We start from the raw sequence: 129022 nt of genomic DNA on the forward strand, positions 1-129022 counted from the left end.
GATGGAGCTATGACATCATTGTGGAGCAGAACATTCTGGAATGTGGAGTAATGACATCATAATGACATCAAGAGTGACATCATTGTGGAGCAAAAGATTCCAGAACCTTCCATGAGTGAGTCAGAGTGAGTCATTGTGGAGCAGAATATTCTAGAAGGAAATGACATCATGAATGATGTCATTGTAGAGTAGAATAATCTAGAGCTTGATGACATAATATCTTTCAACAGAATACCTGCAGGAGTATCTGTGGAGTCTTATGACATCATAATGACATCATACCCTATGGGTACAATTTTATGAAGTGTCAGGTGAGTCAAAGCATCCTAATGAAAAAGTAAAGTAAAGAAACACTAGAGAAAAGTAGGTAGCAAAAATAAGACAGTTGGCAGGAATTGAAACACAGTCAAAAAAATAATGCAGTTGGCAGGAATTGAAACACGGTCTTTTTGGATAGGTTTTTTATTGGCTTTGTACTTTTCTCTATGGTTTTCTCTAGCCAAAGTGAATAAGCCAAAGGCAAGGCTATACCTTAACCTTCATTTCCCTTCTCACATCAACTAGGTCTAAATGTGATTCCCATCTCACATTAGACTTTTTCCGTCAAAAACGTATTCAGATCATGAAACTTGGGGAAAGCTGGAAATATGGACCATGGTTTGAAACCAAGGTATGGGTTGACTAGTCTGAGGACTAAGCTAGCAGACTTTATCTTTTGAGGGTCACCTAGTATTCATGTCCATGCATGATTCCCACATCATGCAGGACACCGCGAGAACAGATATTAGGGTCTAAGGTATGTGTGTCATATGTGATGGGTATATGGCCTTTAGACAAGACTCATTACTTTCACAGTACACAAGTTCTATGGACTACTGTCAACTTCAGACACCTTATGTGCCTTCCTTGGTTGTGGCCGCAGTTTTGGCTTTTGGGTCTGTCTCTCATTTTTAGGAATGACTTTAAGCTCACTTCCTTCACTAAAGTTTGGCCTGCACTACTATGTAAAGTGTTTCAGAGCAATCCATGCTACAATATGACAACAACTCACGTCCACTTCTCCTTCGAATTCGGGTGCATATGGATCTCCGTCACCACGATTCCAGTACTCAGGAGGCCCTCATATGGATTCCATCTGTAAGGATTCATATCCTTTACGCCCTGACTATAGCTTCACAATGAGACACACGGATACATGTCCTGTCAGCCACGTGACTCACTGATGCGAAGAAGCATCACGCTTCGCATCCGAGTCACGCGGACACATTCTCTTTCCTTACCTTCACTTTCTTGTTATGCTCAACAATGAGCTCGGTCTTTCACCCTCGTTCATAACTATACCCTGGACTTATCACCAAACTATCTCTCATCATTCTCTCTTATTTTCATTCCTTCGCCCAAAAAACAGTCAAATACCCAATGGTTCTCGTCATTCCTGTGCACGGCGAGCTCCCTATTACTACCTTAATTCAAAAACTAACATACTCTTACTCATTTCCGTTATTCCTACCCTGTCAGGCTCAGCGCCACCATTCTTCGTCTCACTGAACCTTCACATTTGTAATAATCAAGGACCCTTACTCTTTTGTAGATAAAATACAGCCTTGAGACTCACTTTAAATGTTGGTTGATTTCCCCACTACGAACTCGCGTCAGATCCTAAGAACAGTCCTATCACCTCGAGTCACGCAATTCCCTTATCAGACTCAACACCAGCCTTATACATCGGTCTTGGTGAGCATCGGCATCTTTTACCCATCGTTCATTCCCAGCAGCGCCTGCAGCCAATGAGAGCTCAAACATTCGTTGTTCTAGTATATCAAGACACTCCAAGTCGATGTCTATATCCATCAAGGATGTTGGAGGTCAAGCCAGGTATCACGCCAACAACTTGAACAGCATTCATGCAAAAAATATGTTAGCATCTGCAAAGAAAGAACATTGTTATTAGTGGTTGTGCAATAGAGTATGGTGCGTGTCTCATGCAATTAGTACTACGTGCCAGTAGTAGCCAGAGGGCGCATTGTTACGACTTGGATGGTATCTGTTGGCGACGCTCAAACAGAGCTTGTGTCGTCAACGGTCTGTGGACGTCCCTGGGCTAGCCCAAGGTTAGGGGTCGTACTTGGCGTATCTTCGGCAAGTACGATTTGACGCCTATGTCCAAATCGGGTAGCTTATGTCACGCGGGTGCGAGACGATAAGCTATATCGGCCTAGGCTTACGACACCCAAAGGTTAATCGTAAGGATCATCGTTAATTAGAAGGACAGAAGTCCGACTAGTTAACAGGGGCTTTGTTCGTCGACGAAGTCGATGAGTAAAGGTCGAGACTATAGGCTTATCCGCGAAGAGCAGATAAGAAGATAGAATATAGACTGCTGGCGAGGCAGAAGGATCACTCTGGTGAGAGTAGGAGGTCAAGAACCAAATAGATTCAAGTTAGGGAATATGGTACATGGTAGCGAGTTTATATAGAGGATAGGAGACGTATTAGTGGATGATGACTCGTACTACCGGGAGAGGCAATCGGTAAAGGGTAAGACCATAATAGGAAGGCACGTTCGATCTAGGTAGAACGTGCTGGATAAGAAAGTGAGTTCAAAGATCAGAATGAGAAGTGAAACACGCAGGGGCACGATCGTGCAACTGCGGATCTAAGTATAAGTCGCATGTGCGACTGCGCACCGAGTCAGAGGTCAAGAAAGGGAACAGGGCAAAGGGGATGCGTCGTGCATCGTGTCATAGGTTACCGTCCAGACGGTAAGGGCAAGGGGACTGTCCGCAGGATCAGTCAGGTGGTGAAACGGAGCATGGGTATGCTTCGTCAGCGAAAGGATCCGGCCAGATGTACTGGCTTTGCTGAAGCGACAGGTAGAGGGCGAAAGGGAATGCGAGGATGACGAGGATGACAAGGGTAAGGTTGGGGTAAGGGTATGATGCGAGGGCTGATATGAGGAGGATCAGGAGAAAAATGGTAGGGGCCCAAGCGTCTAGATGTTCTTGTAACACGCATAAGCGAGACAGGCCATTGCAAGGAGGGTGATCTAGTGACAGTATGAATGTCAATGTCTCATGCAGTACATAGTACATACAGTAATGATATCAAGACTCACCATCATATGGAAGACAGGACAGCCGCACTCACTTAGTCATGTGTCACAACCCAAATAACGAATAAACACTTGGGCAGAGACTAGGACTCGACTAAGGTTATCGGACTGAAAAGAGAGGAGCAAGTACGTCTTGGATTGCTACAGTGTAGATACAAGAGGTTTGAGCTAAGGAACTATCGACCAAGATGTACTACCTATATACAACTATTGAAACGGAGATTGAAACTGAACTACAACTACTTAGCCAATCATAAAATAGAAAAGGGAATCGTACCATAGAACATCGTAGAATATTAAAGAAGCATCACATGACCATATCTTATCTTATCGTATCTTATCTAATCTATTCACAATCAAAGAACTCATCTTCTTCATCAGTCACATCGAAGACATGTGTCGTGGGCGCTAAAGGTATTTCGGGAATGATAGACACTTTCAAGGTAGGGTTAGGGTTTGACTTAGGCGCTGTGTATTGGCGCTTAGGAAGATTTAGGAAAGAATAGTGGTTTGTTAAAGGTACTCGTGACATTACCCCCTCTTTAAGGTGAGTGTCATCATGAACAAATGAAGGTCGGATATTCTTTTCTCTCCATCGTTTGAAATCTTCCGTAAACAGTACTGAGCCTTTGATTCTTCTTATGGAACTCCGTTAAAGGAATTGGAGCGTTCTTCAAATTCTCTTCTGGCTCCCAAGATGACTCTTCCTTCGGGTATCCTTCCCATTTTACTAGGTATTGCAGCTTTCCTCGGAACAATCGGCTATCTAGTACTTCTTCTACAGCAAATTCTTCCTGATCGTCAATCAATTCTGGAGGTGGTCGGTTTGGAGGCGGATGAGGAATCAATCGAGATGCATGATATGGAGTGAGTAATTCTACATGGAAAACCGGGTGGATCTGATATTTCTCTGGCAATTTCAACTTGTAGTTCACTTCACCGACGCGTCTGAGCAGGTGCTGTGAGCCGTCAAACAACTGAGTAATGGTAGGATCACATACCGCAGTAGATAGACTATGCACAGGTTCAAAGTCGTTACCAAAAGGGTCTTTGTCTTCTTCTTGCGCAGAAAAAGGGTCTGGGTCTTCATAGTCGTCCAAGTCAGTAGCGACAGCATGAGGGTCTTGATCTTCAATATCAGTACAGATGGATCGGCATCATTGAAGCTGTTCGTGCAAGGTTTCCTAAGAAAACTATGAGTTAGTTGACGCGCAACACCTCGAACAAGTGAAATCTTACCTCTTCTTCAGTTCTTTCGAGCCATTCCTCATACTCACTCCACTGCACTGCAGGCACAACAACCATGAGTGAGAATTCCTTAGTCTTGAAAGTTGTTGTCTTCGGCGCATGTCGAGATTGGACCAAGCACTGAGCCAAAAAGTATGGAATAGCAGGCAAATGCCCAGATAGGTCAACCCAGGCAGCATCTCGGACGACAAATTCTTGAGTGCGCCAAGGAAATCCCCTTCCAAATGTGAGGATTTTGGGTAGAATGGTATCGAATGCAATTGCTATGAGACTAGGGGTGTCCAAGCGAGCATCAATATCCTTCTTTCCTTCACATATATTCTGGTATGAGCAGTCAGAAATATAACAACACAAGAGAGATAGAAAAAATCATACCCCGAAGTTGATACCACGTCCGCTTTTCTTCCATGAATTCCCCTCATACACAGCTGTTATCTCTAATGTAATAGTCTCCACAGGGGGTGGAGCGTATGCTAGTTTAGCCCATTGCTCACGCTCCAAACTATATTGAGCGTGGTGTGCCGAGTACCCTGTGGGACCAGGTACCCTGTTCTGGCTGGAACCAACTGGTGGTTGTTGCCATAATAAAGGCACGGTAATATCTGGGCCTGGAAGGTGGCCCATATGCACAGCGCTACTCGAGGGCTGAGATAGGAAAGGAACCACACTGAGGGGGGTTGATGGTAGCCATGAAATTCCGCCATTGAGATGTAATTACAAGTTCTAAGTAGAGAAATGGGACTTACATCTGCGCTGTGCAGCATTTACACTTTGCCGTATGACGTTAGGATCAGGGAGTGATTGCGCAGCTAAATATAATCAATTGCGTCATTGGTCAAAAATTACATAGGAAATTTAAGTGTACTTACAAGAAGGGCGAACTGAAGAGGGTCGGACTGATGTCAAAAGCTTCTGTGCATATCGTAAGTAACACGCTCTACAGACGAAGCGACCAGGTTGGCTGGGCACAATGGTGGCAATGTAATGATATGGTGCGCCTTTCAGGATAACGCTACCGCAAGCAGGTCGACCACAGATACGATCTTCCTTGGCAATAGCATCCTCAGTGAACTGAGATACAAGTTCCATGTTGGCAGTGGCAGTAAGTACTTGTGCGATGAGGATGAGTTTAAAGAATACTGTTAGAACAATGGCCCTACAATACTTGAGAAACGGACTTATATATTGGACCATCCAGGACAACTCACCGCTTGCGTCTAAGTTGAGGTTTATCCCGCAGCACTGAGGTGCATCTGATAAGTTGAGAGTTGCCGAATTCTCCATGTTGGATAGTTAGGATCAGAGTCACCATGATTATGGTCATATTCAGTCAGTGTCCAGCTAAAACAGACTCGGAAAACGGTGCATTGAGCATCCAGTGTGTTTCATGTGTCGGACTTTAGTATCAGACTTATTCTATAACCTTGCACCCGGGCTCAGTACAGCCACGAACTTGTTCATGTCGGACTTTTGTTTGTGTCGGGCTCAGCCGCCGTTTGTCGTGTCCAGCCTGTAAGTCTTGTGTTCAGCCTGCAAGAAGTGCCTTGACTATAATCTTGCTGTATCTTGCTATTGTTCAACCGCCTCTTATCTAAGATCTTGGTGTTCAAGTTAGTATTCAATGTGCCTGCCTGACCGACTCTTATTGAGACATTTAGTTTGCCTATTTTATTGAAGTCTTCAGTGTAGCGCTCAGTGTGCTATTAGTGTTCAGTGTGCTTGTCTCTTATTGGTGGGTGTTCAGTGGCCTATGTGCCTATCTCTGACCCTTATTGAGGTGTTCAGTGCACCTATTGCGCCTATTTGACTTACTGGTGGATATTCAGTGCACCTATCTCTGACTCTGATTTGTGGGTATTCAGTGCACCTATCTCTGACTCTTATTGAGGTGTTCAGTGCGCTCTTCTCTTATTGGTCTTCAGTACTCCTATTCAGCTGACTCTTATCTCTACCAGTACTCGCACATGAGTTTTTAAACGCTGGCTATATGGTGACCGCCACTTGTACCGCTATGCCTAACCAGAACAAGCCAACCCATACGTATTTCTGTATGTGTAGTTTACAGGCTGACATAACTTATAATATCAGCGCCTCTTGAGGAGATCACTCCACATATTCTTAGGTACTGGAAAGCTCGTCAAACTGACAAGAAGATTGTAGAGAACTTGCGGAACCACTATGATACATCTCGCTATGGACTAGGGTCAGTCAATTTCCATTGAGTACTACTTTCCTAATGTTTGTGGGTAGGATCACGAAGTTCAAAGAGATACACAATGAAATGGGTCTTTTGCGTACCCGCAAGCAGAACCACTCAATTGATTCCATCCGTGAAGCCATGATTGAGCTCCGCCAGGCATACCCAAATGCCAGTGTGCGGGAAATGGTCATTTTGCTATTTCACGAAAAGGAAATGAACGTGTCGAGGTAACTCATTCAATTACCATTGATCTGTAAGGGATTTGACTAGCTATCAAATAGAAATCTGGTGATATCATACTGTGCCGCCTATGAAGCAGACCTTGTACGTCAACGAAAAGCTGGTCGCTGTTACAAGAACATCTAGACGCTTGGGCCCCTACTATTTTTCTCCTAATCCTCCTCGTATCAGCCCTCGCATCATACCCTTACCCCGACCTTACCCTTGTCATCCTCGTCATCCTCGCATTCCCTTTCGCCCTCTACCTGTCGCTTCAGCAAAGCCAGTACATCTGGCCGGATCCTTTCGCTGACAAAGCATACCCGTGCTCCGTTTCACCACCTGACTGATCCTGCGGACAGTCCCCTTGCCCTTACTGTCTGGACGGTAGCCTATGATATGATGCACGACGCATCCCCTTTGCCCCATTTCCTTTCTTGATCTCTGACTCGGTGCGCAGTCGCACATGCGACTTATACTTAGATCCGCAGTTGCACGATCGTGCCCCTGCGCGTTTCACTTCTTATTCTGATCGTTGACTCACTTTCTTATCTAGCACGTTCTACCTCGACCGAACGTGCCTTCCTGTTATAGCTATACCTTTTACTGATTGCCTCTCCCGGTAGTACAAGTTATCACCCACTAATACGTCTCCTATCCTCTATATAAACTCGCTACCATGTACTATATTCCCTAACTTGAATCTACTTGGTTCTTGACCTCCTACTCTCACCAGAGTGATCCTTCTGCCTCGCCAGCAGTCTATATTCTATCTTCTTATCTGCTCATCGCGGATAAGCCTATAGTCTCGACCTTTACTCATCGACTTCGTCGACGAGCAAAGCCCCTGTTAACTAGTCGGACTTCCGTCCTTCTAATTAACGACGATCCTTACGATTAACCTTTGGGTGTCATAAGCCTAGGCCGATATAGCTTATCGTCTCGCACCCGCGTGACATAAGCTACCCGATTTGGACATAGGCGTTAAATCGTACTTGCCAAAGACACGCCAAGTACGACCCCTAACCTTGGGCTAGCCCAAGGACGTCCACAGACCGTTGACGACACAAGCTCTGTTTGAGCGTCGCCAACAGATACCATCCAAGTTGTAACAGTCGCCTTAAGCGCAGGCGGTTCTGGGCTGCAGGCGTCAATGATATATTTGCCGTCGACCAGCACAATAAGTGGCTTCGATTCGGACTTGCATTGCATACTGGGGTAGAGCCATTCTCCGGCCGTATCATGTGGATCCGAGTCTGGCATTCGAACCGCAACCCTCAACTCATTCTCACATACTATCTTGATACCATCGAGAAACTGGGCCATAAGTTTATTTAAATAACTATCTATTGTGCTATTTACTTATTCAAGTTGCCCTACCTGGGTATGACAGACATTCCAATGGTGACTCAGAGCGATCCTGGCACTGAAAACTACGGAATCGCCAATGCACATACCATGCTGTGTCAAATGTATGATCCGGCACTGCAAGGTACATTACAACACCGTTGGATGCAGACGAAGAAGAATGTGAAACCGGAGATCACCTGGTCTCAGTTACGGCATCGGTTTACCCCTGGTTTCGAAACACTTCTGGATGAAGGAGTGGAGAACAGCTGGTATGATAGTGACAACACCCTTCAGGTGTAAGTAACCTTCGCTCTAGTTCTCTGACATTTTAAGTTTGCTTACAGTTGCGCATTTAGCATGATCTTCCGTTGGGTCTTCATTCCATGGTTGCAGTGCGAGCTAGATAGGTATCAGGACCGTGTTAACAACACCCTCAAGAGGCCAGATCGTAACAAGGTATTTCAATGGTATTCATTTACATTCATTTAGCGCTTACGATCACATAATTTAGGTGCTTCCGCATGGCGTACCTAATCTAATATACGAGTCTGCAGAAGATTTTGGGGCTTTAGACTTCAAGGTATATTTTATTTGAACACTACTTGAATTGCATTGTAACTAACTGGTGTATCATTCTACTAGGTAGCAGTGAAACAAGATGCTATAGACCATGTCCGCAATATCTATGTGAACCCCGATCATCCTGTCTTTGATTTGGTTCCCAAACTGCTCAATGATCTTATTCAAGACTGTTATGATGATTTAGGCTGTCCTCCAGTCACTTGCCAGTCCGTGTGGACAATTTACTTAGATTTGTATCATTCTATTCAGCACTCTGCACAGATACCAGCCATTGTCGATTCTCTTACAGATGTCACCGACTCGGATGAAGAACATTTTCCTCTCCTCGAAAACCAAAAGGACCTGTTTTTTCATGGGGATACTGATAGGGCTTACTACATGGGTGGTATTCACGGCAGACATGGTCTCGGTATGTTTTTCTCAGTTTGAATTAACTTTGTTTTAAATTATTGTACAACAGATGCATCTGATCATCGCCAGCTGGATGAACTGGCTGAGCTGGATGAACCAGGTGCTGACTTACTCCCTACAGCTCCGATCATAGAAGAGGAGGGCTTGGTTATTACAGGATTCTCTGATGAGGAGGACAATGATGAAACATATGTTTGGTAGCTTACTGTCACAACCCAATAACGAATTAACGCTGGGTCGAAGACTAGGACTCAAACTGAGGTTATCGGACAAGAGAGGAGAGGAGCAAGTACGTCTTGGATTGCTACAATGTAGATACAAGAGGTTTGAACTAAAGAACTATCGACCAAGACATGCTACCTATATACAACTATTGAGACGGAGATTGAAACTGAGTTACAACTACTAGCCAATCATAAAAAGAGAAAAGGAATCGTACCATAGAACATCGTAGAATATTAAAGAAGCATCACGTGACCATATCTTATCTTATCTAATCTATTCACAATCAAAGAACTCGTCTTCTTCATCAGTCACATCGAAGACACGTGTCGTGGGTGCTAAAGGTATTTCAGGAATGATAGACGCTTTCAGGGTAGGGTTAGGGTTTAACTTAGGCGCTGTGTATTGGCGCTTAGGAAGATTCAGGAAAGAATAATGGTTTGTTAAAGGTACTCGTGACATTACCCCCTCTCTAAGGTGAGTGTCATCACGAATGAATGAAGGTCGGATATTCTTTTCTCTCCATCGTTTGAAATCTTCCGTAAACAGTACTGAGCCTTTGATTCTTCGGTATTTTCCGGCTGCGGCCGTGGGATTCTTTTTATGGAACTCCGCTAAAGGAATTGGAGTGTTCTTCAAATTCTCTTCTGGCTCCCAAGATGACTCTTCCTTCGGGTATCCTTCCCATTTCACTAGGTATTGCAGCTTTCCTCGGAACAATCGGCTATCTAGTACTTCTTCTACAGCAAATTCTTCCCGGTCGTCAATCAATTCTGGAGGTGGTCGGTTGGGAGGAGGATGAGGAATTAATTGAGATGCGTAATATGGCGTAAGCAATTCTACATGGAAAACCGGGTGAATCTGATATTTTTCCGGTAATTTCAACTTGTAGTTCACTTCACCGATCTTCTCTAGTATTTCGAAGGGACCTAGACGACGATCTGACAGCTTTTGACTCGGACGACGTTGTTTGAGGTTCTTCGCGTCAAGCCAGACTTTGTCTCCTTTCTTATACTGAGGTGCTTCTTTTACTCCTTTGTCGTAGAAACACTTCATGCGCTCATTGACCATCTTAAGAGTATTTTCGGCATCATCTCTCGCTTCTTTCATTTGATCAACTCTCTCATTGGCGGCGGGGATTACGGACATAGAGTTTGGATGTATCGTGAAATCTGGGTTATACCCATAGAGAACTTTGAATGGACTGTGACCGGTTACTGTGACTGCATTGTTGTGTGAAAACTCTGCTATCGGCAGCCAAGATACCCAATCATTCTGTCTATATGACGTGAACATGCGCAAATATTGTTCTACTTCTTGGTTTACGCGTTCAGTCTGTCCATCGGTTCTAGGGATGATAGGAGGTCGATGCAGACCATTTTGTTCCTAATCTTTTTGACATTTGTCCCATGAACTTTGATATGAACTGAGTTCCTCTATCTGAGATCACTTTCTTCGGTGTTCCATGATGTTTCCATACGTTTTTCAGAAATAGCTCGGAAATACCCTTTCGAGTCTACGTCTTTGGTGGTGGGAATGAAGTGTGCTTGTTTCGAAAATCGATCGACGACTACAAAAATGCTATCACACCCTTCACTCTTCGGCAAATCCACTATTAGGTCGCAGGTGATTGTCTGCCAAGGTCCTTCTGGGACTTCATTTGGCTGTAAAGGCCCTGTTGGTCTACTCGGAAGCACTTTCGTTTGTTTGCACCTATCGCAACCATCTACGTAATCGTGGACATACTTCGTCATTGAAGGCCACCAATAGTTTCTGGAAATCAATTCTAAGGTCTTAGCTCGTCCAGGATGTCCAGCCGGTGGAGAGTCGTGAAACAACTCTAATATCTCTCGGCGGATCTCTTTGTCATTTGGAACGTAAACTAATCCTCGGAATAACACCAATCCATCCTCCACATTCCATTCTTCGATTCCTCTACGCAATTGAACCGGTGCTGCTTTAGCGTTTCTAATGCTTTAGCGACTTCAGGTTCTCGTTCTGTGCATTTTCGTATCTTTTGGAGTAAATGTTTTTCTCCATGCACCAAAACTTGACCTCTTTTAGCAGCTTTTACAGTAAAGAATTCCGGTTTCAAAAGAATGCGATCTGAGTTATCGTTTTCTACCCCCCCTCTATGGTCTGATCTCCGAGAAAGACGGTCTGCTTTGTCATTAACCACACCAGGCTTGTGTTGGAGTGTAAATTCATACTCCGCTAGGAAAAGACTCCATCTAGCTTGCCTTCTGGTCAACTTTTGACTCGTCATGAAATATTCTAGGTTCTTATGATCTGTCCATATTTCAACCGGGTGAGGTGCTCCCTGCACATAGTGCCTCCACTCCTCCAACGCTCTAATGATCGCTAATAACTCTTTATCATGAATGTCGTAATTTCTTTCCGCATCATTCATTGACTTAGAGTAATATGCTACTGGATGCCATAATCCATCTTCCATCAGTTGAGAGAGAACCGCTCCTGTTGCGTAATCTGAAGCATCGGTCTCTATTTTCTTTTTCTTCTCAACATCTGGCATGACTAGAACGGGAGCTTCTGTGAAACGTTTCTTAAGTTCATCAAAAGCTTTCTGTTGTTTCTCCGTCCAGTCCCATTTGACATCTTTTCTTAGCAGATCATTCATTGGTCTGGCTATATCTGAGAACCCAAGTATGAATCTTCGATAGAAGTTGGCAAAGCCCATGAATGCTTGGATATCTTTTACGCATTTGGGAACAGGCCATTTCAATACTCCTTCTACTTTCACAGGGTCCATCGACACATTGCCTTCTTCCACAATTAATCCGAGGAATTCAACTTTAGACTGTTCGAAGCTACATTTCTCAGGCTTCAAGAACAGGTTGTTTTCCTTCAACCGTTTCAGGACTTCTCGTACCACCTTTCGGTGCTGCTCCCTATTTCCATTCGTGAAGACCATTATATCATCGATGTAGACGACTACTGTTTTGCCATCTATTAGGTCTCTCAGAATTTCATTCATCATAGTTTGGAAGGTTGCAGGCGAGTTCGTAAGTCCAAAATACATTACGGTCAGTTCGTGGTGACCAAACGGCGTTTTGAAGGCCGCCTTCCACTCATCTCCTTCTTTCATGCGAATATTATTGTATCCCCATCGTACATCCATCTTGGAGTACATCGTGGCACCGGTTAAAGCATCAATTAGATCTTGAGATCTCGGTAGCGGGTATGCATTTTTCACCGTTTTCTCATTGAGCTTTCTATAGTCCATCACCGGTCTTAACTTGCCATCTTTTTTGGCCACAAAGAAGAAAGGTGCTGCTACTGGAGATTGTGAATTTCTGATACGTCCCAGTGCAGTCTCAGTTTTCAACCATTCTTTCAATGTATCCATCTCTTTGGGTGATAACGGATAAGGTTTCGCATTTGGCGGAAGATCGCCCTCGTCTTTAAGATCTATCGCATGATCCCACTTCTTTCTTTCGGGGAAGCGCTTAGATTCTTCTTCTGAGAATACTCCCAGGTAATCATGAAGCCAGTCCGGTACCATTTCTTCTACCGATTGCTTCTTTTTAGTAGCTTCTTCTGCTACCTTCTGCTCCATGGCAACCGAGGCTTTATAACGAATCCATAGTCTCTCTGGACTCTCTTCGTCTTCTATTTCCTCAACCGTCGCCCTCTTCATCGACATATCTTCTTCATCCTCGTCTTCATCGTCCGTAGGAATCAGATCAGGTACATCATCTATCTTTTTTTGTTCTTTTCTTTTTTCTTTCTTTTTTTGTCTTCTTTCTTTTTTAGTCTCACATTTTACAGGGCATCGAGAAAGTGCAAATCGTCCTGCATTCTAGTCAATCTCTGGATTATGATATCTCAACCAATCTATACCGATAATAACATCATCGTTTCCTAAGTCTGTAACCATGAAGGCTGCTTTCTCTTCTTCATGATCACCAATCTTTAGACCTAGTTCTGCAAAATGAGTCATTGATCCAGCGGCATTTAGTGATCCATCAATGTTCCTGACTGAAATAGGCCTTAATAATTTACGGCATTTCACACTGTTCTTTTCCACAAACTTCTCACTGATAAATAGTGTTGATGCACCGCAATCCACAAGTGCTTTTACGTCTGCTTGTCGGTTCTTTCCTTTCAACGTTATTGGAATATAAAAATGCTCAGATTTGGATCTAATATGTACTTCTGATACATCTTGAAACGTAGAAAGAATAGAGAAACGATTGTTCGGGTCTAGGTCTGCAGACTTTGACTTCAACCCCTTTAAAAATCCTTGCCTTTGTTAGAAGTGATCCAATCTGTGAACCACTTCGGCGCGGAGTTTTCTTCGACAACAGCAGCCGCTTTGACTTGCGCTTTTGGCGCACCTTTACAGTTTCTCGCTATGTGTCCTTGTTCTCCACAGCGGTAGCAGGTGAAAGCGCCAGGCTTTCCTTGGGGTTTGGGAGCTCCCCTCTGCTTGCCAGAGTCCACATCCATAGCGTCACTGTCTTTGCTAGGACCAGCCTGCCTTGGGTTATTGAAGGTTCTTGGGGTTTCCTTGTTAGGGGTCCACCAATTACTCTTCTTCTTTTCAGTGTCTAGCTCCTCGTAGTTACGTCCAATCTGTATGGAGTAATCTATGAGCTTCTTGAGGGTGTCTTTCTCAGACGCTGGAATATGAGCGAGTTGCTCCTTGATCCGGGTTTGTAGACCAGATCGGAATTTGAGGCGGAGGTCGTAGTCGGAGTATTTGGTAAGTGCAGCCTTCTGCTTGAAAGCTGCTGCGTATTCAGGCACTGATGAAGATCCTTGCTTCAGGGTTTCCAACTCCCTGATAGCTTTTCCTTCTCTGTCATCTTGGCCCCACATGGTCTCGAATTCTTTCGTCCAATCCTCAAAGGATATTGGCTTGGAATCAAGCTCAATAACATATTTCTGCGCCCATTTAGCAGCAGATCCTTTAAGGAAAGACAGGGCAGTCGTAATTTTCTGCCTGTCTGTGATTAACGGCCACTGTGACATGTATAATGCCAACTGAGTGGTGTAGACTTCTATGGAGATTGAATCTTTGTCTCCAGTGAATTCTGTGGGTTTCGACAATTTGACTTGCGAAGTATTCGGGGATTGTGCGAATCTCTCCAGCTTCTTCTTCAGTTCTTCTATTTGTGCATTTTGAGCTCTGAGTTGAAGTTGTTGAGTCGCATTCTGTGCGCTGAGGGTATTATTGTGGTTGAGGAGTTCTTGTGTCCTCACGTACAAATCGTGTGTTGCCATTGTGATAGCGTTCTGTACGTAGTTGGTGAATTCCACTGGCATAGCTATGCCTTGTGGTTGTGGTCCCTGAGGCCCTTGTTCTTGGGGTTCTTGAGGGTTCTTGGGTCCCATTTCTGTTTCGTTGACTTCAGCCATAGTGCCAGGTGCGTTCTGGAATCCAATTCACTAATGACTGTTGAAGAGCGGGTCGTAACGGCTCTTCCGGATAGGAAAGATGATGAAAGGGGAGAAGGGAAAAAGGATACGTAAATGGAAAGCTAAAGGGGTCCCCAGTACTAACTGGATCAACCTCGTCCTTTAGGGTCAAAGGGTTCTTTAATCAACCCGACTGACACTTCCCTAATTACTAACTAAAAGAAGTACATAAAGCTATGCTTTGTTAAGTGGGAAAAACACTGTGTGCTTCGTGTGTGCTACTTCTCAGTCACCGAAAGGGTACAGGTCTAGGACAAGTTATCACTCTTCCAGCCGAAGCTTACAAGTGCGAGTCTCACTAGAATCCCATATCTAAATCCTCATGGTAACGATGGTAGGACTATCCGCAGATGCGACAGTTCCACTAGACTTAACGAAAGGTTCTACGTGCGTATGAAGAAAGGTGTAGGTATGAAAGCAACTATAGTAACGTTGAGCAGGCAGGGTCTTGGGCCAGCACTCAAAGTTGTAGTGAGACGCCTAATGTCGTCAACACCTCCGTATACTGGCGGCTGCAATGTAAGGCAGGGCCTGGTATAGGACTACTAACTACAAAAGACTATTCGTGAAAAGCTCAAGCGAGCAAAAGGATGGGTTTCAGAAAATGTGGTCGCGACTGTTTAGGTCGGGCAATGGAAAACGTGTGATGATGATGAGAGATGTGCGAGCGGTGTGCAAAGAGTCGGAGTCTCCTATAGTTCAAACCTAATGTCACAACCCAATAACGAATTAACGCTGGGTCAGAAGACTAGGACTCAAACTGAGGTTATCGGACAAGAGAGGAGAGGAGCAAGTACGTCTTGGATTGCTACAATGTAGATACAAGAGGTTTGAACTAAAGAACTATCGACCAAGACATGCTACCTATATACAACTATTGAGACGGAGATTGAAACTGAGTTACAACTACTAGCCAATCATAAAAAGAGAAAAGGAATCGTACCATAGAACATCGTAGAATATTAAAGAAGCATCACGTGACCATATCTTATCTTATCTAATCTATTCACAATCAAAGAACTCGTCTTCTTCATCAGTCACATCGAAGACACGTGTCGTGGGTGCTAAAGGTATTTCAGGAATGATAGACGCTTTCAGGGTAGGGTTAGGGTTTAACTTAGGCGCTGTGTATTGGCGCTTAGGAAGATTCAGGAAAGAATAATGGTTTGTTAAAGGTACTCGTGACACTTACTGTAGAGTCCATTGTTTTGTGTTCTTGTTTTTGTCGTCCTTTGGGCTGTAGTAATACGGCGCTTGGCCACACATTGATTAAAAAAATTTGAGTGGGCACAGGTGTACGGAGTCCCTGCATCACACCTGCCTAGTATGGGGTGTTGTCACGCTATGTAACGAGCGCGGCTGTCCTGTCTTCCATACCATCAAGAAGCCACTACACCCACTACCGCATCCGTGCCGCAGCATAGTACTCAACTTGTTCTCGGGATTCAGACTCTCAAAAGCATGACCGTGAGGCGCATAATTGATGAGTTTGACGGTAAACCAATTATATTGTGCACGTCAACAGTGATTATCGAAACTAAGAGTGAAATGTGCTGATTTGGTGCGGGTGCGGCAGTAATGATGCGTTAGTGGTGCGGCAAAATACCTGAGCCCCGCAGTTTGCCAGTCAAGGCAAGTCACGATTATAACCTACACGTTTCCTTGCACCAAGTTATTTGTGTCAATCAACATTCCATCCTCATTCGATTCGTATGAGGAACATTCTCTGTTACATAAAGTCCCATGCTTGGAGTTTACAAGGAGATTCGGAAAAATTTTCAGCTCAATTGTGCCAGTACATACTATCATTTCTGCACTGGGTCCTACTGACACGGCTGTCTTCATTTCTCTATGGCACGATTAAACTAATTCGAGAGCAAATCACAATCGAAGAGTCGCTATTGAGATGTTGAAACGTTAATTTTCAAATCTTGGAGCTCATGGCATGGTGTTCACCACCACATCAAACATAGCGGCCCCTGGGTCACCTCGGATACCGCATCCTGTCTGATCCAGTCATTCAAATTGACGATATCTTCCCGGTGAGTACCCTTTATATCATTTTACATTGCATTGATGCGACCCCACACATGATACACCACCACCATGCACATGTTAGTCAAGAATGCTAACGTGAGTGCCACTTTGTTGTGAAAGTCGGGGATTTGGCCGACTCTGGGGTTATTCTATGTAGACTCTGGAGCCAAGTCTAAGTTAGCCTGCCTCATGCGTGACACTATGTTTTCCTCGAGAGTGTCAACGTGAGCTGAGGAGCGTTATGTTGAAACGCGCAGCATACACTCGCAACTACGTCAGACATACCATCCCACGTGAGTCATTCTTCATCCGAGTGCAATGGACTAAATTTGGAGTGAGGATATTGTCTGACGGAATGTTCAAGGCAATTAGTCTACCTGGTCATCAAGGTTTTACATGACGAATACTTATGGATGTAGACTAGTGGCGACCTTACGCTTACTACCAGTGACCAGACATTGATCCTGGTCTTGGTTCAGGTACCAAAGGAGACTCGGCGTTTATGTGCTGCACACTTAACCTTTGAACCCCCATCGTCTTGGAATTTCGACAAGTAGCCGCGGACAACATCTTTCCTTTTTCCGCCGAGCTGCTGGCACACCACTTTTTGTCAGAGAGAATGTTCCAGGCAAGAAAGTAGTCTGCCTGCCGACCAATGGTATCTAGTCGCTGAGTGCCTATTGTCAAATATCAATTCACTAATACGGCCTGACGCAAACGATTCCGAAATACTTTAGCCGTTCAGCCGCGGACGATTTTTGATGATCTTGCTCCATTGATAATCAATTGATCCTCTTGCACCATCTACCTGATACTGAACCTGAATCGCATCAATGCGTATCTTCTTGACGCCACGAGAGGGTCCACGGGGGAAATAGCGACACTGTCATGCATGTGGGTTTGTGCGACTAATAAGGCTTCTCATACATATCTTGTACTACAGACAGGGACCTGCCCAGTGGATATACTTATACTCTATGAGTCCACCTAGTATACTAATCGTGGCCACCCATTTCCAACGTTGGACAGGCCGGAACTGCTCTCCAGAGCTGTGTACCGATTAATGCGTCCATTATGCTACAGGTGTCTAGGACCTTAGGATTTGCCGAGATTTGTGACACCTCTACCTCTTATCATACCTCTCGATTCGCTAACCAACTCCATCGACCTACACAATCTCTACTCCACATTCCACACTTGGGTTGCCTAAGGCTGCTGATGTGTCCCATTACAATGCTGTAGTACGGATTACCTCGGGCACTATCTGGATGAGGACTACGTCATTGTTCTTAAAATGCATTATCAGATGATAATCGGAGTCAGCACCAATAACTGTCTAGGCCTTGAGTCTTTCGTACGATATAGCTGGAAGTTTTTGAAGTTCCTTCCCATCTAAAGATGCCACCGAATGTCAGTCTGGGCGCAAGGCATCTGCCGGGTCTTGGTCTAGAGTTACACCTATTATGTCAATGAGTGTCTCACAATCACATGGTTAAATGATTCAGGGAAACCGCTGGGGTGTTCTTGTGTTCTCGTCATCGAAGGTTCTGTTCAAACCTGTCAAGGTCGCGAAGGGTCTTTCGCATGTGAGGATCATGAACACCCTGAAGACACTATGGTCCAGATTATGACTACGTCATGGTGTCGAAACGTGCGTTGCTGCGGAACTGTCTAAGTTTTGCAATTGCTTTTATGTTATGTGACCGAAACTAAAGCAAAAACGATGAACCAAAATTTGACCCCTGAAGACACCAGGTTCCTGACGATGCAGTTCACGCGCTGACTCGCAAGGCCGCTTCCAATAGCGAAAATGGCCAAGAACTTTAAGCACTTGAAACCCACTTGTTGAAATTATCATAATCGATGAAGCATACTGGTGAATGGTCAGCTCAAGATCTGGACAACTCCCTCGATTATATTTTCTGAACAGTCATTGGCTAGAACATTGTGTTAATAAGTAGATACTCGTGGCGTTGTGACTCAAAATTCAGAATTTGGAATGAGTTTTCTAGACTTGGTGACATGGGGCCAGCTGGCGCGGAGCCCCTCATTTGTTTCAGTGAGAATCTGGAACATTATATGTAATTGATAGGATCACCTGAAAACATACTTAGTATACTACTGCAATGCATACGGATTCAGTGCTCAGCGCTCCGAGTCAGCAATCAATGTTGAATCTTGAAAAGGTCGAGCCTCTCTTGAACTAGTATGCCTGAGACATTGGACAACCTTCAGTGGGTGCTGACCTAAGAAGGCAAATCGTCCTTGATTGGTCCAAATATGTTGACTGACCTCGAAGCTTCACACTCTTATTGATTCCCCTTCTTTTTGATCTTGAAGCCTATCCCACTCTGCCAGCACCTTGAACACCACACCATCCATTGGCAAAATGACCCTTGATACGTAATGCGAGTCCACTCCCGGAGGCATTCCAAACCACCGGGACCAGTAGTGGGTACATGTTACTAATTATTTATTTATGCAAATGCAGCAGGACTATAAAGACATATCACCCAGCGGCTCCAACTGCATAAAACCACCTGTATCCATTCCAAGCCAACTCCTACCTAACCAAAAATTTGTTGTCATCATGAATGCTGAACAGTGCGTTCTGCAAATGTCAAACTCTGGCCTTGGTTATATCTGATGAATCCCAGATTTCGCAGAGCTGGCTATCAAGCCATCGATAGAATATGTGACTACCATATCACCTTGAGGGATAGGCCTGTCTCATCCCAAGTCGAGCCAGGGTACCTCAGGAAGTTGCTCCCTTGTACGCATTTTCATTCCCCCTCGCGCTTCCTTCTTATAATCTTGAGCGCAGCCTCCGCCCCCACTGAAGGCGAGGACTTCCAGCTCATCGCGGACGACTATCAAAAGTACATCATTCCTGGTACTTGAACCTGACTTCAATTATTCCACGAATTGACTTATCTCATTCGTGCTGACAGGCCTGACACACTGGCAGCACCCCTCATTCTTTGCATACTTCCCTACGTCAAGCACATTCGAGGGTATACTTGCAGAACTATACGCATCTAGCACATCTAACCCTGGATTCAATGTATGTCGCTCTAATGCAAATCTCCTGCTGTCTTTGTGACTTTTTGCAGTGGTCTGCCAGCCCAGCATGTACGGAGCTTGAGGCTGTGGTCATGGACTGGATCGCTCAATTACTAGGGCTTGATGAGTCGTTCTACAACATCTCCAAGGTCGGTGGCGGCGTAATCCAGGTTTGTTCCTCACCCCTTCACATTTCTAATTTATACTGATCGCCATGCATTAGACGTCAGCATCTGACTCTGCGTTAGTCGCAACTGTCGCTGCACGTTCACGATATATTCGTGAACACCCTCAGGTGGCGATGGAGAATCTCGTGCTCTATACCACTACCCAAACCCACTCGCTTGGGAAGAAAACTGGGCTTGTCTTAGGCCTCAAAGTGCGCGCATTGGAAGTCACAGCACAGGATGACTTTGCATTGCGTGGAGACACACTCAAGGCAGCATTGGAGGAGGATATGAATGCCGGATTCCACCCTTTCATCCTGAGTATGTTCTTCGCATGAATTGCTGTCTTGAAATTCATTTTTTTTTTTTTCATTCTGCAGTCGGTACGGTAGGGACGACATCTTCCGGTGCTGTCGATCGGCTCGACGAGATTACTGATGTCGGTATGTATACCGATCATGTCATTAAATCTTTTTAAAATACAATTTTACGCGTAGCGAAACATTACCCTTCCCTTTGGCTGCACGTTGATGCTGCATGGGCAGGCGTCGCATTCGTATGTCCAGAATATCGCGAAGCATACCAACTGCCTGCCATCAATAATTATGTAGACTCTTTCTGCACCAATTTCCACAAGGTTTTTTTTACTCCTGTTTCGTGGCATCAGTCTAGGGCTCATCAACATTCGGCAGTGGGGTCTAATCCATTTTGATGGTCCTTGTTTGTGGGTGCGGCACCGGAAACATCTTATCGACGCGCTAGACGTCACACCTGAATATCTGCGATCGAAGGACGGAAATGCTGGTCTGTCTCCAAGTCCCGTTATGATTATTGCCCGTTGTATAAACGACGAATGTGTATAGGTACCGCTATTGATTACCGCAATTGGCACATAGGTCTTGGCAGACGGTTCCGGTCGCTAAAATTCTGGTTTGGACTTCGTGCACGGGGGGTCAAGGGTCTCCAAAAGTACATCACCGACGTACGTTAGCTAGTTATCGTCAGTATCTTCTTATCCATACTGACACTTTTCCCTGTCTCGCCAGTGCATCAAGTTGAACACCAAGTTCGCACAGAGTATTTATGAATCCGATTTATTCTCCTTCGTCACCCGACCTTCCCTTTCCATGACAGTCTTTAGGCTTGCACCAAAGTCCCTTCCTCAACTCAGGACTTCCGAGCTAAATATTTTGAACCGTGCTTTCTATACACGACTTGCAGCACGGAATGATATTGCAATCACCCAGACGGAGTTGAATGAGGTGTTTTGTATTAGGATGGTGATTGGGGCTGAAAAGACTCTAGAAAGTGATGTCGAGCACGCGTTGTCGTTGATGAAGGATGAGGCGATGGTTTTGATGAAAAACTGGGAAGGGATTGGAGGTCGGAGAGGCAGGAAGACGCATGTGGTTCCATCTCACTCTCACTAAAATATGCCCATTGGACTTAGCTGTAGTCCTTGATGGGCCTGTATTTTTTTCCCAATACTTTGGGTGTAATCCTGACTATCCTTGTATTCGCTCTCCTTTCTTTTGTGTAATTGGATTCTTTTTCCTCTCACATCGCCCGGCTCTTGATGCTCGTGGCTTTGTTCATCGGCTACCTCATTGGATCAGTCTGATTCAATCGTCCAGATTAGGCTCTTGCTTTTTATCCCGCAGTATTGGACATTCATGGCAGCATTTCATTGAACCATCCTCGAATTCAAGATCGTTTCTAGGAATACAACACGAGCATGATTAGCGTGAAAAGTGTGATGACGAAACCGAAATTGAGAAGGCTAACAAAACTGCAATGTCCAACATATAGTACTGATAGCACAAGGCCTGCTGCTCAAGATGGCGTGACAAAACATGATTATTATAATGAATGCAAAGTCCAATGTGGCCTTCAGCACGACACTAAAACATGGTGAGATTATGTGCTCAAATATGAGTGTGTCTCATACTCAGGACTGCGAAGATGATGCTCCTATGATTTGACGGCCAATAACGGAAGAAGATTTGAAAGTTATGAGATGCCTGTTGACCTCTTCACAGGCCTCCCAGCATTGGCTTCCACCATACACTTGGTTAATTTTGTGGACGCAAGGGAGCATGTAGAAGATGATGCGAGCGATAGCTTCGGCATCCCTGACGTCAGGGGACTCAAGATCCAATGCATGTAGGGAGGTGTGTTGAAATGACTCGGTTGTGGGATCAATATCGATATGTGCGGCATCCATAAATATTCGCAGTTTTTGCAAGTGGGGACATAGGCGAAGCGCTGCGAATAATCCGCGGAATGTGACGGCAGGTGAACGAAGATGGAGGTCTCTTAACTCCAACGAGCGGATGTGCGGCCAACTTGACATGGCTTCAAAAAGAAGATCGTTGTCAAGATGGCTGCAGCAATGAGGGAAAATGAGTTTCAGGACTCGGAGTTGCCTGAAACAAAACAACTGTCTGATCGGTGTAAACAAATTTCCTGAGCGTTCCTGGACCAGTGATTCACCCGCGAAGATGACAACGCGTTCGAGGGTCTGACATGCACTGCACTGTGACAGGGCACGCAAGAGCAGGTCAGCCTCTGCCCTCTGCAAAGTATCCACATTGACCTTGACCCCCTTCAGCAAGGGAAATTCAAAGTTGCGCATGACTGCGATAATGTATGCTGCGCTGTCAACCGAGAAATAAAGATGCGTGATCTTCAGGGAAGGTACGGAATTGAAATCGTCGCTGCCGAACGGGTAAAGGACTTTGCCATGAATCCATACTGTGAGAAGGGTAGGGAGCTTAGAGAGGTCCTTCCATGTCGCCCAGTCGACCGGTGGACAACGCAAATTTACCAGCTGCTTGCACAAACAGAAACTAGTACTGTTAGACAGTGGGGAAATTTCACGTGATGGACCACACTGAAATATGATGGATAAGTCCTCCAAGGCAGCACAACGGGTTACGAGAACTTTCAGATCCAGCTGAATCTCCGGTATGACGCAACGACGCAGCATAGGGGACAGAAATAGATGCAAGTATCTGGGTGGAAGTAGAGTTCTAATCGTTGACAGTGACAGCAGTCTTGGGAAGATGCATATATCGACGGGTAGAGTTGAGATAAGGTGAAAATGACTATCACGGGTTATGGAAATTGAGCGCACACGGGCGGCATGGCGCAAAAACTGACGGGTCTCGTGCTCAGATAGAGGATCGACAGATTGAGAACAGAAGTGCTGCGTTGAAAAATCGTGCTATATCATGAAAGACTTGAACATATGATAGGACGTTGCGCGATTAGTCCACACTCACCTTTTTATCGCCACCATATATCATTGGATGCAGTCTTGTAACACAACCTAACAGCGGGTCTATTCCATTCATGTCAGCCCAAAGCAAATCCATTGCAGGCTCGTGGAAGGCTTTGCATGTGCTAGCAAGCGCTGCAAGGTATTTTCGACTCGACCGTCTAAATTCCGTCGAGTGATTCACCTGCTCGAATATGACCAGTAGGACATCTGGTACAAGGAGAGCCCGATGCTGCGACATAGTACTACCGCGAGGGGAATGGAATTGAATGGATAGAAGTGAATTTCATTTGACTTGTACTGCGGCCCGGTACTAGTCCGGTCAACATCACAGAGTTGGACCCGAGTTAGTATTGACTCACAACCAATCAGGCCATGCAAGTACAATCATCTCGCAATCGATTTCTCTTGCACACTCCAGCAGCTTGTCGGGCTCGTGAAGCTTCCCCGCCAATGTCGCCATCGCGTCTTGACCTCCCGGACCCTGGACTCGGTGTAAACAAACCAAAAAGAAGGAAGGGCCCAGCTGTTGATCTCGACCGGCATTCAACACTCTTTTCCGGGGATTTCTGTGAATACATCAACTTTGGTTGTGAGAACTGCCAAAGTATCTGCGATTGCTGTCGTTGAATGCTGTCAATTTTGTGATGCCACCGTGACAGCGCGGTCTCGACGTCGGAAATGCGAAACTTGAACTCTCACGAAAGCCTTGGCACCACCCCCTCCCTGGGACCGGTAGTCATTGGTGTGCTTGCGGCCTCAGCTGGAGGCTTGTGGTCACATGTGCAGTCAAATTTTCACGCTAGGCTGCGAATATTATCAAGTTTTCTCTCACCAATATATCAATCGTGCGAGTCGTAAGATGGCATGAACGACTCATACTTTCTTGACGCCCTCACGCCATGGATATTGAGCAGTATGTCTTTTACACTGATGCTCCTAATCCCATGGTGTCGACGCATATCTGACATACCGCAGATTCCGCAGAGCTGGTTATCAAGCCATAGACAGAATATGCGACTACTATATCTCTTTAAGGGATAAGCCTGTCTCGTCCCAAGTGGAACCTGGCTATCTCAGAAAGGCACTCCCAGGTGTCTACTTTCCATTCTGGCCTGTACTTTCTGTCTGATCATCCCCATTCCAGTGTCTGCCCCTACGGAGGGCGAGGACTTTCAACTCATCGCGGACGACTATCAAAAGTACATCATTCCTGGTATGTGACTGTGATTTTGCACAGATTCACCAATCTCATTCCGACTGACAGGTCTGACACACTGGCAGCATCCTTCGTTCTTTGCATATTTCCCTACAGCATGTACATTCGAGGGTATACTTGCGGAACTATACGCGTCTAGCACGGCTAACCCTGGATTCAATGTACGTCGCTCTACCGCAACCCTCCCATTATCTTTGTAACTTTTGTAGTGGTCTGCGAGCCCCGCGTGCACGGAGCTTGAGGCTGTGGTCATGGACTGGACCGCCCGATTCCTCGGGCTTGATAAGTCGTTCTATAATACTACCGAGGTCGGCGGCGGCGTCATTCAGGTGTGTTTTGCATTCTCACTTCCGTCACCAAATGATATCAATCCCTATGCCGTACACAAGACATCAGCATCTGACTCTGCGTTGACTGCAACTGTCGCTGCACGCTCCCGATATATTCGTGAGCATCCTCACGTGGCTATGGAGAACCTCGTGCTCTATACCACTACGCAAACGCACTCACTAGGCAAGAAAGCCGGCCTTGTGCTAGGTCTGAAAGTGCGTGCACTGGAAGTGACAGCAGAAGATGACTTTGCACTGCGTGGAGAGACATTAGAAGCGGCACTGAAGGAGGATGTGGATGCTGGGCTCCACCCTTTCATCCTCGGTATATTTTATCAATGGATCATATATCATGGAATTCACATCGTTCGTTCTTGTAGTCGCTACAATTGGTACAACGTCTTCCGGTGCTGTTGATCGGCTCGGCGAGATTGGTGATGTTAGTGCGTATACTGACCACGTACTTGGTTTTGATGAGAGCTCATCCCTACATGCAGCAAAACATTACCCTTCTCTGTGGCTACACGTCGATGCCGCATGGGCAGGCGTCGCACTTGTGTGTCCTGAATATCGCGAGGCATGTCAACTTCCCTCCGTCAATACTTATGCAGACTCGTTCTGTACCAATTTCCACAAGGTTTGTTCTATCTCCTGATATCAGCCTGGAGCTTATAGTATTGATATTCTGCAGTGGGGTCTCATCAATTTCGATGCCTCTTGTTTGTGGGTGCGACACCGGACACACTTGACCAATGCACTAGACGTCACACCCGAGTTTTTACGGTCGAAGTATGGGGATGCCGGTGCGTATTATCTCCTGAGTTGACGATTGACGAAATGAACGTCGGATTTGTCTAGGCACTGTCATTGATTATCGCAACTGGCATCTTGGTCTCGGTAGACGGTTCCGATCGCTTAAATTTTGGTTTGTTCTGCGTTCCCGTGGGGTTAAGGGGTTCCAAAAGTATATAACCGACGTATGTCAAGTATTGATGATTGATTCCAATGTAACGCCTGACATTCAGTGATCTTACCTCACTAGTGCATCAAACTCAACGCCAAGTTTGCAGAGCGCATACGGGAATCTGATCAATTCTGCTTCGTCGCGAAACCGTTCCTGGCACTGACAGTTTTCAGACTTGCACCTAAGTCCCTTCCTCACCTCACGGCTCTCGAGCTAAATACTCTGAACCGGGAATTTTACACACGGCTTGCAGCACGGAGCGATATTGCAATCACGCAGACGGATTTGAATGGCGTGTTTTGTGTGAGAATGGCGATTGGCGCCGAGATGACAGTGGAAAGGGATATTGATAGGGCGTTGGATGTGATCGGGCAGGAAGGACGCGCTACCTTGAGGGAGTGGGAGAGAACGTAGGTACTAGTCTGTAACTAGTTTCATTTATCAATGCGTTGGTAAGGGATATTTCGATGCAAGCTATTCTGAGAACATGGGCTGATAACATATGCATAAGGCACTGATTTAAGATAAAACTCTGGATGTAGTTTTCTCTCGCACGATTCTCTGCGTCGTGTCTACTCAATCATATACATGTGGCGTATCGTCGCAGGTTCTCGCATGACAGCTGGTACCAGGTCTAGATTGACTATTATGAAATATTTAGTTGATGTTTTAAAATTAATTCTTAAAGAAACAATTATCGGGCTCGCAATAAACAGATTAAATTAAATTAAATTGCCTGCTTTCTGTTCGAGGGTTTGCCAAGGGCCAAGCACTGTGACAAGCTGATGAACTGTGATGCTCAGGACCAGGGTTAACCGGTTAACCTCATAACTTGTACCCGCTGCCAACAGTCTGCAAGCGGAGAAGTCCAATAATCCATTTTAGGAAAATAAATAACCGGCTTGGCTTCGGGTTAGGCACAAAAGTCGTCTGACCTTATGATGGAGACCATTCATGGTCTAAATACATAACGGTCGCATCTTTTCGTACAATTTCTTTTTGACCACCATGACCATGTCGGCGAACAGGCATACTCCCTTGAATATTTGCTCACAAGCTAACGACGAGCATTGCCAACTAAGCGTGCGCTTCGACGACCAATGCGTCCTCATCCCAAAGCATTCTCACCGTCACCGTCTACCAAGAATGGTGACAAAGTCTTATTCTCTGCCGTTATGGAAGAGGCGTCCGTCGAACTCAGGCGGGCCTTCGTCTTCTCCAGAAACAGACGCCTTCGTACCAGAAGACAGCCATGTTGTTCTGCGAGTTCCGATTCCTAGGTATGTCTACCAGTTGCTAGTGAACTAATTCACAACTGAACACCGAGATGCGTAACAGTTTCTCCAGTAAAGCGCAATCTCCTACTCGTACTCGTAATCTAGGACCTAAACCTCTCTCTCCTTGTCTGGTTCACCGTTCCCCATCTGCTATCTCACAGGCAGCCCCCGGGTCTCCCCAAAGTCCACAACGCCCAAGACGCACAGCGTCATTGTCGCCTTCTCGCTCAGATCTCATAACCATTCCGCTGCGGCCATGCTGTCCGGGGTGTGAAGCCGTGACGGAGGCGTCTTTGTCGCAGGGAGATACTTGGACTGAGCACTTCTCTCGGTCCGCACGCAGACGGCGCTCGCTCAGCGCAGACGAAGGACCACGGACCATTACAGTCGAAGGGAGCGTCGCTGCTGCATCCTTTGGGCTGCCTCGCTGTGCTCCGATTAGCGTAGATGAGGTTGATAAGCGTCGGCGGTCGAGCGACTCGGCGGTGACGGCGTCAACGTGGTTGAATATGGGGGGAGGGGATGTCATGGTCAATACGCAGCGCCCGTCATCGTCACCGCGCCCGCCGAACTTGGCTGTGCCGTCTACTCCTCGGATACCGGAGGAAGATGATGCCGAGGACGAAGAAGACCAGCTCTTTCCTCTCCCGTCGCCTCGTCGGTCGCCTGCGACATCTCCCACACCCAGCCCATCTGCTTCTGTATCATGCATCGGGATTTGTAGGCCGAGTGGGAGCCCAGTGCCGTCGAATTCTTCGTCGGTCAGCTTAGGCACAAAGATGAATAAAGATCCGTTCCTTGCACCACCTGTTTCAAGGTCGTCTTCGTCTCTTTCTCTTGCAAAGACTTTCGAGTTCGATGAAAATTCACCGCGTGCGCCATCGCCTCAAGTTCTTGCTACAGCTGCCTCGATCTCCACACGCCCTTTCAGTCGCTCCCCGTCGCCGCAGACCTCATGCGCTCCCTCCATTTCAATGTCCTCTTCTACTTGGACAGAGGAGCTTGGTGCTGGTGCAAATAAAGAGCAGACTCCACTCACTGTTCCATCCCCTACCTCGTCCCTGTCAACTTCTTTCCATCGATCACGTAATTCCACACAGTCGCTTGTTCATGCCCTGCCATCGACCTCACCGAACCTCTCAACTTCCCTGCATAAAAAACGTCATGGCTCATTGACGTTGGCTCGCCCCCGGCATATTATTGCTGATGTCCTTCGCGGGGTGGGTGCAGTCGGAAGTGGGACTGGTGGTGTCGGGGTTCGCGTATAGACTAACGTTCCTTTCCGTTTGCCAACCAAATAGTCGTCGAGCTTTATGGACGTTCCCTTGTCTTCGCTGGTAAATTTTCATGCTAAGTCCTTAATTTTTGTCTGTTTTGATTCATAAGTTTCTCGTCCATTTTGGAACATGTTACGAACCACCATCAGAACTGGCATGCATATACTGTCCCTTCCTCCATTTCGCACTCTATTGTATCATAAACCCGAGTTATCTTCCTTCGTGTGTTTAGGTATTTATTTACCTACCCCTGGTCGTGTCTCGCTCACGCGTTCTGACAGTGTATTTATCCACACCCGATTATATGATACTGCTATGTTAATGCAGCAAATTTACTGCTGTTTGTCAAATGGGTGAAGATCGTTTCAGGGCAATCATTTGCGGCCTTCCTGCTTGCATCACAGGGAGGTACATCCATCTGGTGACCTGTGGGTGAAGCGACCGTACGCATTTGGGCGTATTCAATTGTGACTGAGATAGGTATTTCCAGGGCTGGGGTGATTAGCAGATGGGGTTCCTGAGCCTGTGCTGAGGGGTTGATACATACATGATCCGTACTGTACCTTGAGGACTGGTCCTTTGCCCACCACATTTTGAAATGAAGTCCATTTCATTCTTCGAAAATTGTTGTAGACAGTAAATTCTGATGTACATGTAAATGTTTTTGAGAGGGTGTCGACGACGACGACGTAGCAAGATCATGCGTTATCTTTGACTCTTATGCTGTGTGATTGAGTTTTGAGTTCGGAAGCTAACAGCCATGTGCGACAAGCCCGCCAAGATAAGACCTGTATTCACAAATCTGTTGCAGGCGAAAACGATGTTCAAAGTATACACTTTTTTTATTTAATACCATGGCTCGTCGTGAACATCAATTCTATATTGTGAATGTCTATCATATGATATGAAAGAATGAAAAATATCAAAGGTGGGTAAAGGCCCAGGCCTATATACCATGCGTCCTTTCAAAAATCCCAGCGTGCCTGCGGCCCTGCGCTGAGTAGAGAAACGGTCAAAATGCCTCCAGAAGAACCTTGTGGACCAGGAGGCGCGTTGGGTCACAGTCACGGTGGTATTAATAATACGCGACGCGCCTGATTGTTGACTGCTAAATTTGTCTCTTACTCAGGCTGTCTTGACGTACGTTGTCCACAACTTTCTGTAAGTCTTTACCGCCAACGTGGACAATGTCAATGCGCAAGCTACCTTGTATGTATTTATCATGCTTTGTCTGGTGCTCCCCGTAATTGACCTTTACCAGTACGAGTGCTTTATACAGTCAACAGCTCTCCTCAATACATTCTTGCCCGGTCCCCATCTTCTGTCCAGGTTACTCTTTGTCCATCTCCATCTGTTGCAAATGCCCAGTACGGTTTGGCCCCGCTTAAAGCATGCCTCAATGCTATCTGCAACTCAAGGTACGTATTCTCGTACGACTTTCATTCATGGACCCACCGCTTGGCAGCCCAGAGCTTCTCCTGGATAATTCTAGGGACTTTTCTATCTATGTGCTGGACCCATTGGAGTCCCAAACTATGCCAGCCCCTGTAAACTTTTCCCAATCGAACGCGCCGTCTGCTTCAGTGCCCCAAGCAGCCCAACCACGAGGAGTGGCAGTTGCACTAGGGCTGATGTCGTGGGCGCTTACAGCGGACGAATCAGACAGCGTGACAGTGACTGGTACAGTCACAACGCTTGGCACGGGCCTTGATGCCCTCGAAGTGGTCTTTGCTCTCCGAGAGGTGATTATTCACAGCTTTCGTTGCGTCTGATTCTGATCAATAGTGCTATCAGACTAAACACATCCAGAAATCCCACCTCTCTGATGCTCTGAAATCTTGGAGCCAGCCACCCAAGGCATTACATCCCAATAAATTAATTGCATCTCCCGAACCCACTAATTCAGAAGCCCCACCCTCGTCACAAGAACGAGGCGAACTTCTTACCAGATCCGCCGATTTTCCCGAGGTTTACATCGGACCTCCTAAGCGCGGTCGGGGCCGCCCTGAGGGGACGAAGAAGAAGTCAAAGCAATCAAAGTCACAAAAACCTCATGTGTGGCCAGCAGCACCGCCGTTTATATGTGCCCCGCTTGTACGACCACAGCAAGAGCCAGACGTAGCCCCTGAAAATACGCCCACTTCTTTGCTTACATTACTATCTGCCCTGTCTTCTGGGAGAGACAATACAGCGCTTCTGGCTGCTCTTTCGACGGTAGATTCGACACCGTCGGGATCAGAGCCAAGCCCAGCGCTACTAAATGCATTAAGGGATTTACTGGCAGCGCAAGCTCAGAATCAGCAGCAGCCGTCGCACGCGCTGCAACCTGTCTCGCGGAACAATCAAGACGATGATATTGTTATATTGGAAAAGGAGCACGTGGATCCAACTGCATTTCGACGACGGGTAGAAAGGGAAGACTCTAGCAATTTAGCCACAACCACTGCAGATGAGTCGGAAACAACCCCTCTGCGCCAGCGTCGTGCCCACATTCCATCAGGCGGGAAAGAGAATACACATTCATCCCCAGTGACCCGTAAGCGCAGGCTCAGTGATTTTATGGCGGAACAGGAAAATAATAAAGCGCGGATAAAGCGCACACACGCTCGGTCAGAATCCGAGCGAACATCGGGCTCCTTTGAAGTGCCTCAACCGACAATTCCTCCAGGTCATCACCGCACCGTTCGCTCAGATTTTGACACAAGTGTATCGTCTGTAATGACCACCAGCTCTTCGCTTTTCCGTCCAAGGTCATCTCCTTCCAGGCCTATGTGCCGCTCTGTATTTAAATCCCGGTCCTCCCTTTCCATGCCACATTCAGCACAAGCACCTGTAAAGCCGGTCAAGAATTTCGTTGTGCCAGAGTGGGCACGTACAAGCACCGCTACCCGGCCAAAGCTCTCGAAGGAGGCTGAAGAACGTATCGCATTCATGGAACTGGAGAAGAAGGAGAGACGCGCTGGACGGCGAACGCAGAAACCAGGATGTTCGCAACAGGGCGCCAGAGCGCCAGCCGACCTGGCTTCGGAGGATGGATACATCTCTAGTGCGATGGTACACGCACCTGTCAAAGAGGCGACCATGCCGCGTCTGCAGAGTGCTTCTTCACACTCCTTGCCTGTCTTTGCATCTGACGTATCTATATCATCCCCCCTCTCGCCTTCCTCCCCGGTGTCAGAGACACCTCCGGTGCCCAGCACACCTCCGCGGAAAACATCAATTTTGCGTGCTACACCACGAAGCCTTGGATCTGACGATGCTTCACCACTGTTCAGCCCAACTCCCAAACTATTTTGGAGTAGCACTGGAAAGACACCGCTCTTTTCCTCCCATCCTCGCACACCTTCACGCATGGGCAAGAAGCCTGTCTTTTCTCCTATCCACCTCCGCACACCATCTACGAAGATATCCCCCCTACGACTCGGACCCAGACCGCGCTCATCCATTGAATGGGCCAACAAGTCAGTCGAACAACCCGTCGACCGCGAAGAAGAAGACCTGCTCGGCAAAGAACTTGACGATGCCCTTCAAGGGCTGGATGTCCCAGCGGTCAAGCAGCAGGACACGACAGATGCCATCGAGACTGGCGAAGACAACATAACATTGCCTCTATCTCCCCTTCCTCCTTCTTCCCCACTCCCGCCTACAAGTCCTTTCCTACTCCCTTCCATGGACGATCCAATGGAGGAATTCGTCGACAGCGACGCTTTTTTCAGCGACTCGGATGGAGTACTAGGGGACGCAAGCGAGTTCCCGCCGTCTTCAATCTCGGATTGGTTTTCCTCGGATGATGATGGTGGAGCGGACATGGGCGAGTTACTGAACTTAGACGGGTCTTCGGGGGTGGATTTTGAAGGTTCTTTTTCACCGAATGCGTTCGCTGATATGGACTTTACGGAGTTTTGGGAGTCGCTTAAGCCTCTTCTTCAGGCAAGCACAGGCGGAGAGGGGGAAACAGCTGTCAACACGGACTCTGGAGCCACAATGGGTGGTGTCGATATGGACTCTGGAAAGCTTGCTCAGGATGTACAGGTACTTTTTAGTGGATGCCTGATGTGACATCATGGACGCGGACGACATTATCAGACGACAGTTCAAGCAGAAACACATCTACGAAATTACGCCTTTGGCACGCAAACGCTTAGATATAATCAACTCGGCGAGACAAACATCAATATATATATCAAATAAAAATGCGTGCTTGCAATATGTCGCGAAGTATGTGAGATGCTAACACGTATTGACATTGTGAGCTCGTCGTGTCACTTCAGAATCATTGGTCATGCAATGCTTCAAATTGTATTCAAAGATCAGACAGTCAAGTCCAATGACCTACGTATCTCTAAAGTGGGTTATGGGACGATCATCGCACCTTCTGCGCATCGAGAATTGCTTCCATCCATGGCATTATACTCGATTTCGCCTTACTACGATTTGCAAAGAGAGCGTGAGATGCAGAATTCGAGTTGTACCGATGAGTATAGGTCAATAGCTCTGCCATATTGCTCGCAGTGAAGGTGACATCCCATTGGCAGCACAGAGTGTGCTACATTCTTGTTTGAAAGCTGAATGAAACGTAGGTGAGAAAAAAGGTCTCTATGACATTACGGACTCCAGACCTGCCGTTGGACAAGTCATAGCATTGATATTGGTATTTCAATCACTCGTTCGTCACGTAGCATCGTATGATATTACAGAATCTCGAGGTCTACCTATAGCAGTGTACCACATCATCTCTGGTGAGCAGCAAGCTGCAAAGACTTGCAATCCCAGCCGAAGAACTGGACAAGGTCCTAGGTTATGAAAAGCATTGTGTATGCATCATCTTGACGCACCATGGTCAAGTCCTCCTACGCCAAATGAATGATTTTCGACGTGAAAGCGGTAGTGAAGTGGTCAAAATTTTCCGAGTCTTATCATAAGACTCATATCGTGCATCATCCAAGGCTTTGGTTCCGATATGAACACGTAGATGGCTAATATGCGAGTGACAAGTATCAGTTTTGATGACCGAGCATCACCGCATGATACTTACTTCCACGACACGATACTCCAGAGGAACGGCATTCAGATGAAATGCCAGGAATGAGCAGCATTTCTTCTTCATGTTAATCTGCGCCGAAGACCGCGATGACCTGAAACACGCAATGAAGTAGAGAATATGCAAGACAAATTTAACGTGCCTTTGTCAAGAAAAGAAACTGGCTTGTTTTTGAATCTTGGTTTGTGAACATGGATGCGACATCGAGTGCTATCCTTGCCTCCTGGATGTGGTCTTGTCCACAGAGGGCGATACCTTTAGATATATAACCTGTCAATGAGGGCTGAATGCTGATGGACTATGTCATGAATGAAGATTAGCTTTTTTGTAAGAGATCAATGATGAATTGGGATAATTCACCTTGATTGCATCCTCCCAGGTGTATTTTCGGGCCATAATGAATGAGCAATGAGTATACGAAGTAGAGTCGTTAGCGTTGATGTGGATGTCTTGAGCGAGCAATTCTTCGGTAGTATACAAGTCGCCAGTTACACATACATTGCGGGCTGCTGTGATCACCATGATCTGCATGAAAGATGATTGAATTGTGTCTAGGATGGAAATTCAAATATTCACGCGTCGCCGAGTATTTCCCACCCTGAAATCTTTTCATCTAGGCCTCCGCTAAGGACCTGGACGTGCTTGCCGTCCACAGAAAACGTGACATGTTCCAGGATGGATGAATGCTGGAAGATGGCGCTAGTTCGTCGATCTGAAAGCCGCCAGAGACGGACATGCTTGTCGTCGGATGCGAAATTGATGAGGGCGCCAGCAGGATGTATGGCAATGGTGTTGTGTTACAGTGGCCTTGGTAGGGATGAACAACCTGCTGCCAGGTTCTTCCCCCTCCTGTATGTGAATACTGCATGCTGAAGGAAGGTGTATGCCATCGAGCGTCCATATGCACGAGTGAGAAGTTAGCCTTGGATTATCTCTACGGCCACGCTAACCTACCTCATTTTTATAGACACCTAAGACATCATAACCACTTCCTCGCCTCTGCACTGTGTACATGCATCCAACTCTCATCTCTACGGCTTCCATAACATTGTATCCTTTCACGTTATATTGCGATGTGCAGTTGCTACATCCAGGTCCTCCAACATTTCATCCTAGACGGCCTCGTGAGTGCTGTTCCTTATTGTGTCAAGCAGTCGGCCATTCCAGGCTCCAGCACATCACACTTGGCCCCCCATCTGAACGCAGACATATAAGGATCACTTCTTCACCCTGTCGACTCTCAAGATCTGTGTGCGCCAGAAACAGCCAAAATTCCCTCTTCTTCGACCTCAATAATTCTGCGGCGACAGCGTCCCCGCTTCACGTCCATGTTTTATGTCAACACTTGTGCTATCATCGTGTTCACAACCCTGCTTCCAGTGGCGTGCTAATAATTTTCCAGCTTTGTCAGCTCTAGGTTCAACTTCCTCGTTCGTCAATCCCCTGGAATACATCCTCACTAGAGTCTTGTACTATGGAACTAGTGGTACAACACAGTTGTTGATATTACTACCTTCGGCAAGCTCTTACCGCAGCTGAAGTTATGTGTTCTATATCTCGAACGTCTGTCACCACGTGTGTTTGTGAGCACTATCTATCATGGAATGCATACTCCCTGTGACTGAACCACCGAGAGACAGACACCCATTCTTTTACCTAATTAACCGATTGGCGGGCAGTGACAACAGAAAAACTGTATTCGCCGGTAGCAACAAATTGGAAAATGCTCGTTAAAACTTGACACCAAACGCAGTTCATCGATCGCAAAATTCTTGCCTCGTACCAGACTCGGAGCTCAGCGCTCAGCAGTTTAGGTCCATTGCCTCCAATTCCAAACAATTCTTTTCGCAGTTCACTTTATGCCACCACCTCCAATAGTTCTCAAGCACTATTTGAAAATTTGTCCTCAACCTCCGCATAGATCCAATGGACAACTGTGCAATGCGCTTTCGCAACTTTGATGTCAGCCTGATGTGCAAACTGTAGGATCCGGCCGCCTTCACATGTACCCCACACTTGCCGTAATGCCATAAGCGCCTTATCCTAGTTCTTTCGAGGTGCCTCCTGCGCCCGCTATCACTCAGTCATTCTGATAGGTCCGACATCACTTGTTCGAGTCCCAGGGGCTACGCACAACACAATGAACTTGCGACTGAATTCAGCCGAGCAGCTGACAGGGACATACCAGATGTGCCCTGGATCAGAATTTTCATTTCCCAGACGTTCTTGATGACAGAATCCATTACATCGAATTCATGAACTTCCGACAGAAGTTGGCTGAGCGGCTGACAGGACCCAGTCTGTGACGGTCTGACAGATTTGCCATCATGGGCCAATATCAGAATGTTTCGGCTTAAATTTTGGCTGAAATCTAAAGTTCAGGTTGGCTTACGACAACCTGTCAAAACACATGAACACCGAGGGCAAGGAAGGAGATATTGTGCAGCCTGGGGAGCATCGCAGTGTTTATGGTTAGCCTGGTCCAGTTTAGGTTCACTGTGAGCTTTCAAGGCTAGCTGGAGTGCAGACTCGGAGGGTGGCGATGCGATGCGACCAAGCGATGGGTAGCTGATGCGGAGGCTGTATAGGTCCTATGATAATATTAATGTACTTCTCTAGGAAGGATCAAAGGAAGCTGCCGGGAACCAAGTCGCGTTCGGTGCTGTATGCTTTGTAAGCTTCTTGCTGTGATCATCCAAACTGTAGCTTCGAGCTCGTCCTCGTCATTGCAGTAAGTGGTTGCGCAACTTATAGCTCAACTTAACGAAGTCCATTAATGCAGCTCGTCTCAACCAATATGTCTAGCATCAGCGCTCAGCACTCAGCTACCGCGGTCGCGAGCCATCGCTCTTTTGCTTGCAGTTTTTCAAGTAATTTTTGATTTCTTGATGTAGTACTTGTTCGGCCCTTCATGCACTGCAAGAACTTCGAAGGTCCGATGGATATGATTCACGCCTGACACCTATAGCCCGCCTCCCGATCAAAGAGCCAGAAGAAATTGACACAACAAGAACCGCCGCGCTGCCGCTAGTCCCTGTCTTTCATCTCCGTTGGCCCCTGTCCTGTCATATTTTCTTATTCAATTGAATCCAAGCTGTGAAAACAACAGCGCCGAGGCGGGGACCTTCTATCATTACTGGTATTGGGAAAGAATGGTACGCAAATTCACCGAATTAGTATTGTCGCGCGCAGTTTTATCACCTAGATTTGTAGCTCCTATCACCATTATGTGTGTGTTTTCGCCACTTCATCTTGGCCTCATCTGTCAAAAACATCCGAGGATGCTCAGTATAAAAGCCCAGCGTTCTCTGATATTTCCTTTGTCAATTCCTCTTCCCATTGTCAAATCATCATCGTACTAGCGATTTACATCTTATACAATGCCTTTCCCCAGCGATGGAGTGTATTTTGTCAGAAACATTGGCAGAGACCTCATGCTCGATCTCACGGGCAACAACACCACTGAAGGGAACCAGATTCAAGGCTACGCTAAAAATGGCACCGTGGCTCAGCAGGTATCTATACGCGTTCGAACCCATTTTGTGACCTATTCTCATGGCACCATCATAGTGGATGATCAAGAGACAGAACGAGCCAGGGTCCCCCAACAAAACTGTTAGCATTCAGTCCAATAACAACGGTAACAATGGAAATGGATGCTTTGCTACTGCGAGCGAGGTACGCTGGATCGGCATTCATTTATTCATTTTGTTGGCTGACGCAGGCGTGTGCAGGATTCGGATGTACCAGTCGTGTACACTAGGCAGGCGTTCATCGTCGATCTCGTTGGACGCATGGACAATACTTATACGTGAGAATCCGATCAAGTGCCCTGCAACCTAGCTATATCTGCTAATTTGACGACTTGCATGTACAGCATTAGCTTCACTCTTGGGAATGAGAACCTGGTGTTATCTATTCCAAGTGCGAAAAATAGTGCAGTAAGTCGGTGGATAATTTTCATAGCCTTTTTCTCATAACGTTCACAAGGTGAAACTCGAGAATCACGTCGCAGGAACTGCCCGCCAGCAGTGGGAATTTACTCGTGTTTCTGACCTCCAACCAATTACCTAGTTGTCGCCATTAGGTATCACCGTGACCTTGCAGAGGTGTTCAAGGTTGAGCGTCGAGTTATTGAAAGTGTTGTCGTATATGTGTACCTATGCCTTGTTGTATCTGCTTCTGTAGTGTATGTGTACGTTGATGAATTGATCTTGTCTGGCTCTCTTAGGGGGATTGAGTAGAAGATGACTATCGGTACCAGCACTGAATCGTTCGAGGAGGATACGCAGATCAAGCGCAGATCTCGCAAACAAGCAATGTGCAAGATGAGCTTCGCCCATCATTGTTACTACATGTATGTCTTACTCATATTCGATACGCTAGAATGTATATTTGGCCATCTAAGCCCCATGATCTGAGCTCAGGTTCCTGATTACCTCGATAGCTCAAATACGAACAACATAAAAACCGAGTAATCAATGCCGTGATCACGAACTGTCCGGCAGGAATAACCAGTGAATGTAGATTGTGTAAGAGATGATAAAGGCCCAGTACTGAATGCACGAACACACGCCGTCTGCGTTCTCTCCAGATGCAACCCACGAGCCGAATACTTCGCACACCACGATACCGCGCCAATCGTGACAACAGTCTAGCACCCATCATCGTACTACAAGGCCGCGGAGACACCCACATTGACCGACATGTTGGAATGCTGCCAGAGATGTTAGTGACACCCTGCAGTATACCTGATGATGTCCCATGACTCGTCAGCGAAAGGGCAATACAGCTGTGAGGTGTTGCGGCTGCTGATGTGATTGATCATGGCTAGAAAAAGGAAGCTTGCGATAGAATAATTGATGCATCCGAAGTAGCGACAGGGTCCTGTCTTGAAAATCCAGAAGTTGGAGTCGAGTGAACAGTGAGGCAAGAATTGTAGTGGGAATTTTGCAACATTCTCGAATGACATCACTACATTGAAAATGTGCCAGGTACTCCTCCGGTTGATCGCGGATCACTGGTAGTGAGACTGGGCTGCAGGAAGTCCAATCGTCCACAGAGGGCACTCAGCTTCAAGTTAGCGGCTGGAGTCAGACTATCGAGTGCGAAACTAGCCTGCCAGTGTATCGACCATGCCGCTTAATGGTATGATGCTTCCTATGTGTACCAGGTACCGGTCCAGTCTGCGTTCGCGAGTCATTTGTTATATCCTGCATTTTCCTGATAGGCCCTTGTTTCAGAAAAAGACCAAGACTTTTTAACGAAGACTCAAGCTTGCGAGAGTAGTACTTGCCAAATGACTTTGGCGGCTTTCAAATCATGTGATTGATCGATTCGAGCCTCATATGATTCGAGCCCTTTGTTCCTCACCTGCTCGCAAATTCTTCTTGCAGGGCGCTTCGACTTGGTTATCACCACAGCCAGCAGCAGCTATGTCTAGCGGAAACATCTCAGCTGACCACGATACCCTCCTTAAACTTCTAACTCTCCCTTTAACGAAGAAACGTCGCATTTCCGAGTCCGTACGAGAGCTTCAAGGCCCTCTAGAATCTGAAAGTGCCCCAGGAAAATGCCTTTTCCCAACACTTCCGCTCGAGCTCCTTGCAGAAATTTTGATCCAAACTGATTCTCCTCGCGATGTTTTATCTGTCGCTCGCACATCCAAGCTTTTATGCTCGACACTTGTCTGCAATCCCGCTGCCGACTTCATCTGGCGCACCATTCGCAAGAATTGCTTGCCTTATCCACTGCCTGATCCCACACCTAACTTTAGCGAGGCGGCATATGCCGCGTTCGTGTACGATGGAGGGCCTTGTGATGTGAGCAAGAATCCCTTCTCCTGAGCGGAAATAATATGGACTGACAGTGATGTGATCGGTTTATGCAGGTGTGTAAGAGAGACACAAAAGAATTTTATGCGAGCTTTGCTACACGAATTCGTTTGTGTCGTGATGTGAGTAATAATTTTCCAGCTTCTTGTAACGTGTGCTGAGCTCGATAAATAGTCACGTTGCAAGACGAACATCAGGTGGAGGATGTCTCTACCGAACGCATGAATTTGATTATTAATTACCTCATTGCAGGAATCATCTTACGGATGTTACCACTATTTTCAAAGGTCATGCACGCGACGAGATATGGATTCCCTACGTGGAGTCCACTTGTTGCTTTGGTAACTAGATTCCTGTTTCCGAACACCCTCATATTTAATCACAACTTTTCAGATCCAAGCCTCGACAATGCATGTATGATTTTTCTTCGCATGTTCCCTGAGTCTTTGGCTCAATCGAAGTTGCAGGGCCCGAGAATCCCACCATATTGATGAAGAAGTCCGAGTGGGAGCGTTTTCGGGCCGATTATGCAGCCTTCTCAGCTTTATCTCCACCTCCGTCTGAGGCGCTGCGGAAGGTTGGATGAGGATACCTTTGCATATTCAGGAATTATCTGACATGATCATTCAGGCATGCACCGATCAAATTGCGAAATTTCCGAAGGTCATGGAAGTATGTATTTTGTCTCAAGAGTCTGAGCCAAAGTGACCAGTAGTTCAGTTTGCAGTTGCGCTACAGAAGTGGAAGTGCACCTATGTCACCATGCACCGCACCATCAAAAGCAAAAACGAAAAGTGGCAAGTGGGACTAAACTGACTATCAGAACAGAAGACTAACAGGAGTGTAGGGCGAAGGCACTTGCTGCCCGGGAAGGCTGGAATGAACATGATTTGCTCAACTCTCAATCCTATGGTTCATTGCACAGGCACAAGAATTACGTGTTGGAAGAAGTCACACTACGTGGTATGCGAATGCGGTCAGGTTCATATGGATCAATCACCGTCTTACTTAGTGCCGTCATTTCAGATTTCCTTCCAATGAAGCCCCTTATCGAAGCCCAACTTCTGAGAATGCAAACACACCGTCAAAATCAAGAAAACGAAGCATCTTACCGTCAGCGTCGCGACGACGTCAAACAATACTACGATCGCCTACGGTCCGCTGGAACAGTTGTCCCAACGCTTCATGAGTTCCGAAAACTTTCGGTTATGACGACCATGCAAGGGAGCGTAACGGGTTCAAGGCCCAATTCCAGTGGCCTCGCAAAAGATATGAAGAACTCGGCCCTCATTGCAGAGCTCGTCGCAGCTGATTTGAGGACATGGATGGCGTCTGCACGGGAAAAACTGTCTGAATTACTTGGGTTCCCTAAGTGGAGGAGTGCGAGCAAGACGAAGCTGCATCCACTAGATAGGATCACTGCGCGGTTTAGATGCCAGGGATGTGGAAAGGTCGCAAAGCGGTATGAGACAGAACGATGTCTCGATTTTGCAGGTGTCTGCGCACATGAATGTCCCAGTAATGATAAGAAAGACAGGAAACCAGTGGATTGGAGTGTCGATCGCTTCATAAAAGATGAGAAGGTTCGTTGTTTGATATCCTCCCGAAAAAAAATCAGCTCAAGTATACTGTCTTCTTATGTCCATTACATCCACAGGCGTCAAATGCAGTTGCACGCCTTCTGACGCTCATCGGAATCACCGACGAGGATGCGAACGCATGCAATACCGTCAAGATGCTTGGAGCACACATTCGGTGTCTTTCTTGCGAACATGCATTCATTGTCATGGACTTCTCCACCCTCGTCAGTCACTCCTCTTCATTTCCATTTGTTTGTCAAGGGAAGCTCACCGCCGCTACACATAGATTGGTCACGCCCACCGCCATGATAACATGCAGATGACTATAGTATCCAAGGGAGAAGGGCCAGAGCATGCCTTTGAGGCGGGGTTGTCTGCGAAACTTTTGGATATGGGTTTCACGTCACAGAAGTTGAGGAGCGAGGCGAATTATCGGTGCCGTCATTGCGTTCCAACCAGCAAATCAGCAGAAGCTGGCATGGATGGGCAGGGGCAGGTCTCTACTGGGGAATCTATTGCGAAGGAGTCACACACGGAGGGGTTCCAAACGGAGAATCAGAAGAGACGCCATAGAAACAAGAAGAGCAAGCTCAGGTCAATGGATTTCAATGCGCTTCGCTCGCATCTGAAGGAATTGTTAGTGGTTTCGTGCAGGACTCTCGTAATATGCTGATCTCACTTTTTGCAGACACAGAGTAGAGATGGTGAGCGACGAGGATTTCTTCGTACAAACTCCGGCAAAGTAGCAGAGCTAAGGAACTCAGACGAGAGGGACGATCTATATCGCATCTATTCATTTTTGCTTCAATTTATTTTATGTACTATTATGAATTAATTAGCTGAGTAGTCACTAACATTTACCGGATCAAAGGAGCGGCGTCTGTTACGGCATAAGCGATGCGGCCGCTCCTGCCTTCATCGAAATTTGATCGTGTTATCATACTCGTGTATCTGTTCTTGATATGAATGCAGAAGGCTTCAAATTCAATATGAATGAATTCGACAAAACTAGTAATACGAGGAGTTTGACATAGATGATCTCGTAACGATCCGGACAACAATAAGTTGTCGTTGCTCTTCACAGCTAGTACACGTTAAAATTGCATATGGCGCGGGCCCTGGTGTGCCTAAGATTTGAGTATGCGTTCAACTACTTCCTGTGCAGCCAGCACCAAACCGTCGCTGTATATGCGGCTCACGATCTGTAGTGACACAGGAGCCCCTTTGAATTTTGTTGCATCATCTGTATGCAAGGGTCAGCTAGTGTTATTCAATATGAGAAAGAGACTAACAAAGGGAGAGGTTGTACTCGTCTGCCGCGCTCATCGGGCTGGGTGGTTCCTGATATATGTCAATGACTGGGTCAGCAACGAAACCTGACGGGAAAGCCGTCCCAGGGTAGTCAAGCAAATTCCAGATGGCGGTGTAGCTAATGAGCTATTAGATGTTTTATGTAAAACGAAAAACCTTGACGCACCCCCAGTATTTTGCAGTATCATGACGACTAGCTGTACCTGGGAAGGGTGGACAAAGGACAACATCGACATTCTGGGACCACCAGTGATCAGAGTATTCCCTCCTGTATTTATCACGTTCATCGCGCAGCTGATCAAGGTCAGCGCCAGCGACAATGAGTAGCAAAATGCGATCTTGCCTTCCAAACTTCTGAGGCATCATGATTTCTCACGTGTGGTGGACTAATGACCCACTCTGTCAAGGGAAGCATCTCTTCTCCACTCTCCTTGAGAAGGCGTCGAACTGTGGCTCCTCCATCCTCATAGTAGAGCTTGCGCTAGGTGCAGTGTGAGTGACATCACTGCCATGCAGATCACCAGACTCACAACTATGCTGTATCCGCGATCGTGGTCATACGGAATGTAGTCCACCACCTCAACCTCTGACGAGGCTTCTAGCTTAGCCTTTGCCCACTTCAATGCTCGAATGGTTGGGGGATGGGGCATCACAACCCCGTCGTGCATCATGATTCCCACACGCAGTTTCTTCTTGGTCAGGTCTGGGACTTTCAGTGACACTGGCAACACATCTGGGTCCAGGAGAGCAGGATTGGCTCCAAGGACAGCTTCAAGGAAAAGTCGCATGTCTCGCGCTGAGCGACACATTGGACCTACAGAACTAAAGAATCCGTCCTGGCCAGGTTGACTGAATGATGTCAACATAATTCCATGACAGAGCTTGGTATACTCACTACCAGAGGACCCCATAGAGAGGCGTCGTCCGACAAGATGGACGGAACCCATATATACCACAATGGGCGGACGGGGCTCGAATGGATCCTCCGCCATCGCTTATTGGCAGTGCATCAACCTCTGGTGTGATGCGGAGGAACAGAGACTTACGTGCCCACACCTATGCAAGAGCCCTTCATAGCAACAAGGGCTGACTCGCCGCCAGAAGATCCTCCTGCAGTAAGATCCGTATTGTAGGGATTCAACTATGAGACTTGAGCCACAGACACGTGCTTTTTACTCGAAAGATAGCTTACTACTCGACCGTAGGTAGACTTGGACTCAAGGTGCATCAAAGTCTGCGGCTGATTTGTCTTGACATAGAAGACTACGACTTTGCTCGACCAACAAAATATAATTTCTAGCATAAATTACATACCTGCCCCTAGTGAACGCAAAATTCTTGTCATATCGCAGTCTTCTGTCGCAGTCTCGATATTCATGAGGAAGCCTGCAGACCCAACTGTTCCCTTGACAGGAAGCATGCCCTGACAGTGGTCATCTGAGGTAGATCATCGCGATTTGATTTCTCTGCACTTACTTTGATTGAAATTGGCAATCCATGCAATGGCCCAACGACTTTTCCTTCCTTTCGGAAGTACTCGTCCAGCTGCTGCGCCTGTTTGATGCCTTCATCGAGGAAGAAGTCGATGAGACAGGCTGTGAGCTGATGAGCAACAGCTGCGCGTTTTCCAAAGGCGGTGACAGCATCGACTGCAGTCAGCTCGCCTACGGCAATTTTTTGGCACACGGCAGTTGCATCCAGCTCGGTGATAGCCAGCTCTTTGTGGGTGAGAAAGCCACAAGTCTCAGGAATGCGAGTGACATCGAGAGGTGGGTCATCGAGAATCGCTCCTGGGAGTCTGAGACTCAGCGGAATCTTGGCTTCAAGTTGTTCCTGAAAAATGCGAGCTTTTGCCTCGTACGATGCATCACCGCCTACGCCTTTTATTTTCTCTTTGAATGAAAGTGTAGTCATTGTGAGGAAGAAGATAGTGCAGGTATGATTCAGGCTTGATTGTGATATATGTATGATCTCGTATCTGAGAGAAACTGTCAGATGCCTATCTTTCTATGTGGGCGGATGACATGTCTCGTGCCCGCAGCGATAACAAAATGAAGCCCAGAGAACTAAGAACGGTAAACTTGTGATCAGCTGTATTAAACGATAACAGGGAGCACGGCACTAACGGGATATTATAATTAGAGTGTAAAGCCCTTCGATAGCCTCCAACTTGGCGCGTGGTCACGGTGTCCGGACCAGGCTCATGCTACTAATTAGTAATAGACAGTGCACTTCGCGCGAAAACGATCTTGTGGATGGCTCTCGTGATATGAACTGGGCTAGACTTGGCTGATTCTTCCAGTACTAGGATGACATGATAAACGGAAATTTACCATGTCACATTGCTTGAAAGAAGAGTTAAAGCGGCGAGGGCCCGGGTCAATGCATACTAGTAGTATAAGCCACATTAAAGGCATATCGATTTCAGTCAGGTGAGATCCAGTCACATGAACAGCATTGATTACATAAGTCGTGGACCAACGGCTAGTGACTCCGGGATCTCCTGCACGCGACCCGCTGTTTTCTCTTTCTCTGGATCGAGGCAATTGTACGTCCACCATATCGTCGTCTACATCCCGCTGCAGCACACCCAAATTGTTCGTAATAAAACTTTTTATTTCAATTTGTGATGAAGTGCAGTTCGGTCATCGAAAAACTATGGTCATGGCTCGGGATGGGGTTCACCCGGGTATGGTTCAAATAGCTGCAATTATTCTAGAATCTACTGAGTACTAGATCTTCCAATGATCATAAATGAATCCTTGAAAGGGTATCTGAACAACTGAACTACAAGGAGCATATCATAATTAATGAAGATCCACGTCTCATAATACTGCCATCACACGTCAATGCATGGACCAGCCATCCATCCTAATCGCATCACACTGCACCTCCTTCAACTTATAACTTCATGAGCCCCTTCATCGCGTTTGCGACCGCAAAGCTCGACTTGGCCATGACCTGCCGCGATTCTTTCGTAACTTCTGGCAGCGTCTGTACCTCGGACAGCTTCCGTGCGTGCTCGCCTAGCTCCCGCAGCAGCTCTGCACCCTGCTGCGCAGATGCCGGTGGCAGGTTGTCGCTGCAAACGGCAACGATACTCGACACGATCGTGATGATCTGGGTTAGGTTTTCGTTTAATGTTGGCGGCGGTACAGGGCTGCGAACGCCGGAAAGGACGCTTTGGATCGCATAAACGATGGACTCGGTCTGCGCTTCGAGGTAGGGCTGGAGAGTGGTGTTTGTCAGTCGAAAAAAAAAGATCGGTCCGCTAGTAGAGCTGACCTTAAGCTCGGACCAAGCGTCCTCGCCGCCTTCAGGCGCTGCCGAATCGTCGCTAATTCCACCCAATGTGCTGGCGATAGGAGACTTGTCAAATATAGGCGGAGGAGAACTCGTAAGTGAACTAGATGGCTCAGACGGTGTTCGTCTGCTATGAGCCTCTGCAAAGCGCGATGCTGCGGTCGTAGGGGGCGATACAACATCTTCCGATCGTCTCGTGCTAAAGGTAGAACCCTTGCGTTCAAAGCTTGGTCTCACGTCTTCCGTCGAGCGCGCAGAAGATATATACGACAGCGAACCAGAGCTTGAGGAAGACATGAACTCCTCCTGCTCAGCCCGACTAGCCTTGCGGATGTAGATCATCTTCGCAATCTCTGTCAATGTTACGGAGACGTGGCTCGCGGCTGCGTCCAATAGGCTCACAGGAGACATGCCAGATGCAGTGGCATGTGTTTTGGATGCAGCTACAAGGTTGGTCAGTGTAGCCTCGGCGCGCTCACGCAGAGTGTGTAGGATATCGACGTCAACGTCCGCGCGAGATGGGCGTTGTTCGTATGCACGGACGTCATCGATAATGGCTGTGGTAGACGTGACCACGGCTTTCATCGGCACTAGAACGCGTGTCGGAGCGCTAGAACGACCAGCTGTCAAAAGACTATCGATCGCAGAGACGAAGGCAGTGACATGAATATCGACGAGACCCCCGTCAGGACCCATTGGCAGTTGGTCTTCCATCTTGGGCGCCTGCAGGAAGAGCTGGGATGTTACTGGCCATAAAAATATCAGATAAGGGCCAACTGCATCAAAAGAATATCTTTGCGAACCTTTGACGCTTCTGAGCTCTGTTTTGGCTTGCTCATACTTGCGTTTGTATTCTTTGAGCTGGCTGTCCAGATCACGGATCACAGTGAGATCCGAATCCTTCGCAGTCATTAACTCGTCATTCCTGCGTGACAAATCGCTAAGTTCTGACATTAACCCTTCCATATCAGAACGTAGCTGCTCGATAATTTCGCTGTTGTCCTACAAAAAGACGTCAAATTTAGCACGTCAAATTCAAATTACTGACGTACTATCCCGAAGCCAGAACTCCGCTCTTCTTCGAGTCGTTCGCAGCGGTCACGGAGTATTTGTAGTTCTTCCTCGTCGGCCTGTACTCGTCTAGCTTCGCGTTCTTTCTCTCTTGCTCGGAGGTCCCGAATATCATCTAGCTCCCTTTGCAGAGCCTTCATAGTAGATCCGTGCTCTTCGGCACGCTGTATGCTCAATTTAGCGACTATCTGAGGAAAAGATCCTCAAGACCTGCCTTTCGAAAACCTTCCAGCTCCTCTTCCAAACAGCGTACCGTCTGCTGCGTGTCTAGCTCCCGTTGCTCAAGGTCGCGTTCCAGACTCGTGATACGACTCTGCATCGTAGCAATCTTGAACTCGTAATCTCGCCTCAAACGCTCTTGCTCATCGCCCGCTGCACTGGGCATCCTCGATCCGCCGATGGACCGATCGGATGTCACTGATGCACGCCCCAGAGAGACTTTATCATATTCGTCGCTCCTCACATCCCCCACATCGTCATCTTCCGTATGCACATTCCTCAGCCTAGCGCTGAGCCCGCTCAAACCACCCCGCTGGTCCCAGTGCTCGTGTTCACCGTCGGTGGTATCAAACTCCCTGACGCCGTCACGGGTATCGACGGCTGTTCCAGAGCTCTCCCGCATCTCCCGCCCATACGGCACTTCAATGTCTTCCTCTGCGATGGTGCTCTTATTTGGGATCACCATCCCGCTTGTTGCAGTTGCACTCTGCGCATTTGTGGTTCCCGTCGAGTCACTCCGAATACTTGCGGAGGCACTTGGTCTTCGGCCAAAATCTGCCCCTTGGTCTTGAGAGGCTTTTCGTCGGGATGTGTGGGTGTCCTCGCTCCGTCGAGTCTCCTCTTCGCGTGCGCTGCCCCGATCTTCAGATGATCGTCCTGTGCGGGTACTGGGTGGAAGTATGGGCATGTCAGGCCGTGGGGACGTGTGGAACTCGGGCGAGGGTACATCATCGTATGCTGATGCGGGAGACGCTACCCCTGTGTCCTCCACCTAGCACCAGACTTGGTATAGATTAAATAACGATTAACGATGAAACCACCTACCTCTGTAAATTCAGGATATCTTCTCATAATTTCAAAGTAAACATCGCTACATAGATCTTCAAACTTTGCGCTAGGCAGCGTTGCCAATTTTTGGCGTGCCTGATTCCGCTTGGGGTGAAATTCATCACGCACGGGAAGGAATGGGACTGGAGAAGCGGCTTGGTCAAATGATATGATATAGGTCAGGTGACTTACTGTCGTTCTCGGGAGTGTTCCTTCGACGTCGGACGAGTTCGTCGTACACGTCAGTTGACAGCTCATGGAACTGTTGTCTGGTAAGATTGGTCAATTTTGAGCGTGCGTGGGCCCGTGACTCCTGCGGAGCTAGGTACGTGGCATCAGCATAGAATTGAAATCCGCATAAAACACCAGACCGCACCTTTCACAAGATAGGACACTAGAAAACTAGCTAACTCGTCGAAATGCGTGCGTGCGACCACCCTAGAATTTACGGCTGGAACAGCCGGGACATTGCCTTTATCCTTGATCGGGCGATAGGACTCGGTGCGGTAATTGGAGATTCCGGAAAAAGTGGTAGGTGTCGGGGAGGGAGCACGTGAAGAGCGTAGCCGGTTCATGGTGACTCGTTGATGGTGGTGGTAATGGTGGTGGTCAGAGCCTCAGAAGCATACACCGTCAACACCTGTGCTGGGGTTGCCAGACGTGTTGGAAGTCATTCGCAATGCTCGAGCCTCATTGCATCTCGGCCCCACGTGATCGGCACAATGTGCGCGCTTACTATGCCTCTGGCAGCCTGTCTGAAAACATACTAGTTGACGTATATAAATGGGTGAAACAATATTGAGTGGTACAAATGCATTGCTTGTTTGCAAAATCTGCGCTTGATCTGCACATCCTCTTCGAACGATTCACTGCTGGCAACAATGCCAATGCCCATTAACACACGTACACATACATAATAGAAGAGACACAGCAAGATGTAGTAATAACACAGTGCCCAACCTTCAACTTGAACGCACCTCTGCGCCGGCAAGGCCACGGTAGTACCTACTAGTGGCAAAAACTATTTGGAGATCAGAAACCCGGGTGAATTTCCACTGTTGGCAGGAAGTTCCTGAGACGTGCGCGTGATTCTCGAGCCTGTTTCACCTAGTGAATGTTATGAGCGAAAGGCATTAATAAAAAAAATCCACCAACTTACTGTACTATTCAACGTACTTGAAATGGACAACACCAGGTTCGAGAGTGTAGCTAATACTGCACATGCGACTCATTAAAACTAAGTGTTGTCCAACAAGATCAACGTTTGCCTAGTGTGAACGACAGTTTAATGACTGGTTCATTCGAACACTGCCCACGTCTGCGTCAACCAACAAGCAAATGAATGAATGAATGAATGCCAATCTATCTTGCTGTCCTTCAGATCAAGCATGAGGTCTCTGCCAACGGTACATTCCATCGATGAAAAGGGGCATTGTATAATATGTATAGTAGGTCGATATTATGATGAATCGACGATGAAACAAAGAATTAACAAAGGAAAGGCTAGAGAGCGCTGGGCCTTGATACTGAGCAGCTTCGGCTGTTGTCCACAGGAGTCATAGGGCAACAAGAACACTAGGACTCTCATGAACTAGCGACATTGTCTAAGAAGTGAGTCGGTATTACAACAATATTACAAGGCGTCTGGTTGAACTTCCTTTTGGTAGAAGCACATCGTGCTTCGAAGAAGTCCTAGCTGGTTGAAGAACGCGTTGCAAAAAGATACCAGAAAACAGTGAAAATTTAGTTTTAAACATTATTGACACATCTGCACCCCCACAGAAGAGAACCTAGCATGTTTTCGTGAAGCTATCTGCTCAGGAGTTGCAGATTGAGCAAGCCGGACTGGTAGCGGAACGGAAGCAAAGCCCACATCAAGCTCCTTTGCTCGCTATAGATTTACACTTTCCTGCTCTTCACCCCTTTGTTAGCAGAATTCCTGCGACCGTCTCATGGAGAAGATGTTTCAGAAATTTTGAGCTGGTGATCTTTAGATAGAATGTCATAAGACATAGCACTCACGAGCATTGTGGTTGATGGCTCGCGTTGACAAGCCGTTCGGTCCATTTTTGCTAGCGTGTTGGAGAATACAAGAAGATTGCGTCGGACCATGACATCATTGCACAAGTCAAAGACATAACTTCCGTCGACACATGGATGTTGATGCCGTAGAAATACTATATGTTTGTGTCATCTCTGATGCGTGATTTCACCTGCTGCACGCGTGAGACCTGGAGAAATGGAGATTTCTTTCAAGTAGTTCCGAGCTTCTGGGGCTGCAAGTGACCTCCAGACGCACATCATACGAATGAAATGGCATTAGATAGTACGGGAAGAGCGGCAGTCGAATGGAGATATATAAATAAGTAAGGGAAACCTTGAAGAAAATCAAGGAGAAATGGCGATTAAGCTCTGAGCCTCATGGGTGAGAGGATTGTACGGCGCGAATTGCCAGCATCTTTCATGAGCAAAAGTCATACGAGAGTCAGCTAAGACAAGGGATAACGTACCTTGAATGATTGAGAATAAAGGTTGGAAACATCTCAAAACAACCTTTAGGAAGCTTGGGCCAATGGGCAGAGGTGGTACGATCATGGTGCGAGACGATGAAAGGAAGCAAGAAGGTCATGTCCGAGCGTTCACTGATACGACCGACGCTGGCTGTCATACCTTCAGTATTTAAATTACCAGAGAAAGAATATTTGCACCTGCGATCAATTCAAGAAGGTCCAAGTGGGATATGATCGAGCTGAGCAGTGAGGGGGTAAGTGCCCTGATCTGTGCCTGCATGATGGCAACCAGTGCTGGCCCAAACGAGAGTCCCTCACGTAGTGCACTCGAACAAAATTTGGACTCATCCTGTTCACGAGTGATGAATTGCGAGCGAGATGGTAGGAAGATAGAGGTGCCTACCATAATCCATGTCGACACCAAACATAGTAATGAGACTACGGATTTTTTGATAGCCTTGGTGTCAGGGTTAACTTCGGTCAAGGAGACCTCTGCTAGCGCGTTTGCAGAGAAAAAAGTGGTATCCTCCTCGAGGTGCACATTCAATTGCGTGAGGAGCAAGCGCACATAGTCAAGGAAAGGCAGAAGAGTCGGGTGCCCGACGATGACGAGAGGCGCACATGCATGAACGCGATTCAGACCACGAATGAATGTGTTCTTCATTAATGCCATCAGATGAGGTAAAGCACAGCGTGAGTCAAGAGTTTCGAGATCGTCTGGGATAGAAGGGAGAACAGGAAGAGGATAGGTAAGTGCGGAGGACATGCTGGAGTAAGATGATACTGATGAGGATATCTGTCATCTTAGATGTCTTTTATATAGGCAGGGAGATGGGTGCATCATGTCGTGAACCGGAGTCCAACAAAGAGTCGCTCAACGCCACAAGTCATCAGGCATAACTAGGCTGACCGCGATGAAAGGCGTCTTTGTTCGGGTTGCAATGAGACTTTGTAGTTCCAAAAATCGATCTCGACTTATGTAGGTTGGAACATCATATGGTTGGCCGTTTTAATTTTGTTGGCCTACAATGTCGCTGTCCTACATCGACTCTGTCATAGGGAAGACGGACAGAAAGGCGCCGGGAGTGCTAAAGATATAATTTAAATTCGAGGATGTAGTGAACTCTGAGTCGATGAATGTTCCATCGGACGACGCAACCTGAGAGTGCAGGTAAACTGGTCAGTGCGAAAGTGGGGAAAGAATGTGGGATTGCGATAGCGCTTAGGTGAGTGGTACGTAGTTATTTGCAAATTAACAATTTGGACGACGTGTCACGGGCACGGCCAATTGCAAGGGGGAAATGAAATTTTTTTTTTTCCCTTACATAATTTTGCCGGCCCGCATGGTCAGAGGCGCTCACGTGATGGGAGCTGAGCACACCATCGCAAGCGTTTAGCACGCCATGACTTGTTCCATAGTATAAGTAAGATGAGCATTGAATTGAGACGTGACCTTCCCCGCCACCTCCATCATGGACATGGTCCACTCACTGTGCGCTCACCATCGGATACAGTTTTGACTCATCATCAACGTCTTTGCCTACCAAGTTGGGAAGTCTACCAAGCTATGATCCGTGACATTTAGTAGTGACTCACCAGCCCAAGAAGAGCTGTACGCTGACATGCCGTTCAAATTTCCATTGAAACACGTCAATAACCTCCCCCAATCATCGCAGACGATCTTATCGCACATATTTTCAACTTATCAATTAAACCAACAAGTAAGTAGCTTATCACGAGTCCAACTTACCTGTTTTTAGATTCCGCATGTTGTTGGTCCCGATATTATCCGACTACTGGTATCGTGTCAACGTCCTTGTGACCTCACCATCGGCTTCTCTTACGCCTTCGAGTTGCACTTGGTTTTATGCACTCGTTTCAGGTTACCATTTTCGCTTCTCGCATCAAATTCTAAGCCCTTTCTTCATGCGCCGCATCACACAAACGCCCCTTCTATACTGTATCCGGTGAATGTTGTCCTCGTGTCTCTCACATTGGCGAACTCAGCGGATGATCCCGTGGATTCCATTTACTCCAATTGATGTGGTGTCCACTCAGTGACGACCCCGGGTAGTAACTCATTACTCTGTTTGTACGTATATTCTGTGCATCCCTATAAAATCAATGTTTCACCTCTTGTGATCCTGCATTGAGTTCCGACCCCTTCAATATCATCGTCCTCCCCCAATATCTTGGGTGCGAACTCTTGTGCAGAATCGCCATGTTCTGCCACTCTGATTCCTCTCTCTCCAACTCCACATTGACCTCCAGGTCAAATACACCACTCTCCATATCTGACTTCCAGCTTGCCAAAGTTTTTCTCCTCTCCCCTGCCCTACTCGACACACAATTCTTGAGAGATTTCTCTAAGAACTTGGATAAGGGATCTGAGGACAGGATTGTGATTCCCATTAACCACTGCGATGCATTGACCAGTGACTGGATTCAAGAAGCCATCAAAACATTACCTTGTGTTGACCTTGAGGGAAAATGCTGGGAGAAGCACCTTGTTAATGGTATTGCACAAGTATAATCTCGTTTGTCAATAATACTGACTGATTGTAGAAAGCTTTTACTTCACTGAAACGCGCGAGGGCGTCGAATTTGAGGAATGGGTGAAAGTTTGCACGAGCAGTGGCAAATTAGCTGTAAGTTATAGCCTCTCAAAATTTGTGTGCTTTCTTTTGCATCTTCATATGGGAAGTCGACAACACTTTCATTTTTTACTTCGCTTAAATTTTCTCCTGCTTCTCATTACGTGCCGCTCATTCTCTTCATCTTAGACAAGCCTAGCACAAGCCTTGAATATCTTTGCCTCCGTTGGTCTCCGTCCGATCTTTGGACAATCTTCGCCATGTGGAAGGAGCACATTATATGTCTTGGAGCGCTCGTCTATATCCTTCCCGCCTCTTGATCGTACGAGTCCGTGGGGTGTCCCGACGAAAGAAGTATGTTGATCTTTTTCGTGGCTCTTATTTGGTGTTTGATTCATAACGTTGCAGGAATGGAAGGACGTATGGGCTGCCTGGGATCTTGTTACACTTGGCATGATCCCAAGCGTTATGTTACACCAGAAACCTATTGAACTGCGACACAAATGCTTGTTTTACATTGGGCACATACCTACGTGGGTTTTACATTGAGGTGCTTTCTCTGTCGTGCCTGAGTATCGAAACAGATTCCTCGACATGCTTATGGCCCGTGCTCTCAATCAGCCAAATTCTGAACCTTATTTCGCGCAGATCTTTGAGGTGCCTACCAGTTTTTAGTTCAAAGCATCGTTCCTGACTCCCCCTACTAGCGGGGTATTGACCCTCATGTCGATGATCCGGAACACTGTCATGTATGTATTTGCTTCCTTCGCTGTCTGGTTTCCTCTGATGTCATTTAAGAGACACTCTGAGGTTCCCACAAAGGACGAGGATTGGCCTACCCTTGGAACGATCCTTGCCTTCCGCGACCGTGTGCGTACGCGCCTTCTGGCGTTATACGACGATTTAGCATCTGGAAAGCGCAAAATCAACAGGAATATCGGCCGCATGCTTGCGATGACCCTTGAACATGAGGGTTGGCACATTGAGGTCAGTATAAAATTTCTTTATTTGTGCGATCGAGTCTGAAAAGCGTTTGATATGACATAGACACTTCTCTACATGCTCATCCAGCGTGCCGGAACAGGGACGCTCCCCCCACCAGGATTCGTCACCCCGCCATGGGAAGCGCTGTCTGCGCAATGGGACGCTTCCTGTACACCCCCTTCTTCATCGACTATCACCCTTGGCCCTGTCACCATCACGCTTGGGCACGACGACTGCGAGGGCAACGACTTTGATGAAGGCGTATGCGACCAGGTTGAGGGACACGAGTTTGGCTGGGACAATGAGAGCCCTTCACGACAGGTGCAGGTGGGGAAATTTCATGCTGAGTGGAGGCCAATCAGCAATAGAGAGTTCTATGCTTGGTGGGTGAACAGGAAGGAAATTGGTCTGCCACCCAGTTGGGTGGAAGGAGAGGAAGAAATTCAGGTTTGTTATCCAATTAGCGATGGATTGCGGGGACTGAGTAAAATTGTCAGGTCCGCACTCTCTATGGTCCTGTGCCATTGACCGTCGCGAAGCACTGGCCGGTGCTTACGAGTTACGATATGCTCAGTGAATATGCAAAGAGTAAAGGCGGGCGACTACCCACAGAACCGGAGCTAAGGCTCTTCTTCGATACGTATGAGGTTGGATTCGAAGGTGGGGCGAACGTAGGTATCAGAAACTGGCACCCCGTTCCGTAAGTCATTGTGCATTCTCCATTATCTAATCTCACACATCTGGTTATAAGAGCGACTACTGGCCTCGAGGCAAACGGCGGTCGTGGAAGCAATGGTGGCGTCTGGGAGTGGACTTCGACACTGCTCGATAGCCACGACGGATTATCGCCAACGAAGCACTTCCCAGGGTACTCCACAGATTTCTTCGATGGGAAGCATCATGTTGTTGTAAGTCTTGGCCGTCCATCATGTTGCTGTCAGCTGACACAATGGGTTATGCAGCTTGGAGCATCATACGCTACAATCCCGCGTCTTGCTGGACGGCGGACGATCAGGAACTTTTATCAACACAATTATACATACCCGTGGGTTGGTGGGCGGATAGTATATGATGCGTGATCAGGTTGTTTGTAGAGATTATTGTAAATAGTCCATGTATTATACTTGCTGATGTTTGATGTTATTTGCTGACCCGTTGACCCCTATATGTCAATGTTGCTCCTACGTCAAGACATCCCAACTACCTTTTAACAAAAACCATAATGGCAACCTGCAGTGGATGTACATGCGCTAGCGAATGCCCGTGAGTACTCACTTTTTTTGGTCGTTGTCTCACACTGAAAATTTCTTATAGAGCCTGTGGCCCCTCAGGGACCGGCTGTGCTTGCCCAAAGAACCAATGTAACTGCCAGACATGCGTCAACAGCGCACATTCAGAGAAGGTAAGGTCATGATAGGCTGATTTTTTAATAATACTAATTGCGACCCGGTGCAGTGCTCTTGCGCTGGCAAAGGGGAAAATTGTGAATGTTCTAAGCAGGGTCAAGTATGTACTTGTGAGTCGAAGTGAAGATTGAAATGAGTAGGATGGGCCGAAATCAGAGGCGATCATCCGATGAGGACGTTCAAAGTATTGTACTATGTATTGAGTTTTGTAATTCAGGTCGCCTCATTATAATAACAGAACGCACTGAACTCCAACTCGAACTCATGACCCCTGAGTACTGAGTCATGGACGTTGCTAGATCCTGCCCTTGGCCGGCAAAAAACATCATGCATCATGCGTTGCCCACAAAATATTCTCCACCTCTGAAACACTATCTGTCGCCCCTGCACAGCATGCCTCACGCCCATTGGGCCAGTTATCGACCGCAGTCACCGCAGGCTGCTGCTTTCGAGGACGCCAAAACATCGCGACTCCATGTTGAGTACTGGCATATCCATCTTCACACATCACCTGCCGAGCTGTATCTTGGTGCGTCAACCGAGCGCTGCAATATTTTCCCTCATAGGATCAGCACGTCTTCAGCGACAAGATCGTCGTGGAGTGGTATCTGGGTCAGCCCCATGGCAATGAAAAGCTTTTATAGAGGAATTTCAAGTTGTAGTTGTCACATCGCAAGAGAAAATAAAAGTACAGGAATAGTTGAGTGGTTTGTAGAATTACGGAAAAAATAGTATGTTACATTGGACATCAGGACCTAATTGTCCTCATCTTCCTCTTCCCAATCCACACTCTCCACTATTGCATCACCTTCGCTGTAGAGCTTGTCCAGTCCAGTCAACTTTTCAAGGAATCCGGGCTCGTTGAATGCCTTCAAGAGCATATCGAAGCCTTGTTCCTCGTAGGCTTTGAGAACCTGGTCCATTGATGAGCACAGAGATGTGGAGAATGGGTGATCGCGCTTACTGTCTCACTGCAACCCGTGCACTTGTCGTACGCTGCACCTGTGATCGGGAGGTTTCTGAACTGTGCCAAGAATCCACGCAATTGATGCGGGACAAGACCAAGAACACTGTCCGATGTGCTAGGGTCTGCAGCAGCACCATTGGCTTGAGGAGGGGGCGGTGGTGCATGAAGCCTGCGGACAATGTCAGGAACGAGGTCTTGATGTAAATTAGGACCTACCCATCAGGATGTTGTAGTAAAGAGACAAGGAGTTCGACCGCCGTAGAAGCTGCGATCGAGGCAAGGCCGGGTCTTGTCACGGTACACATTTGATCCAAAGTGCGATCCGTCAAGGACTATATAGGAAGATATGTGAGTGAATGTCGGTATGGAGAGTCGAAAGGAAATACATCAGCAGGAGCGACGATATCGTTGCAGTAATAGCAGCCAAGTCGATTGCCCGTCGTCAAAGACGCTCGAGCACCATGGCGCATCACAAGATACGTATCGAATCCAAGGGCAGCGTTAAGGATTATCTGCGCAAGGGCTCAGTACGAGCAATATGCATAGGATCTTGTGCCGTACCTTGCCCTTGGCAGCGCCCAAAACAGTGGGCAGCCAGCGGCTTTCTCTAGAATCCATCAAGAGGAATACAACATCGTGTTCGTCAAACAGCGTCTCTAGATGCCCGACGTTTTTCTTCGCTTGCTCAATGGACGCCGGAGGTATAGGGTGGCCTGGCATAGGTATCGACATATCATGACCAGTGGCATTCTAATTTACAAGTCATCAGAGATCGTTCAAGACGAGCGATACGGCACTTACAATACCAGGGAAGATTTTCGTCAGGCGCTGGGCGGCACAAGCCGCCTTGGGTTTACCGCCGTCGAGACAATCCTCGAATTCAAACAAGGGTTGGCGAACAGGATTCGAGAATGATACACGCGCAGAATCAACAAAAGTGATCGTACGAACCCCCCATCCCTAGTGGTAGAAATCAGTAATAACTGTGGGTTTGAATTCATGAGCACAAACCATGAGGGTACGTGCAACGTAGCAGCCAAGTGTCCCGGCGCCGAGAAGCAGGCATCTTGTTGATGCTATCTTCCCGAGGTCTAGTGAAGGTAAGATTCGCCAGCGCATCAACTTCAAGTTCAGGTCCACAGCTTGATCAGCGAGCCTAAAAGCCTATCAGCAGTATTCAATATGAGCCGCTAGATATCATGTACCTCTTCGGATCCATCATGGGTGCTAGATCAGCGACTCGAGCACTGAGCTTGTTGGTTGTCGGATGGCGCTCCCATCCTATGGAACTGGGTTTCGTGGTTGGATCTCCTTCTCCGATGGAGAGTACTCCAAACCGGCTCCTCCATGGTTTTCCAGCAATGGACTTCTCGTTATCTCTCCAGCAAAGAACTCGAACAGAAGACGTCTGCGATGGATATACCGCGCGAAGGAACGTGAGGAGATTCCGAAGAGGCCAACCTGGGTTTTCAGGAAGAGCAGATGGATCTACAAAGCCGATTATTCGCTGTGTAAGGGGAGTCAGGGTTGGCTCATAAGACGGAATGTATAAATCACGTTTGCAAGAGCAACACCAGCAAAGAACTCTTCATATTGTTCTATCGACCCTACTTCAGTTATACCGCCAATCTCCTTCACGAGAAAGAATGATTGAGTTGACTTGAGGAGCGAGTTGTAGATAGATTCCAACTAAGAGTGCCTGTGAGAATGTGGGAATGCTCCTCGAAGAAGGACATACCCCCTGGATCTCTTCATCCGCCGGCTTCCAGCCATTTTCTGAAATCTGCCAGGCTGGTTTGGACACGAACGCGGGGAACGCGAACCAGTAGAAGTACTGATACTTTTTCAGATCAGCGAATGTTATTAGTAAGAACTGTGTGAGGAGAGACGTGTCTTTGGTCGTTATGATGGTGTCCCAGATCTTATTGGGACAAATATTACCATCTACTGTCGGGCGCATCAAGTCATGATCGCACCTTGGAAACGACGTCATTAATGAGTGCAGCCTTATCTGCAGCCTTGAAGTCCTCGATAGTATTGAAGTTCTTGAAGATGCCAGTGGCTTGGACGGACATGGGCGGCAATCTGATATGGAGTGAGCATATTAGCTTCAACGTGTGTTCCATCGCAACATACTGAAGTGCCTTCTGGTAAGCGTCTTCCCCCACTATGAGGTTACATCCAAGAGCGATATCTTTTCCGGTTTCACGATCTCTGATCGATCGACCGACGGTGTATGATCCATTCACGGTAATAGCGTCTTCTGAGAGACGAAGGACATCTATTTTCATGCGAGTAAGCTCATGCCAAAAACCTGGCTGAACAAGGGACGAAAAGGGCGCGAACTGAACGACAGGCATGTCGTCGACTCGGATGGTGATGGTAGTTGCAACGAGGCTTAATGATGACTGACTTGGCTCGTGCCTCCATCCATGTTCGCAGGGACACAGGCCTACAAATGGCAAGCTCGGTCCACCAGCTAGCGCTAAAACGGTAAAACTTCACTGCTTGATCTCGAGCTCAATCAGCTCCCTCACTGGCCCAAGGGAACCGAAGAAACTACAGTATATAGAAATACTCATCTGCAGAAGAATCGACAGATCATGATTGTTATTAAAATGTTATATATTGAATCATTATGTACTGGTTATCAAGGTTTTGAGAGTAGCGTGGACGTTCACCTTTTCGCGTCGTGCTTGTCTTCGAGTTGATGAGTAGAAATATTGAAGAATGGCATAAAAACCATTAAGATGGTATAGAGTTGAGAGAAAATAATCGGACTGGAAACGATCAACGTACCCAAAGATTACTGTCTCCTAAGTCCTCAAATTGTACGACCGAGCAGCAGGCACGGCGCTGGGCGAACGTCAACATAAAATCAAGCATCCACAGGATAGAGGGAGAGATCAAAACATTGCCGCCTAAATCTTGTCTGTGCGCAAAGGAATGCAAGTATATCATTTGTCGATCTCGTCTAGCTAATGTCCATGGCATCACCGGTGGCGCCTACAAGCGTAATGTCTTCATTAACAATCAAATCTCTTATGTTTTCGCTCTTCCATGCCGTGGTCCCTCTTCTGAATGTGTAATGGCGTTCCTTCTCAACCCGCTCGTTGGGCTTGACAAAATTGCGAAGCATCTCCGTTTGCGTGGCGGTAATGATACACGCGTCAACATTGGACCCTGAGCCAAGGTCGTTGAAGATACCAGCTGAGACAGCAGCAGACACTAGGGCCAACGCGTCGTTGCGCTAGACGCGACCGGAATTGAACATCGGCCACATATGAGAACGGTGGAACGTACCTCCATATTTGGCTTCCAGCTGCTTTCAAAAACAGCCATGGCTGCCAAGCTTCCGGAGCCCATGGTCACGTAGGGCAACTTGTCTGTAGACCCATGTGGATGGATGGTGAAAAGATGTGGCCCAGTAGAGTCGACTCCGCCAAGGACAAGAGCAGCTCCGACATGGCCCTGGTATCTACACATCGCATAAATAATAAAATATTGAACAATGAAGACAGCTGGACTCACTGAAAAAGGTATTGTTTTAACATAGTCATCACAGTGACCACTCTTGGCTTTCTCCCAGTGGACAGAGCATGAAGCTCCATATTTGATGATATCGATGCGGTGGTAAACTCAGTGTCTGCAGCAGTACCTGCACCACAGCACCGGATCGATTCTGTTATGTAGTGGATCTAGGGATGCATTTTAGCTGAAGCAAAATGGTATGGATCTCCAAAAGCGAACCTTTTCACAGTTCTTGTCTGCAATTATTTCACCTTCTGTGGCACGCGTGTCGGCACCAAGAATAATGCCATCTTTGAAGAGACAGCCTACGATTGTAGTACCGGTGCTGGTAGCCTTTGGAAGGGGTATGCCCTTCTCCTGGAGGAAATGATTTCTATACGAATGCTCGTACAATAGCTATGGAAAACAATGAAATGTCTCGCTCACCTAACAGAGTTAGAAAAGTTGAATCCAGGAGAACTGAAGGCCGATTGTTGTAACATTGTGGAAGATTATCTTAAGCTAGTAGTAGACAGGCTTGCGCATTCGTGTTACGCGTCTGACTAGGACCCCTTGAACCTATTTCTATATGTGAAAGTAATTGGCACCGCTGGGCAGCCTTAGCTGCGGGGTCAGAGGTTCCACATCTTGAACCCTTCGTCTCTCTAGTTCCTGTATCATTATCACCATTTTCAAGTAAAGTAATGGACGGTTGGAACAAATTACAATCAAGTCTTTCTGGCCTGAACCTCGGGCAGTCCGCAAACAAGTTTGCAAAGGGCTTCAATTCCAGTGTCCAGGCAACCAGGGAGCGTTTAGGTCAAGTTGCCCCAGACGAAATTACGGAGTTACCTCAAGGTAAACCAGCTCTCTTGTAGTTTGGATGCTGAATCGTAATGTTCATTTCAGAGTACAAGGATTTGGAAGCTCGGGTAGACGCGTTGCGTCAGGCACACCTAGCACTTCTCAAGTTTGTCTACTTCGTTTGTGTATTGGCTCGGCCCTGATATCTCACCTCCATCAGAGTAACAAAGGCTTATGAGAACGAGTCGTATGACTATCCGACTCAAATTCAGGAGTCTATCACAGAACTCTCGACCACCATTGGCCATGGTATTACAAACTTCGCTGCTACAAACCTCAAGGGCACCAATCTTCCTACGCCGTCACTTGTCGCCCCGCAAGTTTCTCAACACAAGACTCTACCTCATGCTCTTTGTCGTGCTGCGACTAACGCTGCAGCTGCAGTGCAACGCACCCCTGGTGGCAATGAAGATAAACTCGGTAAAGCACTAACCGTGTACGCAGATGTTTTCGACAACATTGCGTCAGCTCGCATTGAGCAAGATGAATCGATTCAGACCCAATACCTCCGCCCGTGGCAGACGACGCTTTCAACGTCTATCAACGTCGCAATGAAAGCACGCCAAGCCGTTCGCGTCAGCAGACTTGAGTTGGATGCGGCTAAGCAGACGTCATTACTTTCACCAAGCTTTGGTCCTTCAAGTGCTCACATTTTTTACGTACAGTCTAAAAACTACGAGTCCCGTTAAGCAAGAGCAGGCAAGGCTTGACGTTGAGAACGCAGAGGATGATCTCGTGCAGAAGACTGAGGTTGCCATCACCCTCATGAAGACAGTTCTTGAAAACGTATGTCACAGGTATTCATTTTTTTAAAAGTTTTTCCTTATTGTTTGCAGCCAGAACCTCTGAAGAATTTGAATGAACTTGTGAAAGCTCAGGTATGTGACCTATTACAAGAAGGTTGCTGGGACTTACCCTTGGTTTACAGCTGCTTTACTTTGCGGCAGCTGCTGAAGTTCTCTCTTCCGCACAAGGGGAAATCGAAGAGCTCAGTGTTGCCGCAGAGGGAGAATATAGGTAATATTTCCCTCCCCTGTCAATGATATTGCTCATATCTTGTTAGGAAGTCTCGCGACCACTGAATCACCCCTACACTAGGTTCATGACATGTCGCATATACATTCTCTTGCTAGGTAGTCTTATTTACCAATACTGCTGCCCTTGTACGTCTCCTTATCGCAACACTATGCACAAACTGGCTCCGGACGTTGCAATAGAGTTGTACTTGGATTGAACTAGTCATCCAGGCACGTCTAACCCTTTCCTTCCCTCAGTTTCTATTATTTATGAGCCATAATGTGTACCCCGCGTGTGCATACAACTGAAGGATTTCTTTAGGTTTGATGTACATTGGAGCCATCTTGCCACTTTTAAGTCCATGTTCTCATTTATGCAAACCACGAGTAGGATGTTGTCCTGCATTGTATTGGAGAAGGTCGTAGGCTATATATCAAGTAGTGTAACATAAACAATAATGTCAAGGATGCACAACTGGCAGGTTTGAAACTGTCCTTCCTTGGTTCCTCTACCAACTTCCTGACTGCTGATGCGCGTGTTGGTTCGCCTGTAGTACGTTAAACTTATCAGACAATAAGTACTGTCCTTGCTTCATTATTGTCTCCCGATGTTAACCTCAAGCTCTTTTCTGTATTCTCAGCTAGAATTCACCAGAGGACCAAAATGAGCCTTCCATGGGTCGACAGCGAATCAAAAATACGGCAGTGCTTCGACGTCATCCCATCACCATCGAATAAAAACCAAAACACAATAGATCGGTTTGAAAATCGTTCTACAAATGGCGGTGTATGAATTAGTCCCAGTTATACAATACAATCCATGAATGTCAGATGAAGCAAATGGTGCTTTCTCTCGTGTCTAATATCCTGACGGTCGTGTGCTCGACTTGGATGTATCGTAAGCACGGATGAGTTTTGCCTGATCTTGACGACCGTTCTCTGTCTGACTGAATGCGAATCCACGGTTCCGGCGCATGCGCTGGACGGCGCGGACTTTTTTGATCGCTTTTTGGAATCTGACGTGATCAGGGGTTAGCGTCAACCAAGATATGCGATTTGAAGTGCCACGCACTGTTCTTGACGCGGACGGTAATCGGGAATGTTGTACTTTTGGAGCTCTTGAGCAATATGATATGGTAGAGGGATGTATGTCCGTCGGTAGCTATGCGAAAGGCGTCAGATAGTTATTCCGCTCAAGCGGGCGTGGACGCACTATTTCCAAACAAAGTCGCGGGTCAGGCAGACGATGGGAACAAGTATAAGGACAAAATAAAACACAGCATCAGTCCATAGACGAGGCACAAGTCCGTAGTACTCGGTAGAGAATCCAATGGCAGGAGCAACAACGGCGTATAAAGGAAGGAAGAGCATAGTGAAAACGAACGACCCGGGAATCGCTGAGGAAATGGTGTCAGTTGGATGTTTGTTCATAGAAGAAGACTTGTACTCACCAGCAACAGTATACTTTGTCCACAAACTAGAATACGCATTAGTACACGAGGGTGAGACAAGAATAGGGACACGCACTCAGAAACTAAAGCGGCCTTGCCAAGGACAGTGAGCAGGACAGCCAGGTAAAGCATGGCACCCCAGAACCAATGCCCAGAATCCAAGCCCGTCGTTTGCTTTAAATCTCCCCAGAACAAAATCACAGTGAATGTAAACAAAATCTAAAAGCCATCATTATCATCACTATTCTGTCACTCGAAATAAAACTCACGAGACTGTGATACAGCGCATTGCCTACCCAGAGCCAGAATGCTGTCTTCGTAAAGAAGACGTTCTTTTGACCGAGTGCATATAGTTGTGGGTATCGGTCTAGTATCCGTGCAGATACGAACTGATCAAACACGCCTATGACGAGAGGGGGGAGAACGGTAAAGATAACGTTATAAAATGATATCGTCCATGATTCGTAGGCAATCTGTCCTGAGAAGTTATTGAAGAAGGAATACTACAAGGTAATGATCAATTGGACATTCGTGAATGAGCGGGCGGATACATACCCAAAATTGTGTCATGTAAAGCGTGATGTTTTTGTAAAATGAGTCTGTGGTCCTTGGTGATAATGTGTCAAATAGAGAAAAACAGATACACGTACAAAGAATGAGCTTCGACAGTCTCTGATAACTCCACGCGCCGTGAACCAGCAATAGTTTCTTGAGAAATCTAAATTGCGAAATTGCCACATCTGCCGACCGCGCGGCTTGTAGACCCTATGCAGATCGCTTTCAATACAGACACAGTGTCGCACACTAATGATCATATACCTCGACTCCAGAAATCCCCACGCCCACATGCGCTGCCTGGATCATGCTCACGTCGTTTGCACCGTCACCGATTGCCAGGAGAATACTCTTCTGGTTCTTCTTGACAAGTTTTACGACGAGTGCTTTTTGAAGTGGAGATACTCTGCAACAGATAACTGCGCGACACATGAGTGCAAGCTCCAGAAACGACTTGGAGAGCTCTTTCTCAAGTGCGAAACCGAGGCTTTTGCCGTCTGCAAAGGAAGAAAGGGCTCAAATGTGTATGAATGTATTTCATGCCCATGCTAACCTATGACCAGAGCCAGATCTTCAAGCTCTCCCGTACTTCGCTGGTTCTTGATTGCTGAAAGTCGCTTCTGGATGAAATCTGCAGTATCACGCGAATTATCTTCGTTCACAATGACCTGTAGAGGTAGAACATTAGCACTGGAACGTCTTCGCCACATTCTCGACTTACCAAGTTCATAGACTCTGAGATCAACCGACAGGACATGCCGATATTGATCGCTGTCTCTTGTCTGTCACCTGTGAGCACCCAGATCTGCGTACCACATCAACATCGTAGACACAGACGCCATGATGGAATACCTGTGACAAACGCACCTTGATCCCAGCCATTTGTAACGTATGTATCGTATCTGGAACGCCGTCCTGTAGCTTATCTTCGATAGCTGTCGCCCCGAGCAAAAACATATCCTTCTCAATCAACTCCGCCGCACTGTCAAGGGCATCCGCGCGGCCGTTAATCGTCGAAGCTGCTTGCTCGTATATGGAAGCCCACTGCCGATATTCGGCTTCTGGGATGTCGCGGTATCCGATGCAAAGGGTGCGCAGACCTTCAGTCGCGTAGTCCTGTGAGTTGATTGGGTGAGCACGATGGACGTTGGTAGTAATAGAAAGGAAAAACAACAAACCTCGAGATGTATAAGCGTCTTCTCAGTGTACGGTTGTGCCTTTGCGAGACGCTCGAAGATGACGGTGTCTGCACCCTTGCAGAAAAGCTTGATCGAACCGCTGGGCGTGCGCACGATCGTCGACATACGTTTGCGCGTCGAGTTGAACTCGCACACGTTGAGGATCTCGTATTCAGCAGGAGCGTTGTCGATTGAGAGAAAGACAGAACGGGGTTTGCGAGTCTACCGAAGGGTGGGTGAGCAGTGTGGTTAAAGGGAGACAGCGGTATAAGAAGGGGTTAGGAGGGATATGTGAAACAGCATTTGACAAGGAATGAACAACCTACATGGAACTGATACCCCATCATCTCTGCCCCTGCTACTAGTGCGGCTTCATCCGGACTACTGGCCTGATAATGCATCTTCCCATCTCTCACCTCCGGTATCACCGTATGGCACACCGCCAGCAACGCCATGAACTCTCTAGCCACCTCCCGTTCTCTTTCCTCAATCCCCCCCGTACTGACCGGCTTCCTTGAATCCCCGTGCAATAACTTTCGCAGCTCCTCGAACGTTCTCGTGCCCTCTCCTTGCTCTCCAACCTCCTCCGCCACGTCCGCATAGGGAATCCCTGCAACCGAGCACTTCTTAAACTCCATCTCGTTCCTCGTCAGCGTTCCCGTTTTATCGCTAAACACAAATTCGATCTGTCCGAGCTCCTCGACGAGCGAGCTTGTGCGACAGAGCGCAGGCGTGTCAGAGGGCGCGTAGTACATGTCCAGATCGGCGTTGATGAGTTGAGCTTGTTGGAATTTAACAACCTCCATGGTAACGATGAGTGAAATGGGAATAAGGTTGTTGTAGAGGATGATAAAGGTGAGAATGTCTGAAGAGATTGAGTAAGAGAAGGTAAGTAAAATAAATAAATATGCTTGACCTTCGATGAATGCTTTTGCTGATAAAACGTGATCAGTCGGCGGTCAGAGTGATCTTCTTGGAAGGGTAAGGCACTTACCTTTTCCAGTGAATGTGCTTGGCTCCGCTAGATACCATTGCTGGCCGGATAAGAACCACTACAAGTGTTCTGTCAGCCCCTATCTCTGATGAAGTAGATGGAATAAACATACTGTATTGATACTGGCGCCGATCGTACTCCCGAGTGAGAGGGCAAGGAGGAAGACGAAGAGGAAGATGATATGCGTATTGACCTGACGCTCGACTGCCGTACGTTTGATTGGTGCCGCGCTGTACCCGAGTTTAGCATTGCAGGACTTACAAAAATTCTGCAAACTAGACCTCGAACAATATTAAACCACTTACGTTGCATTTCGCATGAGCTTCGTCTCATGACCTGTGAACACCACGATCCCATATACCCACGGTGTATTCCTCAACTGCGCGCCCCTCAACAACATCTGATCTGGGCCCAATGATACAGTCTTCGGTACATTCATATCGCTCAACAGTTCCAATGTCCCTTCATATGTGTACAATGAGTTATTTGGTTGTTCTGAGCGCAATGTACCGTGCAAAGCGCTTGCGAGGGATGGGGAGGTGAGTGAATAAGTTTGTTGAGAAGCTTGTTTGATTTTGAGGTTGGTCTCGCTGGAAAGGTCTGTCAGGTAAAGAAAGAAAATAAAAGGAGGGACGCACCCGTCAAGATTGGAAGTCTCTATGTAACACAATCCCTCGGGCTCACTCGAGGATATGAGTACCAGGTCAGCCGGTATAAACTGATCGGACTCCACGCGTACGATGTCGCCTACGCAGAGGTCTTTCCATTTCCGTGCAGCGAAAGTGTTTCCGGAGAGTGCCTGAACAAGTCGTGCATTGAGCTCGGAGTCGGATTGGTGTCGTTTCTGAGGTGAAGTGAGAATGGGTCAGCGATTGGAGGGATAACGTACGAGGTCTTCTTGGACTTCTTTGAATGCGGAAGCGAGGAGGACTACGGCCAAGGGCGCGATGGTAGTGTACTGGTTCGTGGGGGATACACCGGGAATCTGCTGAATGCATGCTGTGAACAAAAAGAATAGATTGGCGTATTTTGAGAATTGTTCTACGAGAATAATGCATAAGTTGGTGTTTCGTGGTGTACGGGATATCAGACGGGACACACCGGTAAAAAACTTGGGAAGAAATGAGACCATGTTGTACTTGCTCGTTGACACAAAGTTTGAGCAGTAGTCGTCGTTCATAAACGGGTTGTTGAGAGTGATTACACGCTCGCCAGTGAGTGCCGTGTCCTTCTGCCAGGGCCATTTCCACTTTCTGCGTTGCTTGAGAGAGCGCATGGGCATTGAGGATGGTTCTTCCGAGAAGGAAGGGACAGGTGAGAACGCAGGCGACAGAGAGTCATCATCAAATGCCCAGCCTTGTGGTTGTCCGTTAGGTGTTGTTGCAAGAGAAGTAGAAGATGCTCCTATGCCAGCTGGAGGGGCAGCTGAGCAAGCGAGAGGGAGGCCGCTCTCCTGGGAATGCATTGGTCTTTGAGCAGAGTACATGGCAAAATTAGAATGAGAAGCGTCGTCGTCCTCGTCGTCAAAGAAGGGATCCATGAGATTTGGTTGTGGAGGATAACCAGACGCTGTAGTATTATTAGTAGTAGAATCTGAATGGATGTATGGGTTGTTGGAATCTCGCTGATGATATCCGGACGCTGCTGGATTGGCAGTATTGACCAGCGCTGCAAACGATTCGTCGCTATTCATCGTAGAACGGAGCGGGTGCAAGTTTAATCCTAACCGCAGTTACACTCCATGTCTTGCACAACCAACATGTCCAAATAGAACTAAACTAAAACCTTCCCAAGGCGATATAGTGTAGTGGTTATCACTCGGGATTTTGACAGAAACATCTTCCCGAAACCCAGGTTCGAACCCTGGTATCGCCTCTTCTTTTCCTCTGCATTCAGTGGTTGCAAATCATAATTCTGAGACGATTTATGTAGAGAATGCTGTTTATATTTTTTTTCCCATGATAAATAGACTGGTAATGCCTGCGGCAGCGCAGAATATGCACTCAGGCTTTCCATGCATAAGAAAATCCAGAAATTGTAAGGCACTATAGGCGTTTGCTGGGCGTCATGCGGTCACGGTACATTTGTGACTTAACAGTGACAAAACACAGAAAATAGGTTGACAGGATACTAGATGGTCACCAGAGTTCGTGTTTTTTGTTGGCAACGACAATAAGTACTCTAATAAGATAGGCCTCACTCAAACACCACCAACGTCACGTGATGTATTTAGTCACACTGCTGCAATTTTGAGGGAGGAAAGCGTGACAATTGCTTATTTCAGAGGCTACACTAAATTAAATAGCAAACGGCTTTCGGGCGCTACAGCCTATATAACACCCCTGCCATTCGCAGGAAACGGAATTCCCATTATTGCCTGTAAAGCAATGTAATAACACGATTTGTGGTCGGTCTTGCTGACTAAGTCAGACACCTACTCCTCTTGCCTCGCCAGCAATGGGCAAACGGACTCGCGCAGACTCAGCAAGGAATGCCAATCTTGCAAAGGCACTCGTCAAGAAGAAGAAAATCAATAACGAGAACAAAGAGAATGTAAGTACTCACATTAATTACAGCCGAAATTAAATTTCTGATGCGATGTTTCGCAGATTAATATTCCAGCGCGAATTTTGATGCCTAATGCGTCCGACGCGTCAAACACGCTGTTTCACGCGTTGAACGTGTCAGACATGCCGGCCACATCCATTGGGGCTTTTTGTGATGTGTGGGAAGTGTTGGCCAACCAATCTGAGCAGCAGTCTCTCCACTTAGACATGCCAGTGGTTGAGCAATATTTCCTGTCGGCTGAAGAAGAGGTGATGTCTGATTCGGAGCTACTACACACGGAGACTGAAAACTCAGAGGATGAGGGTTTTGATGCCTCGGATGATGCGGGAGAAGAGATACAAGGCTCCGTGCAAGATAATGAGCTGCGAGAAGGCCATAGACGTGTTTCACCCACCATTCCTGCATGTCAATCAGCCCTCTTAGATCTCATCGAAATCTTGAATCCCCTCCGCAAAAATGGAACTGGCCACTTAGCATTTTCTGGGGACAATATCCTTCGAAAGCATCTCGAAATGATGTGAATGTTCCTATGGATGTATGTTGATCAACGGAACCCTCGAACATGGACCGAAGCCTCTCGTGACACAGCACAGGCTCACCAAAAAGCTGCCCATACAGCCCGACTCCTTCGTAAATGGGCACGTTCATTTGTCGAACACCGTGGCAACCTCCCAATGAACCTTTACAGAAGTTGGAATGTGTCCCTGCTTGATAAAGGGGACCTTGCCGAAGCTATTCACAGGCACCTGCAAAGCATCGGAAAATATGTCAGAGCACAGGACATTGTTGATTACCTTGCACAACCCAATGTACAGCAGAAACACGGCTTGAAGAAGACAATTTCCCTCGCAACTGCTCAACGGTGGATGCACATGATGGATTTTCGCTGGACGAAGTCTCTGTCAGGTCAATATGTCGACGGTCACGAACGTGACGACATCGTTACATACCGTCAAAAAAAATTCCTACCGTCGATTGCAGAACTCTTCATACACATGCGTACGTGGAAGGATGGTCTTGAAGAAGCTAGTGATGAGCCTCGCCCACACACCCAGCGTGTTGTCTTGTGGTTCCATGACGAGTCCACGTTCTATGCCAATGACCGTCGCAAAGTTTACTGGGTGCACGGAAACGAAACTGCGAAGCCTCGTCCCAAAGGGGAAGGGGCCTCATTGATGGTCGCAGACTTCGTTTCAGCCGATTACGGGTGGCTGCGCTCAAGTTGTGGTGAAGAAGCTGCCAGAATACTTTTCCGTGCGGGAAAATCCCGGGACGGCTACTTCACTAATGCATCAATCCTCCAACATGCTGAATTGGCCATGGACATCCTTGATCGACACTACCCACATGACCAGCATGTACTCGTCTTCGACAATGCAAGTACCCACACGAAACGGGCTGACGATGCACTTTCTGCTCGTCGCATGCCAAAATTCCCCACGAAGCCTGGGAACGTCCCATTTGGAGTCGAGAGAACCATGATAGGCAGCGACGGCAAGCCAGTTCATGGCACTGATGGCAAAGCACTCAACGAAAAAGTGCGCATGGCAGATGGTGTGTTGCCTGATGGGAGTGCACAGTGTTTTTACTTTCCAGAAGGTCATGCACGTGCTGGCGGATTCAAAGGCATGGCCGAAATTCTCAAGGAGCGTGGTTTCGAAGGCTGCAAAAAACTTTGTGCGGAGTGCCCGAACTTCCGGTGCAACCCAAACATCAATCGTTGTTGCTGTCGACGTTTGCTATATAATCAGCCCGACTTTTTAAATGTTAAATCTAACATTGAACTTGCTTGTGAAAAACGCAGTTACAAGGTCCTGTTCTTGCCAAAATTTCATTGTGAACTCAACTTCATCGAGCAGTGCTGGGGATTTGCCAAGCGCCATTATCGACAATTGCCGCCGAGCTCGTCCGAGGCAGTGCTCATGCAGAACGTTATTGATTCTCTTGAAGCTGTTCCACTTGTATCAATGCGAAAGTGAGTAACACTCATCTTTATATTACTACTTTCTTAATTAAATGGTGTTGTACAGGTTTGCTACACGATCACTGCGTTTTATGGACGCATACCGCAAGGGTTTAAACAGCAAGCAAGCTGCATTTGCGACGAAAAAGTATCGTGGTCACCGCACTCTCCCACTGTCTGTTTTCGATGATCTCACCGAGCTCAATTAAAGCACCTATATATCTTTATACAACTACTAGTCTACTATATATACCTTTCTATTACCTGTACCCTCTCCCCTCAGGCTCAGCGCTCAGCGCTCAGCTTTTACGCACCGCAAAGTTTGAGTGAGAGTCACACTGTTGTCACATCACGTGATGTTGGTGGTGTTTGACTGAGGCCTATCTTAGCTCATAGCAAGCTGTGTTTAGTGCTGCATTTCGGCACAGTCTAAGCGGAATCTCAATTCGCTCTGGGTGGATTGTCACGTCTGGTCGTGTTTCTTATACTGCACCTCATTCTATTAAGAAAGTAGTCCCAGAGATATATTCATTTTAACATGGCCTAATCATGTTCAAACATAATGTACCATTTCAAAATTTTCCGTGATGACATGCCTGCTGGAGTGTGCATTCTATGTGTAAAACTAGCCTCCAGCACTATAAACTGAACCCTGGCACGAGAATCACTCGGATTTTTTTTTACAAAAAAATATGACAATGTGTATTATGCTGGGGAGAACCTATGTGTGACATACATAAGGATTCTATGTAGAATTGCGTGTGCTACAGTGAAAACACGAAATGGTTGAGATACGAGCCCACGTGGCCATCTAGTGTGGGTCCCCGGTGCGCGATAAACTTGCGTGCGAATATATTACGTCAGCAACTGCATAAAAATTGTCAGCTCACCGTTTAGTATGGCTTTTAGTTTCTTGTCTCATACTTCTTGGCTAAGCTCACAGGTGAGATCTAGATTTTATACCTTTTTTTTGTCAACTTTTTGTTGTGATGATATATTGCTGTGCACCAGACCGAGTGTCCGCACGTTGGAGATAATTTCCCTGGCCCTCTATTTACGCTTGAGGGTCCTGATCCACATTTTTTGCACCTATCGTATGCGTTGATCATAACTAACCATGCTTGCCTACAGGTGCACGTAACACAATTGATTCAGGAATTGAGATATTCACACGACTTCCGTATCATATGCTACTTCTCGTTATACAAGAAACCTATCTTGACAGCGCACTATCATAATGTTGAATCACCATTATCCCCCAATCCAATCATGCTATATTTATCCGCATATTGATAGATTTAGCCCTTGTCAGTTGATCATATCCTGTGGTTGTATTAGTGGCCTCAGTGTTAGCTGTGTCAATGGGAACGCACCGAATTTGCTCAGACTGATGCCACGCCCACTGTTCTTTATCCCCGTCCAGGCCAAAGCTGGGTCGAGCGAGTCGCATCTTGAAGCATGGGAATCAGTCTGGGTTACCAGTAATCAATCTGGATACAGAAACCACACCTATTGAGAAAGATTGTCCCAGCTTGCACTTGGTTTGTGAGGGTGTTGAAGTTATCCAATGAATTGGTCCAGATGGAAGCTGTGAGACCATATTCCGAGTCGTTCATGAGCTCAATGGCTTCTGCGTCAGATGAAACCTGCCAAAGCTTATAGCCTAGCCTTAAAGAAAACACTGAGCGAATTACCTTCTGGATGCCAATGATGGGTCCGAATGTCTCTTCCTGTATTAAATCAGACATGACTGTGCATAATGGAGAAAGGATTGACCTTCATGACGTCCATCGCTATTGTCGGAATTCAGGACAGTATCGAAGGACGCGGATATAACAAGCTTACTGTGATTCACATCGACCAGGACTTGGGGAGCAACAAATGCAGTACCTCTGGAGATTCTGAATACCAATTTCTGTCATACAGACGTTGACTCACGGTTCTGCCTTTGGATACAAGTTTTCGGGTATTAGTGCTTTCGCACCCGTTTGCACTGCGATATGATCAGCCAGCGGCAGTACGATTTGTGGAACACTTGCCTGCGCTGAACACCTGCTGGCGAATCCTCTCTGCACTAGCAATACTAATTACCGGACCGATGGTCGTTTGCTTGTTCGTGGGATCCCCCAGTATGAGTTTCTAGATTTACGTTCAAACCATATGAAGATATTCCATAGGGGTCACGACATGCCTTGGTTTCTTTGACATATTCATTTACGAAATCGTCATACACTGACTCGTGAACGTAGATCCGCTGTTCAGCTGAGGTAAGTTATAATTCAACATTGAAAGTAATGTTTCTTACTTCAACTGCACAACAACTCTGCCCAGCGTTGTACATTGCACCTACGTATATCGGTGAAAAAGTAGCATAATTGTATGTCTTTCTTACTTACCATCGACTAGCTGTATCACTGCATCTTTCAGGTCTGCATCCGCACGAACATATGCTGGATCTTTTCCTCCGAGCTAGACTTTGATTTAGTGACTTGGTACTTGCGATGAATAAATACGGCACCTCCAAACCAACGCCCTTGAATCCATCAGCAGCAACGGCTGCTGTTTCAATAGCTTTCCCTCCTGCCACGCTGCCCGTAAACACGACAAAATCAACTAGCTTATGCTGCACGACATATCGAGTAAGCGACGGCGAGAGATGCACGACTTGTATGAGATCGGTCGGAAATCCAGCGTTATTCAAAGCTTCCTTGAATCGCACGGCTGTAAGAGGCGTTTGGGGAGAAGGCTTTAAAATAACGGCATTTCCGGCGACGAGCGCTGGAAGCACAGAATTGATCATGACAAGATACGGGTAACTGGAACAGATGAGTCTCTAGTGCCTTCAAGATCGAATATACTGACTTCCATGGAGCGATGACGAAAACGACACCGAGGGGAACGCGCTTTATTGAGCGATTGAAGCCAGGTTGATTTTCTGAAAAGGTTATGTCTGAGAGACACGATTCAGCGATGTCGACCATGTAGGTTGCACGCTGTAGAAATCCTTTAAACTCCCCCCAACACTGATCGACAGGCCTATGTGCGTCCAGAATCAGTACATTCGCGATATTTTACGCGTAAAGGCATGCACCTGCCCATCTGATTGCATAGCTCTTCAGCAAGGTTATGATGTCCAAAAGGACCGTGATCATATGTTGCTGGTGCTTCTCGATTTGTAAGAGCAGAAAATTTCTCCTAGAGTAATGATCTAGCTCTGCGAGTAGAGTTATCAAGAGTGCACGGACAATGAATTTGCGACCTTTCGCGATACGTTCTTCTAGAGTAGTCTTGATCCACTCTTTCTGAGACTGTGCTGCACTTTCGAGAGTACGATCTAAATCACTAGAAACAGGATATGTTTCTACGTGGTATGCCTGTCCATTATGAGGTGAGATAGTTGTCTGAACATGGAGATCGAATGAGCTGGACATGGTAGCAGAGTACGGATATACGGCGCGTCTCTTGGTCAAATATCTAAATTTTGGTCAAGATCATCTCTAAACCTGCCAAGACTCCACTGATATCGGTCACGTGGGTATGAGGTCAGAGGCCTATAAGAGTAGCTTCAACTTTGGAATCACCCAATAACATGGCCAGCTCCATCTTCGCAGATGCCATGGATTCCAAATCGCTTACCATCGCCACGCCTGACGAACCCTTGAAGCGTGATGTCCAGAACCCAATCCTTTTCGAGTGTGCTTGGGAGGTTGCCAACAAAGTTGGAGGCATATACACGGTCATCAAGACCAAGGTCCCCGTGACCATGCAGACGTACGGTGATCGTTACACCCTCATTGGTCCCCTCATTTATAAGACGGCTCCTATGGAGGTTGAAGCGCAAGAGCCCACTGATCCTGCTCTAGTCGCAACACTTCAGTCCATGAGAGCACAGGGTGTGAAATGTCTTTATGGCCGATGGCTCATAGAGGGTGCTCCCCGTGTCCTACTCTTCGATACGGGCAGCCAATATCACCGTCTTGACGAATGGAAGGCCGATCTTTGGAATCTTGCAGGCATCCCATCTCCCCCCAATGATCACGAGACAAACGAGACCATCGTGTTTGGTTATCTCGTAGCATGGTTTCTCGGTGAGGTACGCGATTCATATACTCCAATCAATATATTGCCTGCTTATCGATGCTCAGTATGTTGCACACAAAGCTCATACAGCTGTAGTCGCCCACTTCCACGAATGGCAGGCAGGACTTGCCATCCCCCTCGCCAGAAAACGCCACATTGATGTTACCACCGTTTTTACAACACACGCAACCTTGCTCGGCCGCTATCTCTGCGCTGGAAGCGTCGACTTCTACAATAACCTTTCCTACTTTGACGTTGACCACGAGGCAGGCAAGCGTGGGATATATCACCGCTACTGCATCGAACGTGCTGCTGCACACTGCGCGGATGTCTTCACAACTGTCAGCGGAATTACTGCATGGGAGAGTGAGCATCTTTTGAAGAGAAAACCGGATGGTGTCCTTCCAAATGGCTTGAACGTGGTCAAGTTCCAGGCAATGCATGAGTTCCAGAATCTTCACGCGACTTCCAAGGAGAAAATCAATGAGTTCATTCGTGGGCATTTCTACGGTCACTATGATTTCGATCTTGAAAACACCATTTATGTACGTCGTGCCATTCCTCTGTATTTCTCTAATTAATCACCTCCACTAGATGTTCACAGCTGGTCGGTATGAGTACCGTAACAAGGGTGTCGATATGTTCATCGAGTCCCTTGCTCGTCTCAATCACCGCCTACAGCAGAGTCAGAGCAAGATAACAGTCGTTGCGTTCATCATCATGCCCGCTGCTACCAATAGTTATACTGTTGAGGCCCTCAAGGGCCAGGCGGTCATGAAGCAGCTGCGCGATACCGTCACCGAAGTACAGGCCCGTGTTGGCGCACGACTGTTCGAACACGCCGCGCGGTTCCACGGTGAGGGTCGCTCAGAGGTCGCGCCAGAGGACCTTTTAAGCACAGAAGACCAAGTCCTATTGAAACGTCGTATTTTCGCGCTCAAGCGACACACTCTTCCTCCGATCGTTACACACAATATGGCAGACGACTCGAATGACCCGATCCTCAATCAGCTACGTCGCGTACGTCTTTTCAACACACCGGGGGACCGCGTTAAGGTCATCTTTCATCCTGAATTTCTGAACTCAAATAACCCAATACTGGGTCTTGATTATGAGGAATTCGTGCGAGGTTGCCATCTGGGTGTATTTCCAAGTTACTACGAACCATGGGGATACACCCCCGCGGAGTGCACAGTGGTACGTTGGGTATTCATTTTATCATGCAATTCGAGCTCATTCGAGTAGATGGGCATCCCTAGTGTAACAACAAACCTATCCGGATTCGGGTGCTTCATGGAGGATTCGATTCACAATCCCTCTGAAGAGGGTATCTACATCATCGACAGACGCACCACCTCCATTGATGAAAGCGTTAACGCGCTCACGAACTCGATGTTCGAGTTTGTCAAGAAAACACGGCGCCAGCGGATCAACCAGCGAAACCGCGTCGAGCGACTCTCGCCACTTCTGGATTGGAAGAATATGGGCCTTGAGTATGAGAAGGCGCGGATGCTTGCGCTTCGGAGAGCGTACCCCGATGCATTCATTGGCCTTGACGAGGACAATGGGGAAGAAGTTGAATGGGGCTTTGGAGAATTCCCTGTTTCCGTCCAAGCCAGTCCGAGGCTCAGAATTTCAGGACTCGCAACACCAGGTGACCTTGGAACACTTACAGAGGAGGTAGCTATCTTTTGTCATGAGGCAAGTTGAGGACTTATTGTGTTATAGATGCAACGCCTGGAAACCAGCGATTACCGGGGCCATTGGTCGCGTACAGGGGAAGATGAAGAGGATGGCTATCCCTTGTGAGTTTTCTCTTACCTACTAGTATTCTGCTTACATGTTCCTTCACCCAGCCCACTTGTCATGAAAGTTCGCTCGCGTGCGTCATCTGTGATGTCTGGGGCAAGCACGCCTGGCGGTGGTGCATTCAAGAGTCTTAGCGAGCACGATCTTCAAAAGGCGGACGCTGCGCTCAGCCAGGTGAACGGAGTGTCTGCCGCCCCTGCCATTGCATAGGTGACACATTTCTGGCTGAGTATACAATCAGAATCTAGGCTCTGTGATATCCAATGCCTCGAGCTTGGTTTCTGGCTTGGTGCTAGACCAAGAAGCTTTCATGTCATGAATGGATTCATGCTCTATTTTTCTTCAAACACCCTTATTTTTGACCTCCAGAAATCTGGTTACATGTTCAAGCCTCTTACCATCTTCATGCCATGATATATGTTCAGTTATCAAAATTGGCACTTATCTGCCTTTTATGTCTTTTGCTTCTAAATTGTGCGCCTTTACCAAATATCCATTATGTCTTTTATGTATCCCAAGCTCTTCATTGATTGAAATCGCACAGAACTTACCATGAATCTATCGTTCATCACTACATACCATAATGTGACAAGGTACGAATAGCGATCAAAGTGAACGTAAGGTTTTTATGTAATGGGAATACCGTGTGGTGTGCTCTTGAACTGCTCAGACGAGTCCTCGCTTCTTGACCATCATGGCCCACATCCCCTTAATACCGTTAATTATTTCCACTCTGCTCAGTGTACATGGATTGCGCTCACGATCACTCTCTTTCTCTGGTGCAGCGACTGCCTTCGTGGTTGGCTTCAGCATTCTTGCAACGCCTGTGCGGGCCATTGGGGTCACTCTCATCGTGTTCTACTTGATCGGCTCCAGAGCCACCAAATGTAAGTGTCAACCCGATGAACGACATTGGTATGTATTGTAATCACTGATTAGATGGCAAGAAACGAAAGGCTCAGCTTGAAGATGACTATCAAGACGCTGGCTACCGATCTGGCGCCCAAGTTCTCTGCAACTCATTCACCGCGTTACTTGCGAGTGGAATATGGTGTCTTGCCTTTGCACCTGACATGTTGCCGTGGAGTCTACTATTCAACTCTTACATTCGCTCGGGCTCCCCATTATTGGAGAGTGTGCCATACGGAGATGGTCGGTGGTGCCCACTGGACGCAACGGTGTCAAGTGGATTGAGTCGCGCGCTGATGTTTCTGGCGCTTGGGTAAGCTCCGGCTTCTACTTGATTGGTATCTTGTTCATTAGTTTATAAATACCTCACCGCCAGCCACTTTGCCTGCTGCCTGGGGGATACTCTCGCGTCAGAACTCGGTATCCTCTCTTCCCACCCGCCAATTCTTATCACGACGCTGAAAACTGTTCCACCCGGCACAAACGGTGGTATCTCACTCGGCGGGACACTTGCCAGTTTATTCGGCGGTCTGTCCATGGGTGTAACAATGTTAATTTCAATCATCGTAGAAAATGCACACTGCAGGAGCAATTGGATGGTTATTCTTCCGTCACTCGTATTCTGGGGTGGTGTAGCAGGTGCTGGCGGGAGCATGGTAGGTTTCAACTTGTGTCACAATTATGCCTTATATTGATGCGATACACTAGCTGGATTCGTTCCTGGGAGCGACCCTACAGCGCACACGTTATTCGGTTGAAAAAAGGATTATTCTTACTGGTCACAAAGCAGAACCTGAACGCGGACGGAAAGACACTGTGAAAGTTATCAGCGGACTCAATTTATTGACAAACAATCAGGTAATCTAATATTATCCTCCCCTGTCTTGATGTTGACCTGTCCCACAGGTCAACTTGCTGTCATCGATAGTGACTGCGCTTGTTGTCGCAAGATTTGCCTCGACGTCAGAGACATGGTCATTTTCTGTGCTTGATCTGTAGAAACTCCCTGATCGCGGCTACCATGTAATATTTATTTCTCTTGATAAACGTGGCACTGCCTGTTCCAATGAAAGTGACAATGACTATCAAATGCACAATTTGGAATCTGCTTAAACGTGCGCGCACTTGCTTTGAGTATTGGCTGACAAGGTTAACGTTCAGAAGACTTGGGATAGGATCCAAACGAAGAATTGACAAGGTGGGATGATCCTTAATGGCGATTAGGACTCATGTCATGTGTTATTATTGTTTGAGCACATGGCCAAGACACTGCCAGCCTGCCATATGCTAGTGGATGCGAAGGCAGCGCTTCCACCTAATCTTCGGAACATGGGTCCATGTAATACTTAAGGCCTCATTCCTTGAAGCTGGAATCCATAGACACTCTTGTCTCCCATCAAGTACTTACTGTAGATTGCCGCTATGCGTCCGCTCACGTTCCCTTCTATTCATGTTCCATGTGCTTACGTCTCTGTAGGTCTTATCATCCGCGACGACCCTGCTGCTGTCGGTGACTATGTCGCCAACTACATTGCCAAACGGTAGTAGACTCATCCATATTTCCTTGCCTGTGCCTCATTACTATCCCCTAGCATTAATGACTTCGCACCCACCGCCGACAAACCTTTCGTGCTCGGTCTCCCAACCGGCTCCTCTCCTATTCCAACTTACAAAGCCCTCATCAACAAAGTCAAGCAGGGCAGCTTATCGTGAGCGCTGAAAAGCACTTTAAGTTGTGTTTATCCACTCATGACCCCAGGTTCAAGCACGTCATCACTTTCAACATGGACGAGTATGTCGGCATTCCTCGCGACCACCCAGAGTCCTACCATACATTCATGTTCCGCGAGTTTTTCTCCCATAGTCCGTCTAGTCCAGTCACCCTTGCTGAAGAATACTGTACTAATTTCATAAACATAGTCGATATTCCCCCTTCCCAAGTCAATTTACTGGATGGAAACGCCGAAGACTTGGTCGCGGAATGCAACACATACGAGTCCCGCATCAAGCAGTGTGGAGGTATCGAACTCTTCCTGGGTGGTATCGGCGAGGATGGTCATATCGCATTCAACGAGCCTGGTATGTCCCGTTCTTTAACCCATTTCGCCCCTGTTGTCCCTCCTCGTGGCTTGTATGATTGTTCTCCCTTTTGTAATGTTCATTGACCTGAATAATGCTTGTTTCTGTCAAAGGCTCGTCCCTCGCCTCCCGTACCCGCATCAAGACACTCGCTTATGACACCATCCTCGCCAACGCCCGCTTTTTTAACAACAACATTGCTGCTGTCCCCCGTATGGCCCTTACAGTCGGTGTTGCCACAGTGCTTGAATCAAGGGAAGTCGTGGTTGTGGTCACGGGCCAGAGAAAGAGCTTAGCTCTTAGCAAGGCTATCGGTGAGTCATACGTTGAGGCTATCTTCGGGCTCGTTCATTGGCTATCTGATTTCAACTTTATCATCGTTTACAGAGGACGGCGTAAACCACCTTGTGAGTAGGCCGTTGTCTAGTATATTACACAAACTCACGTTGAGGTGACAGTGGACTCTCTCGGCGCTGCAACTCCATCCTTGGGCGTTAATTGTAGTTGATGAAGATGCTACAGCTGGTGCGTGGTGTCGTTCGGATAAAATAGGGCCTTCGGCTGACACACGGATGCCGTCCTGTCATCCCTTACTTCTCATCACCTCATTCTGAATGAAACACAAACTTCGGAAATATAACTCAGAGCTGCATGTCAAAACAGTCAAATATTTCAAGTCAATCGAACGCGTGCAAGATGAGGTGGAGCAACGGCAGGCGGAACTGAAGGCGAGAGGTCGGACAGAGCACCAGGGGCAGGTCGGCAGCATGGAGTGATGTTTTTCTGTCCATACTATGAGATATGATGATCAAGTAGAACAGATAAGATGTTTAGAACTGTAATTTTCTTCAGTTAAACAGACATCAGATTTGCGTCCAACCAATATTTTGATCTCACTTGTCGTGTCACTTAGATGATGTAAATGTGCAGCACGTATGATTTAATTGTACAGTGTGAATAGTGAATGATGCGGTTGAGATGTAGATTGTACAGTGTACGTATCTAGACCTAGAATTAGAATCGGTTGCGTTTTCTTTGCTGCTTTATCATTGCATCCACCGCCATGCCCCTATGAGATCCGTCAGTACTCGGTACAACACGCAATAGGTTGAACGTCTTGAGGATATGGAAAGATTGTAGCAGCAGGAAAGAGTTGGGATGGACCGAAAACGAAGAAAATAGAACTTACTTCCGCCCTTTCATTCTCGGCTCTTCATCCACATCCATTGCATCTGTCAAATCGATGCCACCTCGCATGATATTCCCGCTAGCTGTCAACGTCCCTCGCTTTTTCATGTCCTTGGACACATCTTTAAGAATAGCATTATATGCCCTATCGTGCTCCTCATTATCCACTGCAACTGCAGTGCTGTAAGAAGCAATCTGCGCAAGCTTATTGTCCAATGCTGAGAGGACTGAAGCGGTTGTCGAAGCCCTAGAACAGATCATAGTTAGTCGGGACAAAAGGAGCCGGGATAAAATTGGAATAACACACCATGCCTTGAGGGCCGCAAGCACCGCTTCTACTTTTCCAGGCTCGAGGTCTCGTCCCATCGTGTACTCAATCTCGAATTGCTGCTCCTTCTGGTCAAGCTTCCCGCGGAGGATGTCGAGATATATCGCATCGATTATGAGGTCCTCAAGGTCACGGATCGTGGGCATTTGCAGCTCTTGAAGGAGGAGAGAGTATGGGAGAATCTGTAATGATAGTGCTGTAGCGTTAGTGAACTAAGCGTTATGGTACGCCTGGACGTACGCGTCTGGTAGCGGCAAGCGATACGATAGACAGGTGCTTGAGCTTTATTATTTGAGCTTGGTTCAGTTGAGGCAGCGAGTCCTTATTTGCTGTATGACAGTCAGCACGAGTCATGATATGAGATGACGATCCACATACCAAGGTAATCCTTGTACGTCCGATACGAGAATACCTGCAGAAGGGAGAAGAAAGGGGCATGGTGCTCGTTGTTTGACAGCTGATTCGCGAAATTCAGATAAGGAGCAGCAACCAGAAATGCCATAGAATATGACATACCTCCTGAATATTAGGGAGCTCAAGGAGCTCGGCAAAGACAAACACGCCTTGGGCTGAAGTGGCATCCTGAATAAGTTTTGCTGCTGCTGCACCCTTGGCTGACTTTGATATGAGAAGGAATGGCTCGAGCTTTGCAGCAAAATTTGTTCCTAACTCCATCTCCACGTACAAGCTCAAGTGTTCCTTCATGAATTCACGATTTGGTCTCCCCGTGAGAAAAAGATGCCAAGGCTAGTATTGATACAATCGTTTCCTACACAGTAAACTAAAGGTGCTACAATATTCAAATAAAAAGAGCTAAAAGTACATGCAGACTCGATTTCTCCAGACTTGAATTATTTCTTGCTACGTTCAGTAGGAGAGGCCGACTGCGGGGGCGGTGCCTCGATGGTGATGGTTTTGGTCTCCTGCTCCGGAGGTGCTTTTGGGAAGGTGATCTCCAGGACACCCTTGTCCATATGCGCCTGAACTTGTTCAGACTTGGTTACAAGCATATTAGCGACGAGCTCGTTCATCATTACATATGATCGTACCTTAGTTCCCTCAGGGAGCTGCAGGTTTCGAGCAAAGCGTCCGAAAGAGCGCTCGCGAACCGCAAACCGACCCTCGTCAGTCTGGATTTTTTTCTCGCCTGAGATAGTCAGGCGGTCATTACGTACTTCAACGCTAACGTCGCGCTGATCCATGCCAGGGAGTTCGAACCTCGCCACGACCTTGTTATCCTTTGTCTCAACGAGATCCATCCTGTGTATTCAAAGATGTTAAAGCAGATTTTCGTTGCGGTACAGGCACTTGTCACGCACTTAGGACGGATTGCTGTAGGACGAGACTCGTCGGAGTCGGGCCGGAAGCGTGAAGTAAATGCTTCGTCAAAAAGACGATCAAATTCAGTGAATGGGTCGTACAGAAATTGTGTGAGGGCCATATTTAGCAAAGACCAAAGTTGGTGTGATGATGAGAGCGGCAACAGCGGTGGTTCTCTGAATCGAGGCCGTATTATATGTCGCCCCTGTCGACATATGGGCGTTCCTCCTGTAACTTGCTCCACTACCAGGGGCTACGCCTTGGACTCGTGAGGGTAACGTGACGTATAAGCCTTTTCGGGAATATCAAAGATCACGTAAACTTTGCTCGGGCCAGCCTGGAGTCTGGACGCCTAACATTAGGGACCCAGGTGCCCAGGCACTAGTCTGGGAGACCGGTGGCCCAGAGTCGATGTCAGTCCAGGTTTGCTTACAACAACCTACCGCGGGGGACACAGAAGGGGAACAACACGGTCACCGTTCATGGTCAGCCCTAGAGCAGTCTGGATCCAGGAAAGTTGAAGACCACAGTAAGTCAAGGCGGAGTTAACTGAATACTATCAGGCTTACAGTCTGCTCCAGATTTTGGCCCTAGCCAAAATCACTGACTTTCGAAAAAGCCTCATGATCTTGCGGGGGCGCGGTCGAGGACTCGAGATATGTATATCAAATTACACCCGCGTCATCATCCCGTCATCGTTGTCAACTCCAGTCTGGCCATAAGGTCCAATGCGCATGCCATACTGCCAATGCGTTTTTGTCATCTCCCTCACAACTCCCTCAAGTCACAAAGTTAGTCTTCACTTTCAAAACACAATCTGAAAGCATATAACTATAGCTGCAACCTGTCAGTGTACATGCAATTTCTATAATTAGTGTTTAGAATGCGTCCAAGCACCAACTCGACCGCAAAAATTATCGGAAATACGACGCCTGATTACATTGCCAAGAGCCAACACACCGTCATCGAGCTCCTCTGCGCTACCGCTAATCACCATGTTTCATCTCCGTTGGATCCAGACTGTAATAAGTGGCGACCTTCTACTACCACTGCTAGTATTGGGAAAGAATGGTACACAAATTCAAAGCATTGTTGCGCTCATTCTTATCACCCAGATTTGTAGTTTTCTGTCAAAAACAGCCTCCGATGCTCAGTATAAAATCCCAGCGTTCTCTGACCTTTCCTTCAATTCCTCATCTTATTGTCGAATCATCTCACTAGCGACCTACATCTTATACAATGTCTTTCCCCAACGACGGAGTGTATACCATCAGAAACGCTGGCAGAAACCTCATGCTCGACCTGACGGGCGACAGCACCAATGAAGGCAACCAGATTCAAGGCTACGCCAAAAATGGCACTGTAGCTCAACAGGTATCTATACGCGTTTGCACCCACCTTGTGATCGGTTCTCACACACCCACGTAGTGGGTGATCAAGAGGCAAAATGAGCCAGGGACCCCCAACAAAACTATCAGCATCCAGTCCAACAACAGCGGCAACAATGGAAATGGATGCTTTGCTACCGCGAAGGAGGTATGCCAGATCGGCATCCATTCTTTTACTCCTTGTTTGTTGACACAGGCATGGGCAGAACGCGGGAGAACCAGTCGTTTATACTAGGCAGGCGTTTGTCGTCGATCTTTCTGGACAGGCGGACAATACTTTTAAGTGAGAATACGACAGTGCTCGACAACCTATTTTTGTTAACCACTCGCATTTACAGCATTTGCTTCACTCGCGGGAACAGAAACTTGGTGTTATCCATTCCAAACCCAAAGAACAGTGCAGTAAGTCGGTGGATCTTTCTAGAGCCTTTCGCTTACAACGTTCACAAGGTGAGACTTGAAAATCACGCACAAGGAAATACTTGCCAGCAGTGGGAATTTAACCGGGTTTCTGATCTCCAACCAATCGCCTAGTTGTCGCCACTAGGTACCACCTTGCAAAGGTGTTCAAGGTTGAGCTATTGAAATTGTGCCCGCGTATGTATAATACGTATTGTCATGTCTGCTTCCGCTTTGTATGAGTAGTTGATGAATAGCATCGCTTTAGTCTGGCTCTGACTAAATCAGAAAAATGAGTGAATAGAGGATGACACATGCTCAAATCCCAGCGCTGGTGCCCCAAAGACCGAACACAGAGGCAGGGAAACGACAGTATGAAGCAGATGTGGTGCTACAGCTTCGTCAATCCATTCAGCGTCCCAATTTCGTTTTCGGAAGTACTCCAATTTGAGTCCAGAGTGGAGAACTGTAATAGAACACGTAAATAATGAAATCTAACAGCTGGGAGACGGCATCTGGTGTTCTGAATGATCCGAGGCACACAGAATTGAGTCTACGCTTGAGTAAGCAATGTGGCGTAACACTCCTTTGCCTCACCCACATCAGTAGTCGATGTTCCAGTCATTTATCAATACCTATTATTCTTTACACTATCTCTTTCTATCTTGCTTTACAACGTGCATCACAATGCCCCTCCTGGCAGAAGATCCGAGTCTGAACTTTGCAATCCTTCCAGACTTCGAATCAGAAGAATTTGAAGAAGCTCATGCCCAACTCATCAATGACACAATTGATGACCGTTTAGCAGCAGAGCTCTTAGCCAACCTCTGGCGCGTTCAGAATGATGCAGACAAACGTTGCTGGGCAACCAGACTAGAAGAAGATGCTTGAGCTGCAGAAGCTGAACACAGACAAGCGGATGAAGCAGAAGCTCAAAAAGAAAGAACTTGCCTAGATGAGCAAGAAGCTGCTGTAATGGAAGAGCACAAAAAGAATAAATCTAAGTATGCTCCAATCCGTGACATCAATGTTCTGTCTGACCCCATCATTATCCCTTGTCAATACACTGTTTGCAAGATGAAATCTAGCAAGTACTGCGAACTATTCTACTTCACTAATAGCGGATTGGAAGAGGCCTCCCACATGGCTTTCACGGCTGACAAAGATGCCCTTGTCATGCTCCCCATGGCTGATGGCCTCCACAAATGGATTCCAGCAGGAGCAGCCAGAGACCCCAAAGTCCAGATAGTAAAGGACAAGAACCTCACCTGGGAGCAGTTTAACGAGGCAGCCCACATATGATCACCCTGATGAAAGAAAATGACTGGCCAGAAGACAGGATGAACATGCACATCGCCTTCTGGTCGGCTCTACAAAACCATCAATGGCGTCATGATTTTGACGTCCACAAACAAAGAGCCCTCCTGCTTTACCAAGCTCAGCAAAGGAGGCGGTGGCACCTAGCAGTCGAGGCTATACTGTCATAAGTATTAATACAAGCCCTGGTAGTGTAACAAACCATGAATGCATACTTAGCAAGGATCCTCAGCCCCCACAAATGTATGCATACATGGGATCCTCAGCCTCATACATGCTTCTTTGTATCAATACAATAGCTCATACCTATTTCTGGCTTTCCTGGATGCTTCTATGTATCAATACAACCACTTGTATCTATTTCTGGCTTTCCTGGATGCTTCTTGGATGGGCTTCTTTGTATCAATACAGTTGCCCGTTCCTATTTCTGGCTTCCCCAGATGCTTCTATGTATCAATACAGTACCTCATACCTATTTCTGGCTTCCAGGGGATGCTTCCTTGTATCAATACATATCAATACACTCACTCATACCTAAGTATCACTAGCCTATTAGTATTTGTGGATTTTTGTATTAATACATTGACTGGTACCCTACCATTTGGTGCCTGGATGGCGAAGCAAAAATTTATTCTAAGTCTCACTATCACTGAATATGTTCAAAAACAAAGTAACATTTCATTATTTTATGACGGCACCAAGCAAAGTATTACAGCAAAATAAAAAGCAATATACCACAAGAACATGAGTGTATCATGAAGTGCCAACAAGTCGCAAAGCAAAAGTAATACAGCAAAAATCAAAGCAATTAAGCACAAAACATCAGTAAGATATCACAAGAACACGTGTACAATGAGTCTGTCTAAGTGGTTGACTTACGAGCCTTGCTATTGTGCCCTTTCTTTGAAACATGCACATCACTACCAATGCGGTTGGCTTAATCCAAACATGTTGATGGCACATGGGAATGCGTACTGCGATGCCAAGGCTGAATCACATTATCATCAAGCGGCTCCATGATGCCATCTATGTCTGTCTGGGCAGGAGTTCCCACAGTGACTGAAAGAGAAATGTGCATGGGAGATGCTGCATGGTCAGAAGGAGATACTGGTTGAGGAACAGCAGGTGCTGCATCCATGGAAGTAATGATGGGTGCAAGAGCATCTGCAGAAGGTGTGAGAGGTGTTGAATATGTGGAAGTAATAGTGGACATTAGAGGATTGTGTCCATGGACATAACAGCAGATGTCAGAGGCTCTGGGTCCATCAGAGTTGCAGGAAGGTGAGAAGCCCCAGGTGCCTCAATAGATACTGAAGGTGGCACAGATGCAGAGAGTGGTTGAAGTGCACAAGGTGGCTGAGGGTTGTCTGGACTCTTAGATTCAATTCTCCAAAAGCATGGAGGTGAGATGAGACCAAGGACTGCATCCCTATTCCAGGATGAAATGGGTGAATCCTGATCATTCACAGGTGCTGCAGAAAGAATCAGTAGACCCTGACTCACAGGTGAAGGAGGTAGGGAGGGAAACATTGGTAGATTGAATGAATCCAAATCCACCTGTGAAAAATCCATCGACTCAGGATCCAGAGACAGCAAGTGCTCCAATGACAGTAAGGGATCCAACAATGGCACAGATGGGGTGTGGTGGATTTCATCTAGAAGCTTGACATTATGTCTTGGGCCTTGAAGAGTAGAAGTAGAACTATGTGGAGTGGCTAGTGCGGTGATTTTGAGGCCAATGCCAGCCGAAGTTGATGATTCTCTTGTAGGTGGAATTACAGTTGAGTTTGTTGAAGGATGGGAGGCATTAACAGCTGTGATATCAGGGCCGATGCTGGCTGAACTCTCATCAACCAATGATTCTCCCACAGGCAGAGTCATGCTTGAGTCTGTCAAATGATAGGAGGCATTAACAGTTGTAGCACTATCAGTATCAATGTCTGAGGCAGAAGAATATTTACTTACTGAATGCGCCTTTCAAAAAGGCAGTGAATGACTCAACAATGCAACTGTGATGATTGGGTAGTGTCTTGTGAAAATTGAAACCAGAAAAGCCCTTTCCATGATGGAAACTGTACCATATTAGATTAGAACAAAGCCCAGAAAGTATCCATGTGCACATACCTGAAGACACGAATCTCCCCATTCACACGAGGATCAGGTCCCCTAAGGTAGACACTTCTGTGCCATCCAGTCATCTCATGAATAGCATCTAATCTGAGTCACAATCTCGGCCTTGACTTCAGAATTGGCCTTGTACTCTGTCTGGATGAAGTGTTTGACTGCTGATGGACCTCGAGTGTGATTCATAGTCGTACCCATCATTTTGGTGATGGTCTTGGTAAACTGGGTGACACGTGCCCTTCCTGAAGCTGTGGATGCACAGTACAAATAAGAACATATTTGCTATTACAATTATGATTAGTTGAACTGAACTGAAATGAAAATGAAACATGACATATACAGAATGCCATTGTTTGGTGTACACACCCAGCTGCTTCATCTGCTTGTTCGTCAATTGACTTTCTGTGAGTGTAATACCAGCATCATCTTTGAAATGTGCTGCTATTTTTGGCCATTTTTCAAACCACTCTCAGTATGTATTAGTACAATATGCAGCCACTTCCCCTTGCAGCTGACTGAGGCAAAAGCCATCCACCTTACTTTTTAGGAAATCAGACTGCTCGTGAGTCATCCATGACATTCCAGGCATCTATCAACCAGCAGCAGGCTAAATAAATGTCATAATCTGGATGTGGTGACACATACCTTGTGTTTTTCTGATCAGACTCAGTGTTAGTATGCTTGGAGCGGTGTACGGATACTCCATTCAGCAACAAAATCTGAAAATTTTCTTCAGATTGACCAATGAGAGTGTGAGAGAGCTGGAGTTTGCCGAAAGCTTATAATAGCCAGGCTAGACTCGCATTTTTTTTACCCACCCAACTTGTTTTTCCACTCCGCATTGTTGCCCTAATTGTCACTGCCACCTTTTTGATCAAAATGAAAGTTTTTCCCACCTTAGCAAAGAACGAAACTTTCAGTTTGTCCGAGCTCGCTAGTGCTTTGGAGCTGATATGCAGCCAACATGGTAAGTTGTGTCACTTTTACATGTTACTATTAGAAGAACTGAGAGTTCAAAGTCAATGCACATGATATTATTGCGTAAATAAGTAAAGTACTATACCTGAGAGTTCAAAGTCAATGCACGAAGCATGTAAGACTTGTGAACTCTGCACTATGGGCGAGTCTATGTAAACAAATATAAACAATTCCTAGTATGGTATGTGTCCCCGAAGTGTCTTAGAGGTCTGTCCTCAAAGTGTCCTCAAAGTCCTCAAAGTTATCTACTAATATAGTAATGTCCTTGAAGTGTCCTTCAAGTCTTCGAAGTCTTAGAAGTCTTTGACCTATCTAGTGTGAAGTCACCACACAACTAATAGACTGTTGCACTATTAGCTGCTTCAGAGATATCAAGTAATAATAATATTCAATAGCCCTGGGTCTGTTTAGATGACTGTATATACATAATACATAGAGCATCCAAGTCAGTTGAGTGTAGGACAATAATTGTCCTGAAGTTGTGGCTGTGTCTACATGTAAGTCAACAACTCAGACTGTAACAAGTACACACTTGCCCCATTCCTTACACAAATCACGCACACAATCATATATCCTTTCTTAATACTCATGAGATGCCATTGCAAATCATCACCAAACCAACAAGAAGCACGCCAGCAGACAAAGTATGTACATTACTTGCGGTGAGTGGTTGTATATTTTACATAGTCTATTGGACAGGAACATGTTCATCAGGCATATTAGTCATGAACACATTAAAGCACAATGCAGATGGAGGCAGAGACAGGGAGCCCAAGATGTATGTTAACTAGTTCTACTGATGTATAATACTGAGGTCATTGCAGGTCACACTGAACACTTTTGAAACCTTAGATGAGATACTGAGCAGGACATATACTGGTAGTAGCCACCATCACAATGGTTGTCAAGCTTGTGTTTGTGCCATTCTGCAGAATATAGACATGTGAGGGTGGAGCATTGTGAGATCAGAGTTTCTGGAGCAAGTATCAGAGGCTACTGCTTTGCTCAATGACACTGAAGCTCTGTCAACATCTGTTGCAAATTTAGAGGGTCCGTGCACCACATATCTTAAAACTGAATGTTCATGTCTTCTTCATACAGCATATTTCTGGCTTGCGGCTGAGGAGCAAATCCTATCTCTGATGGACTAAGATCCAGAAGCACTGGACCACACCCTGTTCAGTGATGGGCTAGTATGGCAGCATGTTTAATTATACTGTGCTTTGATTATATCACATGATTGAATACACCGTGCTTTGATGATATCATGTGATTGAATGTATGTTGTTGAATTTTGATCAAGGTAACCAACTGTTAATATTGCAATAATGGTCTTGAAAGCTAAGTTTAAAGGTTATCGTTGAAAACTCAACAAGTATGACCACCAGTTCATTGCAGAAAACAGTGCTTGATCTGCTCTGAGGCGAAGCACCGACATAATGATGACACTCAAGATGGTGCTCCAGTAGGAAGCGTGTTTCATGCACATACGTCTATAGATGTCACACAAAGGGTCCGACATTCAGTCAAGACTTCATATTTTTGGACGCCACAAGTGATATCATTGCCACATGTTGTTTCACCTGCGCCAACCCCATCAGGACTTACGGAGGCTTTAAATTTTGACATGGTTGATGAAGCTTATGTAGAATTCCTTGCGGATATGACCACAGACATGAAGGCTATTAAAACCAAAAGGAAACACACAGCAGGGGTAAGTCATCTTTTCTCTCTCTGTATGTTGCTCACCATGTTCAAGGACGAACCTATGAAGCTATGGATCCCAGAGCGAGAAACATTGCTTAGAGAGTTCATCCAACTCAAAGGATGTGAAGACACTGTGTTATATCAAATATGCCAAGTTTTACCTGGATGTCCAAATGAAGCTGTCATCCATTGTAGGGACTGTGAAGGGCTTCAGCTGTACTGTCAAGGATGCACAGTTGTGCAACACACTGTGACACCATTGCATGTTATGGAGGTAAGTTTTTTATATTTGTCTTTTTGGTCTGCATTGTTCACTCTGCTCAGATATGGATGGGCACCCATTTCCAATGTATCTCACTCCGTGACCTTGGCCTACGTGTTCAACTTGGCCATCCTCCTGGAGTCATGTGTTGTAATCCAGCCTCTGCATTCAATAATGATTTCCCTGTACTCGAGATCAACGGCATACACAGTGTCACCCTGGATTTCTGTAACTGCACTACAGCACAAACTCATGATATTCAACTGTTGCCCACTCGCTGGTACCCAGCAACTGTTAGTTGTGTGGTGACTTCACACTAGATAGTTCGAAGACTTCTAAGACTTGAAGGACACTTCAAGGACATTACTATATTAGTAGATAACTTCGAGGACTTTGAGGACACTTTGAGGACATATATCATACTTGGAATTGTTTATATTTGTTTACATAGACTTGCCCATAGTGCAGAGTTCACAGTCTTACATGCTTCGTGCATTGACTTTGAACTCTTAGTTCTTCCAACAGCAACCACTACTCATCCACGGACGGCTGCTACTTTCCACCTTCTAGATCATTTCCAGATGTATACCTTTGAATCCAAAGGATCTGTATTCAAATACTATCAATCGCTGTCATGTCTGACCGACAATACAGAAATATGTCAACCGAAGGTACTGAGCTAATTTTATGATGTAGTTGGGATACTGACAGATATTTAGGACCATTATGGGTCTTTCTTAAGGATGAGTTGCCAACATTGTCACCTCACCTCTCTTCTACAAGCTGGATGTGGTCATGATCCAAGTGGTATTCTCAGCACGAAGGAAGGGGAGCTTGCAATACTTTGTCCAGCTTGTCCTCAGCTGGGCAGAAATTTGCCACAAGATTGGGAAAATGCTCCACCAAATGTAAAGTATGTTTCATGTTCTTATTTATGTACTCAACATTCATACTTACATTTTGCCAGGTGGATGTATGTATTATTTTTGGCTATTGATGCAAACTTTTGGTTATGCTGTTGCAACAAGTCTTCCAACCAAGTGAATCCAGGTCTAAGTAATGGCTGGTCATATTTTATGGAACAAACTGGATTCAAGGAGGTACTGGATGCTTGCAGTGGGCAGCTACAAAAGATGAGCATTTGTCAATTGGTAATGTGTGACTGGCTGATTTTGTATCATTTAGAAAAATTCCTGTGCAGGCCATAATGCTGTCAATCTTGCTGACACTAAAAAGGGCATGGGATGGCAGCCACAGGTGTTGGCGCCATAGTTTGTGCATGGCATAACCTGACTCGTCCATTGGCAGTCAGTGATCTACAGAAAGATGAAAAGTAAGTTCATTTCCTATTCCGTCTCAGTGCGAATCCTAATAGATGTTTGGTTAGATATGTCAATATGGATTATCTTTTCTTCTCAACTTTACGGTATGCGAGTGATGTTCATGTGCTTAACATCTCTTATGATATCGTGTGCCAATGGTCCAAACACCTTTGGACACAGATGTCATGGTACCCATCCAGGATCCATTTGCAGCCCAACAACAAAGTCTTCACATTTGTAGTTCTGAAATTCCATCTGCTGTCACACATCCTTTCTTGCCAAACCACATATTCCCTCAACCTCATCAAGGGTATGGCAAGGACTGATTGCAAGGCCATCAAATGAGGTTGGTCTAACATCAATCTAATTGCTACAAGTACATGAGAAATGGGCCCAGGACCGTGACACGACATCCTGGACAATCATTTCAGTGATTGGAATTGGCACAAAGTTTGTAATTTGGGTATGTACTGCATCTCTTTTTGTCTCTCTCACACTCACTTGTCACCGTTAGATCCTTTACTTTTACGGAAACTCAAAGAGGTGATTCCTGAGCATGACCAGCATATCTTTGACCTCTGAGACTTCAAAGAAGCAATTCCACCAGCCAGTCTTGCAGCCTGGCAGGACATGATCACAGAATGGGAACAGGACCGATCAAAACCAAATCCTTTCAAATTGGAGGGATCAGGTATGTATTTCAAGTTCATGTGGTGTATTGTAGTCTGACACTCTTGTTGCAGTCACTACACAAGCTTCCATCAGGCTTGAACTCTCACAACTCGAAGGGCAACAGCTCAGCCATGGTGTCGACACCTCCCTGTATCCAGATATATCTCCAAGTTTGTTAGTAGCTGTCAGAATTGATCTTGAATCTCTGCAGTAAGTGCTTCATGGTGCTGGCTGCTGACTGTTCATTGATCTTTTATTTCTTAGACAGCACCTAGCTATAGATAGTACCAATACTGGTGCTCACATGATGGATAATTAGCTTTCTCTACTACAACAACAAACAAACAGCCTGTACCACCATATCAAACAATGGGTACAGATACAAATGCTGTACATGCCATGTGTTGCCTACCTGCAAAGTGACACTCCTGATATGCCCAACCTGCCTGAAGAGCCAGTCCACTGTATAAGGTTATGGATGCCTTCCACAGTGGCGAATCTGGATATGACTTGTGACATTAACCTCTATGACATTGAGTGGAAACTGTGTTGTGCCCAGGCACATGATGCTCTCCAAGAACTCTGTAAACATCTATGACTCAAACAGCATCTCACTAGCTTCAAGAGGGTTTGGATTAGAGGACAATGTGTACATACAAGATCACGGGCAGTTATCGATACCGTACAGCTCAAGATAGATGTCACTGCTACGAAGTATTGCACAGCTTGGGCTGCCTTAGATTCCCTCAGATTAAACTCTCAAAGCTTATCTGATAGGTCAAATTCCTGAAACTCAATGATGACAATATTTGAGGGATGATAGAGGCACAGGCAGGGGGAGAAGGTGAAACAGAGGGTCGAAGATTAGTTTCAGTTTCCTGGATTTGGAAGCAACACCACAGCATGGGTGACAAAGAGCTTTTTACAGCCATGTGTGTGGAATGGTGCAAAGCACACACATGTGCTAACAGGTGGGCTGAAGAAGTTGATCTTGTGCAGGAGGAGATGCAGTGTGTACTTGCCTATTTTGATTGGCAAGGAAGGTGGTGGGATGAATGTGCCATTGCCAGAATTGATTTTGCAGTGCAAGAGAATGAAGCTCACATTGCTTATGCTTCATGGCAAGCTAACATCCGATGTTCGATGTGGACCCACTATCTTTCTTTGTGGAGTGTGGTTCCTGGCCTCCTTGCTCAGTCAGCTACATCCTATGCTTGTCATATCCCATATACCCACGCTTCTGATCCAGACCTTGGACCCTAGATCTGATCTGATCTGATATACAGATCCGCTTCCGATCCAAGATACAATAAGCTTCCTATTCATTTCCTGTTCATATAATGTTAATCACAGCCTATTCCTTTATTTGGTATTCCTTGTTCCCGGTATCTCAGTTATCCTTACTTCTGGCTATGTTTTATGATCCGTTAACCTGTGCTAATTTCCGACTTGCGTTTAACTTGTGATAAACTTCGCTTATACTTTGTGCATAGCCTTGGATAGTCTCCTAGTATATAAACCCTTGTATATGCCCTGTAATACCTCAGTTCAAATATCATCTTAGTTTGTTCTCTTTCTGTCCTCCGGACTCGAGCCTAGTTAAGCTCTTGTAGCATTCTGTCATATCCCATATTCCGGACCTACGTCCAACAATGTTCCCACGCTTCATCTGGACCTCGGACACTAGATCCGGTCCAGTCCAGTCCAATCCGATATACGATAAGCTTCTTAAATTCAATTCCTGTTCATCTAATGTTAACACAGCCTATTCCTTTATTTGGTATTCCTTGTTCCTGGTCTCTCGGTTATACTTACTTCTGGCTATGCGTTATGATCCATTGACCTGTGCTAATTTCTGACTCGCGTTTTGACTTGTGATAAACTTTGCTTATGCTTCGTACATAGCCTTCGGACCTTGCTTATTGATCTTTCCGATAGTCACTTAGTATATAAACTCTTGTATATGTCCTGTAGTTCCTCAGTCTGAATATCATATTAGTCCTCGCACTAGTCTTCACAACTAAGTCCTTATACTAGTTCCTTCCTTGTGAAATCTTCCTTAGACCTAGGGAGGAATTCCCTAGGCTGGAGCTCCGCTCCTCTGCTCCTCTGATCCTCTGATCCTACATTCCTCCAAGTTTCTGGAAGTTCGTCCGGATCTTTCCCATGGTCCTCCAGAACTATTCTGCTTTGGACATTGTCCTTGCAGCCCCACCTCTGTTTGCTTCTACTCAGGACTTGTCCTGAGTAGCCACTACACATATTCATATTAGGACGAAACCTCATTGTAATTTCCAGAAGTTCCTCCAGAACTTTCCCGCACTCATCCAGAAGTTACTTGCACTCGTCCAGAAAGCCCTTCTGAAGTTTTCCGCACCTTCGGACTTCCTAGGATCTTCTCTGGACATCAATCTGAAATTAAGGGCACATACTCAGGTAAGGGGCACAGCGCACGAGCTGAAGCCAAGCCCCTCAGAATCAGTCCTACCCTTTGTGCATGGTCTTAACACATTCCGAGACTTAAGGATTGTATCCTATAAGTCTACATCTCCGACTCTATCTTCAGATAGTCTATACTCTGTTGTTTTCTAGTCCGGACCTGTCCGGATTAGTCTTACACATGCTTCCGTTATCTGGACGACCTTCGGATATCATTACGGTACTCGTCCGATCCTCTAGACGTGTTATATCTCCCTCTCTAAAATAAGGGGCAATACTTGGGAAAGGGGCACAGCATATGAGCTGAGGCCAAAGCCCTATCGGATCTGTTAATATGAGAGTACGACCTTAACAATGCTGCATAATATGTTTTTCAGTGCTTTTATGTTTTTTTCCATATGTTTCTTGTATCTGGCAGCTAAATCTTAAATTACTATTATTGCATTCACTTGTTTGTCTCACTGGCAGTGGTCATGACTTGTATAGGCTGAGAGAACATGTTGATTTGTGCCTTTTGGCTGGTATGAAACAAATTTGTGTGATTTCCATTATTTCCTTATATGGATATGAAAAAAAACATGATATTCAGATACAAGATCTATTAGAGTGTGGAAGCCTAGAATAATACTTATGACAGTGCCTCAGACAGAAGATGAGAAGGTGATCTACCAGAGATCTAACACATCTGATGATCATTGATCTTAGTCAGCACACATTGTGGAGCACCCTGGGGATGAATGCCAAGGAGAGTATGAATACAGGACATCAGGGGGAGGTACTGCAGGGGGAGTATTGATACAAGAAGCCACTGGCCAGCAATGAGAAGTATGCATTCGTGGGTTGTTACTATGGCCATTAAGTATTATTAGTTGTGTGGTGACTTCACACTAGATAGGTCGAAGACTTCTAAGACTTCGAAGACTTGAAGGACACTTCAAGGACATTACTGTATTAGTAGATAACTTCGAGGACTTTGAGGACACTTTGAGGACAAACCTCTAAGACACTTCGAGGACACATACCATACTAGGAATTGTTTATATTTGTTTACATAGACTCGCCCATAGTGCAGAGTGTTAGAAGAACTGAGAGTTCAAAGTCAATGCACTTGATATTATTGTGTAAATAAGTAAAGTACTATACCTGAGAGTTCAAAGTCAATGCACGAAGCATGTAAGACTTGTGAACTCTGCACTATGGGCGAGTCTATGTAAACAAATATAAACAATTCCTAGTATGGTATGTGTCCTCGAAGTGTCCTCGAAGTCCTCGAAGTCCTCGAAGTTATCTACTAATATAGTAATGTCCTTGAAGTGTCCTTCAAGTCTTCGAAGTCTTAGAAGTCTTCGACCTATCTAGTGTGAAGTCACCACACAACTAACACTCCCCCCTGACTGAACACATCTCTAATCTCTAACAACTCCCCCCTCATCTGTGTAGTCCCATCATTATGCAAAATAGTTCCACCTTGGGTCGACTCAAAGACTTTGTCAAGATGTCGGCTGGCTGATCAGCTGTGGGCACAAAGATAGGCGCAATTATCTCTTTGTGAACAACGTCTCTGAGCCAATACCAACTAAGATCCAGTTGCTTCATCCTCCTGTGGTGTTCTGGGTGTTTGGCAACAGATATGGCGCTCTGGTTGTCTATTCTAAGTATGGATGGTGCAGTGGTGGAGAATCCCATCTCCTGCAGCAAGTTTCGCATCCATCGGATCTCCTTGCCTGCTGACACTGCAGAGATGTACTCTGCTTCAGTAGTAGATAGCGCAACAATGCTTTGTAGCTTAGAAGACCACGAGACGACTCCAGAGCCAATCTTCACCAAGTATCCACCAGTGGAGCGCCCTGTGTCCTTGCATCCACCATGATCAGCATCGGAATAGGTTGAGAACAGTTTGGTGCTTGATGGATCAGGCGCATAAGTGATCTTGTAGTCGGCAGTACCTCTGAGATAGCGAAGCAGGTGCTTGACAGCTTGCCAGTGAGCTAATCCTGGATTCGAGTTGAATCTGGCAAGATAACCAACAGCGTGGGCAATGTCTGGTCGAGTTGTTGTTGCCAGGTACATCAGGGCGCCTACTGCAGCCAGGTATGGGACGGTCTTCATGAGCTGGACCTCTTCAGGCGTCTGGGGACTCTGGGAGCGACTGAGTCGAAGGTTGGGCTGCATGGGAGTGGATATGGGCTTGCAATCAGCCATGCCAAAACGCTCGAGGATGTCTAGACAGTACTGCTGTTGAGATATGGTGATGGAGTGTTTAGACCAGTCTCTGTCTATCTTGATGCCCAGAAACTGAGTGGTGGGACCGAGATCGCGAAGCTTGAAGTGCTGGGAGAGCTCCTTGATGGTGCGGTCGATGGCAGCAGCAGATTTCGAAGCAAAGGTCATGTCATCTACGAAGACTGGCAGAATGATCCTTACATTGTCCTTTAGATAGATGTAGATGGACGCGTCCGAGTAGGACTGAGTGTAGCCCAAAGACTCGAGCACAGAGCGCATTTTCTGGTTCCATCTGTTGCCTCCTTGCTTGGTGCCATATATGCTCTTCTTCAACAAGCAAACCATCTCTTTGGCATCTCCTTCAACAAATCCCTCAGGCTGCTCCATGTAGACGTCGCAGTCCATCTCCCCATTGAGGTAGGCATGAGATATGTCTATAGAGCGCAGGTGGAGGTCGTGAATGGCGGCCATGGCTAGGACGACTCTTATGCTGGACATTCTGACTGTGGGCGCAAATATTTCGAGGTAGTCGAAGCCAGGTCTTTGATTGTAGCCTTTGGCCACCAATCTGCCTTTGTAGCGCTCCACAGATCCGTCTGCATTGCGCTTCACCTTGAACACCCACTTGCAGCCTATGACCTTCTTTCCAGCAGGTCTGGGGACGAGCTGCCAAGTGCCATTGATGCTGTGGGCGTTCAGCTCCTCCATGGCAGCTTGTTTCCACTGCTCCGCATCAGGGCGCTTCAGAGCTTCGGAGTAGGACAGGGGTTCAGCTGGTGAAGCTGCAGAGAGAACAATCTCATGGCCAAGATCCGCGTCCTCAATGTCATCATCCACATCAGAGTGTAGTTGGGCTGGAGATAGCTTCCACCACTCTCTAGGCTTGGTTCTATTGCGCCTGGGCAGTCTGGCTCCAATGCCAATGGGCGAGGGCGGTCTAGGAGGTGGAGATGGTGGTGGGGATGGAGTTGGAGGTGAGGCTCGGACTTTAGGAGGATCTGGATCAATATTAGGGACTACAGGGGCAGCAGGAGGCGCATCTGGAGGACCATTGCTCCCCCCATGATCCTGATACTCATCAGAGCTGGATTCATTATCAGCATCTGAATCGTCAGGTATTGGGAATGTCCTTCGTGTCTGTGGAATAGGTGGGACAGTAGGGCGAGTTGCTGCAAGTGTAGGTGCAGTAGGGACTGGTATGGAAGGCTCAGTAGGTCGCTTCGAGAGGGGGAAATATCTTTCATCAAAATCAGCTCGTTCTGATATTACTGTCTTCTTAGTAGTGGTATTGTAGAACTTCCAGCCCTTGTAGCCCTGAGGATACCCAATGAACACGCATTTCTCCATGTGAGATCCAAGTCCTTCTCTCTTGTCCTTCTGCACGTGCACATAGGCAGTGCAACCCCAGACTCGAAGATGGGAGACATCTGGCTTCCTTCCATGCCACAGTTCGTAGGGAGTGGCGCTTTTCACTGCGCTTGTGGGGCATCTGTTCCACACGTGCACTAGGGCACCTAGAGCCTCGCCCCAGAATGCTTTAGGTAGGCCAGTTTCATCCAGCATGGTGGTGATGCGCTCAGAGAGCAGCCTGTTGGCTCGCTCTGCAACACCATTCTGCTGAGGACGTGCTCGGACTGTGTGCTGGCGCTCTATGCCGCAGGAGTTGGTGAACTGCAAGAAAGCATTGCTCATGTACTCCCCTCCCTTGTCGTCCCTCAGGATCTTGATTTTTCGCTCTGACTGGTTCTCAGCATAAGCCTTGAATGTCTTGAAGGCCTCAAAGACATCAGACTTTGCTTTGATGGGCAAGACGAATCTGAATCTGGAGTAGTCGTCTATGAAGGACACCCAATAGCGAAATCCTGAGAAGCTGGGGTGAGGGACTTGGTGCACGTCGGTGTGGACGAGCTCGAGAGGCCTGGAAGCGCGCCATTCAGAAGTAGGGAAGGGGTTTGCGTGCATCTTGCCAGCTAGGCATGGTTCGCAGATAGGATCTGGTGCAGATTTCGACTCTATGGTCATCCCAGTGACGAGCTTCTCCCTTATAAGCGTCTTAATACCTTCTAGGTGATGGTGAGCGAGCCTCCTGTGCCAGAGGTCGAAGTCTAGGGGCAGAGTCGCAGCTGCAGACGCATATTCAGTTAATTGCAACAGTAGAACCATCCAGGAATGCAGCATTCGAGTTGCTGATGCTGGCTACAAACAGTGGGGTACCAGTGGGGCGTTCGAAGGACATCTTAGATGCATTAATGAGCACAGTGAACCCCATGTTGCGAGTTAGATATAGGACAGATAGTAGATTATTTCGCAAATCTGGTACATGAAGGACTCTAGTGAATTCTACAGCTTCGACACGCCTCCCATTAATGACTGGACTGAATACCACTGTGCCCTCGCCAGCTGAATAGACTATGTTGTTGTCTGCGAGCTTGATAGGGACGCGTTTGGGCGCATAATTGCGCAGCCAGTGACGATGGGGGGTCATGTGAGAGGTAGCACCTGTGTCTGCATTCCAGTCAGCATGTGCATCGAGTTGCAAGGGGCAAAGCGGATGAGATGGGTCAAAAGTGCGAAGACTTGCATTACCAGCAAATTCCGTGACCTGTTGGGCGCTCTGGGAGGTGTTCTGGGCAGTGGTTCGAGTTGGAGGCAGGGTGCAGCAGTGTTGGGAGAGGGTGTAGACGCTGCAGACGATGATTGGGACGCCTCAGAAGCCTTGTTAGTGCTCCTTCCACCTTTTCGACCATTGTTTTTGGTCTTGCGACGATCCTTATCACCTTTAAGACTCCTGCACTTGTGGGTGCAGTGACCAGGCTTCTCGCAGTACCAGCAGGTGACAGAGGTGCCGCATCTACAGTCTCCAGACGCAGTAAACAGCGCTGCATCGGTCCCAGAGCCTTCAGGACGTCTCCTCCTTTGGGTTTCCTCAGCCAGGAATGCTGCCTTCAGTTCCTCCTTGTCCAAGGACTTGAGTAGCATCAAAGACGACGCAAAATTGGAGTACTCCTCGCCCAGGGAACGAACCATGGTCATGCAGACCAGCTCTTGATCGAGTTTCTTGATGGTGTAAGGCTTGGATGGGTCTGAGGGTCGAAGCTCCTGGACTTTGGACATGCCATCTTCGATCCTGGCAATGAGGGTGCTCAAGGACTCGTCAGGCTGCTTCCTAATAGAGAAGAAGTCGTCCCAGGCATTGAAGGCGCACACCAGGACGCTTCTGGAGGTGCGTGGAAGCCAGGGTGGTCCAAATCTTGACAGGGTCGTCCTGGACAGCGTCGATATGGGTCCTTTGCTCTACAGAGCACGCCAGATACAGCTCCCCAGCTGCCTTGTCTGCCTTGGTGTCCCACTTTGCTGCAGCTTCTGTCTCTGTAGGTCGAGTCTCGATGCCAGTTGACAAGCAACCAGAGACCCTTGACTCGAAGATAGGCCTTCATCTCACCCTTCCAGGTAGCATAGTTGGTAGAAGTGAGTTTGGTGACAGTGCGAATAGATTTGGAGTCTTCTGAGGACATGGCGAAGGAGACAGGCGCAGTTTTGCAGCAGTGGGACGAATTAAGGGCAAGGGCTTGGTAGAATTTGAAGGAAAGGCTGTCTTTGCTGATTTTCAACAAAGAGAGCAAGGGATAATGGGTGGGGAGAGCACCAGTGGCTGGATGCGAGAGGAGGGAAAATGCGCACTAAGTTGGCCCAAAGACAGTGAACTCCAGCGACAGATTTGACTGCTAAAGCGCAGGGCTCATAACCTGTTAGAAGAACTGAGAGTTCAAAGTCAATGCACATTGATATTATTGTGTAAATAAGTAAAGTACTGTACCTGAGAGTTCAAAGTCAATGCACGAAGCATGTAAGACTTGTGAACTCTGCACTATGAGCGAGTCTATGTAAACAAATATAAACAATTCCTAGTATGGTATGTGTCCCCGAAGTGTCTTAGAGGTCTGTCCTCAAAGTGTCCTCGAAGTCCTCGAAGTCCTCGAAGTTATCTACTAATATAGTAATGTCCTTGAAGTGTCCTCAAAGTCCTCAAAGTCTTAGAAGTCTTCGACCTATCTAGTGTGAAGTCACCACACAACTAACAGGCTAGACCCGGCATATCAGGTTGGGCCAGAAGTGACTGATCTGCAAGAATTTTGTGTCAACATGCATTGCTAGATGATTTAAATAATACTCACCGTGCATCCCAGCCATCAGGTCATCCTCAGGCCCAAGGTATAGGTCCGGGTAAACCGGGAGGCCTAGTTGATCACGTTGAGCCGGAGGTGAATGATCTGTGAGATTTGAGTGACCATGGATGATTAGATTGTCATCATATCAATTGATAAACTCACCGGAAATTTGAGAAAAGACCTCCGGACCATTGGATGACACAGAACATGATTCTGGGTCATCAGCTGGCCCAAGATTTAATTGATCTGAGGATGTCCGGTAAATTGATAAGGTATGATGGATGTTGAACATACCTGTTGACATCCGGGACACGGTTGATTCATCCACATCCATTGAGTTATATTCAGTGACCGGAGGGTCATTGAATCTAACTGTAGCAGGGGAGTTCATGTTCTGTGATGAACTGATCAACTGATTCACTGATTATTGATAACTTAGAAGTTGAACACAAGGCGCCGGCAATTGCCGAAAGTTGAACCACGACCAAACAAGGACAAACAATCAACGAAATTTTACATTCCTAATCACTGATCTTGTTTTTACTGAAACATCATCCTTGTGATAACAACCTGAATACAACTTGATTTCTACCTGATCTCAACACTTTCAACACACCATGTCTACTCCAGTTGACACCTCTTTACCAGCCTCAAGGAAATCACTACCAAGATCATGGCCATCATCACCGGCGCTCGGCAGCTTCCTCCGGGCCACAGCCACTTTTCTCTGACAACCCAGGTCAGTACACTCGTGGTATGTAGCATTGTCATATTTTCTCCACTTCATTTTTTTCATCATCCGGGTAGGCTGATGCGGTCCGGCAATATGGGAGGTCCCTACCTTCCAGGTCTTGTGTGTTTGTGCTCGAGGGAGTTAATTCGTGTTTGGGGCATGACTCCTCAGGTCTGGCCCAACTGGCCCAGCATCAGGTACGACAATACCCGTTTGTTGATGCACCCCTGGCGCAGCAAGGTTCTTGCCTGGGAGGAGTTAGGTGATCACACCTTCGATCTCCTGGTCGTGTCCAGTCCTTCAGTAGGTCCAATTCCTGTGGATCTTCCACCCTCGCCTGTCATTGCTGGGCCTTCTACCAACCCTGCCTCCAAGTCCCAGGAGAAGGGAAAAGTAAGGCAGTTGTCCTGGACCCAGAACCAGAAGTGGAAGGGAGTCGGAAGAGGAAGTCTCCAATGATTCCAGCACTTCCCTCCCAACCCCTGAAGTCCGCTATGAAGACTCGGAAGTGGGCAAAGATCACTGGCCTTGCCAAATTCAAGGTGTTTGTTGAGTCGGAAGATGAGGAGGACTCGGTCACTCAGGTATGTCCTCTGGTTCATCGTTTCATTGTCTTACTCATTTTGTAGCCGATTTCACATGGGGTTCCGGAGGTCGTCCTCCCCCGGCTCTCCCCAGATGTTGCAAGGACATCTGGATCACCTCAGTCACCCTGGAGCCCAAAGAAGAAACCCTTCAGGCCTGCTACAGTAAGTCGCACTTTTGCATCCAGCACTCGGGTGAGTCCTTACAATGTGCTAGGCAATTGCCGGCAAATGTCCGGAGGTCATTGAGCCCCCTCAGGCAACTCTTGAACCTCCGGTAGAGGCACCCCCAGTCATCGACACAGGTGATATACTCATTCCCGGACCCATAAGTACACCATTGAGACTTGGTGTGTCTATGAACTGACAGATCGCACAGAACAACCCTTGCCAGGCTTGCCACGAGATGGAATGGCCCTGCGCAACTTGGTTTGACAAGAGGACCGGCACCCCATGCATGACCTGCGTCTACTGCACCACCAAGAAGATCAAGTGCATCTCTGTGAGTATGGGAACCCCACCGAAACGCATTCGAGGTCAATCTGTCACCCGGACCACCAGGAGGACCAGATCCAGGACCCCTTCCAAAGCTCCCTCCAAAGCTCCGGCCGCCTCACAAATCACCGGCCGGATGCAGAGTCAATCTCAGGTCTCTTCCGTCACTCCCGGTCCATCTCGTGCCCAAACACCAAAGGCGCAAACATGTGGTCGCAGCAAGACTGTCACTGCTGCCAAGGAACCTACACCTGCACCAGCTCGTAAGTCACCTGAATTTTCCATGTCCATCTGACATAATGTTCCACCTGTAGCAGTCCCATCTTCGACTTCCGGAGTTCCTCGTTTGGCACTTGATGTGCCAATGCTGGATTTGCATGCCATGGCAATGGCGATTCTGGAGGGTGCAGCTCGAATCGCCGCTCTTGAGGAGCGTGTTGTTGAGCAGGATGCTAAGATTGACACCCTGCAATGCCTTCATGAAGGCCTTCGACATGAAATCATCCTCCGGCACCCGGCATTTCCACTTCTGGACACCCAAGGTGATGCAACATCATTTTTGCTTCATCAACCTGTCCCTCCGGCCATGTCAACCCCTGCATCCGCACTTCCTGCTCTCATTGACCTGTCTATAGAAGGGATGGAGCCCAACCCCCTCAACCTCCAGGATGAGTCTGCCATCAACGGACTCATATTTGAGCTCAACCAAATTCATCCTGAGGTTTCACAGACGCCCAGCGAAATTGTGAAACCGGATGATCTGGGCAATCTTTTCCCAGAGTATGATTCAGTTGAAGAGATGGATGTTCAAGTGAAGGGTGAACCTTCTGGTGAGGATGTTGACATGACTACATAATTAAATAGTCATAGATGTATATGCAATGTTTTAAATCAATGTTACCTTTTGTTAGTTGTGTGGTGACTTCACACTAGATAGGTCGAAGACTTCTAAGACTTCGAAAGACTTGAAGGACACTTCAAGGACATTACTATATTAGTAGATAACTTCGAGGACTTCAAGGACACTTTGAGGACAGACCTCTAAGACACTTCGAGGACACATACCATACTAGGAATTGTTTATATTTGTTTACATAGACTCGCCCATAGTGCAGAGTTCACAAGTCTTACATGCTTCGTGCATTGACTTTGAACTCTCAGGTATAGTACTTTACTTATTCACACAATAATATCAAGTGCATTGACTTTGAACTCTCAGTTCTTCTAACACCTTTGTTATCATTGACTTATTGATTCACCGAGTGCCGAGACCCGAGACCCGAGCGCCAAGTGCCGAGTGCCGAGGCCTGAAACCTGCAACTTGAAACGAGTGGAAGACTAAATGTTGCAAAATTGTTGACATGAAAGTGTAACTCCCAGAACACCGAAATCCAAAACTCAATGGTTGAATCACTGAGTACCAAGTACCAAGTACCAAGTACCGAAGCCCGAAGCCTGGGGCTCACAACAGACCACTGGACACAATACACCATATGGTATTTCTTACAAATTTGACGGAGGTCCCATCGCAAAACCACAAAACTTATCAGTGACTTATCAATTCACCGAGTGCCAAGATCCAAGACCCGAGTCCCGAGACCCGAATGCCGAGTGCCGAGGCTCAAAGTCCGAAACACGAAATGATTGGAAACGCACATTTCGCAAAATTGTTAACATGGAAATATTAGATTGTCTTCAACAGTTTGCCAGAAGTCATTTTCCGATTCCCAAGCCCAAAACCTGAAACCCAGAAAACCCGTAGAACTCATTACGGGTTTTCTGGGTTTCGGGTTTCGGGATCGGGGATCGGCAAAGGACTTCCAGCAAACTGTTGAAGACAATCTGATATTTCCATGTTAACAATTTTGCGAAATGTGCGTTTCCAATCATTTCGTGTTTCGGACTTCGAGCCTTGGCACTCGGCATTCGGGACTTGGGACTCGGGTCTTGGATCTTGGCACTCGGTGAATTGATAAGTCACTGATAAGTTTTGTGGTTTTGCGATGGGACCTCCGTCAAATTTGTAAGAAATACCATATGGTGTATTGTGTCCAGTGTTGTGTTTGGAGCCTCAGGTTTCAGGCATCAGCACTGGGCACTGGGCACTGGGCACCAGGCACTGGGCACTCGGTACTTGGTACTTGGTACTCAGTACTCAGTGATTCAACCATTGAGTTTTGGATTTCGGTGTTCTGGGAGTAACACTTTCATGTCAACAATTTTGCAACATTTAGTCTTCCACTCATTTCAAGTTGCAGGTTTCAGGCCTCGGCACTCGGCACTCGGCACTTGGGTCTCAGCACTCGGTGAATCAATAAGTCAATGATGAATTCCAGGGTTTTAGGATCGGCATGGGTGAATTTTGTAAGAAATTCCATATTGTGTATCGCTTCCAGCCTCGGGTTTCGCGGCTCGGGTTTCAGGCTTCGGCACTTGGCACTAGGTGATTCAATCAGTCAGTGGTAACACTTTCGGTTTTGCGGTTCGGATCATGGCACTCAGTGATATGTCTCAGGACATCGATATTTCACACATTCCTGTGAGTATCTAGTGTCCAGTCTGGAGCTTCCGGTCATCAGGCGTCCAGAATTCGAGACAGTGATTTCTCATTGAAAAATGGATGTTGTACCATGGGATTCAATGTTCAGGCGTTGGGACTCGGTGATCCATGCATGTCAGACAAGTGCTTTATATATCTATATAGTAAACCAATACCTTGGCCTATACGTCTACACAATATCTCCCTACCTCGGCCCACCAGTCTATATCATAAATAATTTCCTGCACTCTCGGCCCACCCGTCGATATAATAAATGTTTTACCGCTCGCTCAGCCCACCCATCTGTACAATTCACAATGACCTCGGCCCACCTGTCTATATAATAAATATTCCACCACTTTCTCGGCCCACCCATCTACAAAATTATTCCTGTACGTCGGCCCACCTGGCTATACAATGTACCTTTACATTGGCCCACCCATCTACAAAATGATTCCTATACATCGGCCCACCTGTCTATACAACGTACCTTTACATCGGCCCACCCATCTATACAATGTACCTTTACATCAGCCCACACATCTATATAATAATGATTGCCTCTCATCTCCCTTCAGCCTAGCTGTCTATAATATACATGTCCATCCTACTGTACATATTCCCCAGATGGGCCCACCTATCTCCATCAGTAAAAATATTCATCCCGGCCCATCCAACATCATCAAGCATATATATAACATTGGCATAGATGGGCCCACCCGTCTCCATTGGAAATAATATTCCCCCTGGCCCATCCGTCAACATCGGGGATATACATCACATTGGCCCATAGTCCACTGGCCCGTTGTCTTAATAACCAAGGGTCTTATATAAAGTCGTGTAAATGTAATGACACCACAATTACACTTTGGATAAGACTGCTTGCCAGTCCTCGATTAACACGGTCTACGACTTTTCCTATTTCGTGGTAGATAACGTGTGAGTTCTTGGGAGGCTCGCTAAACTAATCTTTTTATTAAGATCAACCTAGCCGGAGCTTTACTTTTCTTTGTTGAAACTCAAATCTCTTGTCTAGGAATAAGCTTCTAGACACGTAATTTGGTTTCTGGGACATATTTGCTGTTAGTTGTGTGGTGACTTCACACCAGATAGGTCGAAGACTTCTAAGACTTCGAAGACTTGAAGGACACTTCAAGGACATTACTATATTAGTAGATAACTTCGAGGACTTTGAGGACACTTCAAGGACATTACTATATTAGTAGAAGACCTCTAAGACACTTCGAGGACACATACCATACTAGGAATTGTTTATATTTGTTTACATAGACTCGCCCATAGTGCAGAGTTCACAAGTCTTACATGCTTCGTGCATTGACTTTGAACTCTCAGGTATAGTACTTTACTTATTTACACAATAATATCAAGTGCATTGACTTTGAACTCTCAGTTATTCTAACAGGTTATGAGCCCTGCGCTTTAGCAGTCAAATCTGTCGCTGGAGTTCACTGTCTTTGGGCCAACTTAGTGCGCATTTTCCCTCCTCTCGCATCCAGCCACTGGTGCTCTCCCGACCCATTATCCCTTGCTCTCTTTGTTGAAAATCAGCAAAGACAGCCTTTCCTTCGAATTCTACCAAGCCCTTGCCCTTAATTCGTCCCACTGCTGCAAAACTGCGCCATCTCCTTCGCCATGTCCTCAGAAGACTCGAAATCTATTCGCACTGTCACCAAACTCACTTCTACCAACTATGCTACCTGGAAGGGTGAGATGAAGGCCTATCTTCGAGTCAAGGGTCTCTGGTTGCTCGTCAATGGCATCGAGACTCGACCTACAGAGACAGAAGCTGCAGCAAAGTGGGACACCAAGGCAGACAAGGCAGCTGGGGAGCTGTATCTGGCGTGCTCTGTAGAGCAAAGGACCCATATCGACGCTGTCCAGGACGACCCTGTCAAGATTTGGACCACCCTGGCTTCCACGCACCTCCAGAAGCGTCCTGGCGCGCGCTTCAATGCCTGGGACGACTTCTTCTCTATTAGGAAGCAGCCTGACGAGTCCTTGAGCACCCTCATTGCCAGGATCGAAGATGGCATGTCCAAAGTCCAGGAGCTTCGACCTTCAGACCCATCCAAGCCTTACACCATCAAGGAACTCGATCAAGAGTTGGTCTGCATGACCATGGTTCGTTCCCTGGGCGAGGAGTACTCCAATTTTGCGTCGTCTTTGATGCTACTCAAGTCCTTGGACAAGGAGGAACTGAAGGCAGCATTCCTGGCTGAGGAAACCCAAAGGAGGAGACGTCCTGAAGGTTCTGGGACCGATGCAGCGCTGTTTACTGCGTCTGGAGACTGTAGATGTGGCACCTCTGTCACCTGCTGGTACTGCGAGAAGCCTGGTCACTGCACCCACAAGTGCAGGAGTCTTAAAGGTGATAAGGATCGTCGCAAGACCAAAAACGATGGTCGAAAAGGTGGAAGGAGCACTAACAAGGCTTCTGAGGCGTCCCAATCATCGTCTGCAGCGTCTACACCCTCTCCCAACACTGCTGCACCCACCTCCAACTCAACCACTGCCCAGAACACCTCCCAGAGCGCCCAACAGGTCACAGAATTTGCTGGTAATGCAAGTCTTCGCACTTTTGACCCATCTCATCCGCTTTGCCCCTTGCAACTCGATGCACATGCTGACTGGAATGCAGACACAGGTGCTACCTCTCACATGACCCCCCATCGTCACTGGCTGCGCAATTATGCGCCCAAACGCGTCCCTATCAAGCTCGCAGACAACAACATAGTCTATTCAGCTGGCGAGGGCACAGTGGCATTCAGTCCAGTCATTAATGGGAGGCGTGTCGAAGCTGTAGAATTCACTAGAGTCCTTCATGTACCAGATTTGCGAAATAATCTACTATCTGTCCTATATCTAACTCGCAACATGGGGTTCGCTGTGCTCATTAATGCATCTAAGATGTCCTTCGAACGCCCCACTGGTACCCCACTGTTTGTAGCCAGCATCAGCAACTCGAATGCTGCATTCCTGGATGGTTCTACTGTTGCAATAACTGAATATGCGTCTGCAGCTGCGACTCTGCCCCTAGACTTCGACCTCTGGCACAGGAGGCTCGCTCACCATCACCTAGAAGGTATTAAGGCGCTTATAAGGGAGAAGCTCGTCACTGGGATGACCATAGAGTCGAAATCTGCACCAGATCCTATCTGCGAACCATGCCTAGCTGGCAAGATGCACGCAAACCCCTTCCCTCCTTCTGAATGGCGCGCTTCCAGGCCTCTCGAGCTTGTCCACACCGACGTGCACCAAGTCCCTCACCCCAGCTTCTCAGGATTTCGCTATTGGGTGTCCTTCATAGACGACTACTCCAGATTCAGATTCGTCTTGCCCATCAAAGCAAAGTCTGATGTCTTTGAGGCCTTCAAGACATTCAAGGCTTATGCTGAGAATCAGTCAGAGCGAAAAATCAAGATCCTGAGGGACGATAAGGGAGGGGAGTACATGAGCAATGCTTTCTTGCAGTTCACCAACTCCTGCGGCATAGAACGGCAGCACACAGTTCGAGCACGCCCTCAGCAGAATGGTGTTGCAGAGCGAGCCAACAGGCTGCTCTCTGAGCGCATCACCACCATGCTGGATGAAACTGGCCTACCTAAAGCATTCTGGGGCGAGGCTCTAGGTGCCCTAGTGCACGTGTGGAACAGATGCCCCACAAGCGCAGTGAAAAGCGCCACTCCCTACGAACTGTGGCATGGAAGGAAGCCAGATGTCTCCCATCTTCGAGTCTGGGGTTGCACTGCCTATGTGCACGTGCAGAAGGACAAGAGAGAAGGACTTGGATCTCACATGGAGAAATGCGTGTTCATTGGGTATCCTCAGGGCTACAAGGGCTGGAAGTTCTATAATCACACTACTAAGAAGACAGTAATATCAGAACGAGCTGATTTCGATGAAAGATATTTCCCCCTCTCGAAGCGACCTACTGAGCCTTCCGATACCAGTCCCTACTGCACCTACACTTGCACCAACTCGTCCTACTGTCCCACCTATTCCACAGACACAAAGGACATTCCCAATACCTGACGATTCAGATGCTGATGATGAATCCAGCTCTGATGAGTATCAGGATCATGGGGGGAGCAATGGTCCTCCAGATGCGCCTCCTGCTGCCCCTGTAGTGCCTAATATTGATCCAGATCCTCCTCAAGTCCGAGCCTCGTCTCCAACTCCATCCCCACCACCATCTCCACCTCCTAGACCGCCCTCGCCCATTGGCATTGGAGCCAGACTGCCCAGGCGCAATAGAACCAAGCCTAGAGAGTGGTGGAAGCTATCTCCAGCCCAACTACACTCTGATGTGGATGATGACATTGAGGACGCGGATCTTGGCCATGAGATTGTTCTCTCTGCAGCTTCACCAGCTGAACCCCTGTCCTACTCCGAAGCTCTGAAGCGCCCTGATGCGGAGCAGTGGAAACAAGCTGCCATGGAGGAGCTGAACGCCCACAGCATCAATGGCACTTGGCAGCTCGTCCCCAGACCTGCTGGAAAGAAGGTCATAGGCTGCAAGTGGGTGTTCAAGGTGAAGCGCAATGCAGACGGATCTGTGGAGCGCTACAAAGGCAGATTGGTGGCCAAAGGCTACAATCAAAGACCTGGCTTCGACTACCTCGAAATATTTGCGCCCACAGTCAGAATGTCCAGCATAAGAGTCGTCCTAGCCATGGCCGCCATTCACGACCTCCACCTGCGCTCTATAGACATATCTCATGCCTACCTCAATGGGGAGATGGACTGCGACGTCTACATGGAGCAGCCTGAGGGATTTGTTGAAGGAGATGCCAAAGAGATGGTTTGCTTGTTGAAGAAGAGCATATATGGCACCAAGCAAGGAGGCAACAGATGGAACCAGAAAATGCGCTCTGTGCTCGAGTCTTTGGGCTACACTCAGTCCTACTCGGACGCGTCCATCTACATCTATCTAAAGGACAATGTAAGGATCATTCTGCCAGTCTTCGTAGATGACATGACCTTTGCTTCGAAATCTGCTGCTGCCATCGACCGCACCATCAAGGAGCTCTCCCAGCACTTCAAGCTTCGCGATCTCGGTCCCACCACTCAGCTTCTGGGCATCAAGATAGACAGAGACTGGTCTAAACACTCCATCACCATATCTCAACAGCAGTACTGTCTAGACATCCTCGAGCGTTTTGGCATGGCTGATTGCAAGCCCATATCCACTCCCATGCAGCCCAACCTTCGACTCAGTCGCTCCCAGAGTCCCCAGACGCCTGAAGAGGTCCAGCTCATGAAGACCGTCCCATACCTGGCTGCAGTAGGCGCCCTGATGTACCTGGCAACAACAACTCGACCAGACATTGCCCACGCTGTTGGTTATCTTGCCAGATTCAACTCGAATCCAGGATTAGCTCACTGGCAAGCTGTCAAGCACCTGCTTCGCTATCTCAGAGGTACTGCCGACTACAAGATCACTTATGCGCCTGATCCATCAAGCACCGAACTGTTCTCAACCTATTCCGATGCTGATCATGGTGGATGCAAGGACACAGGGCGCTCCACTGGTGGATACTTGGTGAAGATTGGCTCTGGAGTCGTCTCGTGGTCTTCTAAGCTACAAAGCATTGTTGCGCTATCTACTACCGAAGCAGAGTACATCTCTGCAGTGTCAGCAGGCAAGGAGATCCGATGGATGCGAAACTTGCTGCAGGAGATGGGATTCTCCACCACTGCACCATCCATACTTAGAATAGACAACCAGAGCGCCATATCTGTTGCCAAACACCCAGAACACCACAGGAGGATGAAGCAACTGGATCTTAGTTGGTATTGGCTCAGAGACGTTGTTCACAAAGAGATAATTGCGCCTATCTTTGTGCCCACAGCTGATCAGCCAGCCGACATCTTGACAAAGTCTTTGAGTCGACCCAAGGTGGAACTATTTTGCATAATGATGGGACTACACAGATGAGGGGGGAGTTGTTAGAGATTAGAGATGTGTTCAGTCAGGGGGGAGTGTTAGTTGTGTGGTGACTTCACACCAGATAGGTCGAAGACTTCTAAGACTTCGAAGACTTGAAGGACACTTCAAGGACATTACTATATTAGTAGATAACTTCGAGGACTTCGAGGACTTCGAGGACACTTCGAGGACACATACCATACTAGGAATTGTTTATATTTGTTTACATAGACTCGCCCATAGTGCAGAGTTCACAAGTCTTACATGCTTCGTGCATTGACTTTGAACTCTCAGGTACAGTATTTTACTTATTTACACAATAATATCATGTGCATTGACTTTGAACTCTCAGTTCTTCTAACATATCTTGCTACAGATAGGCGAAGACAGCAAGTGCTACCCAAACCGCTTTGGATCCATCACGCTAAATGACGTGGAAAGCCGCTACTCCCAAGCGAAGCTAGAGCTATATGGACTTTTCCGCATGCTGCGTGCCGTGCGCGTGTTCATATTTGGCATCAAAAACCTAACGGTGGAAGTTGATGCGAAATATATTAAAGGTATGATCAATAATCTGGATTTGCAACCGAACACGACCATCAATTGATGGATTGCGGGCATTCTTTTATTTTCATTTAAACTTGTGCATGTTTCTGCGCAAAAGCACACAGGCATTGATGGGCTCTCAAGGAGACCACTGGCAGATGAGGATCCTGTAGAGGATGATGATCACGAGGATTGGATCGATCGCGCATACTCATTCACGATCACGCTTTTGAATGACCGCACATATCGTGTCATGGACAGCACGGCTGAAATATGCCATCATGCGCATACCACCTGCTTCATTTCACAAATGGCGCGCACGCCAGTTATGCGCGTGTATTTTGATGCAGTGAAGGATCTGGAGCCAGAACCCAAAATTCTGTGCTCAGATGCGGTGATAGCACAAGACGCGCAAATGACCATGATAGAACAGTTCCTTAGTTTGCGTGAGAAACCCACTGACATTCCGGACGACAAATTCGCTGCATTTGTCAACAACGCGGCACACTTCTTCGTCCTCGAAGGCAACCTATGGCACAGAGAATGGCACGGCAGACATCAACTGGTTTTGTTGCCCAATAAGCACTATCGTGTTCTCAAGAAAGTGCATAATGACTTAGGACATAAGGGCATCTTCACTGTTAGCATGCACTTATGGTTACACTTCTGGTGGCCGCATATCATGGAAGACATCAAATGGTACCCATGCACGTGCCATGAATGCCAAGTGCAACAGATGCGCAAGCTACACATCCCCCCAACCATGCCCATGCCAGGTGGATTATTTCGCAAAGCGCATATCAACATGATGAAGATGCCCAGAGTGGGTGGATTTGAATACCTCGTGCAAGCACAATGCGTGCTAACATCTTACCCAGAATGGTGCATGTTGCGCAAGGAGAACACTAATATGCTAACTGCATTCATTTTTGAAGAGCTTTTATGCAGATGGGGTCCCATCACTGAAATAGTGACGGACAATGCTCCTGTACAGAAATGCGGCAGACGAGCTCGCGCGCCAATATGGGATCCACCCGATCTGCATCTCGCCTTATAACTCCCAGGCAAACAGCATAATCGAAAGGTGACACCGCAATGTCCGGGAAGCCATCATTAAAAGCTGCGACAGAGACGACTCACATTGGTATCAGGTAGTCCATTCTGTATTTTGGGCCGAGCACGTCACCATTCATAAAGCGACAGGTTTATTGCCCTACTTTATGATGCATGGCATAGAGCCGATATTTCCCTTTGATCTCGCTGAAGCAACATTCCTCGTGCCCTTACCAAGCCGAGGTGCGTTTACCACTACTGATCTCATGGCATGGCACGCCCGCCAATTACAGAAGCACATAGAAGATATCAATGCAATCAGAGACAAAGTTGTTGCCATGTGTTACAAGTCCATACGAGATTTCGAGAAATGCTTCCGCGCGTCTATCAAATTGCATGACTTTGAACCCGGTGCTTTAGTTCTCATCCGCAATTCAAGGGTTGAGTACGAATTGAGCAAGAAAACAAAGCTGTGTTATCTGGGACCAATAATCATAGTGCGCCACACGAAGGGAGGCTCATATATGCTGGCCGAGTTGGATGGTGTGATCTCAAAGCTTTGATTCACCACATTTCGCATCATACCTTACTACCCGCACAGTGAAGGACGGGTATTGGTGACTCAAATGACCGGCATAGATGACAACAGTTTAGACCAACTAGAAGCAAGCGAAACCGTGAAGCCCGAAGATGATGAACCGGAAAGCACACAGCATGACTAGCACGCATCCATCATCTGCACCCCACACGTAGGCCGACCCCATCCAAGTACCCCCATCCTATCCGCAAAAACACAACAAAAACATCAAATAAAAGAAAAACACAAAAATATCTCACCATAGTATATACTCTCCGTTTTACCCCAGGTTTCGGCTGGTGACACCCAGTTTCCCCTCTCTCTTGCCGCATTTGTCTCATATAATGTGCATTGCCTGCACATATCTACAAACAGACTCTATAATACAAGAACACCCAAAACACTAATAAACTGCAAGTACATATTACTAACTACCTTAATTGTATAGCGCGCGCATAACCCCATCTTAGACCTTTGCATTCTAACATGTGCACCGCGCCCCTTTTTTTACTTAGAACACGCGCCTCATTTTCCATGTGCACGCACCGGCTCAGGATAGGAATAGAAGATAAGATAAGATGGGCGCACACCCTGCAAAAAGCATAGTAAAGTCCCTCACAACACCTTAATTCCCATTCACGCACTTTACATACTTACATACCTATAAAATTCGTTCACAGCCCAGTGGATCAGAAGAGGACATGGACATCAGACGCGATGTGGACAACATATATTGCAAAGGCGCATTGGTGCTTAGAGAGAAAACAAGGTACATCTAGTTAAGAGAGGCATTGATGTGTTGCTCGACCTCAGACCACTCCTGGGACATGGTGAAAAGCTTGTTGGAGACCAGGATAAGGTCCACCTGCTGGGTGCACCTCCAACAAAGAACCGTGCAGATGCGCATTCTCCACCTCCAAACACGCATTATTTGCGTGAGACTCCTCCAGCTGCGCAAACACATCAATCTCCTTACCCTTTTCCTTAGGCACAGATCCAGATGCCAGAGGTCCCGCAGCGCGCGCAGGTTTAGCACATTCAGGCATAGCGGCCGGGGTGCGAATCTCCAGGTCACTCACATTGTGCTCCCCAACAATCTCCACATCCATGTCAGATTCCTCAGACTCTAGTGCCTCCTCAACCGCTACGGAAGACGCTGTCTCCTTTGCAGATTCGCCAGCCGCAGAACACTTCAGCAAAGGTTTGCATGGACGTGCCTTGGGCGCATCAGAATTCTTGTGCTTCCCTAACCCAAACACGTCAGAGATGCGCGCCACTGACGGCAAGTGTTAACTCACCAGCAAACATACAAGTGCACTTAGCGGTAGTGCAAGGAGGACACCGCTCACCAGGCGCACCGCCATATTTGATGTTCCAGCTTTCGCAAGCTGCACACTTCTCTGCCTTGGGTACAGAAATGCACCCGCCACGATGCTAAAGCAAAGTTGCAAGTATCAGAGATGTTAGCACACAACTGAACAATAGATAGGCACACTGGCACACCCGCATCTCCTACAGACGCGTCAGTGGCATGCGCCTCGGCCTCAGATGTCTAACCTCCGGCATGTGCAGCGTGCTTGGGAGGCGCCCCTGGAGCAGCCTCTATTGCCTTCACCTTCCACGCTTATCACAAGCCCCTCAATGTCCCTATGAGCCTTCCGCCCCTGCTTCAACATCTCCATGTCCTTGTCTTCCATATCCAAATCAATTCCTAAATCATCCGTGTGCTAGGAGCAAGCAGCCATGTTCTCCTAAAAGAGGAAAGAATTAAGAGGCGCATCCCAGATGAAAAAGTAAGCACACTTACCATGATGGAGCGCCACTCGCACATCCACATTTCCTGGTCCTCAAGAAGTTCCAGCTTGAGATCAGGGGATGCCATCACACAGCCGTCCAGTGCAATCAAGGTCTCCTTCCAACCTCTGAGGTGATTGGTATCAGTTTTGGCCACCATTCACGACCTTCATCTGCGCTCTATAGACATATCTCATGCCTACCTCAATGGGGAGATGGACTGCGACGTCTACATGGAGCAGCCTGAGGGATTTGTTGAAGGAGATGCCAAAGAGATGGTTTGCTTGTTGAAGAAGAGCATATATGGCACCAAGCAAGGAGGCAACAGATGGAACCAGAAAATGCGCTCTGTGCTCGAGTCTTTGGGCTACACTCAGTCCTACTCAGACGCGTCCATCTACATCTATCTAAAGGACAATGTAAGGATCATTCTGCCAGTCTTCGTAGATGACATGACCTTTGCCTCGAAATCTGCTGCTGCCATCGACCGCACCATCAAGGAGCTCTCCCAGCACTTCAAGCTTCGCGATCTCGGTCCCACCACTCAGCTTCTGGGCAATAAGATAGACAGAGACTGGTCTAAACACTCCATCACCATATCTCAACAGCAGTACTGTCTAGACATCCTCGAGCGTTTTGGCATGGCTGATTGCAAGCCCATATCCACTCCCATGCAGCCCAACCTTCGACTCAGTCGCTCCCAGAGTCCCCAGACGCCTGAAGAGGTCCAGCTCATGAAGACCGTCCCATACCTGGCTGCAGTAGGCGCCCTGATGTACCTGGCAACAACAACTCGACCAGACATTGCCCACGCTGTTGGTTATCTTGCCAGATTCAACTCGAATCCAGGATTAGCTCACTGGCAAGCTGTCAAGCACCTGCTTCGCTATCTCAGAGGTACTGCCGACTACAAGATCACTTATGCGCCTGATCCATCAAGCACCAAACTGTTCTCAACCTATTCCGATGCTGATCATGGTGGATGCAAGGACACAGGGCGCTCCACTGGTGGATACTTGGTGAAGATTGGCTCTGGAGTCGTCTCGTGGTCTTCTAAGCTACAAAGCATTGTTGCGCTATCTACTACTGAAGCAGAGTACATCTCTGCAGTCTCAGCAGGCAAGGAGATCCGATGGATGCAAAACTTGCTGCAGGAGATGGGATTCTCCACCACTGCACCATCCATACTTAGAATAGACAACCAGAGCGCCATATCTGTTGCCAAACACCCAGAACACCACGGGAGGATGAAGCAACTGGATCTTAGTTGGTATTGGCTCAGAGACGTTGTTCACAAAGAGATAATTGCGCCTATCTTTGTGCCCACAGCTGATCAGCCAGCTGACATCTTGACAAAGTCTTTGAGTCGACCCAAGGTGGAACTATTTTGCAGGATGATGGGACTACACAGATGAGGGGGGAGTTGTTAGAGATTAGAGATGTGTTCAGTCAGGGGGGAGTGTTATTTGTGTGGTGACTTCACACTAGATAGGTCGAAGACTTCTAAGACTTCAAAGACTTGAAGGACACTTCAAGGACATTACTATATTAGTAGATAACTTCGAGGACTTCGAGGACACTTTGAGGACAGACCTCTAAGACACTTTGAGGACACATACCATACTAGGAATTGTTTATATTTGTTTACATAGACTCGCCCATAGTGCAGAGTTCACAAGTCTTACATGCTTCGTGCATTGACTTTGAACTCTGAGGTACAGTACTTTACTTATTTACACAATAATATCAAGTGCATTGACTTTGAACTCTCAGTTCTTCTAACATCTCATGTACCAGCCTCCAATGACTCTACCACTATCTCTCCATCTCGAACATGGGAAGACAATCTCCTTGACGAACTTGATGCTCCTACTCAGGCTCTGACTCTCACTTCCTTACCTGCCACCAGTTCGGCAATGGTCGACATCACCTTCAGCTACCATACTTCCATGTCTATCAACCAAGGTCACAATATGTCCTTGACTGCGCAGCTGTAACTAGGTGTTAGTCAGCTGTCACTGTATAACAATGAGCCACCTGCATCAGCAACTCACAGCACTTCTTCTCGTCAACCTCAGCCACCAGCTGCTGAGCCACCTTCTGTGCCTAATCCTGAAAAGGCCATACGGGTCACTTGTCATGGCAGTGCCAAAGCAGTTGCTCCTACAAAGGCTGGAAAGGGGAAGGGGAAGCACTAATAGTACAGTCAGGATTTTGGTATTTTCTGTTCTCTTTAAGATGTTAGATAAACTTAAAATAACAATGTTGACATTAGAATAAAATTATAAAACACACTGAGTCCTTACAAATCTACTGTTGTCTTGCAATATTATGTTGACCCTTACAAATACAGTGCTTACATGATCATGGTCTGTGAATCTTACAAGGCATCATAATGGAATGGTTCACTTTTAAGACTCCTTAAAAGGTTATCTCCATCTTAAAAGGTGATGTGTGAAAATTGTGCCTTATAATGTATTATGAGACCCTAAAATGGTCTCTAGAAATTTCCGACATTTGAACCAGAAACCTCCTTGTACTAGGAGTTAGAATCTGCTGTCAATAAGACTGGTCTATCTTTGACCTTTGACAGAAGAACTATCCCAGTCGTAACAGCACCCCATGAGTGTTAGCTCTAAGCCATACTGAGTGACGAGCAAGATGGTGAAGGGCAGGCATGGTGTTTCAAACTCCGAAAGCCTAACTTTGAATTGCAGTACCATGCTGGCTGTGTTTTTTTGACTTTCCTGACACTTTAACCAAGAGTAGCCGGGTGCCAAATTCTAACTTGAGTCCCACTAGTACTAAGAGGCTGTTCAGCAACCAGATGTTGACCAACATTTGACAAATGTTCACAGAGGTTCTCGGCTTCAAGCATCTCAGTTGTCGGAGCTCAAACCTTACATCTCATACCTGTACATCTACCATGAATTCTTATCTTATTGACTGCTATTGTCAGCAGAGACTCTGTACCTCTGTTGTTGCACTCACTGCTCCCTGTGCTAGCTTCACCACAGTCCTCATGGCTCAACCAGAAGTAACATTGGACAACGCAAAGGCACACTGGCAAGATGCAGAAGTGGATGTTCTACTTCATCACCTGATTCAGAATCAGGCAGTGGGTGGTGATGGTGGAAACTTCACAATGCCTACCTTCAACAGTGCAGCAACTGCTATCAATAACAATGATGCAATTCAGACAATAGGCCCACCGAAGACAGGCAAAATGGTCAAGACAAAATGGACATTGGTACGTGATCATTTCTTGAATGATTATAAGTTTACAAGCATGTTTTAGCTCAAAAAAATCTTCAATCAAATCGAGATCTATCACAATGTATCCAGTTTTCATTGGGATAATGTTCAGGGGGCTGGAATCAAGGACACTGCGGCTGCCAGTGTTTGGGATATGTATGTTGATCCCAAGGTATGTAATTATAATAATTTCTATAGCATTTGACTGACATCCAAAAGTCACAAGCTGCAATGTGCCCCTTTCGCAACAAAGGGTGGGCTCCATACAACAACATGCAGATGATCTTAGGCAATAATAGTAATGCTTACAGAAGGCACACTTTGCACCTGGCTACTGCACCCCCTCCATCTGTCAATACTGCAGATGATGTCCTTGATGTTATTGACGGAGGCCTTGACCTTCTTGACATGGATGTAGACACTCAGGCTGCTGGAGCCACCACCGCCAGTGATGTGCCAGACATGAACCCTGATTTGATGATACCACCTAGCAGGGAACCTCAAATACTACTCATGTTGCCAGCTCCCAGTCCAGTAAACACATGCACACTGACACTTTTGTCGACTCTTCATCTCAACGCACTGGTGCCCCTCCCGCATCCAGCAATCCTGTTCCACTTTCATCAACATTGGTATCATCACCGGTGAGTGTCAGCGCATGGTGGCATGCAGATGGGGATGAGTAGTGCTGCAAAAATTGCTGCGAAGATTACTCCTGCCGCTGCTGTCATGAATATGCAAGGTAGCATAAACCACCTCACAGATGTTATCAAGAAAACCATATCCACTCCACCTCTGCCTCCTCCACCAGTCACTGTTGCACCAATTGTACCAAATATCATCTCTCGTGGCCTGGAAGCTATGCACTGCAAAGATGGGGAATTTTTGTTGGTGAGTCAGAGAGCCAGCCCCCTGCACATATTTTCCCTTGCAGGAGGGGAAAACAAGCTTGCTATCTATGTTGGGCTTGAGGATGACTACAAGACATGCCGTGCATTTATCTTAGAGCTCTCGGACTCTCCACTGCTGCAGTAGTACTATCATATCATTTGTGTCACTACACTTGTTGCATTTTCATGTACTGTATTTCACACATCTGAGTCATTGAATCATATATGAATTGAAACAGATCAGATACAACTACGTGCTACTTGTAAGAATCAATTCAGGTCATCCTCATCATCTGATACATCATTGTCATTGTTACCAAGAACACGTTGTTCTTCTAAAATATGCTGATACTCAACCCACATCGCTTGTGCAATGAGATCATGTTTGATATGCAGATCATTGTGTGCTTCTTCTGCTGCCTGCTCCCAGTTTGTGGCATGCATATGAGCATCTGAGTCCAAATAGTCTGCTTTGGGTAGTGCACCTTCCAAGGGATCATGAAAACATATGAAGTTGTGAATGCAGCACAAGGTGGCTGGAATTTGAGCTTGTATGCTCATAGCATATGGTGGTGATAGAACGAGGATTCAGAAACATTGTTTGAGGACACCAAAAATTCACTCAATGATGTTTTCGAGCAGACAAATGATGGAGATTGAACAATTTTTCTTTCATAGTTGGCCTGTAAATAATCAGCAGATTGTAGAAAGAATAACAACAGTACACATACCTCAAACCTGTGTGGCCCCATTCTGCAAGGTGGTAGTGCACGTTACGATATGGAATGAGTAGTTCAGGCCGCAGAGGGAAACCTGCATCTGCAAGGAAGTATTTCCCTGCAGGAATATGAAGGTTGTGGCCTGCTGCAGCCTCGTAGACACATGCATCTGTGGCTGACCTTTCCCAGCCAGTGAGTGCATAAGTAAAGTTGAGCTTGAAGTCACAGGCAAACAGGCAGTTTTGTGAAACAAAACCCTTCTGATTGCGATAGGGACCTCATTCAAATGTGCGAGGTGAAGCGTGAATGTGGCTACCGTCAATAGCCCCAATGGTATCTTTGAAAAATGGCCAAAACTTAGGGTCAGAGCGAATTCTATCAGGAATGGAGTCATCTGGAAAGTGAACATAGTTTGTGTAGAAGGGGGAAGACGAGAATATGTTGAGCATCTTGCAAAAATAACTACATAGGAAATACAATGAGACATCAGCGGATCATAACTAGTATTAGTGCGTACTTACTGGGAAATTGTTTCATTGGAGCATTGAAATCGTTCACCAACATGCCTAACAGACAGTCCTGTGACAGACGTATAGAGAAAAATCGCGAGTTGTTCCTCTAGTGAAACAAACTTGGAGTTGGTATAGCTGAGGGTATGAAGCTCTGATATAAGCTCGGTAAAAGCATGCGCATGCATGCCAAGTTCACATCAGATCCATTCTGGGTGGCCAGTCAACAGTTCCATCACCCATGCTTTGCCAGAGAGAGCGGATGTGTGATATGGCTCTGGATCTTTGGCATACACTGACTCTAGTATATTGGCTGTAGCGCTGATTAAGATGCTGACTAGAAGGATTGAGTGTTGGATGAGGTGGCATTGAACTTCTGGATGTTGGGGCATGAAATGCTGGAGTCTCGAATGAGGATCCATTGGTGTAGGGATGCATAGAATACAACTCTAAGGACAGTGTATTATACCCTACAGCCCATATCAATGTGCTAGGGTTAGTCCGAATTCAGCCTATGATTCAAGTTCCGAACTTCGGCAAAATCCAAGCCGAGATGACATTTGCCAAATGTTGGTCAACATCTGGTTGCCGAACAGCCTCTAAGTTAGTAAGTGTTCAACTTTCGCACCACAACAAGTTTTGAACTTTTGCCATTCCGAAATTTCGGCTATAGTATGATGACTAATGTATGGTTTTATTTGTATTGTGGCTCTAAGACGAGAGGACTTCTCCCCACGGGTGGCTGCGTTCATCCAAATTTCTTGATTGGTTCAAGTCGAAATTTCAAGTCAAAATCTTTTATTTACCAACCCCATTTTGATTGAAATCTTGCTTGTATCAAAACTCCGATGTGTCAGGGTCTAGAAGTCGGGGACTGCAAGGCCAGAACCGAGAACATTGACGGTAAGACTTGGATCGTCAGCTGATAGTATATCAAATTATGCCTGCGTCACATCGACGTAACGGTGACCTGGTGTTGTTGGCAGAAGTCGGTAACCTCTGAGAAATTTCGAAGCAGACAATGCCAGGCCGACCGAGGTCACTTGGATCTCGAATGACCCGTCATCGTTGACGATCATAGCCTCGACCATCACGTCATGCTGTACCACCTACCTAGTCTTCACTTCCAGTTACTTTCACAATATGCAAGGCTTGCTCAGCGTCTAGGTATCAATATCGCCGCGAAATACGACGCTCTATCTGTCTGTGATGCTCAATTTTGCTTTTGTCAAGAACTCACACACCGTCTGTGCTTATGACATACAAGAATATCCGTGTACTGCCGCTAATCCCCCCATCTTCCACCTCCGTCAGCCCCTGTCCTGCTACATTTTCTAATCCAATTGAATCCAGACTACGGTGTTGAGTGGGGATCTTCTACTACTAGTAGTATTCGGAAATAATGGTACGCAAATCCAAAGCACCGAGTTGGTATTGTTGCGCTCAGTTGTCACCTTTGCACGTACCTCCTATTTCTATTACGTCTGCTTTTTACAGAAAACAGCCCTAGATGCCAATCACTATAAAAGCCCAACTTCTTCTTACCTCTCCTTTGTCAATTCCTCCCCTCATCGTCGAATCATCCTATTAGCGAACTATATCGTATACAATGACTTTCCCCAACGATGGAGTGTATGCTATCAGAAACGTTGGCAGAAACCTCATGCTCGATCTGACGAGCGACAGCACCAAAGAGGGCAACCAGATTCAAGGCTTCGCAAAAAATGGCACCGTAGCTCAACAGGTATTTATACGCGTTTGAACCCACCTTGTGACCGGTTCTAACACATCACGTCTGTCCATTAGTGGGTGATCAAGCACCAAAACGAGCCTGGGACCCCCAACAAGACAGTCAGCATTCAGTCCAATAACAGCGGCAACAATGGAAATGGATGCTTTGCTACTGCGAAGGAGGTATGCTGGATCTCCACTCATTCTTTCATTTCCTTGTTGGTTGACGCGGACGTGGGCAGGATTCGGACGAACCAGTCGTTTATACTAGGCAGGCGTTTGTTGTCGATCTTTCTGGACAAGCGGGCAATACCTTCACGTAAGAATACGTTGCAGTACGCAGCAACCTACTATTTTTGCTAATTTAACCACTCGCATTTACAGCATGAGCTTCACACGCGGGAAAAAGAACCTGGTGTTATCCATTCCAAGCCCAAAGAATAGTGCAGTGAGTCAGTGGTTTTTTTTTCAGAGCCCTTTGCTCATAACGTTTACAAGGTGAAACTTGAGCATCACGTGAAAGGAAATGATTGCCAGCATTGGGAATTCATCCGGGTTTCTGATCTCCAACCCATCGCCTAGTTGTCGCCACCAGGTACCATCTTGCAAAGGTGTCATTGAAAGCGTTCCCGCATATATCTGCTACGTATTGCCTTGTCTGCTTCTGTTGTGTATGAGTACGTTGATTTGAATAGCATTGCTTTAGTCTGGTCTTCTTACTAAGTTACAGAAATTGTGAATCATTCGAGGATATACAGATCTCGCAAATCCTGTTTCGAATAAAAATCACTGGGGTTGACGAAGACAAACAACAGTTAATTACTTCGAGGTGGCTTAGCTACTAGTCTGAGTCCACGCTCTTTTTAACTGCCTGACTGGCAGACTCTAGAGACGATGCTATCGAAAACGATATGATTGAATGGAAGACTCATCAGCCTTTGAATGGTGCATGAGATTATTATTCATCTTCCTCATTGTCAGAATATTAGTATTCTGCTTTTTTTTCACGACCCATTGGCCTTCAACTCATACAGACCACCACTTATTAGTTCCATTTGAACTCATGGAATAACAATCCACTGGCAAATCAGCACAACAACGTAGTCAAATGTCACTCCAAATCGACATCGCTACTCGATGAACTTGCGGTCGAAGCTTCGGAAGCATGAGGGAATGTAGCTTTGATGTTTTTGGAATGAGTAGCATATTGACAGCTCCGACTCGAGAGGATATGCATAGCATGTAGCAATGAAAATTTGACCCTCGGATAAACTGAGGAGTCTACACCCCTCCAACACCGCAAAACCGCCACGGGTAAGCGTGCTGTACGTACAGGTCTCAATAATCCACACTGTGGTACCCGTACCCGTGCTCTACCCTAGTTGCTTTAGGTCGAGCCTCCCGCAGAGGGTGTAACGCCGATAGATTATAAGGTCCTCGAGGTCGCGAATCGTGGGTATTTGCAAATCTTCTGTAGGAGAGAGTATGGGAGGATATGTAAGGGTGGTGTTAGTGGACTAATTGTTATGGTATGCCTGGACGTACGCGTGGTAGCGTTAAGCGATACGATAGACAGGTGTTTGAGCTTAGCTGTGGCAGCGAGTCTTCATCTGCTATATGACAGCCAGTACTAATCATGATATGAGATGATCCACACACCAGGGTAATCCTTGTATGTTCGATACGGGAGAAGAGAGGAGCATGCTGCTCGTTTGTTTGCTAGCTGTTTCGCAGAATGCAGATCAGGAGTAGCAACCAGGTATATGACAACCCTCCTGAATATATGAAAGCTCGGCAAAGACAAACACTTGAACTGAAGTGGCGCCGTCTTTTGCTCGTAGTCGGAGTCTCAAAAAGTCAAGCTAGGACGCGTCTGAACTTAAGTCTTGGCTTGGTGTTGTGGATCGGAAACCATGTCGTTGAAGGTACCCAAAGCCAACAACATCCAGCTATTTAAGGATGGGTACAAGGTATTTATTATACTCCCGATCTTTGCTTACAGTGTCCGATAACATTCTTCCAGCACCTCCAGGGCATCGAGGATGCCGTTCTTCGAAATATTCAAGCAGTTTCAGAGTTATCCGATCTTGTACGGACAAGCTTTGGTCCAAATGGTACGTATAGTGCACTTATAATATATCTATCCTGATTCTGTTAGGTCGCAATAAACTAATAATCAATCACCTTGGCCGACTTTTCGTAACATCTGATGCCGCTACCATCATCAGAGAGATCGAAGTCGTTCACCCAGCAGCTAAGCTCCTTGTCATGGCATCGCAAGCTCAAGAGTCTGAGGTATGTCCTTCTCAATCTCGTTTCTTATCTACTTGCTAACTTAAACACAGATGGGTGACTCCACCAATATGGTCATAATTCTCGCTGGAGAACTTCTTAGGAAGTCTGAAAACCTGCTTGTCATGGGGCTACACCCTAGTGAAGTAATTAAAGGTTACGAACTTGCATGCGCTAAAGCTCTCGCGGAACTTGAGAGTGAGTCCCTTTATCCCTTTCACATTTTCTTCTGACAGCAACACAGACCTACCAACGTCCAGCCTGCCTTCCCCTTTTACCCAGGAATCTCTTACTACAGCTCTCAAACCGGCCATAGCATCAAAACAGTACGGTTACGAGGACGCACTTTCATCTCTGGTCGCAGAAGCCGCACTCGCCGTCATGCCTAAAAATCCGAAGAATTTCAATGTGGACAACGTTCGCGTTGTCAAGATCATGGGCGGCAGCCTTTCGGGAAGCAAAGTCGTGCAAGGGATGGTATTTGGCCGCGAACCGGAAGGTAATTCTACCCAAATCCTCGGTACAGTGCTCATATTCACACCCCCTCCCAAGGTATCATCAAAAAAGTTTCAAGCGCGAAAGTAGCCGTTTTTACATGTGCTCTCGATATTGCACAAACTGAAACGAAAGGCACTGTCCTCCTCAAAAACGCAGACGAAATGCTCAATTTCACGCGGGGCGAGGAACAACAACTTGAAGGGGTATGATCTCCTTCATCCCATTACCTTCTACATCTACTGACCATTACTCGAACAGATCTTTAAAGAGATCGCCGATTCAGGCATCAAAGTCATCATTGCAGGCTCATCTATTGGTGACCTCGCGCTACACTACCTCAATCGTTTCAACATTGCCGTTCTTAAGGTCCTCTCCAAATTTGACCTCCGCCGTGTAGCTCGTGTTGTCAACGCCACACCTCTCGCCCGCGTCGGCGCACCCAGCCCAGAGGAAGCAGGCTATGTCGACATCTTCGAGACAACGGAGATCGGTGGAGACCGTGTCACCGTCCTCCGTCAGCTCGCTCCCGGCGAGGATGGGTACCAGGGACACACAGAGAAGACGCGCACAGCGACGATCGTGCTTAGAGGGGCGACGGCTAACCATCTCGACGATCTTGAGCGCGCGATCGATGATGGCGTTAATGTGATCAAATCCCTTATAAAAGATCCACGGCTAGTTCCTGGTGCAGGTGCGACAGAACTGGAGCTGGGCAAGCGTGTTGAGGCATACGGGAGCGGGATGAGGGGGCTAGCACAACATGCTGTGAAGCGGTATGCCACAGCACTCGAAGTCATACCGAGAACGCTCGCCGAGAACGCCCTGGGAGGCGCTGAGGGCAACGAGGTCCTCAGTCGGTTGTGGGCCAAGCACGAACAGCAAGGCGGCGAAGCCTGGGGTGTCGATATAGAGGTAAAGTTCACTAGTGCTGTACCATCACCCTTTGATTGATCGATCGATCATATTCCAGGCCGAACAAGATGGCACTCTGCTAGCTACCGACTACAAGATCCTAGACCCACTAGCCGCAAAACAGTGGGCCATCAAGCTCGCAACAGAAGCCGCCGTATCCGTACTCAGCGTCGACAGCATCATTATGAGCAAACCTGCAGGAGGACCCAAAGTCCCTCAACAAGCAAGTAATTGGGATGAAGATTAGGACACTGCTATAGCTACCGGAATGCCTAGACTGCTTTACAGCAATTTTACGCAGACCAAGAAAGTTTCGATTAATGGGAACAAAAAATGGATGAAGCCGAAAAGAACGTTAGGATGAGCAGCGAGAATATTGTGGGGAGTGATACTGTATAATGTCAATGATAGATATTCGCGAACGGTGACTCAGAACGGAATGTCAAAGGATGATAACAAGGAGTCCATCGTGGATGGTGGCGGGTTTAGTATGTAGGTGCCAGTGACCATATACATGAGCGTCTATGATTTATGACTCATTGCACACAGCTGGACTGTCATCTTCGTCGTCCTCCCTGAGATCAGGCCCCTCCATTTCATTCTCTTCTATGTGGTGGTCAGCTTCAAGCTCGTCGTCAAAGATGACATGGAACCGCGACTGCAGCAAGCATCGATGAGTACTATAGTGTCACACCATGTATACTTCTTGCACTTGAATCTCATCTAGCGTACAATCCAGCTAAGTTGTTGGGGAGGCTGGAGAACTCCACTGCTTGGAAAGTAGCAGCGCAGGAATTGGCAATGGGCGTACAGAAGAAGGGGAGTGATTGCGAGAGGAGACAATGCCACAAATGCGAAATAGAACTGTGGCATGAATTTTCAGCTTGGATTGCAAAAAGAACATACCGATCGTTTGCATTGGATGGAATTACTGATAACGCAGACATAAAAGTTGCATCGTACGAAGGAGGCGAGTTAGTAACGGACGTGGTATCATCAAAACTCTGGACGGTATCCCTCACGAGGGCGAGGCAAAAGAAAAGACACCCGTTAGCAGAACATAGCGGCCTGCCAAGCACGACACGCATGGTGTGAGCGATTGGTTGGGGAACAAGCAACGAAACGTGGTAAGGTGACACACGCGGAGAAAGCTCAGGCTGAGTGCTGTTTGAAGTATTTGAACGGACTCAATCAGAAGTAGTGGTTGCGTACATGGTCAACTGGTCTCGGAGATGCAGTGTAATCAAGAAGAAAAGGCGGTAGAGCCATGTTCTTTCATGAGGACGATTAGCTAGTCAATGTCGTCGAGTCCTTGTATTCTGCTTATCAGACTGATATAGTTGGACTAGCAGACCCCACAGTTGGCGTAAATTTTGATCGAAGGCGGACGTAGGTGATTAAGTTTGCGAGTAATGGCATGTACACAAGAATAACGTCAATGAATTATGATCGAGAGATATTTTGATATTGCAGACTTGAGCTTTCGTACTCTATCAAAAATAGCCGACTGCGGTCATTCATCATAAACCTTCACCAGACTCATCAGTAAATAATGACAAAAAACGGTGAAAAAACACACATTAAAAGCTCGTTGACATAATCCCTCACTAGTCCGACGCTCTCCGCGTCCATCGTGGAACTGGCGACCATCTGTGGTAAACTCACTAAGCCGAGTAATTCATCAGTTGACGCTAAGTACTTTATGCGGATGAGATCGCACCAAGCATCCTAAGCAAGTGTTCTGCTCCATATATGGCGCTCATGTCTTTCTCCTGGCCAACCTGCACCTTGGGACCCGTGACATACTGTTTGCGGATCTCGGCATACTGTGGACGCTCAAAACGGTAGAGAAGGTTTGCGCCGAGCGATCGATCAAAGTAGACTTGGAGCCCTGAAATTATTGTTGGCAGGACGAGTTCAGGCTCGCGAAGGCTGGAAGGCGCTCGAGTTAGCAGAATACTGAAGATTCCCGATAGAGGAGCTGACGTTGTATTTTTTCCAAGTCCTATCACATAATCTTTGAACTCCTTGAGGATCTCAACGACTGTTGGCCTTCGTGGTACGGATACTAGCTTTCGGGTTATCAATATCCAACTAATGCGCAAAACCAACGCAATCCTACCTGGCTGTTCTTTGTGATCGCCTCCCAATCGTCCACAAGCAGTACTTTCAGCACCTCTGGGACATTGAGTTTCATTTCTGGCTTCTTGCTGCTATCGTCCTTTTAGAGAATGACATCAGCACCATCACAGAGAATACACCATGAGAATTGTCTAAAAAACGAACGCACCTCCTCTCTCCCTCTCTTTGTTCCTCTACCATCCTTACGCCCAAGCCCGCCACCGCGTGAGGAGCTACCGTCCTTCATCAAACCCCCGCCATGGGCCTTCCCTTTTGTGGACGACCCCGAGGTAGATGCAGCTGCGCTGGCCTGTGCCATCAGTGCTTTCTGCAACTGCACATTCGTGTCATTGAACTTGAGCAGCCGTGTGATAGGCACCCATTCATCCCACCTAGCCAGCGGTGAGCAAAGAATGAGTCAAACACAAATATAACGGGCAACACACGTCTGCTTCCATCCCTTATAGTGCACGAAGAAATGGGGGCCTACTGTGGGGAGTTTGGTGTTGGTTTCGTCCCATGTCTCTGATTTTAGTATTTTAGCCTCGTAGACGAGGGGCCCATGATAGCATAAGATGCGCTCGCCGACTGCAAAAGATAAAGACATTCGCTGCGCAGGACTTTCGTACGTTCAGGGTTTGTTGGTTTGAAAGGTCAGGTGTTTATGTAAGATGTTCCTGGATGCCTACCCAGGCCCCAGAATTTGCATCACTAAGCAGAAAATGGTCACCAGTCAAGGTATTCAAGCTTGACCCAACAGCATGGCATAGCAGCAACAAGTAAAGAAACACCCATAAAAACCAAATAACGTAAGAAATAGAGAGGACCTTCAACAAAACCCTCAATCATGCAACTCCGCACTGCAAAAGCATTGTAGCCTTGAGCAGTGCTTCCTATTTTGGAGATAAACACGCGCAACATCAACATGGAAGATTCTGTTAGGAAATTGTTCAACACAGGACATC

The 129022-nt window shown here is 46.9% G+C and overlaps 39 protein-coding genes and 1 non-coding gene across 40 annotated transcripts in view; 24 read left to right on the top strand and 16 right to left on the bottom strand.

Annotated features, from left to right (window-relative positions):
- Positions 1-4269: 4269 nt before the first annotated feature.
- Positions 4270-5449, bottom strand: EDB93DRAFT_1108020 (uncharacterized protein; the record flags this gene model as incomplete). Its single annotated transcript, XM_041447793.1, has 5 exons — positions 4270-4296; positions 4352-4681; positions 4736-4968; positions 5107-5169; positions 5230-5449. 5 exons carry the CDS (start codon positions 5447-5449, stop codon positions 4270-4272), a joined length of 873 nt encoding a protein of 290 aa, XP_041302540.1.
- Positions 5450-6371: 922 nt separating this feature from the next.
- On the top strand, positions 6372-6791 carry EDB93DRAFT_1108021 (uncharacterized protein; the record flags this gene model as incomplete). Its single annotated transcript, XM_041447794.1, has 3 exons — positions 6372-6408; positions 6449-6563; positions 6611-6791. 3 exons carry the CDS (start codon positions 6372-6374, stop codon positions 6789-6791), a joined length of 333 nt encoding a protein of 110 aa, XP_041302541.1.
- A 1389-nt stretch (positions 6792-8180) lies between these two features.
- Positions 8181-9323, top strand: EDB93DRAFT_1255389 (uncharacterized protein; the record flags this gene model as incomplete). The annotated part of the gene is made up of 5 exons (XM_041453773.1): positions 8181-8425; positions 8474-8585; positions 8641-8709; positions 8772-9120; positions 9172-9323. The coding sequence occupies 5 exons, from the start codon at positions 8181-8183 to the stop codon at positions 9321-9323; spliced, it is 927 nt and encodes a 308-aa protein (XP_041302542.1).
- Positions 9324-19091: 9768 nt separating this feature from the next.
- On the top strand, positions 19092-21613 carry EDB93DRAFT_1177564 (pyridoxal phosphate-dependent transferase). Its single transcript, XM_041450562.1, has 11 exons — positions 19092-19427; positions 19481-19596; positions 19648-19716; positions 19775-19887; positions 19937-20056; positions 20110-20374; positions 20434-20496; positions 20551-20690; positions 20746-20857; positions 20917-21035; positions 21100-21613. The coding sequence occupies exons 1-11, from the start codon at positions 19303-19305 to the stop codon at positions 21481-21483; spliced, it is 1626 nt and encodes a 541-aa protein (XP_041302543.1). The 5' UTR covers positions 19092-19302; the 3' UTR covers positions 21484-21613.
- Positions 21614-22001: 388 nt separating this feature from the next.
- EDB93DRAFT_1255394 (uncharacterized protein) lies at positions 22002-23574 on the bottom strand (the record flags this gene model as incomplete). The annotated part of the gene is made up of 2 exons (XM_041453774.1): positions 22002-23279; positions 23338-23574. 2 exons carry the CDS (start codon positions 23572-23574, stop codon positions 22002-22004), a joined length of 1515 nt encoding a protein of 504 aa, XP_041302544.1.
- A 661-nt stretch (positions 23575-24235) lies between these two features.
- Positions 24236-26259, top strand: EDB93DRAFT_1255395 (pyridoxal phosphate-dependent transferase; the record flags this gene model as incomplete). Its single annotated transcript, XM_041453775.1, has 10 exons — positions 24236-24249; positions 24312-24427; positions 24481-24549; positions 24601-24713; positions 24762-25206; positions 25262-25324; positions 25379-25518; positions 25573-25684; positions 25740-25858; positions 25924-26259. 10 exons carry the CDS (start codon positions 24236-24238, stop codon positions 26257-26259), a joined length of 1527 nt encoding a protein of 508 aa, XP_041302545.1.
- A 525-nt stretch (positions 26260-26784) lies between these two features.
- Positions 26785-28457, top strand: EDB93DRAFT_931652 (uncharacterized protein). Its single transcript, XM_041457989.1, has 2 exons — positions 26785-27125; positions 27184-28457. The coding sequence occupies exons 1-2, from the start codon at positions 26854-26856 to the stop codon at positions 28388-28390; spliced, it is 1479 nt and encodes a 492-aa protein (XP_041302546.1). The 5' UTR covers positions 26785-26853; the 3' UTR covers positions 28391-28457.
- Positions 28458-29519: 1062 nt separating this feature from the next.
- Positions 29520-32542, top strand: EDB93DRAFT_931730 (uncharacterized protein). Its single transcript, XM_041457991.1, has 4 exons — positions 29520-29608; positions 29661-29817; positions 29865-30141; positions 30194-32542. Exons 1-4 carry the CDS (start codon positions 29587-29589, stop codon positions 32456-32458), a joined length of 2721 nt encoding a protein of 906 aa, XP_041302547.1. The 5' UTR covers positions 29520-29586; the 3' UTR covers positions 32459-32542.
- A 4161-nt stretch (positions 32543-36703) lies between these two features.
- Positions 36704-37522, top strand: EDB93DRAFT_931702 (uncharacterized protein). Its single transcript, XM_041457990.1, has 5 exons — positions 36704-36955; positions 37011-37118; positions 37175-37251; positions 37318-37381; positions 37431-37522. Exons 1-5 carry the CDS (start codon positions 36821-36823, stop codon positions 37512-37514), a joined length of 468 nt encoding a protein of 155 aa, XP_041302548.1. The 5' UTR covers positions 36704-36820; the 3' UTR covers positions 37515-37522.
- A 1244-nt stretch (positions 37523-38766) lies between these two features.
- On the top strand, positions 38767-41808 carry EDB93DRAFT_1177587 (uncharacterized protein). The gene is made up of 13 exons (XM_041450563.1): positions 38767-39262; positions 39331-39396; positions 39449-39471; positions 39527-39615; positions 39668-39688; positions 39742-39851; positions 39905-39946; positions 39995-40071; positions 40122-40237; positions 40301-40857; positions 40932-41078; positions 41141-41490; positions 41543-41808. Exons 1-13 carry the CDS (start codon positions 38789-38791, stop codon positions 41598-41600), a joined length of 2130 nt encoding a protein of 709 aa, XP_041302549.1. The 5' UTR covers positions 38767-38788; the 3' UTR covers positions 41601-41808.
- On the bottom strand, positions 41809-44571 carry EDB93DRAFT_1177593 (amidase signature domain-containing protein). Its single transcript, XM_041450564.1, has 12 exons — positions 44499-44571; positions 44292-44449; positions 43642-44231; positions 43480-43588; positions 43358-43428; positions 43212-43306; positions 43061-43159; positions 42696-43014; positions 42509-42646; positions 42332-42459; positions 42147-42283; positions 41809-42097 (listed from the first exon to the last, which is right to left on the bottom strand). The coding sequence occupies exons 3-12, from the start codon at positions 44077-44079 to the stop codon at positions 41982-41984; spliced, it is 1650 nt and encodes a 549-aa protein (XP_041302550.1). The 5' UTR covers positions 44080-44231; positions 44292-44449; positions 44499-44571; the 3' UTR covers positions 41809-41981.
- A 130-nt stretch (positions 44572-44701) lies between these two features.
- EDB93DRAFT_1311288 (uncharacterized protein) lies at positions 44702-48161 on the bottom strand (the record flags this gene model as incomplete). Its single annotated transcript, XM_041454831.1, has 8 exons — positions 44702-45393; positions 45451-46214; positions 46272-46470; positions 46521-46723; positions 46765-47524; positions 47569-47729; positions 47779-47907; positions 47963-48161. The coding sequence occupies 8 exons, from the start codon at positions 48159-48161 to the stop codon at positions 45067-45069; spliced, it is 2742 nt and encodes a 913-aa protein (XP_041302551.1). The 3' UTR covers positions 44702-45066.
- A 1705-nt stretch (positions 48162-49866) lies between these two features.
- Positions 49867-51029, bottom strand: EDB93DRAFT_932026 (uncharacterized protein). Its single transcript, XM_041457992.1, has 4 exons — positions 50500-51029; positions 50295-50445; positions 50097-50247; positions 49867-50044 (listed from the first exon to the last, which is right to left on the bottom strand). Exons 1-4 carry the CDS (start codon positions 50860-50862, stop codon positions 49975-49977), a joined length of 735 nt encoding a protein of 244 aa, XP_041302552.1. The 5' UTR covers positions 50863-51029; the 3' UTR covers positions 49867-49974.
- Positions 51030-52317: 1288 nt separating this feature from the next.
- Positions 52318-54753, top strand: EDB93DRAFT_1255403 (C-type lectin protein; the record flags this gene model as incomplete). Its single annotated transcript, XM_041453776.1, has 11 exons — positions 52318-52612; positions 52662-52744; positions 52880-53044; positions 53099-53223; positions 53275-53347; positions 53398-53439; positions 53489-53677; positions 53738-54121; positions 54172-54374; positions 54426-54582; positions 54637-54753. 11 exons carry the CDS (start codon positions 52318-52320, stop codon positions 54751-54753), a joined length of 1833 nt encoding a protein of 610 aa, XP_041302553.1.
- A 106-nt stretch (positions 54754-54859) lies between these two features.
- On the top strand, positions 54860-55285 carry EDB93DRAFT_932039 (uncharacterized protein). Its single transcript, XM_041457993.1, has 3 exons — positions 54860-54937; positions 54989-55076; positions 55130-55285. Exons 1-3 carry the CDS (start codon positions 54897-54899, stop codon positions 55202-55204), a joined length of 204 nt encoding a protein of 67 aa, XP_041302554.1. The 5' UTR covers positions 54860-54896; the 3' UTR covers positions 55205-55285.
- A 396-nt stretch (positions 55286-55681) lies between these two features.
- Positions 55682-58547, bottom strand: EDB93DRAFT_1331799 (uncharacterized protein). The gene is made up of 12 exons (XM_041455223.1): positions 58184-58547; positions 58024-58132; positions 57786-57968; positions 57605-57736; positions 57253-57554; positions 57059-57203; positions 56849-57007; positions 56609-56797; positions 56434-56559; positions 56264-56379; positions 56045-56216; positions 55682-55994 (listed from the first exon to the last, which is right to left on the bottom strand). The coding sequence occupies exons 1-12, from the start codon at positions 58405-58407 to the stop codon at positions 55836-55838; spliced, it is 2016 nt and encodes a 671-aa protein (XP_041302555.1). The 5' UTR covers positions 58408-58547; the 3' UTR covers positions 55682-55835.
- A 143-nt stretch (positions 58548-58690) lies between these two features.
- Positions 58691-60181, bottom strand: EDB93DRAFT_1213197 (nucleophile aminohydrolase). Its single transcript, XM_041451062.1, has 5 exons — positions 60005-60181; positions 59798-59951; positions 59579-59745; positions 59351-59525; positions 58691-59297 (listed from the first exon to the last, which is right to left on the bottom strand). The coding sequence occupies exons 1-5, from the start codon at positions 60058-60060 to the stop codon at positions 59022-59024; spliced, it is 828 nt and encodes a 275-aa protein (XP_041302556.1). The 5' UTR covers positions 60061-60181; the 3' UTR covers positions 58691-59021.
- An 80-nt stretch (positions 60182-60261) lies between these two features.
- Positions 60262-61442, top strand: EDB93DRAFT_1094222 (BAR domain-containing family protein; the record flags this gene model as incomplete). Its single annotated transcript, XM_041446578.1, has 6 exons — positions 60262-60415; positions 60467-60527; positions 60582-61031; positions 61087-61207; positions 61258-61299; positions 61350-61442. The coding sequence occupies 6 exons, from the start codon at positions 60262-60264 to the stop codon at positions 61440-61442; spliced, it is 921 nt and encodes a 306-aa protein (XP_041302557.1).
- A 438-nt stretch (positions 61443-61880) lies between these two features.
- EDB93DRAFT_932273 (Ca-transporting ATPase) lies at positions 61881-67336 on the bottom strand. The gene is made up of 21 exons (XM_041457994.1): positions 66717-67336; positions 66505-66656; positions 66254-66459; positions 65921-66205; positions 65728-65845; positions 65616-65673; positions 65538-65555; positions 64948-65486; positions 64622-64843; positions 64311-64559; positions 64165-64248; positions 63997-64111; positions 63708-63940; positions 63539-63653; positions 63444-63487; positions 63158-63391; positions 62965-63107; positions 62889-62914; positions 62651-62834; positions 62510-62599; positions 61881-62453 (listed from the first exon to the last, which is right to left on the bottom strand). Exons 1-21 carry the CDS (start codon positions 67306-67308, stop codon positions 62297-62299), a joined length of 3864 nt encoding a protein of 1287 aa, XP_041302558.1. The 5' UTR covers positions 67309-67336; the 3' UTR covers positions 61881-62296.
- Positions 67337-67408: 72 nt separating this feature from the next.
- EDB93DRAFT_t103 lies at positions 67409-67490 on the top strand. The gene has a single exon. It is a non-coding gene; the product is annotated as a tRNA-Gln (tRNA).
- A 395-nt stretch (positions 67491-67885) lies between these two features.
- Positions 67886-70355, top strand: EDB93DRAFT_1340240 (uncharacterized protein; the record flags this gene model as incomplete). Its single annotated transcript, XM_041455444.1, has 5 exons — positions 67886-68168; positions 68225-68700; positions 68872-69737; positions 69780-69882; positions 70214-70355. Exons 1-5 carry the CDS (start codon positions 68073-68075, stop codon positions 70353-70355), a joined length of 1683 nt encoding a protein of 560 aa, XP_041302559.1. The 5' UTR covers positions 67886-68072.
- Positions 70356-71049: 694 nt separating this feature from the next.
- EDB93DRAFT_1177631 (Aldehyde/histidinol dehydrogenase) lies at positions 71050-73642 on the bottom strand. The gene is made up of 15 exons (XM_041450565.1): positions 73392-73642; positions 73238-73341; positions 73009-73182; positions 72665-72962; positions 72543-72615; positions 72452-72492; positions 72338-72400; positions 72186-72285; positions 72085-72139; positions 71992-72038; positions 71923-71939; positions 71841-71876; positions 71656-71792; positions 71281-71596; positions 71050-71092 (listed from the first exon to the last, which is right to left on the bottom strand). The coding sequence occupies exons 1-14, from the start codon at positions 73575-73577 to the stop codon at positions 71455-71457; spliced, it is 1473 nt and encodes a 490-aa protein (XP_041302560.1). The 5' UTR covers positions 73578-73642; the 3' UTR covers positions 71050-71092; positions 71281-71454.
- Positions 73643-73762: 120 nt separating this feature from the next.
- EDB93DRAFT_1094237 (glycosyltransferase family 3 protein) lies at positions 73763-76245 on the top strand (the record flags this gene model as incomplete). The annotated part of the gene is made up of 6 exons (XM_041446580.1): positions 73763-74239; positions 74292-74771; positions 74821-75423; positions 75472-75906; positions 75955-76031; positions 76083-76245. The coding sequence occupies 6 exons, from the start codon at positions 73763-73765 to the stop codon at positions 76243-76245; spliced, it is 2235 nt and encodes a 744-aa protein (XP_041302561.1).
- Positions 76246-76729: 484 nt separating this feature from the next.
- EDB93DRAFT_1255411 (integral membrane protein DUF92-domain-containing protein) lies at positions 76730-77943 on the top strand (the record flags this gene model as incomplete). The annotated part of the gene is made up of 5 exons (XM_041453777.1): positions 76730-76922; positions 76975-77257; positions 77321-77600; positions 77653-77802; positions 77851-77943. The coding sequence occupies 5 exons, from the start codon at positions 76730-76732 to the stop codon at positions 77941-77943; spliced, it is 999 nt and encodes a 332-aa protein (XP_041302562.1).
- A 205-nt stretch (positions 77944-78148) lies between these two features.
- EDB93DRAFT_1177656 (glucosamine-6-phosphate isomerase) lies at positions 78149-79936 on the top strand. Its single transcript, XM_041450566.1, has 9 exons — positions 78149-78370; positions 78422-78485; positions 78537-78653; positions 78704-78807; positions 78865-79023; positions 79137-79337; positions 79411-79430; positions 79482-79548; positions 79669-79936. Exons 1-9 carry the CDS (start codon positions 78367-78369, stop codon positions 79797-79799), a joined length of 867 nt encoding a protein of 288 aa, XP_041302563.1. The 5' UTR covers positions 78149-78366; the 3' UTR covers positions 79800-79936.
- On the bottom strand, positions 79937-81221 carry EDB93DRAFT_1177660 (uncharacterized protein). Its single transcript, XM_041450567.1, has 6 exons — positions 81056-81221; positions 80918-80996; positions 80780-80868; positions 80519-80721; positions 80213-80458; positions 79937-80092 (listed from the first exon to the last, which is right to left on the bottom strand). Exons 1-6 carry the CDS (start codon positions 81212-81214, stop codon positions 80038-80040), a joined length of 831 nt encoding a protein of 276 aa, XP_041302564.1. The 5' UTR covers positions 81215-81221; the 3' UTR covers positions 79937-80037.
- Positions 81222-81271: 50 nt separating this feature from the next.
- EDB93DRAFT_1177663 (HSP20-like chaperone) lies at positions 81272-82116 on the bottom strand. Its single transcript, XM_041450568.1, has 3 exons — positions 81859-82116; positions 81589-81799; positions 81272-81534 (listed from the first exon to the last, which is right to left on the bottom strand). Exons 1-3 carry the CDS (start codon positions 81978-81980, stop codon positions 81391-81393), a joined length of 477 nt encoding a protein of 158 aa, XP_041302565.1. The 5' UTR covers positions 81981-82116; the 3' UTR covers positions 81272-81390.
- Positions 82117-83098: 982 nt separating this feature from the next.
- EDB93DRAFT_1331809 (uncharacterized protein) lies at positions 83099-83927 on the top strand (the record flags this gene model as incomplete). The annotated part of the gene is made up of 5 exons (XM_041455224.1): positions 83099-83233; positions 83288-83395; positions 83454-83530; positions 83586-83649; positions 83698-83927. The coding sequence occupies 5 exons, from the start codon at positions 83099-83101 to the stop codon at positions 83779-83781; spliced, it is 468 nt and encodes a 155-aa protein (XP_041302566.1). The 3' UTR covers positions 83782-83927.
- A 406-nt stretch (positions 83928-84333) lies between these two features.
- EDB93DRAFT_1311330 (uncharacterized protein) lies at positions 84334-85025 on the top strand (the record flags this gene model as incomplete). The annotated part of the gene is made up of 2 exons (XM_041454832.1): positions 84334-84502; positions 84545-85025. The coding sequence occupies 2 exons, from the start codon at positions 84334-84336 to the stop codon at positions 84946-84948; spliced, it is 573 nt and encodes a 190-aa protein (XP_041302567.1). The 3' UTR covers positions 84949-85025.
- A 1150-nt stretch (positions 85026-86175) lies between these two features.
- EDB93DRAFT_1255417 (uncharacterized protein) lies at positions 86176-87161 on the bottom strand (the record flags this gene model as incomplete). Its single annotated transcript, XM_041453778.1, has 3 exons — positions 86176-86852; positions 86929-87035; positions 87088-87161. 3 exons carry the CDS (start codon positions 87159-87161, stop codon positions 86176-86178), a joined length of 858 nt encoding a protein of 285 aa, XP_041302568.1.
- A 2672-nt stretch (positions 87162-89833) lies between these two features.
- EDB93DRAFT_1094236 (uncharacterized protein) lies at positions 89834-90717 on the top strand (the record flags this gene model as incomplete). The annotated part of the gene is made up of 3 exons (XM_041446579.1): positions 89834-90046; positions 90097-90331; positions 90560-90717. The coding sequence occupies 3 exons, from the start codon at positions 89834-89836 to the stop codon at positions 90715-90717; spliced, it is 606 nt and encodes a 201-aa protein (XP_041302569.1).
- A 1269-nt stretch (positions 90718-91986) lies between these two features.
- EDB93DRAFT_1255418 (uncharacterized protein) lies at positions 91987-92347 on the top strand (the record flags this gene model as incomplete). The annotated part of the gene is made up of 3 exons (XM_041453779.1): positions 91987-92047; positions 92100-92238; positions 92293-92347. The coding sequence occupies 3 exons, from the start codon at positions 91987-91989 to the stop codon at positions 92345-92347; spliced, it is 255 nt and encodes an 84-aa protein (XP_041302570.1).
- Positions 92348-101066: 8719 nt separating this feature from the next.
- EDB93DRAFT_1108046 (uncharacterized protein) lies at positions 101067-103527 on the top strand (the record flags this gene model as incomplete). The annotated part of the gene is made up of 9 exons (XM_041447795.1): positions 101067-101131; positions 101508-101598; positions 101764-101789; positions 101829-101985; positions 102081-102176; positions 102222-102341; positions 102394-102453; positions 102571-102934; positions 102986-103527. 9 exons carry the CDS (start codon positions 101067-101069, stop codon positions 103525-103527), a joined length of 1521 nt encoding a protein of 506 aa, XP_041302571.1.
- A 10618-nt stretch (positions 103528-114145) lies between these two features.
- On the bottom strand, positions 114146-115218 carry EDB93DRAFT_1255423 (uncharacterized protein; the record flags this gene model as incomplete). Its single annotated transcript, XM_041453780.1, has 5 exons — positions 114146-114582; positions 114635-114770; positions 114832-114848; positions 114952-115063; positions 115144-115218. 5 exons carry the CDS (start codon positions 115216-115218, stop codon positions 114146-114148), a joined length of 777 nt encoding a protein of 258 aa, XP_041302572.1.
- Positions 115219-118152: 2934 nt separating this feature from the next.
- EDB93DRAFT_1255425 (uncharacterized protein) lies at positions 118153-119420 on the top strand (the record flags this gene model as incomplete). Its single annotated transcript, XM_041453781.1, has 5 exons — positions 118153-118380; positions 118429-118557; positions 118605-118838; positions 118880-119029; positions 119094-119420. 5 exons carry the CDS (start codon positions 118153-118155, stop codon positions 119418-119420), a joined length of 1068 nt encoding a protein of 355 aa, XP_041302573.1.
- A 2517-nt stretch (positions 119421-121937) lies between these two features.
- Positions 121938-123251, top strand: EDB93DRAFT_932989 (uncharacterized protein). The gene is made up of 6 exons (XM_041457998.1): positions 121938-122247; positions 122310-122417; positions 122477-122553; positions 122619-122682; positions 122733-122911; positions 122965-123251. Exons 1-5 carry the CDS (start codon positions 122113-122115, stop codon positions 122814-122816), a joined length of 468 nt encoding a protein of 155 aa, XP_041302574.1. The 5' UTR covers positions 121938-122112; the 3' UTR covers positions 122817-122911; positions 122965-123251.
- Positions 123252-124093: 842 nt separating this feature from the next.
- Positions 124094-126647, top strand: EDB93DRAFT_1177681 (chaperonin Cpn60/TCP-1 family). Its single transcript, XM_041450569.1, has 8 exons — positions 124094-124204; positions 124258-124348; positions 124393-124529; positions 124580-124724; positions 124771-125025; positions 125079-125227; positions 125283-125936; positions 125995-126647. The coding sequence occupies exons 1-8, from the start codon at positions 124148-124150 to the stop codon at positions 126181-126183; spliced, it is 1677 nt and encodes a 558-aa protein (XP_041302575.1). The 5' UTR covers positions 124094-124147; the 3' UTR covers positions 126184-126647.
- On the bottom strand, positions 126466-127205 carry EDB93DRAFT_1255428 (uncharacterized protein; the record flags this gene model as incomplete). Its single annotated transcript, XM_041453782.1, has 4 exons — positions 126466-126594; positions 126669-126800; positions 126869-127093; positions 127149-127205. The coding sequence occupies 4 exons, from the start codon at positions 127203-127205 to the stop codon at positions 126466-126468; spliced, it is 543 nt and encodes a 180-aa protein (XP_041302576.1).
- Positions 127206-127225: 20 nt separating this feature from the next.
- On the bottom strand, positions 127226-128719 carry EDB93DRAFT_932821 (MRG-domain-containing protein). Its single transcript, XM_041457996.1, has 6 exons — positions 128504-128719; positions 128227-128449; positions 128059-128157; positions 127657-128008; positions 127516-127600; positions 127226-127464 (listed from the first exon to the last, which is right to left on the bottom strand). Exons 1-6 carry the CDS (start codon positions 128662-128664, stop codon positions 127380-127382), a joined length of 1005 nt encoding a protein of 334 aa, XP_041302577.1. The 5' UTR covers positions 128665-128719; the 3' UTR covers positions 127226-127379.
- A 214-nt stretch (positions 128720-128933) lies between these two features.
- The window catches only part of EDB93DRAFT_932981 (kinase-like domain-containing protein), a 1786-nt gene continuing 1697 nt past the window's right edge, over positions 128934-129022 (bottom strand). The window contains exon 7 of the mRNA XM_041457997.1: positions 128934-128992. The gene's annotated coding sequence lies outside the window, so the exon portion shown is untranslated. The remainder of the gene's footprint in view (positions 128993-129022) is intronic.

Source organism: Suillus bovinus (assembly GCF_016758785.1).
Source record: "Suillus bovinus strain UH-Sbo-P2 chromosome Unknown EDB93scaffold_92, whole genome shotgun sequence".
NCBI classification, from domain to species: domain Eukaryota; kingdom Fungi; phylum Basidiomycota; class Agaricomycetes; order Boletales; family Suillaceae; genus Suillus; species Suillus bovinus.

Bases quoted from the DNA above. Each gene is read 5' to 3' on its own strand.
- EDB93DRAFT_1177564 (XM_041450562.1), top strand. From the start codon at position 19,303: ATGCAAATGCAGCAGGACTATAAAGACATATCACCCAGCGGCTCCAAC. The intron at 19,428-19,480 runs GTGCGTTCTGCA...GATGAATCCCAG, and splicing joins GTCATCATGAATGCTGAACA to ATTTCGCAGAGCTGGCTATC. The intron at 20,858-20,916 runs GTCTGTCTCCAA...GAATGTGTATAG, and splicing joins ATCGAAGGACGGAAATGCTG to GTACCGCTATTGATTACCGC.
- EDB93DRAFT_931652 (XM_041457989.1), top strand. From the start codon at position 26,854: ATGACCATGTCGGCGAACAGGCATACTCCCTTGAATATTTGCTCACAA. The intron at 27,126-27,183 runs GTATGTCTACCA...GATGCGTAACAG, and splicing joins CTGCGAGTTCCGATTCCTAG to TTTCTCCAGTAAAGCGCAAT.
- EDB93DRAFT_931730 (XM_041457991.1), top strand. From the start codon at position 29,587: ATGTCAATGCGCAAGCTACCTT. The intron at 29,818-29,864 runs GTACGTATTCTC...ACCGCTTGGCAG, and splicing joins AATGCTATCTGCAACTCAAG to CCCAGAGCTTCTCCTGGATA. The intron at 30,142-30,193 runs GTGATTATTCAC...TAGTGCTATCAG, and splicing joins TGGTCTTTGCTCTCCGAGAG to ACTAAACACATCCAGAAATC.
- EDB93DRAFT_931702 (XM_041457990.1), top strand. From the start codon at position 36,821: ATGCCTTTCCCCAGCGATGGAGTGTATTTTGTCAGAAACATTGGCAGA. The intron at 36,956-37,010 runs GTATCTATACGC...GCACCATCATAG, and splicing joins ATGGCACCGTGGCTCAGCAG to TGGATGATCAAGAGACAGAA. The intron at 37,252-37,317 runs GTGAGAATCCGA...TTGCATGTACAG, and splicing joins CGCATGGACAATACTTATAC to CATTAGCTTCACTCTTGGGA.
- EDB93DRAFT_1177587 (XM_041450563.1), top strand. From the start codon at position 38,789: ATGATTCGAGCCCTTTGTTCCTCACCTGCTCGCAAATTCTTCTTGCAG. The intron at 39,852-39,904 runs GTTGGATGAGGA...ATGATCATTCAG, and splicing joins CGTCTGAGGCGCTGCGGAAG to GCATGCACCGATCAAATTGC. The intron at 40,858-40,931 runs GTTCGTTGTTTG...TTACATCCACAG, and splicing joins GCTTCATAAAAGATGAGAAG to GCGTCAAATGCAGTTGCACG.
- EDB93DRAFT_1177593 (XM_041450564.1), bottom strand. From the start codon at position 44,079: ATGACTACACTTTCATTCAAAGAGAAAATAAAAGGCGTAGGCGGTGAT. The intron at 43,429-43,479 runs GTATGTAATTTA...GCAAAGTCGTAG, and splicing joins TTTGCGTTCACTAGGGGCAG to TCTTCTATGTCAAGACAAAT. The intron at 42,098-42,146 runs GTTAGTCTCTTT...CCTTGCATACAG, and splicing joins CGAGTACAACCTCTCCCTTT to ATGATGCAACAAAATTCAAA.
- EDB93DRAFT_932026 (XM_041457992.1), bottom strand. From the start codon at position 50,862: ATGTCCTCCGCACTTACCTATCCTCTTCCTGTTCTCCCTTCTATCCCA. The intron at 50,446-50,499 runs GTAGGCACCTCT...ACTCGTGAACAG, and splicing joins TGGTGTCGACATGGATTATG to GATGAGTCCAAATTTTGTTC. The intron at 50,045-50,096 runs GTACGTTATCCC...TGCTCATGAAAG, and splicing joins TTTATTCTCAATCATTCAAG to ATGCTGGCAATTCGCGCCGT.
- EDB93DRAFT_932039 (XM_041457993.1), top strand. From the start codon at position 54,897: ATGGCAACCTGCAGTGGATGTACATGCGCTAGCGAATGCCC. The intron at 54,938-54,988 runs GTGAGTACTCAC...AATTTCTTATAG, and splicing joins ACATGCGCTAGCGAATGCCC to AGCCTGTGGCCCCTCAGGGA. The intron at 55,077-55,129 runs GTAAGGTCATGA...GACCCGGTGCAG, and splicing joins ACAGCGCACATTCAGAGAAG to TGCTCTTGCGCTGGCAAAGG.
- EDB93DRAFT_1331799 (XM_041455223.1), bottom strand. From the start codon at position 58,407: ATGCCTGTCGTTCAGTTCGCGCCCTTTTCGTCCCTTGTTCAGCCAGGT. The intron at 57,204-57,252 runs GTACATGATATC...ATAGGCTTTTAG, and splicing joins CCCATGATGGATCCGAAGAG to GCTCGCTGATCAAGCTGTGG. The intron at 56,560-56,608 runs GTACGGCACAAG...GCCCTTGCGCAG, and splicing joins TGGGCGCTGCCAAGGGCAAG to ATAATCCTTAACGCTGCCCT.
- EDB93DRAFT_1213197 (XM_041451062.1), bottom strand. From the start codon at position 60,060: ATGTTACAACAATCGGCCTTCAGTTCTCCTGGATTCAACTTTTCTAAC. The intron at 59,746-59,797 runs GTTCGCTTTTGG...ATGCATCCCTAG, and splicing joins CAGACAAGAACTGTGAAAAG to ATCCACTACATAACAGAATC. The intron at 59,298-59,350 runs GTACGTTCCACC...GGTCGCGTCTAG, and splicing joins GCTGGAAGCCAAATATGGAG to CGCAACGACGCGTTGGCCCT.
- EDB93DRAFT_932273 (XM_041457994.1), bottom strand. From the start codon at position 67,308: ATGAATAGCGACGAATCGTTTGCAGCGCTGGTCAATACTGCCAATCCA. The intron at 64,560-64,621 runs GTTTGTTGTTTT...ATCAACTCACAG, and splicing joins AGACGCTTATACATCTCGAG to GACTACGCGACTGAAGGTCT. The intron at 64,249-64,310 runs GTGCGTTTGTCA...TGTGGTACGCAG, and splicing joins TACAAATGGCTGGGATCAAG to ATCTGGGTGCTCACAGGTGA.
- EDB93DRAFT_1177631 (XM_041450565.1), bottom strand. From the start codon at position 73,577: ATGTCCAGCTCATTCGATCTCCATGTTCAGACAACTATCTCACCTCAT. The intron at 72,493-72,542 runs GTAAGTAAGAAA...CGATATACGTAG, and splicing joins AGTGATACAGCTAGTCGATG to GTGCAATGTACAACGCTGGG. The intron at 72,140-72,185 runs GCAAGTGTTCCA...ATCATATCGCAG, and splicing joins CCAGCAGGTGTTCAGCGCAG to TGCAAACGGGTGCGAAAGCA.
- EDB93DRAFT_1177656 (XM_041450566.1), top strand. The intron at 79,024-79,136 runs GTATGTCCCGTT...TTTCTGTCAAAG, and splicing joins TATCGCATTCAACGAGCCTG to GCTCGTCCCTCGCCTCCCGT. The intron at 79,338-79,410 runs GTGAGTCATACG...CATCGTTTACAG, and splicing joins AGCTCTTAGCAAGGCTATCG to AGGACGGCGTAAACCACCTT.
- EDB93DRAFT_1177660 (XM_041450567.1), bottom strand. From the start codon at position 81,214: ATGGAGTTAGGAACAAATTTTGCTGCAAAGCTCGAGCCATTCCTTCTC. The intron at 80,459-80,518 runs GTGTGTTATTCC...GATCTGTTCTAG, and splicing joins CTTGCGGCCCTCAAGGCATG to GGCTTCGACAACCGCTTCAG. The intron at 80,093-80,212 runs GTAAGTTCTATT...CGGATCTCATAG, and splicing joins CCGAGAATGAAAGGGCGGAA to GGGCATGGCGGTGGATGCAA.
- EDB93DRAFT_1177663 (XM_041450568.1), bottom strand. From the start codon at position 81,980: ATGGCCCTCACACAATTTCTGTACGACCCATTCACTGAATTTGATCGT. The intron at 81,800-81,858 runs GTGCGTGACAAG...TTGAATACACAG, and splicing joins CCTACAGCAATCCGTCCTAA to GATGGATCTCGTTGAGACAA. The intron at 81,535-81,588 runs GTACGATCATAT...CTTGTAACCAAG, and splicing joins AGCTCCCTGAGGGAACTAAG to TCTGAACAAGTTCAGGCGCA.
- EDB93DRAFT_932989 (XM_041457998.1), top strand. From the start codon at position 122,113: ATGACTTTCCCCAACGATGGAGTGTATGCTATCAGAAACGTTGGCAGA. The intron at 122,554-122,618 runs GTAAGAATACGT...TCGCATTTACAG, and splicing joins CAAGCGGGCAATACCTTCAC to CATGAGCTTCACACGCGGGA. The intron at 122,683-122,732 runs GTGAGTCAGTGG...AACGTTTACAAG, and splicing joins CAAGCCCAAAGAATAGTGCA to GTGAAACTTGAGCATCACGT.
- EDB93DRAFT_1177681 (XM_041450569.1), top strand. From the start codon at position 124,148: ATGTCGTTGAAGGTACCCAAAGCCAACAACATCCAGCTATTTAAGGAT. The intron at 124,349-124,392 runs GTACGTATAGTG...TGATTCTGTTAG, and splicing joins GACAAGCTTTGGTCCAAATG to GTCGCAATAAACTAATAATC. The intron at 125,228-125,282 runs GTATGATCTCCT...TTACTCGAACAG, and splicing joins AGGAACAACAACTTGAAGGG to ATCTTTAAAGAGATCGCCGA.
- EDB93DRAFT_932821 (XM_041457996.1), bottom strand. From the start codon at position 128,664: ATGTCTTTATCTTTTGCAGTCGGCGAGCGCATCTTATGCTATCATGGG. The intron at 128,009-128,058 runs GTAGGATTGCGT...ATAACCCGAAAG, and splicing joins CGATCACAAAGAACAGCCAG to CTAGTATCCGTACCACGAAG. The intron at 127,465-127,515 runs GTGTGTTTTTTC...AGTCTGGTGAAG, and splicing joins TATGTCAACGAGCTTTTAAT to GTTTATGATGAATGACCGCA.